This window comes from Pangasianodon hypophthalmus, chromosome 22 (assembly GCF_027358585.1).
Source record: "Pangasianodon hypophthalmus isolate fPanHyp1 chromosome 22, fPanHyp1.pri, whole genome shotgun sequence".
In the NCBI taxonomy this organism is placed as follows: Eukaryota; Metazoa; Chordata; class Actinopteri; order Siluriformes; family Pangasiidae; genus Pangasianodon; species Pangasianodon hypophthalmus.
This window is the reverse complement of record NC_069731.1, coordinates 6,864,068-7,008,246: the sequence shown is the minus strand read 5'-3', so window position 1 is coordinate 7,008,246 and position 144,179 is coordinate 6,864,068. Positions and strand designations below refer to the sequence as shown.

The following is a 144,179-nucleotide window of genomic DNA, read 5'->3' as shown; positions in this document are numbered from 1 at the left end:
TTAAAAGAAAACTTACCTCGACCAGATGACGAAATCCACTCTATTCGTCAGTGTGATTGGAGAGGGAAACCCCGTGCAAGTTACCGGGACGACAGACCGCGCGTGCTCAATAACAGGAAGTTAAACGGTCGAATTAAGAAATCAAAATATTAGGTTTTCTCAACTTAATTGTTTATATTCAGTGGACAAAGTAGTAATCAACATGCAGTTAAATAGTTTTTATAAGTAAACTCAAAAATTTGTCCACTTGACTTACAGTTTTAAATTGAGCTAACAATTTGCAAGTTGGATTTTTTACAGTGCATGCTATTTTGATGTTGGGTTTAAATTGTACAATGCAGAAAAAAATATTGTATTTTGTACATTGATTACCATAAAACCATAATGCAAGCAGTGCTAATGCTAAAGCAGCATGGTGACCAGGTCTTGGGTAAAACTGGACTTACTAAGGAGAGCTGAATTAGGAGCTGAATTAGTTTTTTAGCTTGTATGTGTTAGAGGTTATGCATGCGCAGTTGTTAAAAATTAACATGAAATTAACATAAAATGATTAGATTGCCACTGCTTTTAGAAAAAATACTGTAGCCATTTAATGGCATCTTTTTAAAATGAGAAAGTGCAGAAAATTGTGTTATTGGCTTGTATGGTTATTATAGAGGGAATTGTGATACTGCGTTACTCTTATTTCAGAAACAGTCACTGCCCTGCTGACACACACAGCATTTTGAAATGTTGGTTGCAGGCAGCAGGTTACCACACATTATAATTTGTACATAAAATACTGTATATGTAAGTGGCAGTGCACCCATCTGTTTACCAAAAATAAATTTGTATAGGGTTTATAGTAATTACATTCTATCTAGGGTCTATGTATGTGTAAACATGCATTTATCTATAGAGCTAGTAGATGTGTAAGAATTACAGGACTGTCCATATGTACCCCAAAAGTAATTAAACAAACTAACGTAATCATGAATTAAATTGTCATTTTTAATACTTGGTTGCGTGTTTTGCAGTCATTGAATGCCTTAAGTCTGGAACCCAGAGACTTCACCAGACTGGGTTTCTTCCCTGGTGGTGCTCTGACAGGTCTTCCCTGCAGCTATCTTCAGTTCCTGCTTGTTCTTGGGGCATTGTGCCTTCAGGTTTGCCTTCAGCAAGTGAAATGCATGCTCAGTTGGATTCAGGTCAGGTGATTGACTTGGCCATTGCAGACTATTCCACTTATTTTCCTTAAAAAAATGGCTTGGGTTGCTTTTGAAGTATGCTTCGGGTCATTGTCCATCTGCAATGCAAAGCGTTTGGCGGAATCTAATCTTACCAGTGGTTAACACCTTGTGGTAAACCGTCTGTATTTAATCTGGTGAAAACTTCTCTTGATTGTTGACTTTGACACAGATACACCCACCTCCTGACTGTTGTGAAGGGCTTTTTCTTCACCAGGGAAGGAATTCTTCTGTCTTCTACAGCATTTGTTTTCCATGGTGTTTTGAGCTTTTTGGTGTTCCTGAGCTCACCAGTACATTCTTTCTTTTTTTTAAGAATGTACCAGATAGATTTGACCACATCTAATAATAATGCTATCTCTCTAATGGGTTTGTTTTTCAGCCTTATGAAGAGAAAAATAAGCCAAAGGTAAAGCATCTGGGATTCCCAGGAAAAAGTGGACACTTTCAGACTTTCTCATTTTTTACACAAGATTTTTTTTCCACTGTATCAGTATCTGTAACATTGGCGTTGGACTGAATAAATGGTATCACCCATTCATAACGCACACACACACACACACACACACATTTGAATTCATGGTATGTTGAACTTATGAGAGGAGAATTAACAGCAGCTCTAAATTCTTCATCAGTTCTGAACATTTGCTTTAGGGTGTTTGTGCAGGCACATTTGTCTTTTCAGCATGCTACATTACCTACAAATATTTGCTCTTTTAGTGTGGACTGGCCTATTAATTTGTGCACTGGACTTTTGCTGATTTATATAAAGACTCTCAACAGGTGTGAGTCTTTCTTTCTCTCCGGCTAGCAGATATTGACTTTGCTTATTCATTTAGCACTAAACAGATCAAAGGGACATTTAGCTGAGCAGCTGAGCACCTGAGGGTCTGCAGGACCTGCAGCCTCATGCCCAAGGACCCGAATCACAGCTCTGCCAATATTCAGTATAACCACACCCTTGCTCATGCAAAATTGCCTAAGTGTGGCACACAACCGCTATACAGCACCAGCCAACAAATTAGCACAAGAAGCCTGGGGACAACAGCAAAAATGCAAGAAAAACAAACCTCTTCTTACAATTCCTTATGCTTATCTGTCTCTACTAACTTACCTTGAAAGAAACCCAACCAACTTTTCTCTTGGTTCATAAATAAGGAGTGCCATCCGGGTCACTGCACCAACTTGTTAGAAATTTGTCAAAGATGAGTGGGTAGACATGAGACTGGTCTTTGCTCTTCAGATTCTCTATGCTTATGTGCACACTTGGAATATCATCTGATCAGCGTTTTCACTGACGGAAATATAAACAGAAAGTTTTAACCAACTTAGAAAAGGGAGAAGGCCTATTGGTGCCTCAGGCTGGGAGTGCTATCACCTCTGACCTTAGTGAGCTCTGTCACAGTGACACACCTTTCCAAAACGTAAGAAATGAGGAATATGGCATCTTCAGAGACAACGTAGGCATAAACCTAAACCATAAACCATAATATGAAATGTAATACATGAATGGACATAAAACAGCAAATAATCATAGCGACATTAAAGGAAATACTTCTTCAATATATATTTAATGTGTTTCAGGGTGGGGTTTTCCTTTAACACATTGCTCTTGTACCAGAAGTTTAGAAGTATCTGAATGTATAATATTAATGTAGCGTGATTTGGAAGGAAAGAGTGCGTGTACATTGTGTTCGCATGCCAAGGTACCAAAACCAATATAACCCAGGTTGAATTGTTTCCCCAAGTGTGTATTCATGTGTGGGCTGGTTGGCTGTCTGTGTTCTCAGTATGTGTGTGTTTGTGTGTCTGTATGAAAGTTGGGCCTTTAGTCTGCTCTGAACTGTCAGACTCTCTGGAGTTTTTATCTTCATTCCATAAATGAGCTCCCTAGTGGCCCAATAAGGCCTGTCACCACTGACTGTGTGTGTGTGTGTGTGTGTGTGTGTGTGCGCGTGTGTGCGTGCACGTGTGCAATGACCTGGATACTCAGAGCTGCTTCACTCCCAGCAGACTTAAAAGCTTGTCCAGTACTTAATCTCAGTAATGAGAGATGCTGCAACTGTTGTGTCACTATCTGCAGCTTCTCATAAACAATCAGCCAAGAGCAGTTTTATGCTCACTGCTCACTTGATTATTAGTGTGCAAACTGGCACTCCCCATTCATCAGCAAAGTGTGCTAAATTATGCTCTGACCTTTAAGAGCTAATTGGTCATAACTCTGTTAGCCAGGAGGCAGAATATTGCTTCTTTGCCTTCTATTTTTTTTAATGCTGTCAAGTTTGTAGAGTTGTGACGGATGTAATTGCAGTTAAGCCTTTTTATTAAAGAGCAGGCTGGCAAATCCAAAATGTGAATCAATATCAGGAACAGGAAACAGGCAGAGGTCAGGTGATCTATGAACAACAATGTTGGGCTAATCCAAAAGCATAAACCTAGATCTAGATAAACGGATGTAGATCGAGAATCGGAGAAACACGGAACAGAAGGCTTGGTATGAACAAGGGGCGAAACACAGAACAATACTTCACACAGGACAAAGACACACAGGGGTTTAAACATACAAACTGGTCAAAATGAAAACTAAGAACAGCTGCAAGTGATTGACACGTGAGGGATACAACCAATGGCAATACAGGGGATGAGACAGGACATGAACCAAAGGAAAACACACATGGCAAAGTAAACAAAACATGATAACATGGAAGCGTGCGCTGTAGTGCTGCAGGCTTCTGCACAAAGTGGTCGGTGCGAGAGGGAATTTCCTGACAAATGTCAGCCTTAAAAATGGTTATTAACTCAGTGCTACATTTCTTAATGATATCTATCATCACTTCACATATTTGCAGTTTACAATTGCTATGGAAATGTTCCTTTGCCATGATTACAAAGCTTGAACTTTCTGAAATGCAAACATATTGTGTAAATGTGCATACTAATCTTTCTAATTTAATTAACATGTTGTCCAAGATTTATTTTTAGCTTAAACTTATTTGACTTTAGTCCATTTTCACTTTTGTTAAAGGTTTTTTTTTTTTTTTTTTACATTAACCACAATGCTGTACAACCACTTGCTTATAATGGTGCCAGTGTGAATTAGCTCTAGCTTCATCTCTCCGTAAAAAGATTGATGGAGTAGCACTTTAGGACATTTATAGTTTTGTCTCCTCAACTGTACACTCTGCTCAAACACATAAGGTTCCAAAGCTTCAACTACAGAGCCATAAGGCCATCAACAGCATTGTTCTTGTCATCGAAAATACACCACCAACCCAAAAATTAGCACCAGAATTGCTAAACACATCACAAATATTTTAATATGAACATATTTAATATGTGTCAGGGTGGAGTTCTCCTTTAACTAAAATGAACTAATGATAAATTTACTGCAATCAGTTTCTTTATCCCACACACTTCTGAAGTATTATATTATAGCTATAAGACATAACACTATGGAAAATGAATTCACTCTCTCCTTTGGCAGGGATTCTGTCACATATTGTGCACTTTCCAACTAATGTGGAAGCAAATTCATTTCTGATCGGGAAAGCAGGAGCTAATTTGTGGAGTTCGCCAACTTCTCACTGTGACTGGAAACTCTGAGAAAAAGGAACTGAGAGAGGGAATGAAGAAGGTATGGGAAATGGGAAGTAAATATGAGAGGTATTTGATAGAAGGAGACATAATGGGTGTGTGTGATACTGGGTTCTTCCAAAATTCAGTGGGGTGTTCTTGTGTTTATCTGAATTTGAATGAATATAAATAGCAGCAATTTGAGAAAGTGCCTAAATATTAGGAAAAAAGGAGGAGCTGTATTTTCTTCATTTTTGGAAATGGAAATGTTGTGGAGGACCATTGTGGAAGACTCGAACCAGATTATTCATGGTATTTTGATGATGGTAATGATGGTAAATTAACTACTATATAACTCGCTTGCTCATTCATTCACTCATGTTACGCAGGGACATCTATTGACACTCTTGTGAGATCTGTATGGGAAAGGGGACAGATGTAATACTGCAGATTTCAGCAGATATCCACTGAAATGGGGATGAAATGTAATGGGGACAGAAAAAGAAATAAGGATGAACTTTATGATATTCCCATGGGGATGGTAATAAAATGAATGCTGACACTGCAGTAAGTGTAGGGAAATTATAAACATGTGGTAGACATAAAGCTCATGGTGGTAAACACAGCACACAGTGATGCCACTTCTAATACGCTTCCATGTTAGACAGTGTAAGCTTTTACACCACATGCATACACAAAGCATTTTTTTCACTTGCTTTATAGCTACTCCATCAGATTTGTGATTTCTAACTAGAAACACTGTGAAATACGGATTGATGGGTGGACTTTACTGATGGGGGGTGGGGTTAATCTGGGTACTACAGTAGCCAAAGAACACAGACAGCTAATTACACATAGATGTAATAAAATATATAGACGTATGGCATATTTTCAGTGTTTGTTCATGGGTATATTTCAGCCTTTATTTTTACTGCAGCTGCACACATTCTCGCACACATTCAAGTAACATTGGATATAAATTTGTGAAGATGCTACGCATAAGTCCTTAAATCTGTAGGATATGTAAGGTGAGTAAATTATTGCTATTAATTAAAATATTACAAATTATTGTTATTATTATTTTAATAATATAGGGCTCCAGTCCAATGGACAAAATCGTCTCAGAAAGAGATATGACTTGCTGATGGTTGTATCCTGAAGATAAGAAATAATTTGCCTAATATCTGAAGGATATTTGATCTAGATCAAATTAGGTGAATCTGTTGATAGTTTGTAGAACTCATTTGTGATAAGAGAGAAACATTAATGTAAATCATACATAGTTATGCATCAATATAATACAAAATGTTTGGTTAAAAACCAAAAAATATATAAATGTAGTGAAAGTAATTGATAAACAGTCATATAATGGGTGGAATGAAGCTTTATGGAAGACATACAAAAAGACCTTAGGCAGCTGTTTGGATATTATATGAAGTGGGTAAAAAAGTGGATCTACTTAACATACTAATTATAGCTAAAATGCCATGTCAACATTGAAGAAGGTACGTAGTTCAGACATACTCAGCTGTGGCATTGATAGATCACAGAGTGAGAGTCCTCAGTGTGGCACAGTTCAGCAGAGCAGAAATCATGCTGAACATCCAGCTGTAGCATTGCATCTGCTTATCTATAATAATAATAATAATAATAATAATAATAATAGTAATTGGGGGCATGGTGGCTTAGTAGTTAGTACGTTTGCCTTGCACCTCCAGGGTTCTCCGAATCACGCCTCTGCCCTGTATGCATGGAGTTTGCATATCCTCCCCATGCTTCGATGGTTTCCTCTGGGTACTCTGGTTTCCTCCCCCAGTCCAAAGACATGCACTGTAGGCTGATTGGCATTTCCAAATTGTCCATAGTGTGTGAAAGTGTGTGCGATTGTGCCCTGTGATGGGCTGGCTCCCTGTCCAGGGTGTCCCCCGCCTTGTGACCCGAGTTCCCTGGGATAGGCTCCAGGCTCCCCTGCAACCCTGTGTAGGATAAGTGGTACAGAGAATGGATGGATGGATGTATAGGTAATAATAATATGTCTTATTCATATAGCTCCTATCTCAAACCCAAGATCGCTTTACATTAGGAGGATAATAAATAAATCTTAAGTAACACGTTGGAAAATTTAAAGATTCAGAAAAACCACAGTTAAAAGAATGGAGTGAAGGATGACGTGTCCATCCTAACCCTATTATGTGTTGTATAGGATAGGTCATACTTTAGGAGTTCCTACAAATCTCAAACGATTATCAAATGTTGATAAGAATTTGATTATATACAATGATAATGTTCATACTAATCTGATTGCTAGTACATTATATTTAAAAACATAGTGCAAGAAAGCATGGAAATGAATTCTCCATGAGTCACCTACAATGACACGTAAGACTTGCATCCAGTGTAAATTGAAATTTGATCAATATTCACACCATATTATCTCCAAACACAAATATTTTAAAAATTTTCTGTGTTTTTACTTTAATAAGATCAAATTGCTTCTCTTCTGTAAATATTTCAATACCTAAATTGAACTGCATTGCATTTCTGTTATTAAAAAAAAAATGGTACTTTGGATGGATGTAGCTTTAATTGTGTGTGTGTGTGTGTGTGTGTGTGTGTGTGTGTCAACTAAAGACAACCCTACATCAAATTTAAAATTGCTGCTAATGCTTTACATTAAGGTTCCTTACCTAACATTATTTAATGTATTTGTTACCTAACATTATTTAATGTATTTGTTAACATTAACAAACCATGAATTTCATTTATTAATAAACCATATATTAAAAAAAAAACATTTATTTAAAGGGTCCACAGTACTAGTCCATGAGTAACATATTAGTGCAGTAATATAAGCCTGTAATTTGCCTTGTGGCCGGAAGCACTCCCAGAGCTGCTGCTATTGTAAATTACTCAACACCTTCTGACCAATCAGAATCGAGAATTCAACAGGGCTATGGTATAATACCTGTTAAGGGAAACATAATGTAAGCATTTTTCTTTCCTAGTGTCACAATCACCATGTGTAAAATTGTGAAATGTGTTCAGTAGATTCACTGAGTGTATGCTAGCAAACATATGCAAAAAAAGCTGCTATATTTAAAATAAACCTGATATAGGACTCAAAATAGGGCTTATTATCTTCTCAACAAAGTGGAAACCAGCTGAAGAAGTGGGTAAGGAAGGTCAGAAGTAGCCACTTTATTAGGACCACCTGTACACTTGCTCATTAATGCAATTGTCCCAACAGCTAATTATGTGGCAGCAGCACAGTGCATAAAATCCTGCAGATACATGTTAAGAGCTTGAGTTAATGTTCACATTGAACAGAATGGGGAAAGAATGTGAATTTGGTGACTTTAACCATGGCATGAATGGTGTGAAAAACAACAACAACAAAAAAAAAATCCAGTGAGCAGCAGTTCTGCACGTGAAAATGGCTTGGCATTGAGAAAAGTCAGAGGAGATTGGCCATGGTTTGAGCTGACAGGAAGGCTACAGTAACTTAGATAAGCACTCTTTATAACCGTGGTGAGCAGAAAAGCATCTCAGAATGCATAACACATCGAACACATGAGGCGGATGGGCTACAACAGCAGAGGACCACATTGGGTTCCTCTCCTGTCAGCCAAGAACAGGAATCTGACACGCCAGTTAAAGACTGGAAATTGGAAAATGTTTTTGTTGTCACAGGCTGGAATGAATTTGTGGAAGAATATAATAATCGAAGGTGCTTCAAAACAGTAACTGTGATAAGAAGCACCTTCGATTATCACATTCTTCCACAAATTCATTGGAAATTCAGTCTGATTAAAAAAAAAGTCAAATAATATTGTTTTGCACAGTAATTCTGCAGTAATTGTGGTAGATCATGTTTTAATTAATTACATTATCAATTCTAAATACCAGCAGTGCTTCTACTACTGTCTGGGGGAAATGTTGAGCTGTGTTGTAAGGTCCTCTGAGCTAGAATGCCCTGCTGCGCCTAAGTCTCAAAGGGCTAGGAAACAAATGGATTTGTCATAGCAAGAAATACTGGCAGCAGAAATTGTTTTGTAAGGATGTTGTGAGGGCTGCACTTACCTTGTATGACAGATTTGGAGAGTGCCAAGGTGTAGTACCCTGCTGTCGCTTAGAGCATGAGTCACGTTAATGTTCCTGATCCTCGCAATAACAATACAGCTCAAGCTCTGCAGGTGGGAGAGTGCTGAACCCCAGCCTCATGGGTTCACTTTCATGTAGCTGGTTTATATAAGAGTTCTTTAGCTGGGTTTGTCTACTTCCAAAGCAGATTCTCAAGTTTAATTAACTTTTTATGAGTTTATTAATGGTGTGGTTTTCATCTCTGTCGGCTGTCTGTACCACTTCGTGCCTGTTATTTTAAGGAAAGGATAAAAACCATGCTTAGTAGCCACTCTGCACATTTTCTGCAGTCAGGAGGATGATTGATGGTTGCTCAAAAAAAAGAGTCAAAGAAAGCACTTACACGACTTGGTTTATTCTGATGCCATTCCAGTGTCCAATCATATGATATTAGCTACAGAGGTGCCAACACCTCTATACTTAAGCATAGAATTTGCCCTTTGCTATGGGGATGCAGGAGACACCTGAAAATTACGCTTTTCTTCTAAAGCAGCATTCAGACCAAAATTTGCCTGGGGAAATTGCCAAGGTGAAATTCACTGAAAGTAAAAAGGTTCTGGTAGTGGTTTCTTTCACTTTGAGCTGACTTTATCTAGGTGAAATTTGACCTGTGTATTCAGAAGTCTCGGTCTTAGGAGCCTATAGAAAACAAGAAGTTGAGATGGTGGTCTCTTTCAACTGTAAAAGAATGGAGGAGGAATTTTGCCTCACTGTTCATTTTTTTACCTGCTGTTCGGCGCACATCTGAAAAAAAAAAATCTAGCTAGCTAACTTTACCCCTACATTCACTCCAAAATCACAAGCCATTGCCTGTAATACTGTTGTGCAACATGACAGTATCACAGAAAAAATAAAAGGCAGGCTGAATCTGAGTGGGAGAAATTAAAATCAATTGGGTAAATGACAAAACATAGAATGTGCTTTTTGTTTTTATTAAATTTTATTTTTTGAAAACTATTCATCAGACTCAATAGACTAAGCACAGAGTGTAATGTTTTGGGGTATGTAGGCTATAGTTCATAGTTTTCATTTAATTAAATTGCTTTCCTTTCATGGGATTTGACCATTTAAATTGAAGATAGTTATCACATGTGAATCCAGGCATGCATTTATAGTTTTGTAACAACTTTATAAAGTAAGTAAATGTTGCAGTGTACATAGATTCCTAACTCTGAGATCCACTCCTTATTTACTCCTAATTTACCCATAATGTATGTTTTTCCTTCATTTTTAGTCAGGTAGGCTGCATTTCTCAGCCATTACATCCCGTGAGGCTGTCTTATTTTGACAGATCCTGTAAATGCAGCCAAGTGCAGCTTTCATTTTAGAAAGATAAACAATTGCTGCATCCTTTAGCACCCTCTGTCCTTCACATGCATATTCTGAAAGACATTTTGCAAAATGGAAACTGGCAGAAACACCAGAGATACCTGGCCTATCAGCAGCTGGCGTTTCTATAAAATCTAAGTTGCATACAATGTGCACACTCACAGGGCCACTTTATTAGGAACATTATTATACACCTGGTCATTCATGCAATTATCCAGTCAGTCAATCACATGACAGCAGCACAATGCATAAAATTGTTCAGATACAGTTCAAGAGCTGCAGATAAAGTTCACATCAAACATCAGAATGGGGAAAAATATCAGTACAGGCTCAGAATTTGGTGGCAACAGCATTAATCCATGGACACAATCTGTGATCCCTTTTGTCAACAATTCAAGCGGGTGGTGGTGGTATAATGTTGTGGGGAATGTTTTCTTGGCACAAAATGGAAACCTTAATACCAATCAAGGTTCATTTGAATGCCACAGTCTATCCGAGTGTGGCCACATGCATCCCTTTGTGACCACAATTTACCATTTTATATTGGCTACTTCCAGCATTATAATGTGCCATGTTACAAAGCATCTCAACCTGGTTCCATGAATATAGAGCACCTTCGAGATGTGGTAGAACAGTAGCTTCACAGCATAAATGTGCAGGTGACAAATCTGCAGCAATCACATCAACATGGACCAGAATCTCAAACGAATGTTTCCAAAACCTTGTGGGATCAATACGATGAAGAATTGAGACTGTTCTGAGAGCGGGAGGGGTCCTAACCAGTATTAGTATGGTGTTCCTAATAAAGTGGCCAGCGAGTGTACTATAAAAATGGACAAGCACAAATTTAGACGTTAAAAGGTATAGTGTAAACAACATACTGTAGAGCATGCTAACATGATGCGCTATGTGGTGTTAGAGACTTTTAATGAAAATTATGTTGTTATTTTGATCACTTCACTGTTTTAAAACAGTATTTATTAAAAGTTTGTTAAATAATAGTGATTGTAATGCTGGGATCATTGTTACAACCACAACCTACAAAAAGATTTAATTAGCAAATCGTCTTTGATGACAGCAATGCTCTTTTTTTGCTTTACTTTTGCTTCTTTTTTTGTCATAAACACAGCCATTATATGTTTAACTGCTTGTTGTAACTGATTCATGTTTTATTCATTGACTTAAGTCTATAGACGTGTGAATTTGAAATGGTTGCTAAGGGAACGAGCTTCGATTTCCAGCCCACGTAACACAATTAAGAGTCCAGATTTTCTGGGGGTTAAATTTGAACATAATCAAACTATAATCTTATTTTCAGCCACTGATCTTACCAATTCTACAGCTGCTGGTAAACTAACTACTCTCAGGAGAGTCAGTAGTTTAAGAAAAAAAGCCAGCTCACTTGAATTAGAGCCAACTTTTGAACTCAGGCAGTGCTGAGCTTCTTTCAGAATAATATGGTGAAAATATTTGCTCTGTCTCTTTGAAAAATTTGAAGTCCGCCAAATGAGAAAATGATCCTTGACTGGAAAGAAGTACGAACTAATTAAAGCTCAAAGCTACTGGTTCCAGTGGGATTTAGCTTTTGCTTCATCTCTGCCTAAAGAGAGCAATGCAGCAGCACTTTAGTCCTTTAGCCTGTACAGATCTTTCACCTCCTCATCTTTACACTCTGCCCAAACTTCCAAAGCTTCAACTTTCATGCTAATACCGCTGTCAACACCATCACGCTTGTCATCTCGTGAATTGCTAACTAGCTGACCCGAGTGTCTATGTTGTAAAGCTGCATTGCATTCTGGAACTTGGAATCCAACATTTGTTTTCTCTACTACGTGTACGTTCGATTAATTAGTAATATGACATTGAACGTCATTGAGCAGCTCTTGTTTTTGTTGCTTTTACGGTGAAACCTAGCCATTATCCTTTATGTGTAAGAACGTTGATATTTTCTCTCTTATTAAATACCACTGTAACTGCGCTAGCAGTGAGCGCAGCAAACAACTGCTAACTACTCACAAGAATAACAAATATACAGCATCATCCAAAAACCTAGCAGCTGCTGAATTGCTAAAGACATCACAAATATTTCACGATAAGCATATTTAAAGTGTTTCAGGGTGGAATTTTCATTTAAGGCTCAAACCAATACCTCTACACAGCCTGGGTAACATGTGTGACTGCCATTTCTAGGGGCTAAATGTGTTCCAACAGAGCAGAACTTTGCAATTATCTGATACAGCCTACGTGTAAACAAAGTAAGCTGTGCCTTAAGGATCCCACGAGATAAGAGTTGATGATAATCTCTTCATTGTGTTCTTAACCTTTATTTTTCATGTTTTACAAGCCATATTACTCTACTGAGAGGCTCAAATAACATGTTGATGGTGCTAACAGTCTACAGGGAACAACATTGAAGCTTCTTCAGTTCATTTGAATGCATAATATTCAGGAATTATTCCTTAAATACTTAAAACTAATAGAAAAGATCTAAAGTTACAAGAGTGATGTATATACATCAGGACTCGGTGATGACACCTGGGAGTTTAAGGCGTCAATTATCAAGGAACAAACGTTATTTTTAAAATAAATATAAATCAGTCATAAATAGTGCACAGAAAAGATGTATAATAATGTCAACCTCTCTTTCAGACTTTCCTGAATTAATTTTGTAGCAAGATGTGATTTTAGTTTGTATTATTTTACCCATTTCTCTTTTGGCTTGTGTTACCGTGGTCGTTATTATCAATATTGTTCATTAGATTTTGTTGACTTTTCCAAAAGAGATAGTACTGTAGATATTTCTAGAAACTGCTACATAATAATGATTAATGGAAGTTACTATCCATCTAATATATTGTATTTTATATTTTTAGCAATATCCTTAGCAAAAAATAATGTTATAAATAATATTGTGTAAAGCATTAAACGTAGAATGAATTACATAAGCTAGTGTTTTTGTCATAGTAACTACTGTTTTGTATAGACAGTGACACAAAGAGTAAAGCTTGGGCAGGGATGAAAAACACTTTAACTAATGTGACCATGAGATATTAAATCAAGGTTATGAAATTGTGCAAACGTTTTTTGGTAATATTGATTCACTATTTTAAGTTCGTGAATGAATAAAATAATATCCATTTTACAGATAATTTGATGTGCTGTCCTTAAAGAAACTTGCCTAGAGTTTAGTGGAGAAACTGAGCAAGCACTCATCCTCCAAGGTTACAGCTCACTTAGTAGATAAAAAAAAAATTAAATTCAGCCTTTAGATAACTATCGTCTTTGATCATGTTGTTTCCTTTAAGCAGCTCTGTTATGCGAAGTTTACAGTAATTATATAACTAATTCGACCATAATGTCATATTTATTTATTTAATTTTCCCATGAATTGCATTGTGTAGGTTTTTTAGTGTATTTACATTGTCTAAAACATGAATTTCATGTAAAACAAACATGCAAAACAAACTGTCGGACAAAGGCAGAGTCAGTATCACGCATTACTGAAACAGGCCTCTGTTTTGGGCAAATTCCCCCAATACACATAATCCACGCATAACTGTCAGAGTAGCATGTACTTCTATAGTTAAGTCTGAGGTCTGAACACTGATGTGTGCAATTATTGTATTAACTCTGAATACACTACCAACTTAATAATACATTGTATTATACATAACTATTTAAAATTAATGTATATCAGAGGAAACATATAAACCAAGTGAAAGGAGATCCCTCAAAGTCCAACTCTGACATGTGGATATATTGAGCTTTAGCCTGTTGGCACTCCTAGCGCTGTTTTGATATATTGAATGATTCATCTTTTAATCCAAAATCGCTGTCTGGTTCTCTGAAACCTGATATGATCATTTCATTTCCTGAGAGTCTCATATTGATCGTAATGTTGGGTCTGAACACAAGGCAATACCACTCTGGCAATCGGCTTATGCATCTAATGCAGAAGTCATACAGCACTCATTTCTTCTCTCCCTTACACTACTATGTCTATCCTTCATGATGTCTGTCCTTTTAGATATGTTTTTATATTCTCTGGTTTTTTTTATACCCTGTTTAAAGAAACAATCAGTAGTTCATTTCAGATTCAAATACTGTATTTTGTGGTTAATTCAAATATAAATTTCATCATGCATGGTTAATCATTTATAACAAATGCTTCAAACAAATACGAAATGGAAATACTTTTTGGCAGTCTTTGCTTTACTTCTAGCTTAGGAAATGGAGAAAATCACCAGAGGAACACAGAAATCTTTTTTAGTGAAGATTTCTGGAACCATACTGTTCACTCTTGGGGATTTGCTGGAGCTGTGATTGTCGAGCAGTAAATTGTAAAATGTAGCGACAGGTGTCATTTTTTAATATACACAGCTGTCTGTAAAGGCAGATGAGAAGGTGGCTTTCTTTGTTAATTAGTCCAAAGGAGATATATGAAATATTCAGAAATGGAGATTAGTGGGGGGAAAGAAACAAAGAGAGATAATGAGTCCTGTAAAAAAAAAAAAAAATTAAAAACAATTTTTAAAAATAAACTGTGCATTCATGTGTATGCATTAATAGGAAGACAACTTTAACTCATTAGTACTACTACTCTATGTAAACTACTCTATATCAATATTTTGAGGTTCTGGAGGCTCTGGACAGCACCATTACGGCTTGTTGTCCTGGCTGATGGAAAATCATTCCTGGTGCGTGAAGAGAACTAAAGAGATAGCTGGAAGGTTACTCACTGTGGTAGAGACACCAGAAAGGTGGAAACATCTGCCAATAGAACACATATTGAAACTGAACAAATAGGAGATTGATCAGGTGTCCCTCCACCCCCACTGCTCCAGGGTAGTCCATTTGGACAAGAGAAGAGCTCTGATAGATCACATTAAAGCTTTGGGCCCACAGCTGGCACCAGGCCATGTTTTGTGTTGCTACTGGAGATGGGTTACTGCAGGGGTTCTCAAGCTTTTTGTAGCTAGCAGGGGTGTAATTCAGTGCCACTATATGTATCTATCTGGCCCAAAACAAGAAGTGTTTTTATGAATTCTACCTCTATGTCCCCAGGAACACTGAAAAACACTGACGAAGACACCCAGAGGTAGAAATGCCTGCACTGTCACGACACTAAATTGTCACTGACAGTTCCTCAGCCTCAGCTACATCACTCAACTTCAAACAAAATAGTAGTCTAATTTAAACCAGGTAGGTACTAAGGATGCTGCAAATGCATAGCATAAGGCTGCATGTTTGTGCTAATTTTCCTTTGTCCTGCAAGTTTCACATCTGACTGCTCATGGGCACAAGTAAAAGTAAAAACCTGAGAGTAAAAAAGATTATGAAAGTAAAAACCTCCTACTCACAAGACTTTTAATGTGTCCCTCAGGATCCCAGTCCCAATGCACACCTCTAACCTCAACCAGATGCCTTGTGAACCTTGTTTTCTAAGATTTCTCAAAAAAAAAAAAAAAAAAAAACCAAACAAATCAATCTCCCTATTCGTATCTCTAACTGTCATGAATCCCCCCTCACTGCATGTGGCACACTCCCCAAAGTGCACTTCATGTTTTGTTTTTTCACAGTTAAAGGGGTCCTTGGCTACTAGTGATTTCCATCTATCTGCTCCTTTGTTTACACTAATGTGTGTTTTGTTGTGATTCTAGTCTTGTGTCCATCCCTGTCCTGTCATTGGTGTTTGTCCCGATTGTACTCACCTGTTCTCTGTTCTGTCCTTGAATAGTTTGTCTATTTACACTCTTCTGTATCTTTATCTTATTCTGAAGTCTTGTAGTGTATGTTTCTGAGCCTTGTTCAACCTTGTTTCCCAATTTCTTGTTCTTGTGTTTCTAGTTAGAATTCATGGTTTTGATTTGAGCGTATTATAGATTTCTCTCTGATAATGGTGTCTGCCTGTGTTCTAACCCTTGCCTGGATCATGGACACTGATTTGCCCTGATAAAATACATGCTGATTTCATTCACTTGCATCCTGCCTCAAATACTCAACTTATGTTACAAGAGCACATTATGTGGACATTCCAAATAAAGTACTGATATTTCATTACACACCTAGTAGCCAAGTACCCCTTTAACTGTACAGAAGAAATTCCACAGACCCCCTCAGTACAGATTTATTTCATGGATATTTTTTGAATGTGTAAAATAATATTTTGTCTATTTATTAATACCATATAGTTTTTTATTTCTAGATCTTTCCACTAACTGAACACTTCAAGATGACATTATTTATAGGCCCAACATGTTTTTGAGTTACTGAGGTTTTTATTATACCTGCTCAATTCAAGGGACCAGACAAACTGGCTAATAACTGTAAGAACTTCTAATAAGTGTAGTAACTTTGTGATTGCCATCACTGTAATTAAATTAAAAATAAAAAAAATCATCTTTGGATATGGTTCACAGAACCCACTTTAGGAGCCACTGGGTTTGACACAATCTTCTGAGTGTAAAAGTAAGGCCTTAAAGTGGCTTCTTGAAAAAGGTCAGAAGAGGTGTCATGTTCTCAGAAGAAGAACCATTAAAGTAGCACTCATAGAACACCTAGAGAAAATTGAGCGACTGATGGCAGAAAACAGAGCATTTCATTCAACAGACTGAGACTGGCATTTGAAGGAGTTCATAGAAGGATGGTTGGAGAAAGGCTGAGAGAGGAATAGTATTTTCATTTTTGGAACAGATGATGCACACCTTCAAATGTTTTGAACGCAATTCACTAAATAAACAAAACGGCTCTCTTACCTATAGCTACAGTTTGTCTGAGTAACATGTAAAACGACATGCTAGACAAATTCAGTCTTAGAAATCTCAGCTATACCAATATCACTTCAAAAAGCCTCCTACCAACTTAAGGCTTGTAAAGGATGAATGTGAGTATAAAAAATATATAGACAGAGTCTCGCCTAGTCATTCAGCCCATTTAGAAAAAGCATTTTATCTTATTCATCATATTTTATGTGGGGTGCTTAACAAGGTACAAATGGCCATTTTCAATTTTCTGAAATGGTATGAGATGATAATATGATATAATGAACTGTCTAGTAACTATAATTTTGCTGTAATTTAAGTTTGAGAGTGTGGTCTTACTGTGGTTTTTAGCACTAAACCACAGTATGTAAGACACAGTTCAAAATCTAAAAACATATCGGGAAAAGGAATAAAATAATAGATGCAACCTAATTCATGCTAACATTTATTTAAAAAGGGATCATTTTATTAACTAGGCAGTACTATTCAACGTGTCAGTACTGTAAAGATGCAGTTCATGTAGCTTTTTATGAGCTTTACCTGCTCTAACAGAGCAAACAAACAGTGCTTTCATAGAGGTGATTTTTTTTTTTCCACTTTTCATATCGAACTTGCAAATAAATTACCAATTACAAGGCACCATGAACGCAGCATTATTTACACCTGGGGCAATTAATATAGCCAATCCACCTCCTAGCATGCTTTGGACAGTGGGAGCTCAGGACTGAATGCTGGATCCTGGAGCTGTGAAGAGGCAACGCTGCCAATGCACCACCGTACCACCCACAAGAATAGTATATGTACATAAGAAACATGTCCCCTTTAAGATTTCAGTATCTAGCAAATAACTGATAACTCTCTGAAACCACTGTAGGAAATGAGCATACCTAATAATCTGTTCTCTCTCTCTGCAGAGCTGTATGTGAACTCCTGCTGTCTGATCCTGACCCTTCTACTGCTGTGGCGCATCTCACCCTCCAGATCTGCCTGATTTATCCTGATGTTTTACTCCTGCCATTGTGGATGGTCCCACATGGATACTGTAAAGACTCCCCAAATCAGTTTATACCCAAGACTCACCCTTGCTGGATGGATATTTTAGATACATACCTTCGGAACTGCTGTTCTTGTGTTCATCCTAGGACTTACAATATAATCTTGACCCATTTAGTACTGTTTGACTTTATAGAAAGGTACTGCTTTATGATCCGACTATCAGGTGTCACTCAGAAGTCTTTTGAATCTGGTTCCTCTCAAGGTTACTTCTTCATGTTGTCTCATTAGGAGCAAGCCAGATCTACATCTGCATTTCTGTAGTACTATTTTGTGACAAAACCTCTTGTCAGAAGTGCTATATAATAAAATTGAACTGATTAAAAAGTAGTATGTTAGGCTACAGAGCACTGTGAATTCAGTGAGTAAGCTTTTGAATGTACTCTTGAACGTATCTCTTACAACCAGGCAGAGAGGGATTCTTTCATGGCAGAAATGTTAGATATACCTAGCTTTGACTCAGTCGTAAAGTGTTCCTACAACTCTTTGTTACTGCAAGAGTGACAGGCAAGAAGGTGACAACAAATCTGTAAAAGAAAGATTTCAAGTTTGAATGAGAACGCCTTTCCTCCACACTTGAACAATAGAGTAGAAGAAGCAAGGCTGTTTGTTTCAGGCAGGATTTATACATGTAGCCTTCTTCTCTGAAAATCTCTCTTCTAAGAAACTTTCAGCCATATTCACAGAATGTTCAGTAGTAAAGCTGTTATTAGATGCAGAGAACTCATGGTACAAAAGGTTCAACACTGAAAACTACCACTCAGAGGTATTTTACAAAGGCGATGTAGTGAATACTCAGAGAACAGCCCAGGCGTTTAGCTCACAGATTACCTGTGAATTACCATGATTACTTTTCATGCTTCTGAAGGGTGAGATATGAATGGAGCATAGCCTGGTCACTTATCAACATTACAATATTACATTTTACAGTACATATTATATTACTACATACAGTATATTGTGAGCGTAATTTTATAGTAACAATATCATACATCAGCTCAGTCTGGTGTTCTTCAAAGGCAACGAAAAAACACTGTATTCCACTTCAAATACTGAACTTACTTTCTATGTTTTTTCTATAACTATTCATTTTTACTAGTTAACCAGTTATTCAAATAAGTAGTAGTCAACTAGTCATCTTTTCCATGGTTAACACACACACACACACACGATTCAGTACATGCTATTTTTAAGTATTTTATTAGTGCAGTTAAATACCGATAAACAACAGCAAATATTGCATCATTTCAGTTAACAACAATACGCAGGCTACAATTTACATTTCTAGCTTCATTGCTTTTTAGGCTACAATGTCAATCATGAGAATAAATGAATCAACGCAATAAATAGCACTTTATTGACCTCAAGGTGAAATTAGGGGAAATAGAATACACAAAATAATAAATCTGTGTATAACATCTCATTACATAAGGACATACTATTTCTTAAAATGCACCCATTTGGAAAACATGGCTGACATGGCTGAGCTGAAATCTGGATTCTGGAACTAAGAGTCAACAGAGACATCCTTATAGCACAGAGACCGGCCTTTCTTGGCTGGAGGATGCTATGTAAAATAATAGATGCAACCTAATTCATGCTAACATCTATTTAAAAAAGGATCATTTTATTAACTAGGCAGTACTATTCAACGTGTCAGTACTGTAAAAATGCAGTTAATGTAGCTTTTTATGAGCTTTACCTGCTCTAACAGAGCAAACAAACAGTGGGAGCTCAGGACTGAATGCTGGATCCTGGAGCTGTGAAGAGGCAACGCTGCCAATGCACTACCATACCACCCACAAGAATAGTATATGTACATAAGAAACATGTCCCCTTTAAGATTTAAGATTTAAGAGTCAACAGAGACATCCTTATAGCACAAAGATCGGCCTTTCTTGGCTGGAGGATGCTATGTATACAGAATTGTCTGGAAGATTTTTTAAGGCAGGTTAATGACCCTGGAGTTGAACTCATTAGCATCAGCCAACAAGTGGCATCAGTCTGAACTGGCATCAGTGAGACGGCATGTTCTGCTGATCTGACTCTAAACTAGCAGAGTAGGATTGGATAATGAAGTGCAACCTGTGGCTCTGAAAGCACTCTTTCACACAGTGCTGGTCCTGATGGAATTCACTGCAAGATTTATTTAAATTTTTTTGCTTTAACTACAGGAGGAATTCTTTCAGGAGCAGGCGACTCAGTAGAAGGAGATATTCATAAGGAAATATGATTGGATTTTACTAAGTGTTTGGATAACACAGAGTAAAAGTTTGAATATACTGTATATATAAATTGTGTGCTTGTGTCAGAATGTGGATGTTCATCGTATAGTAGTTGTTACAAGTAAGGTAAATGTGAACATCTGTTTCTGTGAGACTGGATACTAATATAGCTTCCATGAACATACAGAATTCAGCAACACAGAAACACTAGATGATTTAAAAATAATTCTATTTATTAAATGTACATATGAACTGGTTATCGCCCAGTATAAATGTAAATGGCACACTTCCCCATACATAACCCCTTCCTGCACACAGTGCCCCTAACAATATCGCAGAACAGCCACCTGACGTATGAATATGCCCGTAATAATCCACCTGCAGAATTGTGTAGATTATCTGTACATGATAGGAGGTTGTGTTGTTGTTTATTTTCTTTTTTGAGCTACTTTGTATATATTTTTTGCAATTAGGGCAAATTCACTGTGTTGAGCCTGTGTTGTAGAGTATTGCTGGATTTTTATGTCAAGTGTATATGCTGCATTAATGGCATGTTTTACTTTTTTAATAGTCTACATCTGTAAAACAGGGTCCGAACAAATGAAAAATGACTTGATCTAAAAATGATCATTTTAGTGCATACATATGTAGGAATCTAGGAATATCTCTATACCTTTAGCCTCATGAAACCGGGGATCGATGAATATCCCACAGACTATACAGATGGACAACAGGAAAGTGGTTGAAAATCCAATTTTAATCACCCCAAACACATGTAATTTGTTGGTGCATGTATCAGAATATATATTATTTACACATTCAATAGGTTTTTTTTTACTTTTTGGCAGTTAATTTGTGTCAGACCTGAGTTCCCTTTATTTTATTATCTGTCCTAAAGTTTTCTGATTTTTTTTTTTAATGATAAACATATATTAAAGGATGCCATTTATGAGGGCATCACTGATGAGTTGATTGACAAGTATGGGTTGAGTTGCTGAGATGCTCTTTCCTTATGCAGAAGCACTTTCCATCATGGCCAGGGCACTTCTCCATCATTAATTAGCTTCAAGATTTTTTTAAAAGTGATTTGGCTCAAGATTTATTTGAATACATTTCATTAGATGCTCTATTATAGGACAGAATGGTCAAATATTATTTGAATGTAAATGTCACTGGAAATTTCCATTGATCAGTGAAAGTTAGAAAACGGAAACATACACAATCACTTTGGCCCTCCACAGTGAGCCCACCAATCTTCCTTTAGTATAAATATTATGGTTTAATTAAAATGATGACATGAACAAATACATTAGGGACTACCACATTATCACAACATTCAGATAACTAAATCTGGATTCCAAACTGTATTAATGCTAGCTCATGGTGGAAATAAAATCAAAGAGTTAATTATCAAGCTAATCACTGCAGCCCCTGCAGGGATTAGAAACCTGGATCGCAAATCTCCATCCAAATGAAAACCCAATACCTGCTAAATGAAGAGTGGAGAGTAGAAATCTGCTCTCCTCCATGCAATTATTAGCTTCGTAAGTAACTGGAAATTGGAGTTTGGAATTGACATTAAGTACACACACTCACTCTCTGTTTCTATATATCTACTCTCTCTCTCTCTCTCTCTCTCTCACACACACACACACACACACAATAGACAAATTATATATAAATCACTCTTGATATCATTGCAGTTGATAACATAATTGTTGCTTATTATAAATAACACTAATTACTTTTACAAAGGAAATGAGAAATTTCAGTTAGGAAGATGAGAGGTGATTGTGTAGACAGGGGTTTTCAGCAAGATCTTGAAATAGGAAGGACAGCTTGTGCAGATGGCATACTATCAATAATCATTTGAAGATATATAGTAGTACAAGTAGGTTTTCAGATAGTTTTACATTTTGTATGATAGGATCTAATGACTGTAGGTGGTGGAATGAGCTTTAAAATTCATCCAGCATACTTTCTCTATTATTCAGCAAAAATGCTACATGAAGAGAAAGGTAACAGTATTCTTTAGGTAGGCTTCGATACTGATATTGATACAGCATGTATTGAATTATGTCTGGTCTTAGTTCTTTCCATTGCTCTAGTGACTGAGATTTCTGAAGAGTCCAGTCTACCAAGGCAAAGACATGAATGGTGGAAAGAGTTACAGGACCATCTACAGTATCTGAAATTCCTCAGTTTCCTGGTGAAAAACTTCTACAAAAAGTTCAAATGACCAAAATTAAAATAGGATCAGTAGAAATTACTACTTGAACTGGGTAAAGTACACAAAAAATACATTAATCACCTGCAAAAAAAAAAAAAAACAAATGTCAATGTTACACTAGTTGTCCAGCTTTGGCCTGTGAAACCTGTGTGTTTTATGGAAAATGACAATCGATCTCAATGGCCTTCAGAAAACCGCCACAATGTGTTATTACCAACCTGATAGTTATGCACACCAGACATTTAAATAATCAGTGAATGAAAATTAGCTTGTAAATTCACAAAAATCAGAATCATTATAATAATCATCCACTTATGATTAAACATGGCAGATTTCTGTTCCATGTTCGACTGCAATCACACCAAGGTGTAAAATCTGAGGGCTTCCATGTATATGTTGAACATACTGTATATACATTTGGCTGGTGCACTTGCGAAATTCATCAAAGTGACATTTTCATAGTGAGACTGTATTGGTATATCAGCAATTTTTTTTAACAGGCATTTTTTCTTTTATTGTGCATACTGAGATGATCAGTGATCATGATTACATGTGTCGGTCTATTAGTTTCTTATTAGTTTCTTATTATAAACTTTGTTAAATTAGATTGTATTATTCACATTGAACTTGCTGCTGATGAAAAGCATCCCCATAACATGATTCTACCACCACCATGCTTCACTCTGCAGATGGTGCTCAAAAGGGGATGAGCAGTGTTGGGTTTCTTTGTGCCAAGGCCAACAAGTTCACTTTTGGTCTCATCAGACCAGAGAACCATCTTCCACATGTTTACTGGGTCTAGAAATGGGTTTTTATATGGCTTTTAGTCACAAAAATGGCTCTTGTTTCTTGCCACTTTCCCACAAAGCCCAGCTTTGGAATATCTGGGCTATGGATATCCTGTGAACAGCTTCTTCCTTCTGAGCTGTGGATATCTCCTGCTCCTTCAGAGTTACCCTTGGCCTTCTGGTTGCTTCTCCGACTAATGGCCTCCTGCTAGGCAGGAGTTACGGTCGTGCCATAATGTTTACATTTATAATAGGAGATTTAATGGTGCTTAGGATGTTTGAGATGTTTTTTATAACCAAATCATGATAGATATTTTCCAGAACTTTGTCTTGACTTGTTTTGATAGCTACTTGGTTTTCATGATGTTGTTGTTTTCTACAAAACTCTGGGCCCTAATATTTAATGCAATCACATCTTTTACTCTTTTTATTTGTAAATTATTTTGCAAACTATATTAATAATATTATGAACTATTTCGTGAAGATTCATGACATATAATCCCAATTAAATTCCAATGCTCCGGGTGTGTGTTCACGGTGTGTGTGTGTGTGTTCACTACTGTGTGTGTGTGTGCTCTTGGATGGGTTAAATGCAGAGCACAAATTCCGAGTATGGGTCACCATACTTGGCCACAAGTCACTTCACTTCACTTAAATTCATTTCAGATCCAGGTTGTATCATTACAAATTGTGGAAAAGTTCAACAGGGGTGAATACAAGCAAGGCACTGTATATAAAGTGCTCAATTATATACTATTTAATTACGAGTTTCCTTAAGCAATTCACTTGAGCAAAGTGATTGAGCAGAGCACTTCCATTGCTGGCAGTCTTGGAAACCATGGAAAATGATTGCTAGTCAGAGCAATAACTTTAATTAAAGACTTTCCGGAATGCTACACCAAAACTCTTCCAGTCTGTCCATGCGAAATGACCAAAGCAAAGCAATTTGAATTAATCATTACTAAATCACTATAATAAACAGTGGCAGGTTCTGACAATATGCCCACTCTGAAAGAGCCCAAATCTTTTAAATGATTATCAATTCCTGAGTGAACACAATCATTTTTCCATCATGTGTTGGATTTTTAATGTCATTGCCTGAAGGCCAGCATTTTAATTCTTTAAATGCTTTGCTATAAGCCATTTAGACCGAGAACAAAGCAGCTGGGAGGAGGTCATAGTGTAGTCCTTGCTGACATTAAGGCGATCGAGAGAAAGTTAAATGAGTTTTGTGGTTTTGAGTGAAGCTTAGATGAGCTCAATTGATTGCAATAACTAAAACTATTGGAATGGAATGCTCAGCACTGGTCATTTTATAAATGTTGCAGGATTACTGGGTAGAAAGTGAAGCTTTTCTTTTTTCTCATTATTGCCTGATTGCCTTACACAATGTATTTGGAGTGAGTTAGATTTGCCTGAGGCTGAAGGTGTAATTCACAAATACAACTTACTTAAATAAGATCATCATAAGGAATGCATAAGGTTAACTAACAACTCAATTTAAGATACTTAATTAAAGTCGGAGACAACAGATACAATCTTTGAAGTCACAGTGGTGCCTGCTTTTAATTTATTCGGAGATATAATAAGGCAATCCTTTGTCAAGTGATCTCAGGTGGCTAATATCTGAAATAAGCTCAAAAAGCTCTTTAATAGGGTAGGAGGTTATACACAGCCTGAATTCTACATTATTTTTTGTCAAGGACTCAATTATTAGTGTGATATCTATGGAACTGCATTTCCATGAACTTTGCATTTTTTTCCTACTCAAATGCTTTTATCAAAATTTTAAATTTGCATTCAAGTATTAAAAACAATCCTAATATTTATGATTGTTAATTTGTCCAATTACTTTTGAGCCCGTGAAAATGGAGGAACTCTGTAAAAAATGGCTGTAATTCCTGAATGGTTAATGCAACATTTTTGTAAAACCCCTTGAATTAAAGCTGAAAGTCTACACATCAGTCACATCTTGATTGCTTTATTTCAAATTAATTGTGGTGGAATACAGAGGCAAAATTACAAAAATTGTGACTGTCCAAATACTTATGGACCTGCCTCTATTAGAACACGTATACAAACTTTTATGTCTGTTCAGACCGTGCTGCATTAGGAAATTAAGTAACACAATTTTACCAATCAAAATTACATATTCATCAGTGCTGTGGTATAAAATGAGTTAATTATTCTCGTAATTATTATTATTGTCTTTTGAAAAACCTCAATAATTAGCCACAATTAGTTTTTTTGATTCATTTGCTATAACGAGTTCTCTATTTCATCTCCTCCTGTCTCAGCATCGCTCCCATCTGTGATGTCAGCCCATATGAGATGCCATAATTTTCTTTAAAGTTTAGAGGTCACAAGTGAACTGTCATTGTTATTGAGAGGAGCACAAGTGGGTGGGCAGAGTGGGTGGAGGCAGCCAAGGAATCCATAGTGAGAACAAATGCACCAAGTGACTACTGGTAATCAATATACAGTGAGATATACAATGTAGTCGTGTTAAATACTAGAATTGAGGATCCTAAAGGAGATGCATCAGACATGTGCCATGAAGAGGGGATTGACCTTGAGCCAGAGCTCTTACAGCCGTACAGTGATCTGTGTAATGTAAATGTGTTACCAATTTGATTTGTTATACAGCTTGATGCAGACCCTATGCTTAAATATACAATTGGTCTGTCCTGTCTTTGAGATTTTTTTTTTTCACATTCTACATATACCAGGGGACTTACCACTGGCATATAATAACATTTATCCATACATGTACACTACATATACAATTATATATATATAATTCAAGTTCTGTCTTCGATTTTGTTGCTTTGCTTGTAGGTTGTGATAGTCCACGTAATTTTAACAAGTGCTTTATGCAAATTGGAATATTCATTCAGTTGCTGATTGTAGTCACTTTCTTGTTACCAGATAAACAACACCACAAAGAAAACAGATTATGTTAATTCACCAATGGAGGTAAGTTGTGTGAATCTGCTTATTACATGGCAGAATGCATATCACCTAGTGAGAGTGCTGTCCTACAACACTGACAGGATTAAATCACACATTATACACAAAAGTTCCTGGGAAAAAAGCAGATGATCCAAAAAGTGGTCCTGTTTTACTCTTAATATCCTCAAGGCACCAGAAGGGAATGTTCAAACCTGTCCAGGCATTAGATTAGTACAGATTTAATTAGTGATATTAATGTATAATGCAAACTAGAGTAATCAAAAGTGTAAGAATTTTATAGCTTCTGGAATAGATTACAACATGCTCTCATCAGCGACATTTAAATATGATACCTCAGACATCACCAGGCTTCATTTTGTCTTCAGCTCAGGTCATATGGTCTGTTTTTCTATTTTGTCAAGTAGAACATTACTAGAGCATTTCTTCTTCTCTCACTAGCCCCCCCACCTTTCCTTGAATGGATTAAAAATAAAACATACTTTCTTATTCAGAAGAACAACTTCAGGTTCCAGCAGATCCTAGATTTTACTGATCTGAACTGGTTCCTGAACTGGCTCCCTTAAAAAACTTATAATTTATGTAAGCCATTTCTGCAGCCACAGGACAGGCTCACATTCCTAGCAGCCCAAAACACAGAGTTTTGCCTTCCAAGACCAGGCATTCCAAGTCAAATTTCTTACCTTCAGCCTCTTTCTATTGCAATGAAATATTCAATGCTTTTGAGATCGCCAGAGGCTTCAAGACATATATTTGGCCAGCTAGCTCCTATACATTCCCACCAATGAGCAGGCTATTTGGGACATGTCTACCTGACTTGCATAGGTTATGGTACTAGATCTCACAGGGGGCTCACAAAAGAACTCTCTAACATCAAAGGACCTCAAGATTTCATTGCTAGATATAAAACATTGCGATGTGATAGTCCACTTGAACAATGCCATGACAGTTAGGTAAATCAATAATCAAGATGGCATGAGGTCAGGCAGCTGTCTTCAGCTTGCTTGGAAGCAAGGTGTGTCCATCTATGTGCCCATCCATGATTATCCTCACAACTTACCTATGGGGACCATACATTGGTGTAGGGAATGAGCTTTCGAGATATGCATACGCATATGCCTGAGCGAGTGACATCTGCATCAAGGAGTGGTCTCCCAGATCTCAGAAAGGTTTGGCAAAGGCGCAGGTGGACTGCCTATGCCAGATCAACACACTGACAATTGCGATTCTTCCTGGTTGATGCACTGGCCCACCACTGGCCTCACCATCTACTGCTCACCTTTCCACCTACTGTTTGGCCCACATTGCACAGAATTCAGCAAGTAGGTCAAAGAGTCTACTGGTGGAAAACCAGCCCTTAGCTTTCACTGATACTTTTGCTAGTGGCAATTCTCCTTGATCAGTTTCCTCCCCAAGCACATTTACTACCCCAAACGAATTTAGTGATTTAGCATCCCCAGCCAGATTACTTCTGTCTGTGGATTTGGTCCCTCTGAATGAAGCACAGACTGAGGACTCTGGCCTAGCAGTCCAGGAAACAGTCCTGGATGCAACAGCCCTTTGTACAAAGGCCTTGGATGCTTAAGTGGAAGCTGCTCTGTGAATGAGGTTCGCCTCATGAACTGGATCCAGTGCATTGTCCAATTCCCACAATACAAAATTTTCATCACGGACTGCTGGATAGGAGCCAGGTCCCATCTACAATAAAGGTGTATGTGCCAGCTCTTGCAGCCTATTACAGCATCATGGATGGCAACTCTCTGTGGGCTCGTAAACCTATGCTGACTTTTCTGAAAGGGGCAAGACGCCTCAATTTTCAAAAATTCCCCAAGCTTGGGATCTCCCCTTTTGTGCAGAACTCTCTTGAGACCCCTCCATAAAAGCCCATGCAAGATGCCAAACTGAAATGGATGTCTCCAAAAACTTCCTTTTTGCTATAGATCATTTCAGCAATGAAGTTTTGCTCTAATAAAAGTTTTTCCAGATGATTCTGGTGTGATCTTGACTAAACACAGGTTTTCTTTCCAAAGTCATACACTATATGACCAACGGTTTGTGGACACCCGACCATCACACCCATATGTGGGCCTTCCCCAAACTGTTATCTGACCTCACTAATACTTTAGTGGCTGAATGGGCAAATCCCCACAGCCTCATTCCAAAAACTAGTGGAAAACCTTGGCAGAAGAGTAAAGGTTATTATAACAGTAAATGGGAGACTAAATCTGGAATGGAATGTTCAAAATACACATATAGGTGTGTTTTTTGAACATATGTTCACAAACATGTCATCAAACATAACATCTCCCCTCCTACTGGTGTGACTAACTTTGCAGCAAGTCCTAAGGTACTGTATGTCAGTTTCTCTTGACATTGTGGCATACATAACCTGGGTAATTATGGGTTACTTATCATTCAAAACCAGTGCAGACTTGGCAATAACTTGGCAAATACTGCTTCATATGTCACTTTATAACTTTGCTGGAAGGTTTTGGCATGTATGCCCCTGAAAAAAATAAGGTATCCAGGTGATTCCTACCATCCCTGGATACCATTCTTACCATATGTAATTAGCATTCTATAGCATAGTATAGCACATTAAAGTTTCCAAATTCCATGGTTATATGGCACCAGTATCATAGAGATACATGTCCAACTGGCAACTGATTTCTTGAAACAACACTCCTGCATCCTACTGTTTCTTGGACACTTGTCAGAGCCTTTTGCTGCATGTCAGATGAGTCCAAAATACACCCACAGCCATTAGTAGCACACAGAGCACACAAATTGCAGGGGCTGAACACATTTCCTTTGGAGGGATCCGTAGCAGGTCAGGTAATCATATCATTTTCATATCATTGATGGCAGTAGATACACTAAATCAGTTCTCTATTAGAGCCTGTCTGATCATCTGTCAAGACTTAAAAGTGCTCTGTGTGTATGTGTGTGTGTGTGTGTGTGTGTGTGTGTGTTTGCCCATCTGTCCATGTTTTGGTGTGTAAAACATAGATTCAGGTATTATGGGTATAAAATGTTTTAGGGTGACAAAAAAAGAACCATTTTTAAACCAATTTCCTGTAAGAAAAAAAAAAAAAAAAAAAAGTTGACCTATTTAAAATATTTACTTTGCTCTTTACAGCTGAGGTACCAACATCTACGGTTTACCTGTAGCATTAAAAAAAGAAATTCCCTTTGCTTTGACAATACACGAATCAAATTCGTGAATCAAATGTGAATCAAATTCACCTAGTGGACAAGCCAATTCACTGAAGGGGAAAGGACATTGACATGAAAGATGAACATTTGCCTTTGGTAGCAGTTACTTCCACTTTGCAGTGACTTTATCTGTGACTTGTGAGTTTGCAAACCTCTGTTTTGTTAAACAGTAGGAAACAAGAGGGCGGAGGTGTGGTCTCTTTTGTTGGTAAACAAATAGATTAGAATGTGCTGTGTATCATTTTGCTGAAGGAATTTGTGGTAAAATTCGGTGGGTTTTTTCTCTTTGCCTGCTAGAATTTTCTTGTTAGCAGTGAGGGCACCTTTGGAACTGTAAGTGTATTTGCATAATTCAGAACAAGAAAGGCATCAGATGTTCACGGTATCATAATTAAAATAGTTTTAAATAATAATGTCCTCTGTGCAGGTTTGATTCGGGTATATAATGGTGTGTGCATGTCATAGTATTTAATGACAAAGCCATTTGCATAAGCCCAGAACCAGAATAAGACCAAAAGTAATAGCAGTTTTCTCATAAAGTTTTTTTTTTTAGTTCTTTGAATAAAAGGAGTGAAAGAGAGAGGTGCCTGAGGCTTCTTTCTAAGGTTGATCATCCAGAAGGTGAACATAGCTAATATGATTCCGGACCTCATCTTTTATTTTCCGAGGCTTTGTGAAGAGTGAAAAAATCGATTTAGGTGCCAAGGATCAAATCCACCCAATCATACACATGAAAAGCAGAAGAAGTTATACAGAGGATCATAAGTATGCAGTGAAAAGATGGCACTTGTGCTGAGAGGCCCATTGTGGTATTTCTAAATATGATTTAATCAATCATCTGGAGGCAGCAGGAAACACAGTGACAGCATAATTTATCTCTCCCTCTGCCCCTACTCCCCTATTCCTCCACCTATCCCACTTTCCTCCTTCTCATTTCTTTATCCCTCTAGCATTTAAATGCTCCCCTCATTTTCCTTTGTCCTGGTCTTTTTCATCCCTTTCACACTTGCTCTCCTGTCTGCAACAGTCAGCGAAGGGAAAAAAAGTGTGCAAGCAAAAATGCGAGCTGATGAATGAGAGAAACGTTGAGGCTGAAAGCGTGAAGTGTGACAGCATGTTAAGCAACACAACAGAAAACAGCAAAAGGTAAAGAGACTGTAAACCGACAAGTAACAAAATGGGAATGATGATACAAATAACGTTTAGTACAGAGAAAAGGCACGAAGCAGAATAAAAAACCAGCATAAACATCAGGAAGAAATGTATGGAGGGATCAAAAAGAGGAGGAAAGAAGATGAAAGGGAGACTAGTGAGAAATGGAAGTGCCTACACGATGTGTGATTTATGTCGCAGCGAAAGGCCCATTCCTGTGATTAGGCACTTTTGGCAGTAAATTGCTTCGGAGATTTAATGATGCAGAACTGAAGTTGGATATGTGGCACTTCGTCAAAAAAGAGTCAAGAAAAAGAGGATTGGTGTCTAATAGCATTTCCCTCTATTCTCTCCACAGAAAAGTGTTAGAGTGTGCACCGTTTTGTTTGTCACATTGAAATTTAAATTGTATAAAAAATATTTCTGATGCAACAAATGGATCTGAACCAAATGGCTGCTGGAAAAATCTGATTTGACAAATGAGGTGAATTAGGAAGTATGTGTGTGTGTTCATGTGAGAGACATACTGAGTTAACTGAGCAGTATGAGGATTGAAATGTGTGATCATCAGAAAAAAAATTGGCTGGCAAGAAAGCTATTTAGTGATGTTAAAGGAAAACTCCACTGTGAAACACTTTAAATATGTGTATATTGAAATATTTGTGAGGTGTTTTGTGAATCTGGTGCTAATTTATTGATTGGAGTATCATTAATTTCCCTGGGAAGTTAGTGCTTGTGTGTCACTTTGATATCACTGTGGGACATTACTAGCACAGTTACAATGTCGTTTAACAGGATAAAACATTTCAAACATAAGGGATAACAGTCAGATTTCATTATGTGCTCTTAAAAACAAAACAGCAAGAGATTCCTTTCCCACTCACTATTTTCCAGCTACGTTCCAACGTAGAAGTAGTGTAGACAACAAAGAGACTCAGCTTGGCTAGTTAGCAATCTATGATATGACAAGTACAATGGTGCTACAATTTTGGCAGGAAATATGAATCTTTGGAACCTGATCTGTTTAAGCAGAGTGTACAGATGAGAAGGTGAGAGAGTTGGATAGTCTGATGTACCAAAGCACTGCTGCATCACTCTCTTTAGGCAGAGATGAATTCCCACTGGAGCCACTATCAGCATGTAGTCAACCATGGGGACTAACTCACTATTAGTCTTTCCCACTCACTAATTAAACTTTTCCTTTAATTTCTAATTTACTTCTGTCACGTTCAGAAACTGAATAAACACCTAAGAAACCATAGCAGTATTTTCATAGCAAAGTAGTAGCTCTTAGTCACGGTCCTGTGAGACCCTCCACTACATCTTTTAATTGCTAATATGCCATGTTCACTAAATTAATGGCCTGTTAATTAGGTATGCTTGAGGACAGAAACCAGTAAAATGTGCAATGTAGAACAGGCAAAACCACTCTTCTAGAAAAATGTTTGCACACAGCACTTCAACAATGTTTCTCATGATATGTTAGTCCTGTAATACCATGAATCTCAGAAAATGTAGACTGAAGAAACTTCTTTTCACAATAAATACTGCAGATTACTGTCTTGTTTTGAATTTATACTTGTTCAAGGAAAGACGCATCAACAAAGCATCTTAGAAGAAATATTAGGCAAGAGATACTACTAGCATTAAAGAAGAAAAGAGCTTAAATCAAGTGAAATTTAATAGACAAGCACTGCAGATAGATGTCCATCATGCCCTGGGTTAAGGATCACAGCATTGGTTGAGAAGCAGGAGACTTCAATGAAATTCTCCATTTTTTTTCCACATCAGTGATATCTATGAGAAACTATAAAGATGTCAAGGAGATCTTTTTCCTATGGTATTTTCCTACAGGAGTGCAATCAAGTGTGGAGAACATTTTGTTCAAAAGCTTTGTGTAATTTCAGGTAACTCTCATGACATTGACAGCATTGCTTCCTCCATGTCAATACACCATTTGGACAATACTGTGAAAAAGTCTTGAGTACTATAATTTAAAATCTTAGATGTTCATGCATGCTGCATTAGTGTCAATAATGTCACGTCAATGCCGGAACCAGCATTACACTACATCCAACACCCAACACCCACAAACTCTGTCACATTCACAGTTACCATCATACTGATCACCTACACCTGTACACAATCACAGCCACAGTATTTAAGGACTTCCTCACTACCATGTGACTGTGAAGTATACGGTCTGTGTCTGTTACCAGTAGGTACCAAGCCTTTGTATTTTGTTATTCTGATGTTCTGGTTTTGATCCTGTTTCTGGTTTTCCTATTTTTTGGTCTCCTGCCTTGCCTAGTTTATGCTGTTTGCCAATCACCTGGCCTCTGCCGGTTTCCTGCTCCTAATCTTACTCTATGATTGGATTTATTGCAAGCTTTTCAAATAAAGCCTTTGTGTACCTGCACTTGTGTCTGTCCCTGCTGCCTGACAAGTAGACAAATAAGCAAATGAATATTATACTTTTTTATTATTGTTAAAAAAAAAGAAAATAGAAAAAAAGGTAAAAGAAAATATTAAAGAAAAGTTTAGCAAAATGTAATATAGCAATATAAGATAAGTAATATACCTCATTTTAGATTAAAGCATAATCTATGATGTCTGGGATCTGCACAATTAAGTGAACTAGACAAATCTGCGAAAGAACCAGTGCAAGTTTTCCAACATACTTTGTCCAGTTACAAAACCTCATGACAATATACCTAAGAAAATGTACTTTAATGCACTTTTGTTGATATTTAAAAACTTTTTATTACATAAATTCTTTACAGTATTACAAAGCAGCAGGAAAAAAAGCAGCTCAAGCCCCCCCACTTAGCCAGAAAGCTCAGCACTAAAGAGGCTGTTGCTATTTTGAACAAGCTGCCACTCAACCTGTCATGCAGTATAACCTTAGGACTGAAGAGTAAAGAAAAACTGGAAATCACAACATTTGGCTGGGACTGAACTGAGTGAACTGCACAACATGCTGAGCTGAACTGAACAGCATATATTCAGCAAAAGCACAAGCCTGACTGATGCGTATATCTCTGTTAAACAAAAGGGTGATGCTGTCATGGAATTAGATGCATGAACTGAATAAATAAGTATCGCAAAACTAAAAATATGATTACCGAACGTATCAGTTAATTAGTAAGCTAATATGACCCTATTAGTGTATAGTAAATGTGTGTTGTTGACCTCTACATATAGGCTGGAGGGAGCAAGAGGAGAGATTTGCTCTTTAATCCTCACACAGATGCAGAAGACATGAAGATCTAGACCAAATGCAAGATGTGCCTCTCCTCTTTAAAATGCATTTGAGGGAAATTCACACAAAAAAGTATGGGTTTTATGTGTGATTTTGTCCACTTCACATCCATCAATTTCTTCTAAAATAAAAAGAAATTCAATTTACTAAATACAATAAAAGAGAAAAAGAATACAGTTTAATTGCACACTTTTAATATGACAAGTGCATGGCAATCTGAGAATCCCCGTCATATACTACATAACCAAAAGTATGGACACCTGACCAATCACACCCTTATGTGCTTGTTGAACATACCTTTCCAGATTTAATCCTCCTTTGCTGTTATAATAATCTTCACTCTTCTGGGGAGGTTTTCCACTAGATTTTGAAACATGGCTGTGGGGATTTGTGTCCATCCAGTCACAAGAGTATTACTGAAATCAGGCACTGATGACGGATGAGAAGGCATGGGTTGCAGTTGGCATTCCAAGTGTTCAGTGGGGTTGAGGTCAGGGTTCTGTGCAGGCCACTCAAGTTGGACCTCAGCATTTTTTATGCACAGGGGCATTGCCATGCTGGACCAGGTTTGGGGCCCTTAGTACAAGTGAAAGGAAATCTTAATGCTACAGCATACAAAGACAATGTAGATGATTCTATTCTTCCAACTTGGTGGCACCTGTTTGGGGAAGGCCCACATAAGGGTGTGATAGTCTGGTGTCCACATACTTTTGGCCATATGGTGTATATACTGTAACTGTAGCAGTAATTCTATAAAACCAAAACTTCAATATTATACTTTGGCATCTGTATCATATTCAATTACTTCCCCACTGATGTTAGAATGAACAGAGATCAGTGGAGTGAAGAGACTATGGGGAGGCTCGTGTTTAAGTAAATTTTAATTAAATAAATTATAGTATAATAATATAAGTTTAACATATTTATTTAATTATTAATTAATTAAATGTGTTATGGATGATATAAATAATCTATGTGCTAGGTCATTGTATTCATTGTATACATAATTCTTTAAAATGTGTTAATAAAAATGTTGTTTTTTTCCATAAGTAAATTAGATTGTATATGTAGAGGTGGGTGGGGTGTCTTTCAGTGATATTAGAGGGAAATCTTTAAATCTGATTTTCTCCCTTTTCACATTTGGGGGGAAAAACCTTTAGTTTTCAGAACTATATATGATTTGACATATAAAATGTCAAAATTTGACTATATGAATGGTTTTTCCAGACCACCAAACATTAATCTATACTTTGTTTTCCCATTAGGGTAAAACCAATTGTGAATCTGGTTGTATGTCAGACATAGGAATGCACCTGATGTTGTTTAGTTGTTCTGACTAAACAACAATATCTGAGACTATATTTAATAAAACTTCATTTATTAACATATATATATATATGGTAGTTACTCAATTCATATTTCCTCTTCAGCTTTCTGATAGCTCTATTGTTGGCCATTTCTATCACTTCACACTTCACTTCTTACTATGTAGTCTCAGGCACAGTTTGAGTGATGAGCTTCATTCTTAGTAAATTGAATATTAATTTCAGACACTGAACACATTTTGCACCGCACCTTCTCTCGAACATAGACGTGGCTTAGTGTTGAATACTTTTTCAGCAATGGAATAGATTTTCATTTGCTAAAATGTGTGACTATTATTTAGATTATAGATTTGCTAAGAAGTACTGTCAAAAAGCTCTAAAGCATAGCAACCTGAGTGCCTGCTCTAAGGAGACGAAGAGGACAAAGAGCTGTGTGACTCTTATTTAGATTTGTGAAAGAAATACTGGCAAAAAAGCAAGTGCCTTAGGGAAATTGCAGGCCCAGTAACTGTTCAACTGGAATTCTGTGTGACTAGATTATGGATTTACTAAAAGAGTGCTGACAAAATTCTCTAATGCGGTGCCACCTGGTGACATCTACAAATGGCTGAGTGAGGGGAAAATGGTTAATGTTGATGCCTCACAGCTCACTGGTCTCTGGTTCAGTCCTGAGCTGGCCTTACTGTCTGTGTGGAGTTTTACATGTTCTCCCCATTTCTGTATGGGTTTCCTCTCACCTTTCCAAATCATGCCAGTAGGTCGATTGGCTACTGTAAGACTACTCTAATGCCCCTAGGTGTGAAAGAGTGTATGCTTGGTGCCCTGTGATGGACTGGTGTGCTTCCAGATTCATCAGGACCTTGACCAGGATAAAGTGGTTACTGGAGATAGATGGATGTATTCACTGACTGTGGAGGAGGACACCTTAGCATCTCTCAGTTTGTTGTAATTTAAGAAACTAACCTTGAAAACCCCATTTATTGCTGATATCTGATTAATATGATAAGTTTGTACATAAATTGCCCATGGCTACACCCAACCAGTAAATAAATTTATTTCATGCCTGTAGCATTTGGCCAAATGACATGTTGGACCATCATAACAAACATTTGATTAAACTATTTTTTTATTAAGGTATATACTGGAAATCATATGATACAGTAATTCTGTCTTATTTTTGATCAAACAGCAGCAATGACAAGATACACAGTTTTCTTTAAATTACATTTAAATTTATTATTATGACATTATCTTACAGGTCACAAAATGTTTGGTTCTAACAAAATAAGAGTAAATACAAAGTCTCTGGAACATACATAATTCAGACAAGTGCAGGTTGTACACACCTTATGTTGTTAAAATGTATTTTTAAATGTATTTTCCATTAGAAAGTACAGTACATAAATACTATTGAAGGCTTTAGACCTTTGAATAGATTGAAAACTGTATTATTGCATTATTACAACTCTGTATTATAGTCTATTAAGTCAGTCTTTCACCTCACTTAACTGTACTGAAAGATAGAATATGCTTTAGTCTCAGGACACAACAAATCACTTGCAGCTTACACTTCAATATACTGTATATCCCTCCTTTTCATTCTCATACATGCCCAAATCTATACATTTGTTTTGGCACTCTGACATCTCCTCTGGTGCTCAGATATAGATAAAAATAACCCCTCAATCCTGCTTTATGACATGCAGATAATGTTTGCAATCCACTATTCAAAAGGGACTTGAGTCAAATTGCTATTTAACCAAAAGTTACATTTCAAGTTACATTTTTAAGCCAGGTAAACCATTTTCCCATCAGTTGAACTTAAGGAATTTACAGTTATGGAGGATAACCTTTTTGAGGAAGGCCAGTGCTTGACTGCACTACCATTTACACAAATAGCAGACAGACATTCAAACAATTATAGTACAAAATAAATGATAAGACAAGCAAGACACTAAAACCTTTGGCCAAGTCAAAAACAAACATCAAAAAGTGCTAGACCATAGTCCAATATCACTTATGAGTACCAAGGATAGACCCCTTACTTTCTCTATTTTGTCACATTTCTTCTTTCCCATTCAGACTTGTTGTTTTCTTCACCAAACCTAGCTAGCAATACCAGGGTGGTGCTGAAGATCCTGTTGAGGGAACAGAGGCTGTGGTGTAGGGTGGATTTGCAGACTCCTGCCAGCTACCATGGCTGCTGGGGTAAGCACAGAGGGGAGCAACGAGGCATGTGGTGGGGGGTGAAGCGTTAGGCCAGCAATGTGAGAATGAGGATGTGCACGGTGGAGGGGTGCTGCTGAAATAAGGTGGAGAGGGTGTGTTGCCAGCATTACTGCAGGGGAAGCTTGATAGAACACAGTAGGAAATGGAAGAGGGGTGAAGTGGGGCTGTGAGAGACTGGGACGGAGAGGAGGGTGGGCAGATGGGGAACTGTGGGATGCCAAGCAGGCCGAAGGACAGGAGATGAAGGAAGAGAAAGCTGAAAGTGCCCCATGCTGATGTATTGTGTATGAGAGACAGGGAGCTGGGACAGTCTGATTTGAAGGCTCAGGACCAGGAATAGGTAGTTGGTTCATTTGAGGAACAAATGAACTTCTTGGCATGTCATGTTGCTCTTGGAGATGTTTCTGCTGCATATGCTGCTGGGCCTGAAGTTGAAGAATTCTGTACTTGTCCATCTCTTCCTCCGTGAATGTTATAGGTTTCTCTGTTAAGGGAGGGATCAAGCAACTCTGCGGTGGATTATTTGGGGTTTTGTCTGATGTCTTCCCCAGAACTCTGATGAAGTTTTCATGAGACATGGACTTATCTTTCTGTGTTTCTTTGCTTACACAAGGTTCTGCAGTTCTCTGATCAGTTAAAGGTGGACAAGCTTGGGATGAGGAATTTTGCGTGGCTATATGTGCAGTTTCAAATAATGCTTGGCATTCAGGTTTTGATTGATCATTTAGAAATGTTTTTGCTTGGTTACCACAACTGCTGCTGCTACCTTTCACTTTGTGCATTCCTGCCTGTCTTATTCCTTTCTTTATCGAGGGGAGTTTGCCAATCAAGGGGAGTGAAAGAGTACATATTCTGCTATTTGCCAATTTTTTATCAGTTGATGTGCTCTGCTTTGTCAAATCACTGGATTTGGAATTTTGTGCAACAGGTTCCAGCTTTCCTCTGAAATCAGAAATAACAGGTTGGGAGTCTGATTGCACTGCCTCTGATCTATCAATACATGTTGATGTTGGTGACGGACTCTTTTCTCTTGGTGTGTGTTCTCTTGAATGAGAATGTTTGGTCCTGGCAGATCTCTCTGCTGGCCATTTGAAGTCACTCTGCCCAGAATAGGATTGCTTAATATAAGAACTGCAGTCGCCACTAATGTCTGAAATGCTGGTGATACTAGAGGAAGCAGGACTATGTCTGAACATTGGACTGGACTGCTCATCCCCCTTCTCGTGATTCACCACTGATCTTAACCAGAACCTGTTTCTTCGTTTATGCCTCCTAAGATCAGGGCTTGGTCTCTTGCACCACCAGTCTTGTTCTGTGTCATGTGGATCATCACCATCCTCATAGACTCTATACAAACAAATTCTTTTTGTGGCAGGGTTACGGTAATCTCTATATCTGTTCTCCCTGAGGTGCCTTTTATGCTTTCTTATACCGTATCTCTGCTTTATAATACAGTGTCTGTCACAAACCCCATAGTAATTCCTCTCCTTGTAGAGTTCTGAGTCTCTGTAATCGCAGTATTCTTCTCTGGGTTCAGTATCTTTGTCTGGGCTGTCTGACATGTGCCTGTAACCATAGCATGGGAAGCTATAACTAGATTTTCTGATATAAGAGCAAGGCTGGCTACATCCTCTCCTCCTGGGATAGAAGGAAGCTGATGCAGAAGAAGTACAATGTCTTTCCCACTGGTATGCAGGCCATTCGCTATCAGACCTCAATTCCGACAAGACGCCCCATGAGCTGGACTTGAGTGGGGTCACATTAGCATCCCGTTTAGATTTACAGAAGTTGCCATACCACTGGTAATTATCCCCACTCCCAACTGGAGATGCATGCAAAAGAGCCTTGTGCTTCGCCACGCCTAGAGCAGAAGGCAACCTCTGACGCTTCCTTCTTCGGTGTTGTGGGGCAGAAAAAGCATTTACAATTATACTTTTCAGGTTTAGTTGTTGTGTTTCATCCTGTGGTCTCTTTCTGTTCCTGAGTTTGTGCCTCTTCTCAGTGCAGTTCTGCTTGATGCGCAGTTTGCTGGCCGGGGTGCTGTTGAATTCAAATTGTCCTTCAGCAGGTGACTGGGAAAAACTGCTGAGTGCACAGGCCACTCGTTGTCTCTTAACAGCATTTACTTTACACATACGAATTCTTCCTCTCCGCCGATGTTTGTGTTTCTTTGGTTTTAAAATGCCTAAGTTAACTTTATTAATATTTGGGGTCTGCTCCTCAGCTCTGTTGGGTTGATCTGAGACATTGCAAACATCTGCCTTCTCTGCCCCTGTGCTTTTCTCTTTGCCTTCTGTGCATTTGAAATTCAAGAAGAGTGGATTGCAGCTGTAGGACACACGGGGTTCATCTGAGGTGTACTGCACAAGCTCACAAGGCCATTTTAGCTTAGTCCCATCTTTTCCAAGGACACTTAAGAAAGTTTTTCTGCTTAGGTCACCCTCAGCTAAACAGTTTTCAGTCATCGAATTATCCTGTTTGCTACTTCTTTGTAAGTCTTGTTTTGAGTACTGTGCATTGAGTTGGCCAGGAGTCATATTGTTATGTCCATCTATGTGAGCAGTAGGGCTCAGGCTGCTTCTCTCCATCAATCCCTCATAGGCCCTTTCTTGTCTGGATTTCTGGCCATTATTAGCTGCCCTATCTTTTGAACTGGCTGGCTGTCTCCTAAATTCTGGACCATGTGTATCAGGACAACTTTGCCTCTGTGGCTCTATGGTGCAGTACATCACTTGCATCTCCAGACTACCTTCCTGATTGGGCTGATCTGTCTGTAGATCCCTCTTTGGGGAAGTGTTCAGTGGCATTGGATCCAGAGGAACATGGTGGTCATCCTGTGTGGGTGAGGGAGATCGGGACAAGAGGGCCTGCAAGGCCAGCTTCTGCTGCTGTCTCTGGACTTCCTGGTGGTCACTAGTTTCATCCAAGCCATCAGTGAACACTGATGCACAGGAGTCCAGCTTCAGGTGAGCCCGTTTGGAGAAACAGAATGAGATCCCTGCCTTAGCATGCCGGTGACCTTTTGGGGTCTGAGCTAGCAGTGAGGAACACTTAACCCGAAGAGAGCACTGATTTGTAAGCACTGGCGCAGATGGAGGGATTTTGGTGGTTGGGGATTTTGGTCCTTCCTTTGGGGAGGGAGTGCTGTGATTCTGATCTTGGTATAGGGTGTTGTTGGATCCTGGTTTGTCACTGCCATTGAGCCTTATTTTCTCTTGCTGCTGGTCTCGGGCTGCAGCTGTTAACTTTGTCTTCTTTTCCTTGTCACTGTCAAAAAAAAGAACATACTAAGCAATTACAGAACCTTATGTATTTGCTTCACAGATATATATATATACCTGTTTCACCTCCTACAGTCTCAGAGGCACTTGCTTGCATGGCTGACGGGGGACTTTTTAATCCTCTATCCTCTTTTGTCCTCTGTGTACTATATTTAATTGTTACTAAATTCATCTCTACTGAAGTACACCTATGTTATTTCCTGGATTCTTCATCAGATATATACAGTTTGTTTTAAAACCAGTAAAGGTGAAGTCACTATTTGTAATATTTATAACAATGTACTGTATATTATTTATAGAAATATGATATAAGGTATTTGTGTTATATTCTAGAGAAATATGTATGGCAATGATGGCTCAGTGGTCAAAGGTAAAAAAGTGGATATCCAATTGAAGTGAACTGAAGTATTGTATTATAAAGCTTTGTTCTTTAAGGGCTTTGAAAACCATACTATATAGCAAACATGGTGTCTCACCCATCCCTTTGCTGCTTGAGCAGGGCAATTTGATGGAGGCGTTTCAGTGCTTTCTCTTGCTTCCTTTCATCCTTCCAGCTCTTAGATGAGACATTGCGTGCAAATTCTCTTTGCTTAAGCTCCTTCAGTCTCTGCCAAGATAGATACAAGAGGGACAAATTACATACAGAGACAGTAAGCAATGTCGGAAAAAGGTAATTCCAAAAAGATCAAAAGAATGTATTGTTTAAAATTTCCTAACAAAATATATAGATGGATGTCTGTCTGGTTATTAATTTCTTCCTCTGGGAAGAAAGGGAAAAATGAATCAAAACAAAATAAACAAGATATCAACAAAGCCTACACCCAATCACAAACCAATAAAAATGTCAGAAGCATCTGGCAGACATGAAGTCAGCACTGGGGAGATGTCAAATGCAGTGACTTTATACAAAGAGGGAAATAAAGAAATTTTACCATTTGATTAGACTCAGGAAATGCAACAAAAGAATAACTAGCACTCTAGCATTCCTTTCTTTTCAGGGCCACTTATTCACTTTTTCTTATCAATTCACATCTCTTTTATTCTTCCTCACAATACATTGCACTTCATACTAATTGTCTTAATTGGCATTTTTCAGTAATGACACCTTCAGGCTTGCTTTTGATGCATACTCACAATCAGGGTACAATAGATACAAAGGAATTTATTCAGAATATATTTAGAAAACATCCTGAAAACTGTACTACATTGTTATCCTTTTTTCCCCATTTTTGTTATTTGCCAAATCTCACCCACTAGCCAGCTCTTTCCTATTTCCTCTTTCCCACATGGCAGGGGAGGGTGAAGGGTAACACAAGCTTCCTCTGAGATATATGAAGCCAGCCACAGCATCTTTCTGGACTGCTGTTCATGCTATATCACAGGGTAGCTGAACACAGTTGGAGGAAAGCACTAACTACCCTCTTCCATATACATGAGCTCATAGACATCCATGATTGGCTAGTTTTGCTGTGATTGACAGAGATAGAGAGAGCATATGCCATCTCTCTCACCCAAAGAGCACATTTTGCTCTCTTTGATTGGCTGTGACATTGTAAACTAAAAATTAATAGACTGAGCACACACTGTCCAATCAAAGTACACTGAATAAAATGAAATATAAAATATTAGGTATGGTCTACATAAAAAAGTTTCTAATCAAAATGTACTGTAAGTTTATTGCTTATACTAAATTTAAACAAGTTTCTAATTCCTAGATTGAATTATGTAGAGTGAGCAAGATCAATTCACTTAGTATTAACGTAAACCAATTACATCATGAAATCTTGCAGGGATGTTGGCACTGACGGGTACTATAACTATACGGTGTCCCAAAAGTCTTCATACATAGAGAAAATTAACACTTTTTAGTAAAATGTAACTTTATTTACAAAATATCCTCTACATGATTGCCATATCTTTGTAAACACACATGAAGTGAACGTATGGAGTGAACCACACTCATGATGAACTCTGATTATCATGATGATAATCTGGTGTATGCATGTAATTGCATTGTGCCAGCTTCCCATTCCAGCCATGAGAATGATTTCAATAGTTTCTTCTTTTGTCAGAGGCATTCTTAAAGGCTATCTGAAACAAATATAAACTAAGTATGACAAATTTTGGAAGACATTTTGCTAAAAAGTGTTAATTTCCCCCTATGTATGGAGATTTTGGGACACCATGTATAGTGTTAAATTAACACAATTAATAGATGTGTGGTAGAATAGTGCAGCGGTAAGATAGCTTTTGCAGAATGGCAGCGACCTGCGTTAAATCCTCAGTTTGGGTGAGTGTGTGGAGTTTAGGTTTATTCAGAAATACCGGACCAAATCATGTTAGATGCACAAAACCAAACTGTGTTAATGTAACTCAGTTCAGTCACATGGAACTGATGTACACATTTGTTGTGATTGAATGTAATTGTGATTTGATTGAATGAAAGGGTCACAGCTTTTCTGTTGACCATATTTGGTATATGGAGGAAACATGGCATGAACCCAGCAGAGCATTACGGACTTGAAGTGCTTAAAAAATTTGAGCTCATAAATGCAGCTCACTCTAAGTGTAATAGTTAATAGACCTTATCATTATATAATGCATTGTTCAACCTTATTAGTTTCATTGTTGAGCTATTAATAGATATTAGATATTAGCTCTCCCATCCAATTTCATGACCAGCCAGCAGTTCTGCTTTGTATTTTGAATATGTAACACCTTTATTCCATTACAACCCATTCGTGCTTACTGTGTAAAAGCCATGGCAAAGAATTCCCTGACACATTGATTGATTTGTATTGAGAAATCAAGTGTGTTTTGTAACAACTGTTTATTATCATTAAAATTTCACCATTAAAAAAAAAACTGTTTTAAATGATGTGAATGATAGTTGTGCCATTTTCTCTCTTTTCCAATTTTTTTTCTCAGTGCCACTTTTTTCCTTCTTCTCTTTGTCACAGTTTTGATTTAAAGTCAAATTAATTCTACTTTTCTCTCACTAATGCTTGACATAACTTCCATTTCTGAGTCTGTTGAGAAAATATAAAAGCAATGTGTGTAATTATCTCAGAACACTGTCATATTCATGATTTTGGATTTTGCCCTTGAAAGACAATTTGAAATGTCATTGAAACAGCTGCCTCATGAATAATTGACAGATTTACAGAACGGTTTGAACTGTTCAGCAGAAAATGTAATGTCTTGAAAACTCAAAGGCACCGATTTACCATGTCCTTTTTGCTCTTTTTTTCCCTGACAAAACAAAAGAAACTGATAATAAAATGGGAACAGGAATCCAGGAAGTCTTTGATTTTAAAAAAAAAAAAAAAAAAAAAAGGAAAACACGACTATTTCATTGGCACTGTATCTGAATAAGATTCAAAATGGTGTTTATCATCTCAGGAATGTCATTCAATAATCTTAGCTATACCTGTAAAGAATATCTGTTCATTTCATACACAGTGTGACTGATAATTGTCCTTACACCAGGGGTCCTGGTTGAATAAACTCTGATATAAGTATCTAAAACTCTTACTGAGTGAAGTTAAAAAGCAAACTTGTTGTTGCTTCACTCTTCACCTTTGCCATGTTCATCTTTATAAGAAATCCTATTTCGTGCTAAATACAACGTCTGGGATAAAGGTTTTTCATGTGAGATGTATGGTATATGGTATTTCTATGCAGGCTTTTATATGTCAGCCCAGTAGTGCTCAGTCCAAATACAGTTAATGGAAAAGCCACATAAAGCCACAAAGCATTAAAAATGAAAGATTTATGAAAATGCTGTACATGAGAAAAAATTCTGAAACAGCACAGCATTAATTAATAGAAAAAAGCCCCAGACCATTACAAGACTTTTGCAAGGATGTTAGTTTTAGCTACTCTATGAGTAATTAAAAATAGTTGCTGACTAAATGTTATTTAGTTAAAGCAAAATTGCTATTTTTAGGCTATTTTATTAGTGTAGTTAAATGCTGATAAACAACAGCAAAGGACAGATCAAACTGCACTTTAACAGCCATACACAGGCTACAAATTATATTTACGGCTTAAATGCTCTTTTATGCATTGGTAAAAATAAATACACACATGCAATAAATGTGCAAAATAATAAATATCTGTGTCATATTACACTTGTACATACCAATTCTCAACTGAAACCTTTGAATCTGGAACTGAGAATACACATCATAGAAGCTCATGTTCGTCAACAGAGCCCTTCTTACAGCTCAATCACCTGCCTTACTGGCTCTATAACAGAGTCTTAGAGCAGTGTTGAGGCTGATAATGACTCAGGACTTGAACCACCATCTTCAATTCCAGCCTTAGAAGTGCCCAAATACAAATTTGGATAGACCTCTTTCAGCTGTCATGCACCACTTTAAATAAGCTGAGTGCAATTGGATAGCTATGTGCGACACACAGCACTGAATGCGCTTTTTGTGCGGTGTGTATATGAACACCCAGTTCTTGATTAATACTTGAGAAAGTAATCCACCTTCATGTTTCATGTTCATGTTTATGATGCTCCCTATTGTTTTTAACATACACCTTCTGAATCACTATGCTGCTTGTGACAGACATAAATTGCAGCATTTTTTTGCAACTGTATATTGTTTTTTAATTCTGTTCATTTTATTTGGATATCTTATTGTGTTGTGCTCCTCTGGGCTGCCCTACATTTTAAAAAGTGGATGATGAATTTTAAATAGAAATTCAGTATACAGTATAAATGCTATTCCATTCATGCAATGAATCATCTGCACAACAAAGATACTCCCTGACAAATGAATAATGAGGAACACAATATATAACAAAAATAGATATAACTGTTCTAACAGAAATTTTCTCAGGTCTCACACCCACATATAATCATGTAGGATAGGAAGGTCCATGTAAGATATTAAGGTCCAAATTAGCAGCTTCGTATATGGATTTGGTGACTTTTTAGGTCCCTTTAGTGAATATATATTCATAAAAGAGCATTTGATACAGCTCTCCAGCTCACATCACAGCTTTTCCCAAAAACCAATCACTGATCACCATTGTTTTCCAACAACCAATCACTGATCACTAGTTTTTCCCAACAACCACTTGTTTCCCAATTGCCAATCACTGATCACCATCATTTCCCCAACAACCAATCACTGATCATCATTGTTTCCCCAACAACCAATCACTGATCACCATCATTCCCCAACAACCAATCACTGATCACCATTGTTTTTCAACAACCAATCACTGATCACCACTGTTTCCCAACAGCCACTTGTTTCCCAACTGCCAATCACTGATCACCATAATTTCCCCAACAACCAATCACATCACCATTGTTTTCCAACAACCAGTCATTGATCACCATTGTTTTCCAACAACCAATCATTGATCACCATTGATTCCCAACAATCAATGAGCATCACTGTTTCCCAGTAACCAATCACTGATCATCGTTGTTCCCATGACTAACAGTGGTGCCACGGCCAAATACTTCTTCTTTTTTTTTTTTTTTATAAGATATGAGTTTTGTTCTGTTCTGCTCTTTAGATTTTCCTTTTTCATGTTTTAATATGCAAATTATCATGATGATTCAATGAATATGCAAATTACTCTGTAACATCATCTGGTGACTTCTAGCATCTTCTTGAACATGTATTAGTTACTTTTTTCTATAATTTTCTATAATTATAACTCTAGAACACATTATGAATGTGTGGCTAATTCTAAGCCTATGTTGTTAGTAATCAGCAGGGATTATATGATTCTACCTACGGCCACACACAAGGGCAAGTCAGTGTGAAATGTCATCTGACAGCAGAAAACAACCATGACCTCTGCCTTTCAGGACACATTAGGAGCTTTTTCTACAACATCAGCTCCATAATGAGAACAGGCAACATCCTAATCAACTAAAATGACTCTGGATAGGTGGTGTCACCCACATATATGCCTCACAATATAAAAAGATACAGATCTGGGTTCTTAGTCAAGGTCTGTGCATCAGATGTCATCTTCAATGCCACTCAATGCTGCCAGGTTACTGGACATAACAGAGCCATTTTCAGTGTTTATTCTTTAAATGTACTATAGTATATTATTCCTTCAAGTATACAAAATGAACCTTAGTTACTCTAACCTGTGTGTGTGTGCATGTGCATGTGTTAGGGGTGTAACACAATGGCACGTTGTGAATCTATGTAGCACTTCCAATTTATATATTGTATTCGGATTTAAATGCGAAGTGAGTGTGTCTAAACAGGAAGGTTTTTTAAATATTTGTTTGTTTGGGGTTGTTTTATTGCTTCTTCTCTACTTTCAACCGCTAATTCCCCGAGATAGAAATGCCAGCACTGTCAGCATGGTCTGTGAATTCAGCCCTGACAGTTCCTCCACCTCAGTTAGATTTGAGAGACTGATACTCACTGGAGTATTTTTTTAATCCCACTCACACAATTATTATTTGTGTTTGTACCTGTCTGCCTTTTCTAACAAATTTAGTCGGTTCTGTTTCCCAAAATTTCAAAACTAGTAGCATAATTTAAACCAACACAACCCTGACCAGGCAGTTACTAAGGATGACTGAACATCCTTGCATGTTAATGAATGTTTGTCCCTTTGTCCCTTTGCTTGCCCTTCTCTCACACCCGCATGAAAGTAAAAACCTCCTGCTCAGGTGAATTTTTTAATAACCCGTCGGATCCCAGTCCCAAATAGATACCCTGCAAGCTTGGCTGGCAAGCTTTCTTGCAAGCTTTATAATAATAAGAAGAATAAAAAGAACAAAACAAAATACAAAAAAATAGTGCACGTCCTATTTGTATCTGTATTTATATCTGTTTAGAACACATTAGATGTTCATTCCCAATTATGAATAATGTATTTGTTGTCAGTTATATCCCTAGTGTGTGTGTGTGTGTGTGAGAGAGTTTGTGTGTGTGTGTGAGTTTGTGTGTGTGTGTGTTTGTGTGTGTGTAATTACACATGCTCTAGTTCTTCTGTTTTATCATACTCCACTGTGACAGGCTTTAAATCTAAGCCACAAAAGCTCAGGTGTGGAAATTCACTCGGCTGACCTCCTAGACCCAACCTCACTCAATCAACAGATGGGACTTCTAATGCAGTGTTCCTCGACCCTGCTCTATATTTGAAATTACGCCCTATTTATTATATAGTGCACTATTTTGGGCAGCAATTTGTAGTCATGTCATAAAGCACATTCCAGAAATATCTGTACTGCAAAATATCAAATGTGACAAAGCACTAAAATAGGCCAAATAATGGAGTTTATATTTCAGAATGTTACTGTACCAACACAATGTGCAAACCACGTAGTGTACAAAATCATTTTATCTTTAATTGCATTTTATTAGTGCTGACAAACCAGCGGAACCCAGAAGAGGACAGGTTCCCTTTTAAGTCTGGTTCAAAATTCATATTTTTAATTAATACCATAAATCTTCCCTTATAAAAGAAAATAATTTTCATTTTTCAGGCAGACCCACTATCCACAAAACAAACTAAAAGAACCACTGATAGATTTTTTTTTTTTTACCCAGTGGACCAAGGAAATTGAATAGAGGGATCTGGTGTGTGAAGAGAGAATGAATGTGCGTGTTTGTGTGTGTAAGGCGTCTTAACACGGTTCTTCCCCTAGGTATGGCTGATCCTTTGAGAGTCTCACAATGAGTCATCTCCTTCTCTCTTTCTCTGTCTGCCTTTCTTTTTTTTAAATGCCACACTCTCTTGTCCTTTTGGCAGGCTGTGGCAGGTGCAGATAAATGGAGAGGCTCAGCTGGGCTACTGATGCTCTGGAGAACGCGCGGCGTTTGACAAGACCAGAAGACAATAAGAAGCTCTTCAGAATCAGAGCTTCCATAGAAGAACTCTCTCTCTCTCTCTCTCTCTCTCATTCCTAAAATCTGAACACTTGGGAACATCAATATGTTTTCTCATCTATTTCAAAAGAAAGTTGTTAGTCTCCAACCTGAGATTTATTTATTTATTTATTTATTTATTTACCATTGTCTTTCTCATTTAATGTTATGGCTCATCCATGAGTCAAGTTAGTCCCTCTTATCTCTCCTTCCATAAATGTTACATAAATGTCTATTAACAAAAAAGTCATATTTTCCATTGTTAAACAACAGAACACTTTGTTTTACAATAATCACAATAGTAACTTACCCAAGATTTGCACAGCCAATCTGTAAAAGATGGTCTCTGCTTTATTATCCTGAAGGTTTAATCAGTGCAAAAGAAGGCAGTTTAATGCAAAGACAGTAAAACTATATCCTATAGCAGCAACTGTGCTGCTTCTGAACCACTACACTGCTGCATGCTATATGATGCAATGTGACTAACTATAGCTTTTTAAACCAGCTGAATGTGGGGCAGAAATGCTGTTTCTGAGTGCTATAGATAGGTTTCATTAATGCTTTAAGTCAGAAATATAAACACAAATACACTTTACCCATGTTCAAAATGTATTTTAATGTATTCTAGGTATTTTATTCACCGGCCACTTTGCCAATCTCTTTTGAAGATTGGAAAAAGACCAACTGATGTTTTTCCAGTTTTCAACTGTCAAGTTTTGGTGAGTTTGTGCCCACTGTAATGTCATATCCCTGTACTTGGCTGACAGGTGTGGAATCCAATGTGGTCTTCTGCTGTTTTAGTCGATCCTCCTCAAGGTTCAGCGTGTTGTGCCTTCTGAGATGTTTTTCTGCTTACCGCGGTTGTAAAGAGTGGTTATTTCAGTTACCTTAGACTTCCTGACAGCTCGAACCAGTCTGGCCATTCTCCTCTGACCTCTCTCATCAACAAGGCATTTCCACCCTCAGACCTGCCACTCACTGGATGTTTTATTGTTTTTTTTTTTTTGCTCCATTCTGTGTAAACTCTAGAGACTGTTGTGCATGAAATCCCAGGAGATCAGCAGTTACTGAAATACTTACACTAACAACCATGCCATGGTCATCGTCACTGAGATTGCATTTCTTCCCCATTTTGATGTTTATATTTCAATACAGTTCAATCAAATTCAGTTCAATTTCTATTTATATAGACTTTTAACAATGGGCATTGTCAAAAAGCAGCTTAACAGAAATCCAGGTATATAATTTAAATTAAAATTTTAAATGTATCCCTAATGATCAAGCCACAGGCAACGGTGACAAGGAAAAACTCCCCGAGACAATAAGAGGAAGAAACTGTGAGAGGAACCAGACTCAAAAGATCATTAGGGATACATTTAAAATCTTCATCTGATAGTGTGATGATATGAATAACGTCTCTTATATAACTGTATACTATAGTCAAATAGTGCTAACTGTGTTAATAGGAGTTTGAGTATGAACATTGAATATGAGTATGAGGATGAGTTTTAGCTTGATCTATTGTATCAAACTGGTGTTCAGTGGTTCAGTGATGGAGACTTGAATTGCAGTCTTTAGGCTATCCAAGGAAGAACATCCACAGCCATCTTTAGGGTGTCTGTGTGGTACTATCCACAGTAATCTCATGGTGATCTCTAGGCTAGGTGAAGTGAATATTAACTGATGCTCTTGACCTGTATCTGTATGACTTTATGCATTGCATTGCTGCCACATGATTGGCTGATTGGATAATTTCACGAATGAGCAGGCGTACAGGTGTTCCTAATAAGATGGTGATGACTGCGAGTGTATTTGTAAATGAAACAGTGGGACAGAAATGGCACCTCAATCATGGGATCACTTTAATGCTTTGTGCTTATTAAATATCTGGACTGATCCATTGTAGCCCCTAATTTGTACAATATTAGATATTTCTATCAGCTGAACGACATTAGCCTCTGTCAGCAGAGAATGCCTCTTCGATGAACCTAAAGACATTCAAATCTCACATGTAGGTAAGAGAGAAGGAAGTTCAGAGAGAGGTAAGTCTTGTGAAGGCATAAGTATAGTCCCACGATGCACAGAGGTGGTGTAGAGAAAAAAAAAAACTCACAGGAAACAGCTGAACACCAACATTGACAATGCTCTTTCAACCTTAGCAGCCAAAATTACAGTCCTACACAACCACTGCAGGCTATGCCACTATAAAGAAAACACACAATATGCTGTTGCAAAGATGAATGTGTGTCTTTTTTTTAATTTGTGAGTCTGAGGCTGGAGGTTGTAAAAAGGCGTCTTGGCTGACCTTAATGTCATAAGCATTAGGGGTTGGTAATGCCAGTATTTGTTTAGATGTGTTCAAATACAAACTGAACATTTGAAATTGCAGTGAGAGCTTGCACTGAGAGAAATTACAAAAAGAAATACGGTGCTGACTGTAGCTCTTCCTGACTATTCTTTTGGGATCATTTTGACAAATGGTGCTTACTGGTTGCAGCGACATCCCTGTTCTGCTGTACTTAATGACAATGCAAGCAGAGTGTCAGCAGGTTCCTTCATCACCCCACCCCCCACCTAACAAATAAAAAATTCCATTATGCATCCTAAAGACACTGCTGTAACAACACTTGTAATCTGGTCCAATCAGACTCGGACCAAATCTCATCACAGAATGACATTCTTGGAGGTAGGAGGCAGCAATAAGCCTCAGGCGTGTACTTGAAGAGCAAAATTAAAAGCTCTAACTTACTCCCTCGTCACTATAAACAGTACCTCCAAGGACTCGAGAACATATCCAGAGTCTATGTGTAAACCCTGTGCTGGCTTGTATAGGCATTAAATAAAAACACTGAATATCTTAAAATATAATAAAAATGAGAAGCGTTAGCACTGACGCAGATGAAACACATATGTTCTTTATTCAGAGAGAGATGTTCCTATTGAGTGATTCTTTTTGTGATCAATTTTCAGGTGGTACAGTCATGAACAATAAGAAGACATTGTCTTGTCAATGCTATTATTAGCTTCTACATAATTTAATCATCAGATGCCATGAAGAACATGTAAACTTTGTGCTTTGAGCGAGATGCCTAGATTTGGTACTGAAAAAAGGCATAATACCCTCAACAGAGTCTATATCTATAAATACTGTATCAAGGACACAGGAGATATGTAAAGACCAGAGTAGATGTTCTGACAGCTAAGCTTTCATCTATCTCCTTATCTATTTGTAACAGTATGTCCAGACCTATTTCATTAGACCATTGTTATTTATCATAACACACATTGAAGCAGTGGTTCTCAAAGCGGAGTTGTTAAAAATTGTTACCCTGATGGAAATACATACAGTCCTTATTATCAAAGATATTCTATTTATTATTGAGTTCTTAGAGTTATTTTCCTTGAACTGAATAGGTTTTATTTGAATAATGAGCCTAATATTTGAATATGTATTCAAATCGTTTAAGAGTGAAAAAAACCAAAGACTGAGAATAGATCATATTAAACAAAACAAAAACAGGTATTGAACTAGTATTCTCAATCTTCTCTGGAACACTGTGCCAGAGCTTAGAAGCGATGTAAATAAATAAATAAATAAATAAAAATTCTGACAACTGACACTTGGGATTAACAGTGGGTCTGCCTCAGCTAAGCGAAGTGCTCGGAATGTGTTATAGCATTTTGTGAGATCAGCAATACACAAGAGCTAAACTGTTTCCCCGAAAAATTCATAACGTAAGGTCTGGTACCTTAATCTTAAGGTCTTAATAAACGGTCTTTAGGTCTGGTACCTTAATCTTAAGAATGTTCTTTAATTAGCAAACATTTCCAGAGGCCCTTCTCCACTAAAATGGTATTTAATTTTAATGAGTAAAGCAACCCGTTTTTTTTTTTTGTTTTTTTTTTAATTTGATCTTGCATGTAGTTTTACCTCAAAAAGGCCAGAGGCTGTTAATTTCAATTTCAATAATCTCACTTGATCCATTTGATATATTGGTAGGGACCAAGCATGGAGTGCTGAAACATTTTTTTTTCTCCCCTAAAATGAATCATGCAGACCAAACTGTAATGTCAAACTTGGTCAGTAGATAGTATTCCCTCCCACTAGCGAGATGGGCCCAGTTGGTTGGATGGAGGCACTATAGTGCAACATTGCATGCTTTAGCCTATACTGTATCATGCAAACCTTGAGACCTAGAGACTATTTTTTGGTTTGATTCTTTGCTAATTCCATAACAATGTGCAATTTGGGCCATCAGGCTCTTTCCATTTATATATACATATATATATATATATATATATATATATATATATATATAGCTAATTTACATAATATGCAAAATTTATTTTTGCAAAACTAGTCCTAAGATTTTTGACCTGTCTTCACAAAATTAGTGACAAATTAAATTAGTGACAAATTAGTCAGCAGAGTGTGAAACCTCAAAATTACTAAAAACATGACGAGATTTATAAAGTGGCCACCACAGTCTAGCCACCAAATGCCAATCAATCCAATTGGGATGAAGCTTGGTTCACTCAAATAGCTGTAACTCGGGACTGGTTGCATGGATTTGCACAAAACCTGAATGGCATTTTCAGTACAAGGTTCTGAGGAGGCTTGCAGAGTTTAGGCTGTGTTCATTGTTAAGGGGCAGGGCTAAGTTCAAATAGCTGTTTCTCAAGAACCAAAAGTCTAAAATTTGGTGTGCTACATCGTTCTGCTAATCTGAAAGTGGATGTTTAATCAGGAGGGGTTTACTTAAAAAACACGGCTGCCATCAGCCAATCAGGTTTCAACATTTCACATGATTAGCATTGATTAGCATATTATTATTATTATTATTATTATTAACTAATTTATTTGTAGTCCTTGTGTAGTTTGACCATTGTTATGCTTTTTAATTCATTATTCACCTAGTGAAAATAATTAAAATAATTAGGCCATTCTGTAGTTCAGACTGCTACGTTTATACCTTTACCGATTGAGCACATGCTGATCGTTCAAATAAAAAAGATGATGAAAAATGGAGTCATTTTTCCTAATGCTGTGGTGCGATCAAATATAACCCCTGAGCTAAATATGATTCATGAAGTCTGCTTGCATTGTACAGGAGTAATAGATCTCTCAGAGATGTGATCTGACGTTGGAGATGAGGAGGCAATTTCAGTGGCATCTGTCAACTAGTTGCACTTAGTGACACAGTACTGCACAACTGAGAGTTATACTAGAAGCTTTGTAATGTAATGGTTATCTATCTATCTATCTATCTATCTATCTATCCAAGAATTGGTGTACCTATTTGTCACTGTTTTGCGGAAATCGTTAATTTTTTAACTTTGAGACCTCCATGCAGAATTTCTGTGTAATGACTCTCCTTTTCATTTATTTTTTCTCTAAACGACAACCTGCCACAAGATTTAGAAAATAATATAACTTGTTCTATCTCCTCCTGAACGCAATTTCTGTTGTAAATTGTTGATTACACTTACAGTACATTTATCATCTACAATTTAAAAACACTATCTGTTTAGTTATACTATTATACTATTTATTTATCTCTGTTATGGATGGATTTCAGGAAACCCAGGCACATACATAATGTCTGTTCTTAGCTAGTTAAGGCTTAGTGTAGCTTGAATAAGTTCTGAATAAGTATCTATATCTGTTGATGTTCTTTACTTGTAACACAAAGGCAGTTCATTTTCTATCTTCCAAACAATGGTAGTTAATGCAGCATATACAATCCTAAATCATCCTGACATATAGGTGTTAGCGGAAGCTGCACAGCAGGCTATATTAGAGTTTAATTCGGGTGTTTGTTTGGATTCAACCATTGGGCATGTAGATATTGTGTCTTGATTTTTTCCTCCATTCACTTTCCCAATTTCCTGTTTTGTTGTTTTTTTCCTTTTTTGGTTACATTGTTAATTCTGAGTTTCAGAATTCTCAGAGTTCTTCAGAGATTCACCTCTACTTCATGACACTCACTGTACTCTAAAACACTAGTATTTCTTCCACCATCATGCAGAATTATATATAACCAACCGCTCTCTGAACTCACCAATCTGTCTCTCAGTCAGTCAGGCCTCTTAAAATGTTTAACTCATCCACCATTTTTGAGTAATGATCCTGTATATTAGGCATACAGTCATGACTCCTGCTACCAGTTTTAGATTTAAGCCTAGGGCAGCAGCTTCAAAAATTGCAGCACGCCCATAAAATGCAATAATTTATGTCTCACAGCAGGAAAAACCACAAGCCAAAGTTTCATATTTTAATTTTGGCAGCAAAGATAGTCACACACACACACACACATCAAAACACAGCAATGTTCACAGAAAAAACACACTCTAAATAGCAGGAGAATTTTAAAATAGCAGTACATAATCACTTTGAGGCAAATTAAACAAGCAAAACATGAAAATATGTACATTAATATTTGTTGTATTCTTAATGCCTTTTTTAAGTCTTTTCATAATTATTTTTAACAATTTTAAGACAATTTTAATTTTGGAAGGTCTAAATGACTAACTTCAAATGAAAAAGATTTTTTTTTTTTTTGATATTGAATATTTAAAACTAAAATCCCTAGAGATAGAAATTTATGATGAATTAATTCATTTAATGATTACTACTTAATCTAATGGATAGAGAGTCTGACTTGTAACCTGAAGGTGAACCTGAAGGTCGTGGGTTCGAGTCTCAGGTCCGGCAGGGATTGTAGGTGGAGGGAGTGAATGACCAGCGCTCTCTTCCACCCTCAATACCACGACTGAGGTGAGACCCTTGAGCAAGGCACCGAACCCCCAACTGCTCCCTGGGTGCCGCAGCAAAAAAGGCTGCCCACTGCTCCGGGTGTGTGTTCACGGTGTGTGTGTGTGTTTACTACTGTGTGTGTAACTGCACTTGGATGGGTTAAATGCAGAGCACAAATTCCGAGTATTGATCACCATACTTGGCCACAAGTCCCTTCACTTCACTTCACTTGATTGTGTTTGGTCAGAAAGTTGATTAAATTCCTATAACAACAACTCTGACAGTGACTCCAGCTGCAAGGTAAATTGCAGATTTATATTTATGTCTCTGCTCTAATAGGTTATCTTTCTGTAGTAACGATGTTCACAGGGATGCGGCGCATAAACAGCTTTCAAAAATGTGTAATTAATGATATGGTGAAATTTTCTATTTTGGAAGAAGTCTCCAGTGTCAGCACTTTGTAGCTGTCAGAGGTAAAGCTTTAAGTTTTTTTTTTAGACATGGGAAACCTTTGAGGACAGAGGGCTTTGCAATTTCTCAGTAACACGAAAAGCTGTACTTTTTTTTTTGTCTTATTAACTTCCCAAGGAAAAAAAAGAGGCAGGTGAGAGAATGACTGTTTATAGCTGTTATAGTGGAGGTGATAATAGGATATGGATGTTCCTCAATATTAAAAGTAACTGTAAAATGATAAAAAGTATGTAGTGTTATTCTTGTAAAATAATAATAATAATAATAATAATAATAATAAACTGCTAGTGTTGGCAAATTGCTGTGGTATAACATTCCAAGGTGGAAGGAATGCTAAGGGTATAACGATCACATGATTTGGAACAATGCATTGATTTAAAAGGCAACAATTAAAATGAATTGAGGCAACATCATAAATTGATTATTATCAAGTGTAATTGGTTATAAATCAATGAATCGAAAAAATACAGACAACTGGTGTGTAAAAAATAATTCAGATTTTTAAACTGATATAGATATAGGTATGTAGATTTGTCCATAACTCTGATACTTAAAATAATCTGTCTTTTTGTCATCATCATTCGTGAATTAATGATAAGTATACCCCAGATTCTGAACAAAGTTGGTAACATATCGATCAAAGGCTACTAATTTGAATCATATCATATTGTATCATAGATGATTCAGGGGTATTTTCAAACATCGAATCATTACCTTATCGAAATTGTATCATATAGTATTTTACTGTAGCAGAGTCAGTGGTGTCATCATATATCAAGTTGTTGCCTTAAGAATCAAAAGCATCTTTTTATTATGTATCATATCATGTCGAAGCCTGAGGTTTACACCCCTACAAGATGGTCAAAGAATCAGACAGACTAAGATCAGTATTAGAGATTACAGCATAACAGGGACATATCCACATACGTGATGGATTCGGATTTATACATTACTACAACAAGAGGCTCCATTTTGGGATTTACGCCCAAGATTACCAAGTCCCACTTAGAACTAAATGTGATTCTCAAAAGCTTTTAGCTAAATGGGTGGTTAAAAATCCATTTCATTCAATCCTCAACCTAGATTTCTCATCCTTCCTTCTACTTAAAGCTGATTGTACACCAAAGCTGCCAGTGTCACTTTTCTTCTTTCCAGAAGCAAAACGCCAACATGAGGATTATCCTAAACCCAATCTGCTGCTGCAAAGATAGGTACATCCACATGAAACACTTTCCTTTTCCACTTCTGCCTCACGCTAAAGGAACACAGACTCGCATGCCTATAGAGCACTCACTTTGGAAAATGACAGCCTGTCAGGTTAAGTGTTTCACATCTTTTGCCTCCTTGTGGGAGGCCTGTTTGTGCTTTAATGAATTTGTGCGTTAGGGCCTGAGAGGATAATGATGTGACAATATTTGAAGCAGGTGAGAGAGCGAGCGTGTGCGTGTGTGTGTGTGTGTGTGTGTGTGTGTGTTGAGGAGATTTAGAGATTGCAGCAAGGTGCACTGAGCAGCTTTTCTCCAAGGCTTTGATCCAGGAGGACAGCTAGCACCAGAGAAGCATCAGTCGTGTTCAGTGATGTTGACAGGCTGAATAATTTAGGATTGAGGCCCTCTGCTGTATGCTCTGTGTCACCCAAAGATGTTTGTTAACCTCTGTGCTATCTCCTGTTCTGCAGATTGAGGATCTACAAGCTTAAGGCTAGAAAATAGATGGGGTGTGATAGAAGGAGGGGGTGGTTGCAACAAAACTGTGTCAACCCACATACATAGTCTACAGAATAGACAGTATTTTAGATGATAAAAAACACATTTTCCCCCATTTTATTATAAAACTGTTTGAGATATCTTTAAGTTCCTTCAAATCCCATGTAAACCTAGAGACCTGAATGTCACGTCTGCTCTACACAAAAAAACACAAACTCAATTTCCTAGAATGCTCAGCCTAACAATGAACGACAGACTCAGTCACATGACACATCACATGATCCTCTACCTCATTCTGGTTCCCCAGATTTCTAATCACAACCACCTGTTCCCAATTAGCACAATCCCCATAAATATCCCAGACGTTAATTAAATCTTTGCAAAATCTCTCTCTGAGGCTTTCATTAATGACGTTACTGAGCCTTTTGTTTGCGTACACGCTTTTCCGGTATTAACCCTGTCTGATTGTTTATTGAGTTCTGCCTAACATAGTTAAATCTGTCTGCTGATCAGATGATACTTTGCCTGTCTTTCGGCTTTTTGTTTTAGGTTTGTCCTGTTGGTAGTGAAGCCGAGACAAAAAAGCTTCTAGACTAGTATAGGCTAGTATAACGTAAATGTTTTTTAGATGACAGCACTGTGTGGGCAGAGATGTCTTTCTGTATGTTCATGAAGTTATGTTGCTTTTTAGTGGTGGAAGGGCAAATTATGCAATCATGCATGTATAAATAGGCTAGCATGGTAGCTCCAACCCAACCATTTTCAGAGATAAAAATAAATTAATATAAGGTTTTATTTTTGCTATCCAGTTTATCCGCTCTTAATAAAGTCCCTTAAGCCAAATTATTTTGGATTTCTCTGAAACCAAGTGCAACAGCACTATCAATGGTTGTAAGGATAATACACAGAATGGTATGAAGAAGCGAGGATGGGGCTGATTTCGTTCTAGCTCAGACTGTAGATTCGTGCAGCCTATTAGTGACAGTCATGTCAAGTGATTACACACCATCTAGATTTGATTTCCATTTGATGGCTGATGTTTAGTATTTGGAGGAAACATGGCTTGAAACCGGTAGAGCATTACAGACTTGAAACACTTCAAAAAGATAGAAATCATAAATTATATAGTATAGTATACCTTTATTGTGTAGTGTAATTTTCCCTACATCATTCTTATCATGCCATTGAACAGAGCTTGTGATATAATGCATTGCTCAACCCTAATAGATTTGTTGTTGAGCTACTGATATTATAGAATGACAAGCCATCACTGAGCTACAGTTAGTAAGTGTACTGTATATTACAAGGTTGTCTATATGGTAGGTTTTCATGTGTAATAAACAAAAAAATGTAGACTGTGTATGTATGGGCAGGCTGATGCAATGTGCCTCTAACTAAAACCATTATTATTTTGTTCTACACACATGAACCAGATATTTTCTGATTTTGCAAGCAAGTTCAGCAAGCCACATTTTAAACCTGGAACTGTTCCTATAAGCAAGACAGCTCTAACAATAGAGGTCTTCAAATCACAGATGCTACACAGCATTAAAAAATATAGCAACATTATCAACCACATTATCACACATTTCTCTTAACTTCTGTTTTCTTTCTCAAAAAGGTTTTTGCTGTGTTGAAAATACATGACCTCATTTTTTTTCCTGCTCCACTAGCTCTTCTTTGACTCTGCAATGGCTCCAATGCTATTGGAAGTCCCTCAGATATTTATTAAGCATATTATAAATGTAAAACTGCACCATTTTTTTTACATATAAAATACACCCAGTGGCCACTTTAATAAGAAAACCTGTACACCTGCTCATTCATGCTATTATCCAATCAGACAGCAGCACAATGCATACAATCATGTAGATACAGGTCAAAAGCTTCAGATAATGTTCACATAAAAAAATGTTTTATCTCTGTGACTTTGACTGTTGCATGGTTGCTGTGGCCATTGTAGCCTCGGATTCCTTTTCTTGGCTGACAGGAGTGGAACCTAATCTCAAGTTCGATCTCAAAATGTGCATTCTGTGATGCTTTTCTGCTCGCCATGGTTGTAAAGAGTGGATATTTGAGGTACTGCAGCCTTCCTGTCAGCTCGAGCCAGTCTGGCCATTCGTGTTGTGTGTGTTGATTGTTGTGTGTGAAATCCTAAAAGTTAATGTGAACATTAATTGAAGCTCTAGACCTCTAACTGCATGATTTTATTCACTATCCTGCTGCCACATGACTGGCTGATTGGATAACTGCATGAATGAGCAGGTGTACAAGTGTTCCTATTAAAGTGGCCAGTGAGTGTACTGTTGAAAGTAAGAAAAGTGTCTTTGCCTGGTGTATTTGCTTTGGTACAACACTTTATAGAAGTGATGGACAGAACCACTTAGGTCTGTCAAGCACACACACACACACACACACACACACACGTGCACACACACACACACACGCGCGCGCGCGCACACACATACTTCCCCATAAGGAGAAGTGATTGGAATAGATTTTCTGGGCCTGCTCCAGCAAGATGCAGAACTCCTATAGGAGTCACTGAGAACCAGTTAACACAAGTGAATTTTCACATTGATCTTTAATTAAATGTTCTCACTAGCTATAATAAGAATTTAAATATACCATTCAATTTGAACAATTTGGCTTTCATTTATCCAAGTAATTTTGAATTGTCTAGAGTAGAATTAATTTAAATTGGTAAAGATCCACTTTACAAAGGTCAAGTTAACTCAAGGTCATGCAACTAACATAACTGAATGACAACAACCCTTCCTTTTAATACTTAATATTAACGAGTAGTGACTATAAGAGTATGACTCTAAATAAAACAGTTTGAAGTGGTTCTGTTTGTTGCATACTGGAGCTTCATGTTACCACTTTTGACTAGTGCACATACTCAGAAAAAAGTCGAGACATGTATTTTGATTTCATCATCAAAACATTTTTAATAAAACAAGCTATGTTATCAGCTCTATGAAAAATCTATGAACGTCTCTAGCCCTTTAGGTAGTCTCTGGTCAGATGAGCTGCTTTCTGCTAAATAATTTACATAAATGCATGTGCTTTGATAAACCACAACAGTAGGATCTGCTAAAGAAGCCAGGCTGGTTCATGTAAAAACTAAAGGCCCTGAACTACAGATAGAAGTGCTCAGTTCGGTCCACTGAAATACCTCGTTGCAATCTCAGTTCAGCAGCCAGTACAGAAAAAAAGGGTTTATCAAGGGTACTTCGTTTCCTAAACAGATTCTACTTCCCTATCCTAACAACACTGGGGAACGCTGTGTTGTAGGGTTCTACATAGAAACCCTAAGGGTTACCCCAAAGAGACAAACTAAAGAACTACTATAGTTTTAAACTTTTTACCTGAGTGTAGCATAAACCAACCAAGGCAAGATAACAGAAACCTTCCTCCTACCAAGTATGATTTAATTGCCAAGTGTGTACAACTGTATACAACATGACATAACGTCATTTTTTCCCTGTCAAACAAGATCAAAAAGATTTTGGCCACACATTATAGGCATGTTTAGCAAAAATTGGGAAATACATACTGTTTAAAAGCAAACAGACCCACTGTGTTGTGTATAGTGATCTAGTTTAGTGATCTAGTGATCTTTTGTGACGATAGATGGTATCATGAATATTCTTAAGTACCAGGATATTTGAACCTAAAATGTGGTTGCCTCTGACAGGGGGTTACAACTTGGTTATAAATAGACAGTTCAATACAATGATAACTCCAATACACTGAAATCAACACAGAAATGCTTGCAGGAAGACAAAATCGACGTCTTGCAATGGCCATTTCAGCCTACAGATTTAAAAATGTTGAGCCTGTAGCGTAAACGAAGAAGTCCAAACATAAAACCAAGGAGTTTGATGATTGGCGTAGAGGTCTTAAATCATCCTACAACCTTGTTATACATTACACAAGGAGGCTCTGGAGGCATTTATTCTCTTCAGAGGAGGCTTCACCAAATATTTATTTGGGGTGCTGATAATTTTGAAAGCAGTTATTTTTAGGAAAATGCACATCTGTGTGTATGAACCCACAAGGAACAAGTAAAGGCAGCCATCCATAATGAGCACTCTCCTCCTCTTTCTCTCCTTTCAAACTTTCCACTTCTCTCCCCCACTTACTTTTCAGTTCTGTCACTCTCTCTCGTGTGCTTGTGTCTATGTGTGTGTGTGTGTGTGTGTGTGTGTGTGTGTGTGTGTGTGTGTGTGTCTGTGTGTGTCATTCAGTCACCAGTAGCTAAAATACCACATGTCACATTAACATTGTGCATATATAACTTTTAATTCCTACTGCAGTGACTCATCAGACCCACTTCCTGTGAGAAATAAAAAACGTGACACAGCAGTATGTGTCAATTCATACACACTGGGATTTCTATGGGATTTTACATGCACTGCATTGAATACAGTAACTATTTGAAGTTGTAGCTCTTGCTCTACTTTCGTTCACCTGTCTTCTGTCTCTATTTATGTTGTTGTCTACACTCTCTATTTCATAAGAGTGCCACAAGATTAAGTTTATACCCATTTCTCAGAAGCAACCGCAAAGGAACACAAACACAAAATCTGATACAGGATAAATACTATCGCTCAGAAGTGCTACAATTACTACTCATAAAGCAATCACTTCAACTGTGAATGTTAAAATCTTACAAAAAGAAGAATGCTAATTTACAATTTGAAGCTAATGAAAGCAAACTCTAGTAATAGTCAGGTTGGGACTGCTGGAAACCAACACCAATCCTATGATATAGTACACAACATCAGGTAACTGAGCACACTTGCATATTTTGTCTAAATATATCCAGGAAAAATGCTGTTAATGCTGTTATACAACAACAATATCCCAGATTTTATTCACAAAGAAAATTATTTAAACGCATGGTAGATTCTGCTAGAAGTGGGTTAGGTTCTTCAGAAATTAACAAGCCATGACTCATTACACAGGGTTCTCATATTTCTACTTTAAAGGAAAAATCCACCTTGAATTACTTGCATATTAATCTATACATGCATATCATTAATAGGATGTTCACTGGTGCCAAATATTTACTTTATTTTAAATTCTGAGTTAAGTGAATTTGGTTGAAACGGTTTCCTACATTACAGTGGGAATTCATCTCTACCTAAAGAACATGATGCAGCAGAGTTTTAGACCTTTAGTCTGTCCAGCTCTCTCACTTCCTCATCTGTACACTCTGCTCCAAAAAAATCATCTTCCATAGCTTTAACTTTCATGCTAATACCAACGTCACCACCATCACTCTCATCATCTTGTAGATTGCTAACTACTCAAACCGAGTCTCTGATGTAACTCTGTGATAAACTGTGTTATGCAGTTATGCACTGCATTCTGGAGCTTTGAGTCCAACATTTATTGACATTTATTGACCTGACATTTACCTCAATGTTTAAGGTTGTTTAAAGATTCTTCTATTAAACTGCATTGTACTATAACTGCACTAGTGTAATGTGTAAAAAGAAACTTGTATTTACTTGTATGCTAAAACAACCAAACACTTTGCTTCAATATAATTCGACTCTTAATAGAACTATAAATATGTTAAAATGAATTTGCTTAAGTTACTTTATTAATATATTCGATTTGAGAGACTATTTCCAGACTTTTTTCCTTACGTGGAGCTAGCATTTCACATGTGCAATGTTACTAACTATAACCTCCTGTCCTGTTTATTTAGGCTGGTTTATCTGACCATTTGTTCCATTGATTTGTTCCCTGAATACATTTTTTTATTATGATCTGGATTTAAATTAATTTAACTTATCGTATTTTATATTTTATATTTTGTGTGTGAACATGTTGTATCTTGCTACTGACCATGCTGCTGTAACACAAGAATTTCCCTCATGGGATCAATAAAGTCTATCTATCTATCTATCTATCTATCTATCTATCTATCTATCTATCTATCTATTTGTCTTGTACTGCATGTTTTTGGCTATTGATACTATACAACCAGTATCCTCTCAAAGGAATAACAAAAATACAGCACCAAACAACAAATAAGCACCAGAATCACTAAACACATAACAAATATTTCAGTATAAACATACACTATATGGCCAAAAGTATGTGGACACCTGACCATCACACCCATATGTGCCCATTCCAAAGCCATGGGCATTAATACATATTTGGTCCCCCTTTGCTGTTATAACAGCCTCCACTCTTCTGGGAAGGCTTTCCACTTGTTTTTGGAATGTGACTGTGGGGATTCGTGATCATTCGGCCACAAGATGTTTAGTGAAATCGGCCACTGTCAAGTGAGAACTCATGGCGCACAATCAGCCTTACAATTCATCCCGAAGGTGTTCAGTGAGGGTGAGGTCAGGGCATCAGGCCACTTGGCACACCATGTCTTTATGGACCTTGCTTTGTGCACAGAAGCACTGTCATGATGAAACAGGTTTGGGCCCTTTGGTTCCAGTGAAGGGAAATCTTAATTCTACAGCATACAAAGACATTCTAGACAATTACTTACAACTTTGTGGCAACCGTTTTAAGAAAGCCCACGTACGGGTGTGATGGTCAGATGCCCACATACTTTTGGTCATATAGTGAATTTAATGTGTTTCCAGGTGGAGTTTTCCTTTAAATTCCTCAGTAATGTTGGGCTTACCTGTTTGTGTGCATGGTCATATGAGTTGATGTGGTTGTCAAACTCTTGATGCTTGTGGTACTGTTTGTCGCAAAGCTCACAATAGAAGTTGGCCTTCAGGTTCTCCAGAGCTTTGGTTATGGCTTTCTCCTTTTCAGCATAGTCCTGCTGAGAGAGAGAGAAAGAGAGAGAGAAAGAGAGAGATTTGAAAGTTTGAGTGGAATGATTACAACCTTTCATATTTAAAGGAAACCACCTATCTGCCTTTAAGTGTGTGGGTAATATTCTTATTCTTATTATGCTTTCAATGAGACCTTGTGACATGATGCGTTGCTCAATCCTAATAGTTTCATTGTTGCGCTATTGCTAGATATTAGATTTTAGCTACAGTGATATCACAAGCAGCCATCACTGCACATATGCCTCTTAAAACTGATTAAATAATTGCAATAAAGTCTGAGTTGTCTTATTTTTTATAGCATTTATTATAATGCCTAATAAGTTCCTGTATAGCATATGGTATATAGTCACTGTAGTTACTAAAAAGTTGACACTTAGTCCTCCTTATAATGATTGCATTTAAAAAAAGAGGCTCTTGAGGCCGGCAGGTCATAATCTGTTATTATCAACTCAACAATTTCGGCTCAAACACTCAGAGCTCCATTTTCAGCACAGAGAACTTCAATACAGTTCCTATGACGACAAGGTCAGATTGAGGAATTGAGGCCTGAAGGTTGTGGAAAGCCAAGATGCAACTATTTTCACTACACATAAACAGGCTTGACACGCACATGTATCAAGGAAAACCTCAGAAGAAGTGAGGTTAATTGACTTTTTTAAGGTTACTTGAGTCTTTGCAGTTACGCCTGATTTGATTTCACACATATAAACACAGACAATGCTATGTTTTATCAACAAGAGAAGAATTTAAAATTAAACATGTATGGACGCTCGTGCACATACTATACACACACACACACACGCACACTCTTGTTAAAATGCTGATCTTTGGCCCCATTGACGCATATATTTGAAAACTAAAATATAGCATTTCTCTGCGTTTTGGTCTCTCATCCACACATATACAGTGTCACAGCATCAATGAATAGCATATGAATGTGCTAGGACTCTGCTTATCATGGCTGCTGAAAATGTTTTTACTTTGTGGTCAATAATTTTTCACTTGATAATGTGTTTGTAATTTAATTTCACTTGGTTTATTATTATACCCTCATGCAGAGGTCCAATACGATATGCAAGATGCACTCTGATACTACAAACCACACTGCGAAAGGAGATTCTGGATAAGACCCAATTGCAACTTTGGCATTTTCCCTTCACAATCCAATCTTGTTCCATCTCATCATCACTCCATGAATCCTTGTGGTTCGTATTTTTCATTTTAGAACTTTTGGCTAATTGTGATGCTGGCCAGGATAACTGCCTAGTTTAAAATGGTGCATGTCAGCTGACAGACTCCAATCCAGACTTGTTTTGGACACTCCTGGGGCTTAAAAAAACCTAGAAAAACCTACTAGATGCTGCTGTAGACATAGCATCATGCTCTAGACATAGCATCCATAGCACAAGGCCAATCATTGAGCTATAAGGAGGATTCTGTTTATGGACATGAGCATCCATGCTGCACACACTCAGTTCCAGAATCAACTATTTTATCCAAGCCGCTGACTTGTTCACAGGAATGTATTTTCAGAATACGTAGGTCCTTAAATAGTGTTTTGCATATTTATTGCTTTGATTTATTTATTTTCAGTGTTAACAGTTTAGCTTAAAAAGCACAGAAGCTGGAAATTTCGTTTGTAGCCTGTGTATCGCTGTTAATTGAAGTGCCGTTTGCTCATAATCACACAACCTAACAGAATTTTGTGTGTATTGTCAAACAAACCATCTACATTATGGGTATTTTTAAAATAATTTTAGCAAGTATGTTGTGTAAGATGGGACAAGTGTTGTGATTCAGTTGATGTGATAGAGAGAAACACATGATAGATAAGAAACACATAACTGATGGTTATCATTCCGACAGCAAGGGCTGGTCTATGTGAGCAGATTTTATATCAAAGAGCCAATAAATCTTCATTTGTGCCCCTGAACCATTAACCTGAGTGATGCCATGCATATACCAACACATGAACGCACACACTCACGTATACACACACACACACACACACACAGACACACACTGCAGACCTAAGGGCTTCATCACTTATCCTCTTTTCATGAAGCATGTCATCTGCTTCCTCCTGCTATCCACTGCTCTCCTCCACTTGATCACAAATCTAAATTTAGCCTTGCAGATGTATGAGAGTGGGAGAATATGAAGGTCTATTTGTCACTTTAACACATCCCCATGGCTCAAAACAACAGATGTTAGCTCTTAGCATCTCCCCATGGTTTCTTGAAAATATATGACCAACAGACATGTTGCCAGGGTTATTTAATAATGTTGCATTGCTCCATCACTGTGCAGCCTTCGTTATGACTGATTTATAATTTCACTGAGGAGGAAAGGACAGAGTGGCAGACATTTAAACAGTTAACGTTCGTATATCAAATATAACCTAGTATTTGGTGTAGTTTTGATTATATGACTATATCCTGACTAGTCAAGGTGTCCATTAAAGATTTGATTAGATGTAATATGCTCCTACCTGTGCCATAATTGTACTTTTTTTTCTGTAATTATTCATTTGAGTGATCTTACCCAAAATTTTATTTAATACATGCTCATAGTTAGTAATACAGCATGCATGTAGTTTCCATAGGGCATTAATTACTGTGATACCTCAGTATACACATGAATTGTGAACACTGATGAAGAGTAAGAAGGAGATTTTTTTTTAAAGAATGAATCGACAGACTTTGAGCCTGTGTTCACCTGAGTACTGAGTGAAGGACAGATTAGAGTCCACTATACGTGCACATATCTCTCTTTGCAAAATGATCTAAGCTATGTTAAGCCATTTGTTATTTGCGCAAAAGTGTTCCCTAATTACATACAGTATAAAAACAATAGAGCCACAAGCTTTATTTAAAGCACACTAATCCACATAACCAGGTCACTCCATCCACATAATAATCAACAACAATACAACATGTTTCAAGACATCACCAAAAGTATCCCAAGCCCAATTATAATGTGTGTGGGCATGTTTTTATATCTTGGTGGGGACACAAAGATGAATATCTGACAGCTTTGAGGAAAACTGCTCTTTTTTCCCTCAAAAACTGCAGCTTTTATTTAAAAACATAACAAGGTTACTGAGGTTAAGGTTAAGGTTAGGGTCCAGGTTAGATTTAGCTGTAGCACAGCATTGATTGGCTGCATTAAGTAATGCTGGTAACACTTTAGTTACATAATTAATGCTTAAGGACTTACTAACTTAAGAGTAAGTAATCAAGGGTTATCATAGTAGTTCTTCAATAATTACTAATCGCTATAATAAATTATTAGGCTGACTGAAGTGTAATGATGTATTTAATATTAATATTAAATTTAATTAATATTAAATTACTATGCTGATGTACACTGCCTATACTATGTCATTAAATAAGCATTAATTTCTGATATATTAATGTAAGTGCTTAAGTATACTGTAATGTAAAGTGTAACCATAATGTCAGTGTAAGGTCCTCACAGCATAGTAAGACAAATGTGTGTGGGGTTTATGTTGTTGTTGTTGTGGTTGTTTTTATTTATTTATTTATTTATTTGTTGGTTTGAATTTTAGAGTGGACCAGGATTTTAAATAATTTTCCCTTTGCTTTTCACTGTCTGTGCAAACATTCAGAGCAGAGATGGGGCACCATTCCAGTGGAGCTGAGAGTCGAGAGCAGAGAGAGAGAGAGAGAGAGAGAAAGAGAGAGAGAGAGATACCCCTGTGGCTCTTAAATTAAATTCCTATCGTGTCAGTGCAGGAACAGGATTCAGTGGTGCTTATTGGCATCCCCCAACAAGAGGGAAACTGAATTTCCCTGGCCTGTTTCATTTCCTGTTCTATTTCCTTTTACTTTCCCCCTTTTACTCTGTTTTCAGCTTTCTTTTTTCCAACCTTGAAGTGTTAAGTACCCTCCATTGCCCCTAATTTGCTTTGTAATGTGTAAAGTGAGACCAAATACAATCCTAAAGTCAAGAGCCTTTCTCAAAGGCCTAACAGTCAGATTTGAACTTAATACCATCAGTTTACTAGAACTTTTATTTGCTTATTTTTTGAGCCAGGTTTTCAAAGTACCTGTGTTCTCCATGTCCAGAAGATTTTTTGTGACTCCTACATGCACTTAGCTAAGGTTTGTTTACAGTTTTCCATCACAGTATTTCCAACCAATCAATAAATCAGTTTTATGAGTATCTTTTTTTTGGTTTGTTTCATTATGTGCAATGTGAATCACAACCAATTCAAAAGACACCATCAGTACCAATTTTTCAAAGCACTTTATTCTGTGGTACTCATTGATACTGATACCAATACTGAAAAGAATAACCTACTTAGTATTCAGCAATCAGGGCATCATGGAACATTTTATCTAGCTCTGTTTTTGTTGTATAAATGGCCACATAGTATAGACCCTGGTGAGTAAGAGGAAAGGAAATGTCTCAGTGCTCAGGGCTTACAGAAATGAAGTGATCTCATGTGCGATTTTTCAGTACGCTCACTTTACTTCTCCACATCTTTCTGTGTGCGTAATTCACTGCATCTTCTGACTATTTTTATTGACCACACTCACTGATACTGATCGGTGCGCTCAGGTCGCCCTGGTTTTAACATCATAAGATATTTCATCAGGTTACTTGTATTGTAGGAAGATATTTTCTCAAAGTACAATTTGTAGTCTGCCTTGCTTTGATTGTCATCATTACTCACACCCACATCGCTGTCATTTCTTGTTGTCTGTTTATTAATGTGACAATGTACACTAGGCTTACATCAAATAGTATCACATGGTATCAGATCAGATGATATTAGAGCTTTTTTTATTGATTAGAGCATAAATCATTGATTAGAACATATCGATCGATGCATCGATCCATGCTTTCTGATGCTTCTGTGTTTGTATTTCACACCTTCCTGGTATTTTTTTCCTGGCTCATATTTTTCCTTACACAACCTGATTGACGTTTACGCACTGGTAAACTGTATTTATGCCTCCTGCATAAATTAGCAGAGTGTTAATTGCTGTATAAGACAAGGCTGCACCCAACATATTAGAAGGAATAAATGCATAGCTGTAAATTTATGTAATACATGTCGTATGTGCAATAGTCCTTTATAGCACATAGCTGATGCAGAGGTTGCATAACTTCTGATACAGACTTACTTTCAGAGAGTTAGAGTGAGAAAGTTCACTACAGAAAGAAAGAGGGGGCAGTGTAAGTATGGCACGGCGGTGTGTTTGGCCCATATGTGTCCTCTATGATGTTGTTTATCTTTCTCACTGGGTTGAAGAGCCAAGCCATCTGGTCTCAGCTATGGACAAGCTGATGACTACAGCATTAACATACACCCAGATGGGGCAACACCTGTTAGACACAAACACACACTTAGTCGTTTGAACACAGAGACACACTGAGTGAAAGTTATTAAGTGTTATACATAATGTATTAACCAGAGAGGCACCTCGCATGGTGAACACTGTAGGATAAGAGCAAACCTAATAATCTGTTCTCTCACCAAACCTGACAGACTTCTCCTGCTGTGGCCCTTCTAACCCCGATTCATCCTTCGCTTAGAGCTTCTGCACTTCTGACTCACTTTCTGCTGCTCTGGATAGTCCCACATCTGCACTTCCCAAAAACAGTAAACACTGAAGCAACACCCTTTCTTCAGTGCTTAATTTTTAAATTGTCTCTTGCGCCTGTTACATCATATTACATTTGATAGTAAAGAACAAAATAACGCTTTTTCCTCCTTCTTTTTTCAGGCTTAAAGGCAAGTACTATTTAAAACCCCCATCTCCTGTGCTTCTATTAAAAAAAAAAATCTGGCAACCCTGGAGGTGTGAACTACATGCAGGTGATTTGCATAATCTGAATGTAGAACCCAGAAAATTGACTTGAACAGCTGTGTAACCCAACTCTGAATATGTGTAACTTTCCCCACATAATATGACCTTAAGTCACCAACTCCATATGGACCAACACACTTTTAACACACTTATTACTGTTTCACTTTACTCTTCTACACCTGTATACTCTAATGATTTATAATCCCACTATCTGGTGTTACTGGATTCCCTTTTGAGTCTGGTTTCTCTCAAGGTTTCTTCGTCATGTTGTCTCAGGGAGGTTTTGTTTGCCACTGTCGGCTCTGGCTTGCTCATTAGGCATCAAAATCTATATCCGGATTTCTGTAAAGATGTTTTGTGACAATGTCTATTGCTAAAAGGGCTCAACAAATAAAATTGAATTGCTACAATTACAATGCTACAGCTGGATGTGCTCATTGTCTCAGGCTTTGTGGGGCAATCGATCACCGAAAGAAGTGCAATATCCAGGAAATGAGCCAATTATCCCCTCAGCTTAAGTTGTCTCCCAGGAGTGTATGGTGGTAGACTGTGACCTTTACCTCCACAGATTCCTCTACTAACAAACAAAGACCCAGGGCCTTACTCAGAAAGAACCCTAAGGCTAAAATTAACTCATAAATGGCTGATTTAGCAGAAACCTTTTTTCAGTCTAAGAGTAATTCACAAGACATTTTAGCACTAAAAGCAGGTTCTAAACTTGCGCAAACTCTGTAGGGAAACCAAATCACAAATCACGGCAATTTAACGGGATGGTCAAGTAAGTGTGTTTAATATATTTAATGAAAATGAGCTTTAAAAGGTTCCTGTAGATCTGCAGGAGTATTTCAATCACCTGCTAAATAATGTGATACTGCTGGAGATCAGAGATTACTCAACAAATATCATTTATGATGTTTGGCATCAAAAATGCCAAATGCCCTCTTTAACAATTGAACTGATACTATAGAACTTTTCAGAACTGAATATAGACAGTGACTGGCTGCCGTAGAGGTCTGCATTATGTGATGTCATATTGCCATAGAAGAAGAAGAAGAAGAAGAAGAAAACGAATATGGACGTGTTACTGATTTCATACAACATGAAAAAAATATTTCTGGATTTTTATTTATTTATTGGATTTTTGTTTATTCCTGGAATAGGCTCCGGATCTGCTGTGACACTGACCAGGAAAAAGTGGTTACTGAAGATGAATGAATTACTGAAAGTATCAGTTACTTAATCAATTTCATTTACGAATTGACCACGTAAGCCGTTACTCTTTCAGCCAATTAATGTTGAAATTCATTCATGAAACATGCCGTCATCTGTAGCAACAATCTTAACAACAACCCTCACCTTTAATTTAGGAAATTTTTAGTAAAACTTCCTCGTAGCAGCTCTATGAATAAGTTTTAATAAATATCGTTATGCTAGGAACTTTTAATGCCCCTTAGGAGAACTCTTAATGGTAAGATAAAATCTTCACAGACAGAACCTGCGAAGAAATTTAAGACGAGTCCTTATCTGAGGAGATTTCATTTCAAACCATAATTATTGAGGTCATATTCTTTAAACATTACTTCATTATTAATCACCAGGCATCCCAGTCTCCAAAGATGTACACATTAGAATGTAAAAATAAATGAAGATTCCTGAACAGCACCTTCACTGTGATGTAGTAGTGTGGAAAAATAAATACTGATTGATAGAGCGTACACACAAGCAATACAAGCAAGTCAGAAGTAAACTGATAAAATTGGACATGTTTATGTCAAATGACACAGTTATACAAAGTGTGAGAAGGAGAGGCTCCAAGGGATGCTATTTTGATCTGCCAGTGATTTTCTTATGGCAGTTTAAGAAGATGAAAAAACACACATATCAGTCACTGACTACACCTGAGATCCTTATCTTCATTCTGGCAAAAGTTTTAAAGCCTCATTTATACAATTTTAAGATGACTGTTTCCTCCATATGACTAATTTCTATAAGTAATCTCTTGGTTGTTCCAGCATCTGTGCTTCCTAAGAATTTTAATTTTTTTTTTAATAAAACTGATCTCTTATTGCTTTTCCTACTGCAGCTGATCTTTTTAATCTCTCTCTCTCTCTCTCTCTCTCTCTCTCTCTCTGTGTGTGTGTGTGTGTAGGTAGGTAGGTGGGTGTGTGTGTGAGTGTAGGTGTAGAGGAACTACAGCTGGATTTGCTCATTGTCTTGGGTTTTGAGGGCCAATCGATCACCGAAAGAAGCACAAGACCCAGGAAATGAGCCAATTATCCACCAGCTTAAGTTTTCTCCCAGGAATGCACTGTGTGTTTGTGTGTAGCATAACGCTAGACTGTGACCTTTACCTCCACAGATCATGCTGGAACAAAAGTAACAGCAAACAAATACCCCAAAGACAGAACCTGGGCAGTGCACATTCTATATCTGCAATGTAAGCTTGCTGGTTAATGCATGATGCTCTATGCAGACGTTAGCACTAGTTGTGAGAGTTTAATGTGAAGTTCATTTAAATATGATGTATGGAGTATACTCCGCAGAATGTAAAAAGTCAGTGCTCTTAGGGCAGCACTGGGTTAGGTGTATTATATTAGTGTAAATGTATAGACTACACAGAGTATCATGCATTAATCACACACAGAGACAGGTGACAAATAAAAGGAAGAACTGCTTTGGGGGACATTTTGCTGATGTGATTTAAGGGTGTAACAAAATGCCCCTATCTGTATCTATCTGTTTAATGTTCCAAATATTTGTATCTGTATTTGGACTTAAACTCAAAGCATTTGGGTGGCCTAAACTAGATTCCCACCCACAAGCTTTCCCTATTATACACAAGTTACCAACCAGGGAGGGTGAAGGCTAACATGTGCTTCCTTTGAGACACTTGAAGCCAGCCAACCGCATCAGGGCAGCATAACATACTTGGAAGAAAATGCTATCTACATTCTTCTGTACACATGAGCTTACAGACTCCCACAATTCCCACAAGCTTCATATCTGATTGCTTACCTGCACCTATCAGCTTCATATCTGACTCCCCACAGATGCTATGGTATCTGTATTTGTATCTGTTTAAAACACGTCAGTTCAATCCATGTATTCATATCCATTTACATCCCTAATCCGCCTTTAAGGGAAGAGTCATGCCCACATCCACAGAGCATGAGGGCTCACTGAGGAGTATGAAAATGATGTAAATCATCTCGCATGGCCTTCACAGTCACCAGATCTTAACCAACTGAACACCTATGGGAGATTCTGATGTGACGTATTAGACAGCACTCTTTACCACCATCATCAAAATACCAGTTGAGTGAATATTTTTTGGAAGAATGGTGCTTATCACTTCAGTACAGTCACAGATATGTGTACTATCTATGAGAAGGTTCACTGAAGCTATTCTGCTGGCGTGTCATGAGCCAACACCTTATTAAGACACCTTATGCTTTTTTTCCTCTAATCTGTCATCCATCTATATACCTATGCTTTTCAGTAATTGTGTAATGTGTTTATTTTCATCTATCTGTGGTTTTCTGAAAAATAGATTAAGGGAAACACAAATAAAAGCCACTCAAGTAATAGAATTTGTGCTCAATAAAAAATAATTTCCCTTTATCCTGATAAAAGAATTTCACCACAGGAAATAAGCATGTACGAAATATAAGAGCAGACAAGCAAATACAGTAAATTAAATACCGGACTCCATTTAAAAAAAAAAAAACGAAAAGAAAAGAAAAATAAGAGAAAAGAGAAAAAAGTGTTCATGTGCCCATCTATAAATCAAATACAATTTGGCAACAAAACAGAAATGTACATCCAATACATGGGAGGAACAAAGATATAAATCATACAAATGCATAAAGCATTTAATGAGATTATACTAAACTACACAATGTGGACTTGTGACAATTATTCAGTATGAATATTTCTATGATAATAGGTCTACTTTGCTGCACCTGATGTGTGTGTGTGCATGTGCGCAAGTGTGTGTGTGTGTGTGTGTGTGTGTCTGTGTGTGTGTGGGCACATACAATAAAGCTGTAACACTTTCTATTCACCATTAACACCCACATGTATCTGTACTAGGGGTGAATTGTTATGAAAGATTCATTGCATAATCAGTGTATAAACAAGTTTTTGGTATATTGTGGTATCTGCTTGCACGTTTCAAAGTCTCCTAAGAGAATTTAGGAGAATTAAAAAAAAAAATCCTGGCATAGTTAGTTATTAAAGTGTGATGAACCTGTTATAAAAAAATTGTAGAATATTCCTAAGGGTGCTGCATCAATTACTCTTGGAAATTGTGTAGCAGTCTGGAAAAACCTGCCATTTGTCACTGTGGGTGAATTCTGAATTTGTTTTTTTGCTTATAACACTTTGCCACTAAGGAAAAATAAATATATTTCAGCAATGAAGAAATATATTTCAACAATGTAGTAATGTTTTATTTTAAATTTATTTTCTAATCTTGCCTAGGATTGCCTAGGAGGCTATCACACTTGACTACAGGCTACTATCTAGTGAATTTTTAGAGTAACCCAGTAACAGGCAGTTGAGAGTGGACAACATACTGTCATCCAGCACAGTCTAGCAGCTCGTTTTGAGCAGTTTTAGACATATCTTTCTTCAACTGTGTTCAATAATGGATGCAGTTTCTAGTCCAAGTAAATCTCAAAATCTACACAAAAGACTTGAAACTACCCCAAAAAATTTGTCCATTGGAAAAGAGAGACACATTTTGCTTTTTGTTTTTTGTCTCCATGTGGAAAACAAGGTCACTGTGGTGCAAACACATTTCTGATGTACAGACATTATCCACTCCACAATACCATTTTCCCCTTTCCTTCTTGAAATCTTTGTAATAAATCTGACAAGAGAAATGGATTTGGTCATCATGGACACACTGTCTGCATTTACTAAATTTAATTCCAATTATTTTCTATAAAACAAGACCTTGGTGGCTGCAGAGTATTTTTTAAACTATCTGGCAACTCCATTATCTGTCCTGTCCACCATTCCTCCTCTGAGCATGGGGCAGTGTGATTCCTGTCCCAATGGGCCTCTATTAGCACTTATTGCAGTTCTCGTTTTGATCAATAGGTACAATAATAACTCTATGGAATATAAATGCCCCACAATTGTTCATCATCTAGAAAGGCAAGCAAATCAACACAACATCTTATATCTGTCAAACAGCACAAATTTTAAATTGGTGATCACTCGAAGTTGGTAATTAGTATTTCCACACAATTTAAAATGTATGGAGTTGTGAATGAGTGACTTTTGTGAAGATTACTATTTGTTTAATGGCTGATATCAATGTTGGGGCTCTACCTATTGATGATCCACCACTGCCTTTATAAATGTCTGTATTTTATCGGTTTAGAGCTCCAAATATTCATATCTGTATCTGACTCAGATTTAAACCTGAAATGGGTGTAAACCAGAAGCTTTTTCTCCTTTTGAATTAAATGTGGAAATGCTGGAAATCACTGGAAAAGAAAAACAGATGCCAGCACTGTCAGCATTGGTGTGTGAATCCTTGCTCTAACCGTTCCTCAACCTCCGCAATATCACTCTAGCTTCCTAGAGATGTATTCTGAGCATTTTTTTTTAAGAAATCTCATTTCTAGGGATTTTTTTTTTCTCATGTCCATGATAATTTCTAATGAATTTAATTGCTCCCAAAATATGAAAAAACTACTTCCCCAATACAAACTGTTACCCTGACCAGACAGTTACTAATGATTGCCACAGATTCATGTTAATGTGAATGAACATTGTTTTTATTTGTCCTGCAAGCTTCATATCTGACTAATCACACAAGCTTGCATGAAAATAAAAAACTCCCGCTCTCACGACTTCTTCACTGTGTCCCACACTGTGTGATCCTAGTCTCAATGTGTACCTGTAGTCTCTAATAGATGCTAATAGATGGACCTTTTTTAGTACACCTTCTACTCATATCTATATTTGTATCCATTTAAGTAACATATTTGTATTTGGTTACATCCTTAATAAGGAGAAAAGGAATTTGTGCAAACAGCTCTAAGAATAAAGGTGGGTATAAAGATAAACATAGCTTTCATGGTGATATTTTTAGATTATATTTTAGACCGTCAGTGTGGTGTTCAAAGGAATGGAACTTTTATGTGTAATTTTGTCCCTTTTCAATTTGTTCTGCGTATATACAGTAGTCACAAATGACTACTGCAAGGTTATTACTCATTTCATATATTAAGAGCTGGACCTTTCTTGCTTTCTTTGGCCTTTTTCATACTTGCTCATTATTAGAAAAATGGCTGCTTCTGGTGTGTATGGGAAAATCAAGTGGAAAAAACTCCATAATAATCTTAACTTTTTTTTTATTTAATGAAAGGATTATGGGAGATCAGAGAAAATTACAATTCAGAGGTAGAAGTCTTTTTATTTGACAGTAATAAGGGCCATGGCATACAGGCTGAGTAATTGACAGGAGAAAAATGAATTCTAAATTTTTCTGGAGTGAAATACTCCATGGCTCTAAGATCATTTTTAAAAGTCATTTACTTAAATATGGGGTCATTTAGTTTGAGCCGTACACCCATGCACACCAGATGGTATACATTAAGCATTGCAGGGGTCAGATCTCAGGTAGACTCAGCAGTCAGAGCCATGTTGCTATTCAAAGTCAAATACACATTCAGACAGAGGTCAGAACCAGAAAGCATGTGACTAGAGAACATTAAAGAAAAAAAAAATCCACCCTGTATATTAACCTTTATAATTAACTTCTATGTGATCTTCAACAGCGTCCAAGATTTCCTTTCATCAACATGTTGGTCTATTGGGTAACAGTGTCCTATGTTACCCACAATGCAATTCCACTACTGATAGTGCCTCCAAAGGGATTTAATCCTTGCTTCTTCCCCATGTAAGAGAGGAATGCACCAAAGCTTTAGTCCTTTAGTCAGTCTAGCTCTCTCATCTCCTCGTCGTTACACTCTGCCTCACAGAGTTCTAATGATTAAACATTCATGCTATTACCTCTATAAACATGCACAACCTGATTTTACCAAGTTGCAGATGTCCTGAGGTCAACATCTTTGAAGAAGCCCCGGGTTCAACAACCAGCATCAGCCAATCAAACGCGCTGAACGTGTATTACATCATCAACACGAGTCCGTGCTCATGGGCCCTCTTCTTCTGAACCATTTTGGATTTATGTGAGCTAACATAATCGGCAAAGTTTTCTACATTCTGTACTATTTTATTACACTACTTAATTAGCTTTTTTTTTAACAATAAACTCACCTAGTAAGATAACTGTAGGTTTCTGTTGCTCTAACATAAGTTAGCAAATGTTGAGTGGCTAGCTTCTAGGTTAGCAGGCTGCTCTAAGAGTAATCGAATATAGAGTAGTAAGCTAGGATTAGCAATTAGTTTATGTTGTCATGGAAGCTAGAAAATGGAGATTAGCCAAGTTAGTGGTGAGGTTGAAATAGCATTGAAGCTAGCAAGAGGAGATTAGCTAAGTTAGCGGTTAGCTGGATACCATAAAGGCTAGGAAATGTAGTGTATTTATTTAGGTTAATGGTTAGCTTGCTCCACAGTGTGTAGTGAAGTAACATTATCAAATGAGAATATTTTTTGAGAATGTGTCCCTGCAGTGCATTTTAGCTTTAAAATGTTATGAGTGTATTTTAGCTTTAAAAATGTTGTCAGTTGTATATTTCAGCTTGATTGGCTTGTGCTGGTTGTTGACCCTGGGGCTTCTTCATAGACGTTGACTTCAGGACGGGCATGACTTGGTAAAATCATGTTGCGCCTATCAACACCATTATGCTCATCATCTTGTAGATTTGTAGATCGTTAATTAAGTCTTGTAACTGTGTCCTATAGCTGCATTGCATTCTGGAACTTTGATTCCAATTACTATGGCATTGAACGTCAATGGAAAATGGTGATCGTTATCCCTTATGTTTGAGGTTACTGAAATTTTCTTCCTATTTAACAGCATTGTAACTATCCTACCAAAGTTCCCCAGTGCAGCACCAACCAACAAATCAAGAACCCAGCTCACCCCAGCAATGGTCTGTTCACACTTCTACCATCTGGCAGGTGTTACAGAGCCGTTCACACGCTTACCAGCAGGCTCAAGAACAACTTCTTCCTGATGGCCATTTTACAGCTGAATTCAGAACTGAAGTAAGGACACAGCCCAACAACACGATGATCATGCTAAATACTAATCCCCATGTGCAATAAACAACTCAGGCAAATGTGCAATATCCTTAATATGTGCAATATTCAGCCATAAGGGCAATATTTGTCTTGTATCTTGTCTTGTATGTCCAATATTTGTCTGTGTTTTTGCATTGTGCTGTTTTGTACTGTACATTGTAGTACCTGTACTTGTCAAGTTTGTCAAGTATTTGTACTTGTCAAGTTTGTCAAGCAATTGTCAAGTATTGTTATTTGTCATTTTGCAATTGTATAACCTGAAAAATGATAACTTTTTTAATGGCATCGGCTCAGGATGCCAACAACACAATTGTGTTTTGTCTAAAAAATTTTGAACCCTGAATCTTTGAATCTTGAATATTAAATTAGCACTAGAATCACTAAACACACCACAAATAATTCTCAGGGTGGAGTTTTCCTTTAAGACGAATGAGTAAGTGTAAATGGTTAAATAAGGAAATGACTACATAGCTTCAGAACTAGGAGATTATGAAAAGCAGCAGCATGGCTTCAGAACCCTTTCCAGAAGACTTTCCAAAGAATGCAGACAAAATAAAGGGGTAAATATGTGTAGTTTTATGAGACATATTGAGACTAATTACAAAGGACAAAGTGTAAGCAGTGATCTGGGCCATGATCAGAATGTAGCTGCTGCAGAGGTGAGAAAAAAATCAGGAAAAACAGATTCGGTGTAATGAAAAATGATCTTGCAAAGTATTGAGCTGATTTTGAGGTCTTTAAAAAGTAGATCATCTCCAGTGAGAATAGTTTTTGGCATCATGAGGGGAGGTGAATGACCCGACACACATGCTGTCCAGAGGACTAAAGCCAAGTCTGAATTTGTTTTCCCTCCAAGAGTTCATACATAACATCCAAATCAAGAACATGCAGCACTCATCACTGAAAAAAAGAACCCTCAGAAAATGCAAAATTATTTAAGTAAGTAATATCACAGAAATACTCTTTCTAATAATCTTTACGAATAGGCTTGCAATTATGGAAAGCATGTACCATGAGATACTAATTCAAGGTCATGAAATTATAATGTATGCATGAAAGGTATAATATTTTAGTATCATTCACAGACTGTTAATTCACTAATGGCACAATGCCAATGTTCTTTTTAATTCAATGTGCTCTCAAAGCAAACATGCTATGGTTTGACGCTGACCAAGCACTCATCTGCTATACTTACATCTCACTTTAACTTAACTCATAATTTTATGTGTAAAAAATTCAGTGCACAAGATAAGGAATGTCTCTATTTAAGATGAGTCTCTTCCCATGTGCTCAAATAATGCTTAAATCCAGTTATGTCTGAGGTCTGAATACAGAAGTACGCAATTTAGGTATTAAATCCTCATTGCACATGCGTAGCTCAACTCAGAATAAATTTATGATCCAAAACCCTTATTGATCAGTTGCTTTTTCTCATATTAAAAAAATGAAATATGAAAATATTACTAAATTATAAGTGACATTTGACTGAGTATTATCTCATTAGTGATTGGTGTTCTGTATTTGGCTTTCAAGATTTGTGTGTGTGTGTGTGTGTGTCTCTCTTACTCTCGTTCTCTATTATGCATTTAGGATATTCCAGAAGAGAACCAGATCCAACATGGGGAATGACATCATCATCCCTCCATTCATCCCTCCATCCGTCCCTCCATCCATCCATCCATCCATTTTCTGTACCACTTATCCTACACAGGGTCGCGAGGAGCCTGAAGCCTATTCCAGGGAACTCGGGGCACAAGGCAGGGGACACGCTGGACTGGGTGCCAACTCATCGCGGGGCAATGACATCATCACATTTGAAGAATATAAAAGGAAGACTGCCGGCATGAATGGTGACACATTTGCTCCTATTACATAAGTCCCAGTTAACAGCCAACACCATTTTGTATATTCCAGCTGTATAGTAATTTCATACTTTGTTGATTCTCTATTAGCTGTATGCTAGTTTTGAGCTTTGCATAATACAATACTGTATTGTTTTTAGTTATTTGTTTGTTTTTATGTCTGTTTATAATTGTGTTATTTGTAATTGTATAATGTCTTTATTGTTTTGTACCTGCTTTTTATGCTGCCTCTTGGCCAGGTCGTCATTGTAAATGAGAACCGGTTCTCAATTGACTTACCTGGTTAAATAAAGATTAAATAAATTATGCCAATTTTTGTACTCCAAGTTATAAGCCATTCCTTTTTTATATACTACAGCTTTATTCTAGATTCATAAGTTACCAGATAATACCAGATAATTGTGCCTGGTCACTGTAGAGGTGCCCTTTCTTTTGATTTTTGATTAGATAGAGAATATGGGATGATATTGTATTTTTCTTTGCTTTTAGTTTGGAATAGGAAAGATACATAAAAAAATCCCAATTAGCAATATGATATTGTTTATTATTTTTGGTGTTATTCACCTGCCACTTATTCTCTGACAGAAAGCTTATTTCTATATTTTACAAACAGGTTTGCATCAAAATGACAAATCTGGTGCCTGGTTATATATATATAAATTATATAAATTATGTAATTTATGTAATTTATGTAGTCCCCGTAGTTCTATGTTGTTCTGTGTTGTCTTATGTAGCACCTTGGTCCTGGAGAAACGTTGTTTCGTTTCACTGTGTACTTGTATATGGCTGAAATGACAATAAACTCCACTTGACACTTGACTTGGTCTTGTTGATTTATGATATGACCCTCACTTCCTACTGGCACAGTGAACCTGATGCTAACTTATTCTTTTAGAGATGTAACAAGTTGTATTGTTCAACAACGGCTTGCTCATGGACTATTCAGTGTGACTATATCAGTGCTTTCTCACCTCTCTGTAAACACAGAGCAAACAGAGGGCTTTTTCGGAACCAACATCATAAACGATCTTTAAAAAAAATCTTTAGATCAACTCCATGAGGACCAAATGAAATATCTCATAAAAAGGTATATGATTTAGAACAAGCTAGGGTTCTCTGAGAAAAGTTTCTGAGTGAACTTTATGTTCCAATCAGACGGCTGTTCTTCACTCTACATAGAACCATAAAATACTAGACACTTGGGGTCTCATTTATCAAAGCATGCATAGAACAAGTTAGAATTTTCTGCATAAGAACCGCTAGTATGCACTTGAAAATTGCGGCCACACTCATTTAAATAACAAAATACCTCCAAATTGCCATATATGGTTAAAAAAGCTGAATTTATGGCTATGTGTGTGGAATATATTAACCTCAGCTTCATTTGAAAAACCTGCAATGGTGTGAAAATCTCTCATTATTGTCTTTTCCACTGCTGTATTCGGAAATCTAATGTATTGTGGCCTGAGTGATATGAATGGATGTAAGACATGTCATTATTCGGCTCAGAGTTGGTTGAGAAATGCCAGACTTGTCTCCAATGCCACATTGAAATGTGCCTGTGGCTAAAAACCATAGTGTAGAAAGGACTTGAGTGTGCACAGGGATGTTATTGCTGCTTTTTGTTGGGCTTTCCAAAAGCTAGACGAGTTTCTGGTAGTGATCATCTAAAATTGCACTAAGCAAATAATTTAAAAATAAGCGCAAAAGCTTGAATCTGGTTTGAAAAATTGAATCCGGCTCATTCGGAGGAGGGGCTCATTATCACATATACATAGAAGTTTTCTTTCCTAACTGTGGATTGATTGCACAACTCCAAACATCACTTGTACTTGTACATAGAGCTTTGCCAAATGGTATGCACTAGGTTCATTCATTTGCTGTTATTTTTATTATTATTTTCCTTTGGTGCCAACACACAAGTGCAGAAGGACAGTGCCTTTTGGATGCAAGGCATGTCATTGTGTAGTAATATCTCAAAAAGGAGATTTTTAACCATGCAGGTTGGCGCAACATTTGTGTTTTTTGCAATACTCTCAGTGCAAGCATTCATACCACAAAAGTGAACTACATACAAAGCTCTAGTCCTATAAAAGCCTGCTTATGTGTATCAGTAACCACAATAAAATTTTACGCCAAACTTGAATGAGCAAGTAATGTTCAGCTGATAAATCCAATATTCTTGAAAACAATTCACACAGGCAATATAATCCCAGTGAAGTAACTGGTTATCCCACCAGCAGCACTAAGTAACAGTTGATCACTGATCACTGAGGAAAATGTCACATTTTCTGATAATCAAGCATGCTAAACTTAAAGCTGTGTCCCAAACTGTGCCTTATTCACTACATAGTGCACTCTTTCTGAATCTGTCATTTGGTAGTACAGTCGGAAAACATAGTGGAGAATATCCAGTGCACTAGTACAAACGGTGTACCTTAGTGGCCATGAAATACCCAAAATGCACTGGGTTGTTTGGTTTGATTCATGCTCTCCTTCACCTCTCTCAAAGGAATATAGGGTTACTATGGCAACATCCCTTCAGACTTCTCCTCAGACTCCTTACAAATTAAAGGAGTGGATTAAATGCTTTGTGAAGTAATTTCTCTCAGTGATTTCGTCTTCGGTTTATAGTGCGCTCCATTACTTCATGGCGAAATAGCTCATGTGTGTTCTTATATGACAGAATAAGACTGATGCCACAGAGTGATGATGAAACCCATGTAATGTGTATGAAATCATTTACCTTTAATTAAATAGTGTTCAAATTTTTTCCAATGTAGGGACCATTCCCATCAGAATAAAAATGTTTTATCATAGGATAAAGATGATGAGTAAGAAGAACTTTGTAGTGATTTGCAGTGACTTTCCTCTAGCAACCCCCCACCCCCCCACCCCCACCCTCAACTATCTGTATATTAAGCTATAAAGTGGGCAGCTATTGCCCGTAAGTCATTAGTTTAATTGATGGGGAGGTGAGGGGGGTTAGCGAGCTTAGCATTAAAAAACTCCAGGAAAGCAATGTAGCCATATTACTATCCATCCTTCCATCCATTTTCTGTATTGCTTATCCTACACCTGGAGCCTATCCCATGGGGACTCGGGGAACAAGGCAGGGCACATCGCAGGGCACAATCGCACGCACACGCACCCATTCATACAGTACGGACAATTTAGACGCCAATCAGCCTACAACACATGTCTGACTGGGGGAGGAAACCAGAGTACATGGAGGAAACCCCTGAAGCAAGGGGAGTACATAAATCTCCAACTCCAGAGGTGCAAGGCAACAGTACTAACTACTAAGCCAATAGATAATTAATAAATTTAACTAATATGAATCCTCATTGGAACTTATAAAGTTGCTATTCTATAACCATTTGTTGAGTTTGCAATATTAAAGATTATTTATGTTGTTTTTCGATATTGCTGCACACAAATAATAGTGGATTTTGTTGAAAGAATTCTTGACAATAAAATATTTGTTTAATGCAGGAAAGATGCCAGCCCTGGACCCATACTATTAAAAAAATGGGCCAGATTGGGCCCTATGCTGGATGATTAGTGATAGACTCAGTTGGTCCGATTGAATCGAGCCGGAGCCAGGCAATTATTCAAAATGGTCTCAGGCCAAGTCTGTCAACTAGCTGATTAATTTTGTCCTGTAGGTAGCAATCAGCCTGGGTATGGGCAGAGTAGTTTTTGCTATCTGACTATATGGATTGTAGCATTTGGACCTTACTACTTTACTAAATTCTGGACACTGACTTCCTTTCTTACTTTCCTACCCACTGACTGACTGACTACCTGTTTATTTCCTACACACTGATCTACTACTTACTTGCTTACTGTATTTACTACCTACCTACTTACTATCTTGCTTAAGTATAAAGTTATGTTTGATTATTCGCATTCAATCTTTGTTTTGATTGTTTGTAGGGCTAGATATCTAACTGTCACTACCTTCTTCAATGAAATTGAACCAGCTAATTTTATTGGATGATGACTATTAATTTTGTTGAGCTGATTTCAGAAAATTCTTTTGATGCTCTTATTAACTGAGAATTAAACAGGAGACCAGATAAATAGAAACAAATAAAAGAGAATAACAGACACCTGTGCTTCTCCTATTTTAAAAACCACCAGCTGTCAGTGTTACTTTCTTATTAGTTAACACAGAGACGTTGCCTATAGTCTCTGTCTCACAAATTCAGCAGTCTTTGACAAATGAGCATAATATGATTTGTATGGCTAAGGTCAGATTAGATTTGCTCCAGTAAGATGAGGAAAACACACATACACTGTAGACATGCACAGGCGGAATTCGGTCTATTTGGATTCAGCACCTGTCAGTACTTTAAAGACGGTGATTATCACAGCAGGTGTGATGATGATGGTCTCAGTGGGAGATAGACTGTGAGCCAAGCTGAACCCCCCTGCATGCTTTAGTAGAGTACTATTGTCGGCATAAATAATCAGTGCTCATTGTTATTAGATATATATTATTCCTCCAGGAAACCCAGGTGTCAAATTAACCAGGCTTTATACAGCAAGCTAAACATCACACTGCCGGGGCTACATGGTTTTATAGTTAGTATGTATGTGTGTGTGTGTGTGTGTGTGTGTGTGTGTAGGTGAGGAGTGTGTGGTCATGTGATGTGTTCTTTATTTCAGCAGTGAAAGTCACATTGGTAACACTTCCAGTATTCCAGTAATAATGCTTGATATTATGATCGACAGCTTATTCTGTCAATTATATGAAGCCTTGGTGTCATGTTGGACTCCACACACTCATATCAATCACACATTAAAAACATTGCCAGGCTTCATCCCTCCCTTTCCCCCTCTTCAGCAGAGACGCTTATCCACGCTTGTTTTTTTTTTTTTTTTACCTTTAGGCTTTCTGTTACCTTTAATGCTGTTCTTTAAAGGTTCTTAGTGCAGGGTCTTAACAAGTATATGAAAAAATTCAGCTGCTAGGGTTATCACCCACACAAGACCATGGGGACATATCGCATCCATACTCCAAAATACTTTTAGCCTCACCTACTTATCTAACCTCCTTCTCCCATAAACACCTGCATTCCTGTTTAGATCCTCTGACACTCACCTGCTTGCTGTCCCATCCTCTCACCACCACACCGCAGGAGACAGGGATTTTAATTTCGCTGCTCCTAACTTGTGGAATTTTTCCCTCCTCTTCTCCATGCCTACACCTCCCCTCAACATTTTAACACTCAACTAAAAACCCATCTTTTTCCACCTTGCATTTGCTCACACCCAATGATTCTTGCACTCAATCTTATTGTGCCGTTTATGGATTTGTCTGCTACTTTTTGTGTCATAGTTATGTAGACACATTTGCATTTTTTCCCTTTTATATTCTTTTTATCCCTCTTTGTTTACCTTTTATACTGTTGGTTTTATTTTGAAAAATTTTAAAGTTTTTAATTTTAATGTGTTTCACTGTATGATTTTATGTTTTTTTTTTATTGTAACTGTACAATGTCCATGGGTACAATGAAAGGTAACTTTAAATAATAATCATAAAATAATAATAATTATTATTAGTATTATTATTATTGTTGTTGTTGTTGTTTTAATATACAGTAATGATGTATGTTACGATACATAGTTCATTACAACTGTTATAAAGCTTGATGAAATATGTGTTCTTATATATATCCTATATCCTACGACCCTTTGAGAACAGTCACATGACATATAGGTATAATTTCTCATTGTGAAGGGCATTGTCTCACATTGTCCTTGTTATTTTTAATTAAAACATTTTCACACTGTAGAATGAATTTAATACATTTTTGTTTAAATAAGTAACACTGCGTGATGTGATAGATTATGAGCATGCAAGTACATTAATTTGGTTTTATTTAGGGTTATTCAAGAATCAATGTCAAGGTCCATAGCAAGGGTCAAGGTAGAGGCAGACAAGGTTATTCGCAGATAATTCATAATCGTAAACAGACTAAACACGGACCAGGAGACACAGCAGGAACAAGTTACGTGAAAAACAAAACAAGACTAGGAATACACAAGACACACAGCTCAAACTTGTCATAAAGACCATAGAGACCTAAAAAAACCCAAATCAACGAGAATAATGAGCAGTACAGATGAGCGCTTAAGGGCAATCTGTTGCATCACATGTTTTGTTCTGGTCTCAGGCAAAAGAAAGCAATAATCCAATCTTCCTGGGGCTTCCTGTTCAGGTACCAACAGCAGCTGGTGCAGCATGTTTTTTACCAGGCTCCAACAATGGCATATGAGCCATCTAAACTTGTCTCCTTATCTACAATAACAACCCTGTTGCCATGACTCCCATAGCTTGAAGTTCAGACTGTACGATACAGTATCAGTGCCCATTGCATGTCTTATTGCTGACAGTATGCAGTGTGCAACCATATTGGCTACACAACAACTCACCGATGTTTCATATGCTTTACAAACCAGCATATCAGCTCTACTATCTTCAGGCTTTACTCTCTGGTGAAGAGAAATGAGACACAGCCACTTTTGAGTATTTCAGTCTGCTGTTCCATCTCCGCTAACGGCTCTTGCATTTGGCCTATGCCCTCTGCCTTTTTCCTCCGCAAGAAGTCTACTGTCAACTTCTGTTCCTGCTGCTGCAACACAGCAATGGAGCTTACCTTTTTTTTTTTTCCTGGGGCTCTGCAGCTGTATCATCTGTTTGTTTCACTTCTCACTAGTGCAGGAGGAAGCTGATGAAGACACAGCACTATCTTCATAGCCTGTGAGATGTGTATTTTGCTGCTGTTATGGCAGGGCTCTGTAAGTGCATGTCACAGATGTTCAGGACCCAAACAGTTTGGATATTGATCATGCCCATTGTATAATTCCAATTGGGCTTAGCAACACGTACATACACTATCCTCATCTTGAATCCATTTCAACTCCTTGAAAAGACAAGAATGGGAAAGCGGACAAGTGTGGCATGGCGAGGATCATTTTATATGGTTACGAAGTGATGACTATGTTATTGGTATTCAACAAAGAATCAAGTAAACAGGAATAGTCCACTAGTTCCGAAGTAAACCACCCTGGCACATCATAGCAGAACAACTAGCATTTACACACTTCCACCATGTTGTATTTTCCACATACAGGTATACAGTATGTATACACATATGCATACATGCACTGTATATTCACATGCTATTATTATGAATTATGAAAATATGAAATTGAATTATATTATTAAGAATTATGAAATAAGTCACCATCATATATTTTTCATGCTATAGTTTCATGAGAAAAATGCTAGATACAGCACTCATGTACAATTTAATTTCATCTTTTTTGTACATTCCATTCCTCAGCTGGGGGCAGTTGTGGCCTAATGGTTAGTCTCGGACTTGTAACCCAAAGGTGAACCTGAAGGTCGTGGGTTCGAGTCTCAGGTCCGGCAGGGATTGTAGGTGGGGGGAGTGAATGACCAGCGCTCTCTCCCACCCTCAATACCACGACTGAGGTGAGACCCTTGAGCAAGGCACCGAACCCCCAACTGCTCCCTGGGCGCCGCAGCAAAAAAGGCTGCCCACTGCTCCGGGTGTGTGTTCATGGTGTGTGTGTGTTCACTACTGTGTGTGCACTTGGATGGGTTAAATGCAGAGCACAAATTCCGCGTATGGGTTACCATACTTGGCTACATGTCACTTCACATCACTTCACTTTTAACTTATTCAATAAGTTAAACCTTAGCCAAAAGCTGCAATATGTGGGGTCCAAGCACCCTTGGCAAATAGCACTCCCAGTTTCCAGTCCTTGCCAGTTCTTGAAACACTAAAGAGACCATAGATGAACATTAAGTTTTGTTATGATATCTCATTTCTAACCATGTCTGAAAGCAAATGGCTTACTTCGGCCATGTTTTTTAAGTAATCAAATCATCATTAGAAATCCATTTATGTTATCAAGATGCAGTATTGTAAATTTCATCTTGATCTGACTTCCTGTTTAAGTTTTGTGATGGTAGCAGAATTTTGTGAAATCTTAGCACTAGTTTGTGAAACTAGGTTTTGCATATTATGGAAATTAGCTCAAAAGATAAGTGGGTGGAGCTAAATGGTCCAAATAGCAAATTTGCTTGCATTTAGCTCAAGGAATCAGGAAATCAGGAATCAGAAGTGGAAAAAAGAATTGAAGAAGTGCTTGGCCCTATCAATCAAATAAATTAAAAAAATTAAAAAGTTCTGTTAAACTGTGGTATTGAAGAAAAAAAAATGACCATGTGATTTAGGTCAAGGCCATTATATTTTAAAGTGCACCTCTAAAAATATTCTAAGCATTCCACTTATTAAACAGCTTCTGCATGATTCACAAAGCTTGTAATTTTCTAAAGAATACAGACAGCATTTTTATATGAAAGTATCATCCATCATTTTAATGCTTTTGAAAGTATTTGTGCTTTTGAAAGGATTTATGAAGCAATCATTGACTTTCTGTTGTGCACACAGGCTACTGGAAACGTCTCTGAATGCGACGTTGGATTTGATTTATCACAAGTATTCTATTTGTGCTGAATTGTTGCATAACAGATTTTATCCATTGTGTTTTATTGTTTCCAGCCATGAATGTTTGTTCTACAATAAAGTTTTGAACCACCCACTGTCTCTAGTTCTACATTCTTGTTATTCAGAAGTGGCTAAGGATTTGAAGGACTACTGTGTGCAGTCTCAATAAAGTGTATCATTATCATAACAAGCCGCTTTTTCAATACATGAATGGTGATGTGTGGGGGGGTTTGCTGCTCTGAAGGAGAACCTGCATACTGCTCTACCGTATATAAACTATATTTTAACCACTGTTATTTTACTCCATAGTTATTTCCAAGCTAAAAAGTTAAAGACATTTAACAAAAATCTATAAGCGTTCCCTAGAATACTTATTTTTATAATGATCTCAACTGTCCAGTGAGGAAATAATTTATTTATTTTAACCTAAATTATTGTCTTATCAGATGTAACATGTTTTAAATATGCTGTTGTGGGAAAATAATGTTACTGTTACAATGCCACAATTAATTATTCTCATATAACAGCACATCCAAAAGAGTTTTATTCCTCTTATACCACTGCATTTTACCAATAACAATGCTCATTGACAATTATTAATGAACAACACATAATTTTTATCTGTTTATAGTTATGCTAAGTGTTGTGGAACAGCTGTAAAACAAGTTATCACTTACATTATAATAGACTTTCTCTCACCAGCCTCTGTTTTTTTCTCTCTCTTGAAGTTAGTAAGACAAAGAAATTGCAGCGTGTCATGTTACTGAGAAGCCACAACACATAAACTTCTCTGTTCTAAAGACTTCCATGTGGCAAAAAAAATTATTGACTGTTACAAAATACTGGCATTGGAGACTTAACTTATAGAAAACTTCACAATTTCAGTGATTATACTTTTTATTATTAGCCTTAGATTATGTGGAGCGTCCGCCACATAATTGTGTTGAATGACTTGTTACTATTGAATCGATAAAGTATTAGAACTAGAACATTACTATAAACCTGTGATTTGAATTACAGGTGACATTATTGTCAGAGCTGCTGTTATAGAAAATTAATCAACAGTGTAACACAAACTCAGCACAATTCCCCGTCGGCAGAATGCTAGCATGACTTCTGTCATCACTTCCACTTTATTTCCTGTTTTTGGACTATTTAGGCAACTCGTGTTCCTATTCAACGCGAAGTCTTGCCATGCATTGCATGTAAGTTATGAGACTTGTTTACAGTTTCTTTCCCTTACTATGTTTTGTACCCACTCTTCAAAATTTAAATTTGTTTAATTTGTGATCTGCTTTAAAAAAAAAAAAAAACTTTATTGCACATGGGTCCTCACATTCCACTTGAGACTGACATGTTACAAACATCTTCTGACCAATCAGATTTGAGAACTCAACGGTGCTGTTATAAGTTTTATAAACCAGGACTGTAGGTCCCACATGGAAACTATGTTTATGGAAGCAAGAAGATCAAAGCCCTGTGGGGGTGTGCGTGAGTGTGTGTGTGTGTGTGTGTGTGTTTGTGTGTGTGTGTGTGTGTGTTTGTGTCTAAAACCCACACAGCAGCACAGATACCTACACTTTAATAACTCAGACAAACAAAAACTCAATAGCAATCCTTTCATCTTGCCAAGATGAATGTGAATAAAAACCGCTACGTTCTAATGACCAATTTTAATTTGTAATTATGTGTGGAATAATTTCCTGCTGTATATTGGTTTGAAATGATCATCATAGCTCGAGCAGATTGGGTGGATTTCTCGACAAGCTGTGATAATTACACATTAAGTCAAACGGAGTAGGCTAATGCTCAAAGCGTCACGATTATCCACTTAAAAATACCAATCTCACTCACCATGTGATCCTTTTAAAAATGCCAGTCCATTTGGGACCAGTGATTAAAAATGATTGCATAATTGAAAAAAGAAAGGATCTCTATAATAAAGAATATTCATCTGAGTGGCACAAATATCCTCGAGCTAATGTGTGCTTAACTGTGTGTCTAATAAAACATCTGTTCATCTCTGTATATTACTCATATTGAAAAACAGGAAATAAGGTGGCCTTAAGGAACCAAGTGATTATTTGTGTAATACTGACTGTATTCCTGTAAAATGGTGAGAAAGGACACAAGTGCATAACCTCAGCATGGGCTTTATTTGGACAAATCTATAAATGTCCATATTATGGGTGAAAAAATAAATGAGAATACAGCCAAGACGCGGAAAACCAGAAACCAGAAAACCAAGGCTCAGAAATGCAAGAAACGATCTACAACACTTCGCAAAGATGCTAAGACACAAGAGGATAGACAAACTAATTAAGAACTTCACACAGATTAGGTGAACACAATAGAACAACGAGCCAATGACAAGACAGGGGCAGAAACAGGACAAGAACCAAAATATAGACATATGGCAAAACAAACAAAAGCACATGACAGGAGTGCTGTTCATGCCAGGAGCCACACTGAGCAGTAATTTTTTTTTTTTACAAGTGTGTATACCCAGGCATCCTCCCTGAAACAACAATCTTGGGTTTTATACTTGTGCAAATTGTCTTTTACAAGCACTGTTATATAGTAATAAAGTGTCACCATGTGCTTCATAAAGTGCTTAGAAGATGCATTTGCATTTATGGCCAGTTTAGAGCTCCATCTGAGTAGAAAACCACTAACAATCTCCATGTTCTGATATCTGTTAAATTCCTGGGTATGATTTGGGAGGCTTATAATAACATGTTTGTACTCAAACATACAAAATGCACATGTTGTGCATGTATTCATGAAGTTTATACTCACTGGGGAATTGTGAACTCTTCTTCACTCATCTAGAACTGGAACTAATAGAATAGTTCAGACATGGATGTGAAAGTTTATATGTACGAATATATACATGTATACCACAGTGTTGCTGAATTCTCAATTCTGATTGGTCAGAAGGTGTTGATTAATTTTCTTTAACAGCGGCTCTGACAGTAGTTCCAGAGTGGTAGATGTAGCCTATAATAATATACAAATTGAAAACAGTCAAAAGTAAAGCTTTTCCTTTAAATTTTCCAATAGTTCTTCGGGATGAATGCTTTGCAGTTTCTTTGTAACATGACAAGCTGTGTTCTTTTTCTTATTATCTTCACAAAAAGGGAAAAAAGAGAGACTGGTGATGGAGCATCACTAGCACCACCAACACCATGTTTATAGATACTATAACATAAGTGATAACAGGAACTAACTTGTTTTGCAGATGTTCCACAACATTAAAGTACAATAATAAATTGCAGTAGTTGGAATGCTGTAGTAAAAGAAGGACATGCTTTTATTGGAAAATAATCCTTTCACATTAGATAGCCAGTCAAATCAGTTGTTTTTCATGTATATTATTTATGATATGTTCTTTCCAGTAAATTTCAAAATCTAATTAGTACTGTATTAACAGGCAATAATTATCATATTGACAGCATGTCTAAACACAAAAATATTATTCGCTAATCAGATAAATTAGAAAACCAACGTTGACTGCAATGTGTACCAGGAATTATGGGCTGGACCTGAGTGGGGTTCGATAGTGATGCACAACCTGAAATACTGAATGCTCTGTTTCACACACTGCCGGCTATAATGGAATTCATTGTGCCTCAGTGCAAGGACTATTATTGAGAGCTCAACCATGCCACATGCAGTGGTGCACATTCTAGCTCATATGATGGATCACCAGCAGGTCAGGCTGGGTCACATGCCTGCCACTGACACCTGCTCTCACCAGACCAAACACTGTCCAGATGTGCATTGAATGGAGAAACACTGATGATATTCTAGTGAGGACTTACAATATTGCATTACATTAGGCGTGCACTGGCAATACATTAGACATTCCACTGTTAGCACTGGAACACTTGGTTCAATCTGCAGAAGTTGAATGTCCCCCATAACTGTAAAGGGTCAGCAGATCATGCCCCTGAAGGGCAGGAGCTGGTGATGGGACTCTTTACAGCCGGAAACATTGTTCCCTTGGTACAGACTCCAATTATACTGCTGCAGCCCAAAATGTCTAGGGGCTCAGGGCCTCATCGATATCAGACCCCAACAAAGAAGTTTGTTCTCTCCTGAACAGAGGAGAATTTGAAAACAGTAGACCCCACAGTTCAGAGCAAAGGCTTCTACTCAAAAAACATACTTGTTCAAAATAAGGATGGTGGTTTGCGCACAAATCTAGATTTCAGGGGTGGAACTGGTTCATAAAGACACTTCCTTCCCATATGCTAAGGTCTTTGTCATGCCATACAACCACAGGACTAGTTCATGGTGGACTTCTGTAGCTGTGTTCATGTCCTCATCACTCCAAAATACAAAATGCAGTGACAAAGTAACACCTCCGTGGGTGCTTTCAAGATGTACTGTATGTAAGTGACCTTGTATCCCCTGATGGCAGGAGCCATCAGAATACTGCTGAACTTGGATGACTGGCTGCTCTGTGCTCCTACCTAGGAGCAGGTCATTTGGGACACATCAAACCCTCTTGCACAAATTCATTCCCAGGCCACAGAGAATGCTAGTCATTTTATCACCCCAACATAAGCATAACATATTATGCATACCAGTCAGATTCAGTTTGGTCAGTATGTGCAATATTAGTTCCTGTTGAGGATGATAGTATTGTTGGCAGGAGGTGCAGTGGTGATTCCCCCAGGCTTGCTGGAACGACAAGCTTTTCAGAAGTGGGTTATCTGCCTATGGCTATTTCCCAGATGCCATAATCAGAGACATGTTCTTGTCTCAGTGAGAGGACTGCATGCTCTAACTTGCTGAAGAGACAAGGCTTTTCTAATGAAAGGTGCCTGCTTAGGAGCACCATCAGAGAAAGAGAGAGAGATAGTCAAGCTAAAGAAAGATTTAGGGTTTTAAATTTAACCTTTTTTTGAATGTAGGTTGCAAAAGAATTCATATTCTGTCAAAAATATTGAGATCTGAAATTTTGCAGTTGTCTGAGACAAAACACTAAGACCTATGAAAAAGTAACCTAACCACCAAGAGGAAAACCAAGATAAGGGGAAACAACCTTTGTTTCTCTGAAGACTCTAGCCCTATGACTTAAATGTGAACATTTGTGCAGTATTTCCTTGATAAGGCCTCAATCCCTTTACTGTCCCCTTTCTGTAGCATTTCCCAGGTGGTACAAATCCTAATCCATCATTTCTTTGACTTGTCCCAATAAAAGGCAGGATTGGGACTCTATTTATAATTGACATTACACCAGAGAGAAGGGTCACCCTAGGTGTCTATCATTTCACGACCAAGGAGGGAGGAGAGTGAGTGTTAAGGAAACAGATGGCTGACTATTGATCCAGAGCAGGCAGAGAAAATCATGTTCTTGAAAGAGAGTGGAAGAAGAAGAAAACCAATCATATCTGATAAGCATTCTGTTAGAATACTGCCGTGATGCAGACAAGAGCCAATCTATTCGTCTAATCCTGTGCACAGCTTGTGTATAAATGGGAGCCATTTCCATCAGGTGAGAGAATAAATCATGTGAGTGATGGCCTTGTTCCAGCATCCATCTCCCTTCTGCACCCACAGGATCCAAACCACAGAGCACTAAGCAAACACCAATAGAAACAAAATGGTTTTATGATATCAATTTAAGTATTCATAACTCATGAATGAAATGGAAAAAGAGAGCACAAAATTGACAAATGGATTGAGTCAGCAGAGGTAGTGTTATAGTTGTACTGTGGTGGTCTGTGGGGGTGAAACAAGAGCTCAGTTTGTGGATGAAGCTCTCTGTATACCAGTCAAGCTACATCCCTGTCCTCATGTATGGGCAGTGACCAGACAAATAAGGTTGTGATTACAGGTGGCAAAAGTGACATTACTATGCCGGGCTACTGGTCTTTTTCTCCATGACAGGGCGAGGAGCTCCAAAATCTGTGACAGCCTCTGAATAGAGCCACTGCTCCACCAAATTCAGAGGCAAATAAAGTGGGCTCCTTTGGACTCCTTACAAGGACATCCTTGGTCAGATCCTGCAGAGCTGTATCAGGCATGTCCTTCCTAGTTGAAGACCTTTATATCTCACAGCTGGTTTGGGAGCATCTCCCAGGAGGAGCTGAAGTCTGTAGCTGGGGATATAGAAGTAAGGAATGACCTTCTTAGCCTGTTGCCACCATGACCCCCACCAGGAAAATGAATGAAATGAAAACATTAGTATTCTTTATTATTCTATCTACTGTATGTTGACATAAAGTGGGACGCAATATTGAACCACCACCTATGGTACAAATACAAGACAAAACAGGGCTTCCATACACTGACTATGTAAAATTCTACAGAACAGGACATGCATATTGTCTGGAAATGTGTGTGCAAAATTATAGTTCCAGTAAAAATGACAACTACGGCACAATACAATAAACCCATAGGAGAGCACAGGTAATAACACAGGACACACAGACTAGACAGAAGGATATCTGAAGTGGCAGCAGGATAAAATATGTGGCATAAATGTATGAACTAAGAAAACCGTGCAAATTGTGTGACATTTGTGTGAACCCTTTCCTACAGAACTTTGAAGCAATCGCCAAGAAATAATACTACCAAATGTTACTTCATTACAACTTCACTATATTCAATTACCTGTATATAATAGTGTTTCATTGAGAGAAAACACTGCAGGCAGCTTTTTGTATGATGTGAACCAAGGTGTAAATTTCTGAGCTGATTTACTGGAAAAACACAACAGTCGGTATTTACAACTTCCATTACCTTTAAATTGTGTGTTGCATATATTCATCATGTGGATATATATATATTATACAGTCTACATTCAAGGTTATTTTTCTTTATAAAGAGGTTCTATTTATCCCTTTTAAAAGTGTGCGACACTTTTACAACAAATTGATTACATTTTAATTGAGATTTTCGCAATTCTCGAATGCTGCAATTTTCTAAATTAGGTATGATGTGTTGAAGAGAAGAAAAAAATACATTCGAACACATGATGGCTCAAATAATTCCTCAGATCAATCCTATGGTACGTGTGGTCTGATGTTTCTTCAATTCCCCACTTACAGCTTTGGATCCTACTTGTAATTAATTCCTATTAACTGTTTGATGCACAAACTGTAAGAAAAACTTATAACCATGGTTTCATCTTCTCCTGTCATATTCATACATGACCTCTCAACAGGAAAAATAAAGCTTGGGAGCAAGTACAGTAGCTGGTGCCTCTGGTGAGTGTATGTAGCTAGTACAGATAGCTTGCTTTGCTAATCTGCCAACAAAGCTAGTATGAATGTAGTATGTTAAATGTATAACAACCCTTTTTCACACTGATTAGTTCATAGCATTTACATTTTGAATACTATCTTTTCTCATTAGAACTAAAAAAACAATGCTGAACAGTGCATACTCATACCAGACAACAGTAACGGTCGCTACATGCAAACTACAAGTGCGCCTTGTTGCATGCTAGTCTGACCATAGCATTAACCCTTTAAGAGTTCCCTCAGACAGACCACACTAATAAGCCCTTTAGTGTTCTAGATTTATTCAGCATGTGGCACCTTTTCACCCCCACAAAAAGTACTGCAGATATGGATTTCCATACATCCATTTTCCATACCGCTTATCCTACACAGAGTTGCAGGGAAGCCTGGAGCCTATTCCAGGGAACTTGGGGCACAACACAGGGGACACCCTGGACAGGGTGCCAACCCATTGCAGGGCACAATCACACACATTCATACACTACAAAGACTTTGTAAATGTCAATCTGCATTTCCTCAGACTGGAGAGGAAACCAGAGTACCCAGAGGAAACCCCCAGAGCCTCCGTGCACATAGAGCGGAGGTGGGATTCGAACCCCCAAACCCAGAGGTGCTAGGCAAACATGCTAACCACCAAGCAACCGTGCCACCCACACATATGGATTTATCAAAGATTACTCAAAGATTCAAAGATTTCACTGACATTTGTATCACATTGTGGTGAATAAAAGAAGAACACAAATGTTGATGGAATTCATGAAGCTTATTCATGTTGCAAAAGGATTTTCAGCCAGATTGGTAATATACTAGAGATGGCATGAAGACAGCAATATTGCGATTCAAATTTGTTTGAGATTCCTGCTTCCAGCACCAAATAATATGACTAACACCAACATTACACTCCGTCTTAGTCTTCAAATGTAAATGTGATTTGTAAGACGTCATTCCTCTTAAGTGGCAGCAGATGGTACACTTCAGGATTCGGAGAGGATTGGCCATGTTTCAGTGAACACTCAGAAATGTAGAAAGAACACATCGATTTACCTCGCATAACCTTCACTGCAGACATCTCTCTCATTCGTGCTTTCTCTCTCTCTCTCTCTCTCTCTCTCTCTCTTCCCCACCTTTTTTTCGTAATAGAGTGGAAAGTGGTTGACAGGAAATATGGCCATGCTACTCCAATCCCTTGGTTCCATTTAATTTGGCAGACTGAAAGAGGAGGACGGCTGACAGATCATTCGTCTCAAGCGCTCTTCCTCCATGGAAATCATTACAAGCCAGTTTACTCCTCGGACTTACGCTCTGCCTCCCAACCATATGCTGTTTATATGCGTTAACACAGTCGAGCAATACCACACACAAACACACACATCATTCTGTCGGTGCATCATCCTCTCTCATTATGAATTCTGTTACAGCCTGTGCTTGTGTGGGACAACAGCAGTGTTTTGCTACCAGTCAACACAAAGATACATCTGAATTTCAAAGTTAGACGAATGAGGACACTGTATTTTTGTTTTACCTATCACCTACTAAAATAATTCATTTTTCCATGAAATTAGATTTAAAAATTAAAATATTGACTCATTTTTATTTGTTTCACCACTAAAATATTCATACTCATGAATCCAAATATGAAAAAAATCCCCATTGCATATATTTCTGCTTGAGCAGACTCAACCCAGAAGTACAAGTAGGCTATTTAAAAACATTTTTGAAAATCTTGTTTGCATCAATTTTTAAAAAAAAAATGTTTAAAACAAAAAACGAATGAACGCAATGCACACGGACCATGTTGCTGTGATAACAGCTTTTGTGCTAAGATTTTGTGGAAGCTGCTTTCAAATCTTCGCAGGTGATTTCTAAAATGTATGAGCATATCTTACAAGTTTCTGAAAGTTTCTCTCATGCATCTTAGGAAATCACCTGAAAAAACAGATATCCCTAAGCAACATACTAGACAAACACAGTAGCAGATATTCAGGTTTGAAATATTTTTAAAAGCTATTTTCCAGTTTCAGTCCTACTGTTTTTTTTTTGTTTTTTTTTGCTTTCACGTCTTCAACTGCTAGAATACAGCACTTCACAGGCATAACACCTATTAATCACAGTTAGGATCAGCATAAGCATATTGATCTAAATCACAAATGCTCCTCTCTCCCTCCCTAAAGGGGCAAGCTTTCAAATCATGCTGCCATCAAATTATTTTTAATTGTTTTAATATAATATTTATTTAATATTATAATTCCCTACGCCGCTCTTAATTTATAACCTCATATCTCCTTACTGTCTATGGACCATCAAGTTGCACGTGTTGTGTTGAGTTAATACCGAAATTGCACACACTGTTTTTTTTTTTTTTTTTTGCACACACTACTGACTTCTTGTGTGGTAGTTGCACATGGGCGGAGTTTGCGAAAAACTGTGTTTGAGAGGTGTGTCTCAGTTATGTATGGACTTAAAGCAATTTATTGTGAGATATTGGCTTGAGCGAGGTGCAGTATGCAGTATTGATGTAACCACAATATGTAAAACTGAATACACTAAAAAAATATGGAATACCTTTCTAGACCAATATAAAATTCATTAATATCAGACTATTCATTCATTCATTCATTCATTCATTAAAGTCCTTGCAAGCATCTGTTTATTTTTAAGATTTCTCTTGCTTTTATTTTACATCATATTTGAATAAACCGTGAAAAAAGTGACCTGTTTCTTCAGTCTGTATTTTCTATCCCAATTTTTTTTTCAAGTGTTTGCTTTTAAGGCCTTGACACAGAAACACCTCAACTCTGACATCTCTACTCCAGAAAAATCTAGCAAACTTGGAGGCGTGAACTACACACAGGTCTTTTTAATATAAATAGGCCACTAGAAAATCAATTTAAGCCCCTGCAAATAGCACAGACTGTAAATATTGATATATTTTCTGAACTCAAGTCACCAACTCTAAATAAATGATTAAATTCTATGTGATTAAAAGTAAAATAGTAAAATAATAAAATAATACAGCACACACACTGGCTGAAGTGGTTTTTTTCCCTATTTTGAGAGCCTTTATGTTTAATTCTGTGATTACGACATTTATTTATTAGCACTATTGTTAATTTTCTTCTTTACACACACTCACACACACACACACACACACACACACATACACACACACAGACAAATCTCATTCCCTTGCCTGTGCATGTGTACTTTCAATAACTCTAACTACTGGTGTTTTCAATAAATAGATTTCCTTCTGCTGAATCTTTGACAGGATTCAAGTCCATATCTTACTGACTCAGCCAGCACATTTCCAAAGGCGCAGCTGCCTTCGCTTTCTATTGAATGAAAAAATGAAGCTTAAATTATGTGAACCCATGACTTTGCATTTGCTTTTCCAACTAAAACTCATACAACTTATGCCTATCATTCATAGTTTGTTAATCTTGTGAATGTTTGTGAATCTTGATTTATCGACCCTTATACAAGATGTAAGTGCTCATTATACATACATATATATATATATATATATATATATATATATATATATATATATATATATATATAGTTTCAAAAATGAAAATAATTTGAAAATTAGAGAAAGAGAAGGGGAGAGAGGGGCAGAGAGAGACAGAGAAAGAGAGATTATTTCTAGATGATTACCTCTTAAGCTGATCTGCATAATGCATAATAATGGATTCATTTTGAATACATTACACATGCAAATATGATCATTATTATTCATAATTCAGAGTTGGCTTAAGTTCAAAAGATATATCAATATTTAAATGGGGAAAGTTTTGTGTATTCAGAGTCGGGTTACGCAGGTGCTTAAGTTGATTTCAGATCAACTTATGTTCAGAATCGCGAATAAGTGAGAGTCGTTTTCGGCAAACACTCCTCACTATACATTTGTGACTGAAATAGATATTCTCACAAAAGTCTGGAATCACACGGGATACAGCGGAGGCCGTGTTGGCTCCACTGTGCAAACCTAGAACACTAAAAATGGCATCATATCTGAAAATATGCATAGAAGTTCATCATCAACCACCACCAAACAAAGGTTCAATTTACACGCAAACTAGCAATACTGAGGTACAGTCCCTGCTAGAGCTAGCCAAAGCACCCGGCCACATTCAAGATATATTCTGATTTGAAAATATTAGATTAGTGCCCATGAACTATCATGCACATTATGCTGCTACTGCTGGAATACAGAACGAGGTAGGCACAGCAACTCCTAATCATAGTTAAAATTTTATAAATACATGTGTTCATATTAAAAATGCCTTTGTGTGCTTTTTTCTCCCAGTTAAAAAGTGAAGGAGAAGAGAAGCAACAGAAGCTGTGCCTATTTTAGGCTGCGGCGGTGCAGATGGAGTGCTTTAGAGAAAGAGACTGACAGGTATGCTGGTGTTAAAGATAATTATGAAGGACATGTGCGAGTGTGAAGAGGCGAATCCCACAACACAACAGGCAGCTTTACCAAATGTGGGACTTGTATAAACAGACAAGAAGGGGGGAAATTGAGCAGAAGTGTTTAACAGCTGTCCACTGTGTGTTTATGAGGAGTGCTGCGAAATAGGCCAGCTTGTAAAGTGTGGTTATTACGGTGCATAAGCTAGTAACAAGTCCAAGGAATAGGTCTCAAAGGAAAGTATAAAACACATGCATAAGGGATAAGGGACACTAAGAGTACCTTACTATTATTCAGAGAGAAATACAATAAGGACCCAAAAGTCTGAATATCCTGATTTATAAATATAAGTAAAAAGAAAAATTAAAGATTTTTTAGGAGTTTTAGGATTATCATATGAATGAAAGTATATAACACAACAATGATTTGAGGGGAAAAATAAATGAAGCTATTTAAATTTCCTTTTTTCCCTTTTTTTTGGCATATGCCCTTTTCCAGATTGACTTACAGATGTGCTTTGTTGTCTCCATCAGAAACAGATGTTCATAAGAATACCAGATAAAAACCCTGTTAAAGAGGAGGTAGTACAGAAACAAAAACAGAGTTAAGTTTTTTTTTAATTTCAGGAGAACTTTTAACAGTTATTTATATAAAAAGAGGAAATTTCCTCTTTCCTCATTAAGTAATGCATTAAGTAAGAACTGTCCTCACTTTTAAATATTTTGCTCTTTGTAATATTGCATATGAGTTCTATCATGAACCTGAAAATTTATGAGTTTCTGATAGACAAAGTCACACCTATGGATGAATTACAGTTTGTGTTAATAACTGGTGAACGAGATAATCAATGTTATTTACTTCACCTGTCTGGTTTTAATGTCATGGCTGATCAGTGTATAGAGCCACGTTCAGCCTATAGTTTCCTTTGCACAATAAATGCTTAATATAAACAATACAACTGTATTTATGTGCAGTCAGATTTAGACATTGTACTTAGGTACAGTCCAAGTATTTAGACAGTGACACAATTTTTGTAATTTTGCCTCTGTACACCACCACAATGGATTTGAAATGAAGCAATAAAGATGTGATTGAAGTGTAGACTTTCAGCTTTAACTCAAGGGGTTTAACAAAAATATTGAGTTAAAGCTGAAAGTCTACACTTCAATCATTTTTTACAGAGTCCCTCCATTTTCACAGGATCAAAAGTAATTGAATAATTGACTAATAAGCAGTTTCATGGTCAGGTGTGGCCTGTTTCCTCGTTATGTCATGACAAATTAAGGAGATAAAAGGTCTAGTGTTGAATTTGCATTCATGGGGACTCTCAATATATATATATATATATATATATATATATATATATATATATATATATATATATATATATATATATATATATATATATATATAAAATTTAAGAATAGGTTTAAGAATAGGTTCAAGTTCTTGTGTTGCAACAGATCTGAACCTGCCTCTAATACTTATGTGCCTGAAAATTGAAATAAGTTTCTGTCATAGCAGAAGCCAAGTGCAGAGAATTCTAATGTTCACAGAAGTCATATTGCTGAAGCCTCTCATGGAACCAACCCTCCATTTTACAAGATTAAAAAACACATGAGCATTTTATATTGGAGTATATAATGGTGATCAACATTTATCTTAAAAAGGTGGCCCTTGGCAGCCACTGGTCCCAGATCATCTTTAATTCAGAAAAAGAAAGATTGAGGAGGGAGAGAGAAAGAGAGAGAGAGAGAGATGAAGAGATAAGGTATGGTAATATGGTAATTATTATTCACTATGGGCCCCATTCAGACTTGGCTACTTAAGTCAGTGACTTGCATTCAAAGGATATGTCATTTTTCACGTGGGGAAAGTTCTGTGTATTCAGAGTTGGCGTAGAATATCAAGTAACTGAGATACATCTCTGTAGTTCAACAAAGCAGACTCAGACATGTTATTTGCTGCTTATCAACACCAACACTGACACCAAAATGAGTAACAAACATACATAGTATTGCATAGTATTAATCAATAAAGTGTCATGGAACATTTAATTTTGCTCTGTTTATGTTGGTTGTTACCATTTATTGCTAGAAACGATCTCTTCATGCTGAGTTTAATGTTCAAGATGTTAAGCCATTTAAACGGCGAGCATTGGCATTAAAAATGAGTACAAGGTGCCATTAATTCCACCTTCACTTGTGAGTAGAGTCACTTAGATTTTTCACTTCTTATGACTTAGATTTTTTTTTAATTCATCAGGCAATCTTCTTGCCTAATATACAAGTTGGAGCATGTGTTAGATTCTGTGTAACACTTTGTGAGTGTAGCGTTTAAACCCAAAAGGTTGCTCAGTGCTTGCTGATGTGAAGTGCTCTCATCTTCGACAGTTTCTCTGCATGCTTTCTACATTGCTCCATGCCTGCGTCATCTTGTGCTCATTTTAGTGACTACGCTTGCTGATACTGCTTTGCAAGCTCAGGTCAGCTGTCCTCATGCGCTCTATTAAAGATACTGTTTAAACAGTATTACATTTTTGTCAGGTTACTTGTAATTGTAGGAAGATGCCATAGTAGCTCCTCTTGATATTTTCACAGAGCACAGTTTGCAGTCTGCTGTGCATGGATTGGCATCATTAATCATGAAATACATCCAGATCACAGTCATTTTGTGTGCTCACCTGGGATTAGACATTGGTGTTAAAGCATTTTGTACAAGTACAAGTAAATAAGCATGGTATCAGAAAAAAGTATCAGTATCATGCATCTTTAATTATTATTATTATTATTATTGTTTCTTTTTGTTTTCTCAGCTTTTGCTGGTAGCTTTATACTGGGAGTCCTTTGCACTCCTTAGATTTTTATTTTTTCGATAGTAAGGACTTTTTGAAGAATGTGGGCTGTACCGAGGAGTGTGATCTTCTGCACTTGTAATGCATTTCTGTCGCCTGGCAGTTCATTGAGGTATTTCTGGAGACTTGTGCTCTCACCATGACTGGAATCACATGAATCCTGGTCTTCCACATTGTGCAAGATCTCAAGCTCAAAGTTATTATTATTATTATTATTATTATTATTATTCACACAAAATGTTAAACAGAGCCTAACAAACGCTCCAACTTGTAAATTAGAGGAGAACATTGCCTAATGATTAAAAAAAAAATAAATTGAGATATAGACAATCAGTGTTTCATGCATACCTTTGTAAGGAACAGTTCATGAAAGATAAACATCAATGGCAAAATGTGTGTAGGTGCGAAATATTGCATGGTAAGATTAATAATAAAACATAAGAGTGTGGGAATGCATAAAAAACAGTGTCAGAGGGTAAAAAAAAAATAGAAGAAGGACATCAGAGGTCCATCTGATCTGTATTCTGGACCAGTTTCTCTACTTCCCTGTGGCCAAAAAAAAAAAAAAAAAAGCTCAAAGGACATTTTGGTAAGCAGGAGAAGGAAGAGTAAAGAACAAGTGAAGAAAAAGAGGGTGATGGTGAAAGAGAGAGGGATGTTTTGTTGTCACATTGCGTGCAGCTGTGTGTGAATCCATTACAGTATTAATGCATGAAAAAATGTACATTCTGTGCAAATTTCTGTGTGATGAATGATTTCAGATAGGTTATGTATTCAGGACAGATGCCACCCTAGAGCAATAAGTAGCATTGCTGCCACAGGCCCCCGGTTTTTGTCCTGACATCCGATTATTAGTATTTCACACCAAAAGGAAATTTGAATGGTTTGTGTGCAAGGCCTCAAAAATAATCAAACATGATCTCCCATTAGTTTCAATCTCAGTACAACAGATATATACAGAAAGGAGTTTTAAAAATGTCCTCTGACCCCTCCTACCCAGTACACCTCATATTTCAGCCCTTTCCTTCTAGCAACTGTTCTTCCAAGGCTGCTGTACAAAGCCCTGCTCCGTGTCTTCTGAACTGTCATAATGTTTGCACAGACTATATTTAGCACCCTGTTAAATCTGCACTGAAGTATAGTCATTACTATTACACATCTACTTCAATCAATACTACTGCTACTGGTTGCAGTCCATATCTGTATTGTTTTAATATTTGAATATAATCTTCTGCTACATTTGCACTCAATCACTCACGTTTCTTGGATGCGTTGCCTTATCTTGTGGTTGCGTTTTAATGCACTTTATTGTATACCATCGGGGTGAAAAGTAACAAACTACATGTATTCTCATTATAGTACTCAAACAAAATGTTCACTGTAACTGTACTTTTTTGAGTATAATTTATTTTTACATTTATTTTTGATCATCATGCATTTAAGCCCAGAAGACTGAAAGCCAATTAAAAGAAGATAAAGAAGATATTTAAATAATTCATTTTTGATAAAACAGTTTAAATAAAACAGTTTCCTGTTGAAACTCTACAGTTCAGGAAACAAATTCTTAGTCAGCAGCGATGTCTGAGATAGTGGATACAGATTAGCATCCCTGGCCTAATTTATAATGAAATATCTTCAGTTTTAAATGCTTCAAAGAAAATAGCATGATAATCGTGTTTCCCCGTGGAGATATCGGCATTTCACAGCTGAACATCCAACCTGCGGAAACATGTACAGGTAAGCCTTTAGCTAGCCAGATCTTTTGATCTTTTACAGAATGAAATCTCTGTATTAAACTTAAGATGTCACTTCAATGTTTGGTAGCAATTGTGTGTTGTGTTAAATATATCTAGGTGCTGCTACAGAATAAAGGTAACACTGAATATAAAGTGTAAGGGGCATCTTTGCTAGATAGCTAATTATGTGGATAGAAACATGTATGAATCAACATAGTTAGCTAGCTAGCTAATGACCCTAGCAAGGTACTCAAACACTAACAGGATTTGGCTACATTAGCTGGCTAGATAATGTAGCCAAATCCTGTTAGTGTTTGAGTACCTTGCTTTATATACTGCTGATAATGAAGGTGGTGTTCACTTCAACATAGCTCGCTCTTGTTATTTAACATAATTGTTAGAAGTGTAATAGTATAAAGAATGCATTAACATAAATGTAATAGTATAAAGAATGCATTCCTTAGATAGTATAGAATATTTTTGGATTAGTTGTGTCAATTGTAGATGGGTCATTCCATCTCAAGTGGTCCAATGCAGGTTGCTTGACCATTTTTAATTTTTTTGAGTGAGTAACTCTATGTATTGGCAGTGCAAAACCAATTTTTTTTTTTTTACTTGGTTTAACTATGACGGCCATTTGAAGAACCCTGAGCTGTAGTCACTTACTGCTTTTATCACAGGAGAAACAACACCATAGCTCTGTTTATGACACTGTTCATTTGTAAATCACCCAACTAAACACTGTAATTCCATATTTGGATAATATCTTTTCATGCATACCAACTGTACACCAACTGTACCAACATGATAGATCAGGGTTCTTCATATCTGGCCCTCGGGGTCCACTGTCCTGCAGAGTTTGGCTCCAAGCCTAATCAAACACACTTGAACAAGCCAACCAAAGTCTTCAGGATTACTACAAAATTACAGGCAGGTATGTTTAGAGGTTAGAGCTAAACTCTAACCAGATTTGAAGAACCTTATGATAGAACATGCTTCACTGTTGCCAATATCAAATGTAGTAACCTTTTAGACCTCATTGACAAGCATAAACTATTGTATGTCAAGAACAAATCACTAGCCCTTGCTCTGTAACTGTAAATCTGTAAATCTCAAACTCAAAATTTTTACAACAAAATGTTACTGTAGAGGACTTACTTCTGTGAGAATTTCAGGTTTGTATCTGGTCCCCAAGCAGAGATATTCAACCCAAAAGTGAGGGGAATTTTAGAAAATTGCACTGTCTCACCCCCATAAAAAAATAAGAGATTCCACTGTAACCAGTGGAATCTCAAACTCAAAATTTTTACAGTAAAATGTTACTGTAGAGGACTTACTTCTGTGAGAATTTCAGGTTTGTATCTGGTCCCCAAGCAGAGATGTTCAACCCAAAAGTGAGGGGAATTTTAGAAAATTGCACTTTCTCACCCCCATAAAAAAATAAGAGATTCCACTGTAACCAGTGGAATCTCAAACTCAAAATTTCTTACAGCCTAATGCTACTATAGAGGACTTATTTCTATGAAAATTTCAGGTTTGTATCTGGTCCCCCACCAGAGATATTCAATCCGAAAGTGAGGGGAATTTTAGAAAATTGCACTTTCTTGGCCCCATAAAAAATAGAAGTTTCAAGCCTGAAATGTTCTACATGCACACTGTATTTACCTAGGTACCCCCTAGAAAATTAGGGCTGAGACTCAAACCCTTCCCATTACAAACTGACCCTAATAGTGGAACTATGAGCAATCCTGAGCATTACATTTAGACTTAAGTTCTAAGTCTAAGGAACAAAAAGGTGCAAAATGTTTATACATGTACCTTGTAATGTGCTCTAGAGAGCAGTTTTTGTTCCAAGGAGCTAGGACCATACTGAGCCGAGATATTGAGGTTTCAGTAAATAGCTGCAAAAAATTCGCTGTGTGCCATGACACAAAGATGGTTAAACCAAGTAAAATAAAAAAAAATAAAAAAAAACTGGTGGTTTTGCAATGCCAGTACATAGTATTGACTCAAGAAAAAATCACTCCAGGTAATCACTCCAAAAAAGCAACCAACTTAACAATTAATGGACCACTTGAGATGGACTGACCCAGATATGTAAAAAGCAATTTGTAAAGTAAGCACTCAAGTTGTTTTTCACCACATGACTTATTTATTTTTACTTGAGCATTTTTTCTTGGCAATAAAAGAATCTTTGATTTTGATTGATATCTAGAGGTGTGCATGGGCACCATATAAAGCAGCATATAATTTCTCACTTTTATTTCTTTATCCTGTGAGCTGTGTGGGGTCTACAGGATCCCACTGCTGGTGCACACCTCTAGTTTTATCCTCAGCTGTCTTTTTGATGTTTTGTATATTCTATCCATGGGTTTTCTTCCAGTTTCTCTGGTTGCCTCCCATCTCCGAAACACATCCCAGTAAGTAAATTGCCTACTCTAAATTGCCCATTGGTTTTATGTGTGTGTGATGCTCTGTTATAGACTGGTGTCTTATCCAGGGTGTATCCAGTGTTCCCAGGATAGGCTCCAGATCCACCATAACCCTGAGCAAGATACAGATATTACTAAAGATGAATGAAATTCTTTTTTGAATGAGATTATTCAAAAATGCCATATAGCAACGCAAGTTTATCATTTGAAATTACTTTAAAGCTTACAACACATGAGTGGAACATTGTATCAGAAGACCATTTTTTTCCAGGTCAGTATGAGAGACTACATTGTTTTGATGTTATATACACTTCAAGATGCAAGCTTGATGAAATATGGAGGAAAAGGTATGACAAATGACCTGATACCAGTGACACTGTTACCACTAAGAGAATGTCGGGCATGTTTTCTATATAAAACACAATAAGCAGTGGAGTATTTATCACCAGTTCTGAACCTGAGTCCTGAATAATAAACAGCATCCAGAGAAGTAGCATGCCTATAAATTACCATCTCCATCGTCAGTAAAAAAAAAAGAAGAAGAAGAGGAACACAGGCTCTGTAACCTTGTTGGGATTTTAGAAAACATGCTTTGTTTTTGTATCTATAGCTCAACATTTAAAAAAAAATAATTTTAAAATCTCAACATTTAATTAAAAAACAGAATATATCAACAAACCAAATGGATGAAAAAAACGGAATCCTGATTAATGTGTGTATGCACAAGTGTTCTTTCTTTTGTAATGAGTATTCATGAGTATTCAATTCAGAAGCAGTTGTTTAATTATGAGCAATTTGATAGACTAAAGTGATTCAGTTCTGTGATTCAAGAAATATTATGTAAGGAACAAAACATGGCAGGGTATGATTTTTCCAATAACAGCACAATCCAAAGTCTCTTCTTATACCACAGTAATTTGCCAACGATTTAAAATTGTAATAATTAAACGACACATCGTATTTTTTTTATTCATTTATAGTTATGTTTAATGTTCTGGAATCTCGGGGGAAACAAGTTAGTTCCTTTTATCACTTATGTTATAGCAGCTATAAACAATTCCCTCTCCACATTCTCTTTTTTTTTATCTCTTAAAGTTATCAAGACAGAAAAATGCAGCTTGTCATGTTGCCAAGAAACTGCAAAAAGCCCTCTGCCTTGGGGCTAGAACTATTGTCAGAGCTGCTGTTATAGAAAATTATTCCATCTTCTGATCAATCAGATTGGAATATTCAACCACACACATTGCTCAGGGATTCATTGTCATTGTCCATGAGAACACAACCACAAAACGTTTGACATTAAAACACCTGAGAATTTCCTGTGAAGTATTTCATTTTGTGGAAGTGTTTCATTTCAGTTTTTCAGCAGGAACGTCAAGCAGCTTTTATTACTCTCACAAAGTGCAAACTGCAATCGGGAGTTGATCCGCAATAATCGATCGGTACCATTTAATCACATGTCCTTTTTAAAAATGGAGTTAGACCTACCATAATCATGGTTTTAAAAATGGAGTTAGACCTACCATAATCATGTTTCTCCATAATCATGTTTCTCCATAATCATGTTAGTCTTTTACAACAGCTGAAATATTTCATTCTGAATGAAACTCTTGTTAGGAAACAAAGTTTTGTATTTGCTTGCCAACTAGTAGAAAGTAGATGTGTCATAATTAAAACATACCGCTTCATAGAAAAAAAGATTTTAATACAACCTGGACAGTTTGTCCCTAGACGCCTTCTCTTTTATAGTGTTATATCTGAGGAAGCATTTTCTGTGAATATTGACGACTTGGAATAGTGTCTTGGTTTTATTATGCTTTCATTTCACAGAATGCAGCAGTCTGTGATGTTTTCTTTCTCGAAAAAATAGAGGAATGCTAGTTATTGAGCACCTGCTACGTGCAATTTTGCCCACTTTTTTCAATTCCAGAAGATACAGAAGAGTGATGTATTAGATAGTGTTGATGGTTTTTGAAAAAGCAAATTCCTTTAAACATGTTTATTTTGTTAGAAATTCATCACACACTTAATTTATGAACTTTGCTAAAGTGACAAAATAACAACTTAATGCAAGTTGATAAAATAACAAATTAAGAACACAAAAAAGTACACACTTATTACCATCATTTCATGTTCTAGCTTTAGTCTCATGGTCATAATAAACTACATAGGTGTACACAATTAGTACACTGGCACATGAAAATAAATACATAAATAAATCGTCGTTGCCTCAATTACTGTTGGTGAAATTAATTAATTAAGCCAATGATTCACGATTCACTGGTTTTCAGTTAGACTCAAAAACAACTTTGCTAATTATGAACCATTTGATTAACTTCAACACACAAAATGGTCATTTGTTTCAGTGATTCAAGCTTCATAAGAAATAATTTGTTGCAAGAGGAAGGAAACAGAAATCAACAGAAAAGAGAAAGAGACATTGTTTTTGTAGGTTATGTAAGCCATTGCAGAATAAAAGGAAGCGATACTGGCAGGTTAAACTATGGCTTTCTCCTACATCAGACTCGACTGGCTAAAAGCTTGTGTGTGACTATGTGTGTTTGTTAGTACTGAGCAGACATGTTAAGCTTTGTTATTAGCCATAAACCCGAATCCATTACAGGCATTGTGCATGTCCTCTCTGTACTCCTGCTTTTAAGCTCATCTCTACGTGAATGCTCACTCGCGACACTGTGCTTCCTTACACACTCACTCATAAAGTGCTTAATATTGTCGAAATTTATCCATTTCAACATCTCTTTAATATCGTTTTCACCTTTTCCTGATACATTCCCTGATACCATATCTCTTTGTTATCATCCTTCATACTAGCCTTTCATTATAGCTCTTCATATTAGAGGTGGAGCAATATGTAAAGATTAAAATTGGGGTGATATACTGTTACAGGAAATTAATCAACAGTTTTAGTACTTCAAATTTGATTATTTTCCAATCCCAGCACTCCCCATCACATTTTATTCTTCTTATACCACAGCCATGTCGATGATTACAATGTATAATTTTTTAATGGAAAACCTACTTTTACATATGATTATATTATAGCAGTTATAAACAGTCATTTTCCTACCAACCGCTCTTTTTCTTTTTTCCTCTTTTCTTATGTTACCAAGAAACCGGAAAGTATGAAGTCTACTGTCCCGAAGTTACTGAAAACCATTACAAAGCACTGACACCGGGGACTCTTTCGATAAATATTAAAAATGTTAAATGCCCTTTAGAGAATACATTACCATATCAATGATTCTGTTATTCTTTGTTAAATAACACATTTTTATACAGTTTCTGTGAATTATCTGTTTATATAGAAATGATAATGTGGCAGTTGGGAGTGTAGTTTACTCTGGGAGTGTCGGGAATGAGCAAATCAGTGTGTGTGTGTGTGTGTGTGTGTGTGTGTGTGTGTGTGTCTGTCTTGTAAGCTGAGCTGAACAGCAACTGGGAAGCTGCAAAGTTTCCAAAGTGCCATTTCATTTTCTTTTTGCCTTTTTAATACCATATGGGGCATGAATGAAAATAAACTCTCACCGGTCACCTCACCCTGAGTCTGCTGTGCGTTGCGTTCTGCCACGGACAACTTATTAGAGCAAGCACATTAATAAAGCTGTGGTTTGAATTACAGCTGATAATACTGTCAGAGCTGCTGTTATAGAAAATGAATCTTTTGATCAATCAAATATGAGTATTGATTAAGGTTAAAATTAAGGTATTATGATCTTGTCATTTATCCAATTAACAGCACATATGGTTTCAACAAAAGCCTTTAAATATAACATTTGCTTATTGTTTATTTCTAGTTTTTAGTGTTGCATCGTGTAACATGTGCTTTCTTCAATATTTTACTTGTTCATTAACAAACTGTAAAAAAAGAAAAAAGTCTATTTCCAGAAATTTTTTGGACTTGTTTGGACAATAAAATTGTGCAATATTCCCATCTACAGGCTACTGGTTAAAGACGTAAATGACATATCATTTTATAACATCATGCTTGTATACCCTCATGCCTGTAATTTTTCTGTCAATTTTTTTCATCTCCTTTGTGTATTCTGTTCTCATATTCTGATCTAATGCCATTCTTTTGAGGATTACTGGTCCAGAAGACTACACTGAAACACGCCAAAGACACACACGGTGCTTCATAGCCTGACAGCACTACCCTCTGTCTTCATACAATCTGAGCAGATTGGATCACTTAACTCAACCTTACAATACTCACTTGTACAGCTATGTGTCTGTGTGTGTGTGTGTGTGTGTGTGTGTGTAAAAGACCTCCTGTTGCGTTTATATCTGGCTGTGTGAGGCTGGCTGAGCGTGTAATTTAACACTCTTATCACTTGTAAGCAACAAGAACAAAGCGGAAATGAAAAAGTCAGGAGGGGTTCTCACATTCGGGAGAGATAAAGATTCAACAGTCAACTTTTGTAAACCCTTCATTAATCACTGAGACTGGTGTGGGATTTAAATTTTTTCTCTTTCAAATTTTCTTCCACATAAACACATGACTTTTGTCATTCTTTTGAGAGATTAAATATATTTGCAACACTTATTCAGACATATTCATCAAAGAAAGTCTTTGTTTCAAATTGTCAGACAGTGTATTTTTTTAACTAACACAACCCAATATATATATATATATATATATATATATATATATATATATATATATATATATATATATATATATATATATATACAATTTTTTCAACATGACATAATATATATTTAACATTTTGAGTTTCTTGGAGTCTAAATAAGTGTGTGCGTTGGAAAACCTATCAAGTATTACTGTGGTTAAATCCTAGCAAAAGGCCAAAAAAGAGGAAAACTAAGTTGAGTCTTGCTGCTTATAAAATCCTTTGACATACTAGGAAACTATAAATATATTTCACCAAAATAATGTGGAAATATTTTTATTTACATTTAATCTGGCCAAGGCTGTCTTCCAGCAAAAATCATATTTGGTAAGGAGCCAGTTTAGCAATCTTGGTGGTAAAAAACAGTCTTTTAAAATCTTGCTCTTCGATTAAGTTGTTGCCATGGTGAAACAGACATAAGCCTAATCATTTCTGTTTATAATCAGACTGTCAAAATGTCTGCGATGCTCCTGTGCCTCAGTCAAATTGAAATCTTTAAATACAATTTTATCACTTTTCACTTAATGAGAAGTAATGCTAGAAAAATACTTCTGGTTAATATACATACAAAAAAGAAACACATTTCAGCTCAGGAAAGTCTGAATTTTTCAGAACTATCAATAGTACAAAAACAGGAGTCAAAACACATATCTGGAGTAAATAGGTCATCTTGATTACATGCCAAAGTTACCCCAAAACAGGAAATTCATTCAAGGAAAAAAAATCCAGATGTGGGAAAAACAACAGGGTGTCCCAGAGTCTCCATACATAGGGGAAATGAACACCTTTTAGCAAAATGTCCTCTAAAAGTTTTCGTACATAGTTTATATTATTAAGAAGAATGCCTTTGACAAAAGAAGAACACATTGAAATCATTCTCATGGCTGGATCAGGAAGTTGTCACGAGGTTGTGATGGACTTTAACAAGAAACATGGCAAGCACATCACACACGACAATTGGCAAACTTATTATTTGGAAGACTGGAAGTGTTGCAGACCAACCGAGAAGTGAACGTTCATGAACATCCACTGACGAGGGCACAACTGACGTGGTGCTGTCATACATAGTCCCCAATGTATGGAGACTTTTGTAGTGCCATAGAGTTATTATTGCACCTAGTGGCCAAACATGGGAACCACAACAAGCCAAAATAGAGGCCTACTTAGGCAGGAAACACATGGCCCCGTGCTCACTCTGTGTGAACATTTTTAGTGGAGCAGGAGCAGCAGACAGGGTAGTTAATGACAGAGTTGCCAGGGGAATGGTTTTTATGCCAAACTGAACTAGTTTAACTAGTTCTGCAGCCAACAAGATCTGGTTTTATAGCAAATAATCTGAATTAAAATGAGGAAATTTCCACAAACAAAGGCAAAGTGAAAGCACGTTTGTCTATGATGTACAGAACCATTTCTACTGTAAAATATATTGCAAAGATTCGAGAAGGAAAGGGGGATTATGCAGTGCGGATGCACCACAGTGAACTTGTTTCCCACGCAAAGTCTAAGGAAAAGAATGAAAATGTGTCTTTTCCAATGCACAAATATTCTGGATTAGTTTAAGGTCTTTTGTGTGGTTTTTGAGATGTAGCTGGGCTGGAAATTTTGCTGAAACCTGGCAAACCTGGTTAATGATATTAGTTCTTCTGTGTGCACATCACTGGTGATGGGAAACACACCTGCTATATCAAACAAAGCTGCTTGACTTTATGCTGGATGACTATGTTGTCAACTCTCAACTGCCTATTACGCTAAAAATTCACCAGATAGTAGCCTATAGCAAATCAAGTGTCACGTGTTATCCTCCCGCACCGAAATCTATTGTCAAGAGCTGTTGCTAACACAGACAGTAAGCATAACACACTCAGAGGAAATCTAACTTTCCTCTTCTGCATACATAAGCTCACAAACAGCCATGGACGGCTAGTGCCTTTCTAATTGACAGAGGAGAGAGAAATGGCATCCTTCTCACCCAGACAGCACAGCCAATTTTGCTCCCTTGGACTCCTGGCCACAGATGGTTTTGGCATTGAGATTTGAATTTGCGATCTCCCGATGATAGGGCCATTGTCCTACTCAGGAGCCAGTCAGGATGTATGTTGCCAACTTTGCAAGGGGAAATCTGTTTCAGGCCCAGCTTTCATCCAAAAGTTGAATGGGTCACAATCTTCAGCCTTTCTCTGTAAGTGACACATTTCGCTGTGGATCAATCAACAAATCTATAGAGAGGAGGCATTTTCCCATTTGAAGACATGCTTGGCTTCATTTGAAAGCTGTCACATTCTTGATGAGGAATGGATTCTGAATGAAAGAGGGAGTGTCTTTTTTCGAGAGTGAAGCTGTCAAATCGGGCCAGGAAATTGTCAGTTTTCTTCTATATGTAACTGACATGGTGAAAATATCTGTCTCTGCCTGGATATGCTGTAGTTTCGTGGAGTGCAGACTATCTCTTTGAAGATTAATTTTAAAAACCTGGAAAGCATGGACAGCTGTTATCAGATCACAGATTGTGTGATTCTTTGAGTATAGCTTGACACTGAGTGCAGCAAGATGTGATGTCAGCCAAAAAGCCAACAGTTTCAGTTTTCTTTCTCATATTGCAAGAAGTTTGACTTGAGTTGCTTTTTGACTTGTTCGTTACGCTAGATAAATGTCTTCTTAAACAGCCCAAAGGTTTTCAAGAACTCTGCCTTTGCTCAACCATCTTACGTTGTTATACAGTCACAAGTCATTTGGTTCAGCATTGACTTATTACGTTAATAAGTTGCCATTACATCTGCATACTCTTCTGAACATACTGGTGAATGATTCTGTGGTAAGAAGTTCACAATGATGTTCATGGTCATGAGGTATGAGGTTAAGGTAGGACAGGAAATAATTTGGTGTATATAGTCTTTTTAGCAAATTTATTTGAAATCTAATAGAATATACCTCTTGCTCACTATAATTCCTCTGAATCACCTAGAGGCCACATTGGTTTAGTTCACAGATTCCCAACTCAAGTAGTCCAAGATAGTAGAGGTGAAATCAGGGTGCTTCTCTTTCATATGTGCCACAACTGCCTTGTCTATTCCTATCATAGCTGGAGCACTATCTGTAGTCATGTAAACCAGCCTACCTCCTCAGTTTGGTCTTGTGTATATCTTCTCTTCTCAGTATGTGTCACATGTGAATTCCTTCTTCACTTTGGGCTATATTCAGAGTCAGTGACTTAAGTGGACACAAGAAAAGTTACACATACTCACAGGTGGTTTAAGCAAGTTTTCTGGATGCATCAACCATATTATGCAAAAAGCTTGTGTGTAGTTCACACCTTCAAATGTGCCAGATTTGTTCTTGAGTAGAGGTATGGGGTTTTTCAGTAGTGTCTAGACCACTACCCTTAAACACAAGCATTTGCCTTCAAGCCTGGGATAAAAAATAATAAAAAATGTGGAAAAAAGGAAAGAAACTTTTTTTCTTCTAGCTTTTTTTTTTTCTTTTTCTGTCAAATGTAATGCCAATGTAATATGAAGGCAAGAGACAATTTAAAAATTAAAAATAAACAAAGATATATGAATGATACATAGGAAACATTAAAATATCATCTAATATGAGTCCAGCATAATGGCAAAATATTGCTGCATGAATAGTCCTAGTTGTAAAAACCACATTAATCACTGCAAATTTGATTTAATTTAACAACACTGTATCCACGCTCATTAATTGGCAGCTTATAAAATAGCACTTGATGTTTTAGCTAAACTCTGCCTTGCATATTTAAATCTTGAGTAACTTCTGAATAGCACATTAGACTTAAATTGTGTTTAAGATCTGAATACTGATATGTGCAATTTTGGCGTTACTCACTATGTATGCTTAACTCAGCTCTGAATACAGCCCTTTGTCATCCAAACTTATATATATATATATATATATTGTTATATATATATATACACCAAAAGCTGGGCTTGATAAGGTGCAATTATCTTCACTCTGCATTCATGATATATATTACCATTATGCATGACGTTTGCCCATTTTTACGTTAGTAAACCAATAGTAGACTACACAGACTACACAGAAAACATAAGCTTGGTTAAGCATATATATATAAAATATTATATAAAGAGATGTATTCAAGTGTATATAGATGATGTAGAGAAGATGCACTGAATGTGATAAATAAATAAATGTTTTATCTAGCAACCTCACCAACCCATTTTTCACTTGACTGACAGATGCGCTAGATTCATGGCCATGTTTGTCTTCCTTGGCACATTGGAAGAAGCCATTTGACCAATCAAGTGACAGTCAACAACAGATCTAATCAGTGACAAACAGCCTTCCTGACACTGGCCCGCAAATGCATCCATCATATGGCCGTGAGTCATGATTGGCGGAATGTCAACACAGTCTTACAGTCTTTTTTGCAATCCTTGGTTGTCGATTTTTTTTTTTATTCTTATATGCACAGTTTTCTCCTTCTTTCCATTCTACATTTTCCCCATCTTTATGGTTATGCCAAGTAGCTGTCACAGCGATGGGGCAGCCAGCATGCTTTCTCAATCAATTTGCAGGAATCTGCACCAAGTATAATTTATTGAAGGGAAGCCAGAAGTGACAGGGTCACTGAAAAGATTTTCTTGTGATATGTAAGAGTCCTGATGTTCATGGTCATGAGGTAGACAAAAAGATGTTCTTTCCACTATCCCTGTTTTGCTGTCTTGCTTGATATTTTTTCAAGTGCCAACAGAGCCTTGTTCCACTTTCTTCCAAATTAGCTAAGAGGTAAAAAACTGTCTTCGTGGGAGACTTGGTCCACCATCTTAAGGGATCCGTCTAGAAAATGTGTTTTTTTTTCTTTTGAGTGCCGCTATAATTGCCAAAAAAAGGTTATATAATGTCATTTTTTTAGAATTATTTTTTAAAATCATTATTTTAGAATCGACTCACTAAGCATATAAGGGGCTCACTATGTGGCCAAGCTTGTTGTCACAAGCCACTGGCATCCCAGAACCGACTGTGCTCCGGGACCAGGTTTGAGAACCTGTGATTTAGTTGGTCAGGGATTCTTCAACTATCACCCACAGCTATCTAATAAAGGTATTTTTTTTTTCACCAAGAGGTAATAAATCATGCCTGTTAACATAGTCACCCTTGTGTCAGCAGATTAATGTGTCAGCAAGTTCCTCTCATGGACACACCTTTCTAGGCCAGACCTCTGAGTACAGCAATATAGACAAAGTCTTCACAATAATGAATAGTTAGGGCTTAACCCTCATGTTCACAGGGATTCATACATTTGAATTGCTGCACTGTTCTCATATATATAAAATATTGATTCACCAATTTAAAACAGGACGTACAGAGCAAATGTGTAATGAATTCCCCCTGTCAGTGTGGTGCCCAGTGCTGCAAGTGCTGCTTTTGCTTGTTAAGTTCTCCATTTGATTATGGTTATGGTTATGTCTCTGCCCATATATTATCACTGTATAATACCCAAATGTGTTCGGCTGTTCTGTGTTTCACTTTGATTCGTTTGTCTGTTTCTACCGTCCTGTTCCTTTGTCTCATGGCAAAGCCTCATCAATTGTATTGAACCTCTTGTTCCCTTGTTCTAGTTTCCAATTTTCCATCTCTTACATGTGTTATTTTGAATATGGACCCTCATTTTGAGTGTGCCTGCATGTTTATTGACTCCTACATTGAACTATGACTACTTTCTTTGGATTGCCCACAATAAAGCCCACGCTGAGTACACACACTTGTGTCAGGCCTCATTACACAGCACAATGCAAAAAGTCATGATATGAACAAAAGAACTATCTCTTTTTCTTTTGTATCATGCATTTTCTCTCACTCTCTTTTTTCTCTTTTCATCCATGCTTCTCTTTAAAGCTAGCACTTTTTTCTTTGATTAAAATCAAATAAATCATTATAAAATAGTTTGTTGCACAATCCTGGATTCCTGGCTCCTTTAAATGTATCTGTGACTGTGTTAGTTTTATTTTATACAACTGATCTATTACTTCCACTGAATTTGAACTTCCACTGAACCACCTCCACTGAATTTACTCCAATTTCTTTATGTTAGAAAGACAGCAATGGCAATGTATATTTTGTACCAGTCAAAATGTTTGAATCCACTACCAAGTGGATAACTTTGTTGTCTTATTTTGTCTTAACTTTTATTTAATAATTTTCTCAAAGGTTAATACAACGTTTTTTTAACTGAGCTTATATTTACTATTGAAAAGACATTATAAAAATTTCTGAAGGACCTTTGATGGAAATGAACTACGATGCCTAAGTATTGACCCTGTTAAACGTAACTTTTCCACATTCTGTAGGGTTACAACCTGGGATTGAAACGGACTTGTCATGAATCTACAGTAAAGCATGGTGGTGGTAGCATTACGTTTATGACCATTATGCTTCAAGAAGTTCCTTTGGGATCAATAAAATTCATCTTATCTTATCTTATCTTATCTAATCTTATGTTTTGGGGTGATCCTAGAAGAAATCCTATTCCAGTCTGCAAGAGAGTTGAGAAGGAGGTGAAGGTTCACCTTTCAACTGGACAACGACTCTAAGCAAACAATGGCAATGTTACACTAGAGTGGCTCAAAACCAAGAACCTGAATGTGTTAGAATGGCCCAATCAAAGCCTAGACCTCTGATTGAGAATCTGTGGCAAGACTTGACAAGAAAATTGCTGCTCAGCAATGGTCTCTGTGCAATCTGAGAGAACTTGAGCAATTTTGCCAAGAGGAATGGGCAAAAATTTCAGCATCCAAATGTGACTGTGACAATGGCCCAGAAGACTTGCAGCTGTAAATGCAGCCAAAAGTGGTCCTATTGACCCTGTTGGTTATGAAACCAACAAATGCCTACTTCTTTGTTTATTGAATCTTTTCGTATCAGAATAACATAACATAAAAAGCACTGTCAAATGTTAGACTTATTTTGTAAGTCAAATGTAAAAATCCCAACCGAGTCCATTCCATGTTGTTACAAAATATGGAGAAGTTGAAGGGGTGTGAATACATATTTTTTATTGTTGATACCACGTTTTTCATTTAAATGCATGATATTGATATTAAATTAGTATAGTATAGTATCCCTACTGCTTTTAGTAAGTAATAACTTTTTTCCTAGTCATAGTCATTTAAATGCATGATATTGATATTAAATTAGTATAGTATAGTATCCCTACTGCTTTTAGTAAGTAATAACTTTTTTCCTACTTTTATTCGTTTAATAATATATCTCATTAGTTAAGTAGTATATTAATTTCTTAAAAATCTTAAAAATCCTTTTGTGGGCCCCAGTTTTGGCACACTGTGTCCCTTAATTGTCCCTGTCATTGCCATTGCAGGATAAAACATGGCTTGCTATTTGCAGCATTTCCTGATCAGTGATTGATCATCCACTCTAAAAGTCTGTGTAAGTAAAAGCATTGTTTTCATCAGTCTGGACAAATATATAATGTGCGACATAATCAATATCCTCATTTATCCATTAGGTTAACAGTAAAATAAAACGTCTGTTTTGATGTGCCTGAATATATTTCACATTGAGAGATAATTCATAATATAGTCTGAATCCAGAGTCTGGCACTAATGAGTATAAATTGGTAATAGGTAAGCAAATGGTTGGCACTGATACCACAAACTATACAAGGCTTGATTTGCTTGACTTTTATATTCCGGTTTTATGGTACACTTTTCTGGCCACATGTTTCAGAATCTTCAAAGTTGCAATCTGATTGACTTTCTCTATTTCTGTGTTTTAAACATCATAACACAATGTGATTTTTGAAGCAAGGTATAGGTTGGTCTATGCTTTTCTGCAAAAAGGTCATTTTTGATTAAACAAACCAGACTATCTAGTAAATGTTATAAGTCTGGCTATATTCTCAAAACTCATCGAATTTAGGTTAAGTACATACTATTGAATGATATTCATAGCTATAGCTATATGTCAGTGGCCATGCGAATGGTTTTCCCAGGCAGCGTCATATACTGTACTTCACTTAGATTCACGCTTCATAAATCTGTTGTAACAGTTTGTTAAAAATGCAGTATAGGGCGAAGATGATACGTGACTTTCGTGTACTAAGGCTGTTCATGTTACAAAGAATTTTAATTATATATATATATTATATATAAATATATAGTATATTTATATATAATATCGTATATATATATATATATATATATATATATATATATATATATAGTGTATATATAGTATGATATTATACTCATAAAGGAGTTTACAGGATAAATATTTTTTAATAATAATTTAAGTGATAATAAAAGTTCATTAAAATTTTTATTTTAAAACCATTTTTATTTTTGGCCCATATTACAGATACATACACTGAGTTGCTAGTTTATTAGTTATAAGACAAACACCTGATAATTAATGCAATGCTACACCTATATCTATTTTTTTTTTTACTGAAAGATACCTGAAAAAAAAAAAAAAAAAAAAAAAAAAAAAAAAAGGGCAAATGTCCCCACAAGGTAAATCTGTAAGATATTCTTATCCTTGTGGGGACATTTGATGCTTATCACACAATTTTATTACGTTCAAGTGGCTGAACCATTGATTATCTATGGATTTTTTTCCTTTATATATAAACATATACCTAGAAACTAAACAGAAATTAGAACCCATATGTGTCTATCTTTGTGTAGTTGTGTTAATTGGGTCTCTTGAGCCTGAAACTGTATCTATTTATTGGAAATTAACATTTATTGGCACCTTCGTATAGCAAGAAATGTGGATTACTTCAATAGTCAATGCAGAGCTGAAATTCCACACAGATGTGTGTGATTAGCAATTCTCTTCAATCATCAAGCCTTTTACGGCTGTCTGCATCATAAAAAGCAACACCAATGTGTTTCACGCCTCAAAATTTTCCCCAGCTTCATAAATTCACCTGATTGACAATAATTAGGTGAGAGTATGTGAGGTGTGAGATGAGTTTATAATCCAGTCCTTGATTGAAATAAGAACTTCTCAAGAAGTGGTGCATTGCTCCAAACTTGCAGAAGAATGGCATGAAATAGCAAAACTGTGTTCACTCTGGCAATTAGACTTCTTCATCTTTACTGGAAAATCCATATACAACTCGATATTTGCCTCTGGTTTCTGGAGCCAGATCGTTTTTGGACTAAATTACTACATTAATGGAAATTCAGGTCATACTTACTATGAAACCCATATTCCTAAACCATTATAACTTTGCTTATAATTCTTTGTAAGTTGATAATAATTCCTTGTAAGCATTCTTATACTCTAATGATGCCTCAGAGATCTAATAAGTTTATATATAGCACCTTTTTAGAGCTTTAGGAGGCATAATATATAGAGTTCATAAAAATTCTTACAAGGAATTATTACAAACTTACTAAGAATTGTAGTGATTTAGGAAAAGGGGCTTCACAGAACATGTTACTGATATCCTTTTTGAAATATGTATTGTTATATAAATTCATATGGAATTCAGCTTTGCTTTATGCAGTCCTATTTAAGAAAATATCAGACATAAGCACATCCATTGTCACAGAAGGTCTCTACTTGTATGTGGTCTTGTTTATACTATCAGATCAAGTTTCATTTCTTAGCATATTCATCTTCGCTTGCAAAATCAATGTGACACCAAAAATGTGAAACCAAGTGAAGCAAAAATCAACCTTCAGTGGACTGCCAACTGTAGGAACATGAACATGGCAGGAAAAGAGAGGATAACAGATTAGCAAAGCATGTGTTGGCTCAGCCGTACAACCGGTAGTGCTTGCTTTGACAGGGATGACCAACAAATAGGATTAAAATGTCTCATCACAGCACACCGTGACATCATTATCTCCACAGCTTGTCATAGATCCTTCCTGTTTTCTTCAGTCCCACATGCCCACAAAATGCTCTCACACTTACTAATTTGTAACATTCTGTCTGAGTCAAGTATGAAAAGATTAACACTAGGACGGGGTTTGTGTTTTTGCCATTTTTGTAAGCATGGCAATATCTTTGCCATTTTTCTGTGCTTATAATGACAAAAAAATGGCAATGATTATTATTTATTTGAATAAATGCAATGGCTGTCCTATGCCAATTGCTTAAAATGACATCCTTTTTTCAGACCTTGTCGAGGGCATGATCGGTGACCTTGGTGTTTGTAAGAAATCCAACAACAGTTATCCACATTGTCCTTTTACTTAAATTTTATTCGAATATTTGAATTTATAGGATCCGTAGGATCCCAGTCCTGATGATTTAAAAAAAAAAAAAAAGTGCACCTCCTATTCATATCTGCATTTTCATTCTGAATAATATTCGGTTACATTCCCAGTGTAGAATAGTCTGGCATTGGTTTACAAAATAAAAGGAACCACTCCATTGACTACGCTTATTTACATTCAATTAAATTTTTTCAGGTTGAGTTGGAAGATCATCTGTGCTACTTTTTCTAGTTTTTTTTTATCTTTTTTTTTTTTATTTTCATATCATCACATTTATAAACCAAGTGCTGATTTGCATACCCATGATCCCTGGTGACTGCCTTGTTATTCTGATTTTGAATTACTGCTGAATGTTTTATTAGCATAAGTGTTTGTTGTGAATGAAGGGAACAGCTTTTATCAATTCTAGCACTTCTGTGGCTAATCACCAAGTCCGTGTTGGTGTGAGTGTGAGTTTGCCAATAAATGAGACAATTCTTTATTTTAACGATGCTCAAGCTTCTTCCTCACAGACGCCACAGTATTTCTCACTTCAGAGGTCTGTATGTGACATCTTGCAGTATAGGCTTATCCATTTACTTAATTATCTGTTTAGCTAAAAGTCTCATTAACATTTTGTTACATCTACTGCACAAAAAATTGATGCTATCACTGTTCTCTGCCATAGTGGTAGATATTACGCAGTTTAGCAGCACAGTGAGTAAAATATGAATACATTAAGAATTTTTAATCAAGTTTTTAATCAAGTGTAACTGGATTGTGATTATATGTAGTTTTAAATGTATTCTACTAATGTGATATTGGTTTCTAATTACCAGTTTTAGTAACTTATAAGTTTCTCAGTTAAAGTCAACGGGTTTTCTAGTCACAGTTCATGGTCTGTTTCTTAGCATTCAGGTTTTCCGGTGTTTTTAGTGTTTTGAAATGATCTTTGTAGAATATTTCAGTAAGGTTTTTATATCAACAATATCCAAGAATATCATGTTGGTATATTCAGTATCCCGTAACAGCTCAATAGTCCTCATGTTCCACTGTTGCACAAGATACGAAAGTACAAATCAAAACACATGCACATGCAGACACACACGCTTGTCATTCTATCTCTGTAAGGTATTTCCATTTACTTGGCTATAGCTAAATAATGCTATGATTATACCTATCCCTAATATACAATAATATAAAATAACTGAAGTTAAATTTATCATTCTTTTACCATATCTATGAAACCTTTACAATTTCAAAATGCTTGAAATTATAATACCTCATTGCCATTTATTATGGTTAACTTTCCTAATGTGTAGTGGAGCCAGAAGATTTTCATTTTTACTAGTGATTTTATTATAACTTGCTAGGTACATCCCACTAAGCATGGAACAAAAATCAAGACAGTCAGCAAAGCCACATGATAACATTTTATGTTTTGGAGATCTTTTAAAAAATACATGCTAAATCTACCGCACATACGCTAACTAGCATGCTCTCAAAATGCATTTGTTTAGAACCCAGAAATAAATACAACAAAATGAGACTGTGGTTTTACTTGATGTAACTGATACCATTGCATTTAGATGTTTCGTTCATGATTTCAGAATGCGTTTTTTTTTATTTAAAAATGTATGAGTTTTCCTTTTTAGCTTTCCTAAGATTATTCCTTATTAAATTATTAAATCAATGTCTTGAGATTTCCATCTCCTTGCAGAATACTTAAGTAGTCGAAATACAATTTAATACAAAGTACAAAAAATGTAATTTACAACATTCAATAATTTCAGCCACAGTAATGACAGCTGCTCACCATGCTCGCCAGGGAGATCCCAGACCTGTCAAGTTCAACTGCTTGGTGATTCATCAGGCCAGATGCTATGGCATTGCTAATGGATGGGGGGTGGCAGATTGGTCCAGATGAGAGTAAGTGAATGGCAGAATGAGTCTGAGAGAGGTAGAGAGTATGGAAGAGCAATAATCAGTAGCTTAGCTGGCACTTTTTAAACAGAGGAGATCGCAGTCAAAACAGTCTCCAAATACAGGTTCAAATAATCTTTGGAGTGTCATGTTGGTCATCCCTAAAAAACGTAAAATGTAAGTAGGACAAAGTGGTATAAACGAAATGGCCATCCTGTCCTCGTGATAAGATCCATTGCTCCCTAATAGTTTCATTGCTGAGCTCTCCTTTTTTTCACATGATATCACAGAAACGTGTGTACGTTGCTGTCCGCCATTTTGATTCTCTTCACAAATGCCACCACACTGTGTAGTAAATATGTCAATTGCTAGTATATGTGGGTGTTCCAATCGACCAAATGGACAAAACAAGTTCAGATTCTTTAAAGCTCCACAATTTCTTACAAAACAGCCCTCCAAGACTCAGATATTATATGAAAAAAAGCATAGGTTATGGAAGGCTGCTGTTAATCATAAGGATATCACAACAAAGGAGAAGTGGGATCAGATGATCGTCTGTTCTGCACATTTTGCTCTTGCTGTTTTTTTTTGTTTTTTTTCAAAATGTCGTCAATACAAATTTATGTGGTGAATTCCAAACTACCAATTCATGATTATATTACCCCAGCCAGGTTAAAGTTCATTATGGTAAAATGAAATGTTATGCACTGTGTAACTCATTCATCCTAACAACTCCATGGATATGGTGGATTAATCAAAGGACAGTTTTTCAAAGTTCATGTGTTTTAACAAACTAGAAAGATTTTTTTAAAGAACTTTAATGAAATATTTTGAATTTGGTCCTGATTGACTTCTGACAGGACCAATCCATTAGGTATTTAGCTGGTGAATCAAAAATGGCCAGTTACAAACACATTGAATTGTGGATAATTGTATAGGTTGCAGTGAAAACAAAGGATTGAAAGGTTTAGATTTTAGTTCCCACCTTATCACATCACTAAACCATCACTAAAGTACAGCATTTAGGCTTTCATTATAAATTAGAAGATATATTGCGATATTCAGCACAATATTTTTCTCATATTATCACCAACACCCTTACAATTGCATTTATCAATCAGCAACGTTGTGAAAGTATCATGATAAGAAAAGTGAGTCAATGTAAAAATGTAAATATATAGAATTATGGCTAGGTTCAATGTCCAAAACTGTCCCACTGTCCAAAACTTTGAATCTTGTCTAAAAAATTGCTGTAATACAACTGCATAAGCAATACAATCACTATTTATCTATAATAACTATTTGTGTATATATGTGTAAACAGTATGTGGCCTGATATTGCCAAAGACAGTGTGAAACAATGTGTATTTAGTCATCTATCTCTGATCAGATCATCTCTCCTTGTGTCACATATACACACACACACACACACACACACACACACACACACACAAACATGCTCTTAGCATTGATTATATCGCTGGAGTTAACTAACAGCATTGTTGTTGGAAGTACAGATCACCATAAGTAATGCAGAGACAACTTTCCATCCAATTTTCTTCATTCCGAATGAAGAGAGCCAATCAGCACACACACACACACACACACACACACACACACACACACACACCTGCACAAACATGCAAACCAAGATATTCAAATGTCACAGCAGGTGCATTTTAAAGCCACGAGATGCATCAAAACTTTTTCTTCCTTTTATTAAAAATATTTGCACAGAATTAACATTAACGAATTAGAATTTTATCATCATTACTAAGGGAAGCATGCATCTCAAAAGCAAGAAATAATCTTTTCTAAGTTAAAGTCTCTTCGAGAATGACAATGCCCCCATTCACAGGGAATGATTTGATGAGGACAGCTTATCCACCACCATCACCAAAACACCAACTGAGAGAATATCTTTGGGAGGAACGGTGTTCGTCCCTCCAATACAGTTCTAGAGACTTGTGGAATCTACACCAAGGTGCACTTTCTCCTTTAATTTGTCACCTGAAACTTTCATGTGATGGGAAGACAGATATATTTTATATTGCTAGTCAAGTGTACTTCCAAGTTTCTATGTAGCTTCAAGGGTAATACAGTTAAAAAAATAAATACATGGCTAGTGAAATCGATAGTGTGTAAATTTTAGCATATTATGATATATGGTATGTAGTTAATGCATTTAGTCTGCTTTAAAATGAATGAAAGTATACAGTATTTTCATGAGGAAGTTTTCTTTGGTATTACGGACAACTTGATCAAAATTCAGTTAATTTTTGTAAGATGTATTTTTTTTTTTTTGCAGTGAATGTAAAATGTATGTATTGCATTGTGGTTTGCCTACATCAAATCACACCATTTACATTTGCTTTAAACTTTATTCTAGTAATTAATTTACACTACGCTCTTGTGTAAGCAGGAATCAGGACATTTCTCCTCCCCGCCACAATTAAGTGACCGAGAGGTAAGTTCCAGAGGTTGCTCTAGTGCTTATCTCTGGGCCACTTCTTGGTTTTTCGCAATATAAACAGCTCATAGACATTCATTCATTGTGAAGTCTTGCCAACCATTGCATTCTTGTTTAAGCCTGATTTAGCATGCCTTAAACCAAACATTGCTCTGTTTATTACCCTTACTGTTTGGCCCTGATATATATGATTGTTTGTGTTTTGACCTCTTCCTGCCTTGTTTTGGATATTTGGATCTGCCACAATTATTATTAATCCTCTTGTACATGGATCTTCACTCTGTCTCTGAGTCTCCATTGTTACATTTAGCTATCTAGCTAGACAATTAAAGTATTATTCCACAAATGGTGCTCTGTGTGTGTGTGTGTGTGTGTGTGTGTGTGTGTGTGTGTGTGTACATGTACGTGTGCGCGCATGTCAATGTTTTGTCAAGTATTTAGCCGCTGATAACTTGATACCATCACAGCAACGGCACAGATTAGAACACACACACATACACACTAATGATAAGACACTTGCACTCAGAGGATGTCATCAGAAGCTGCTCGAGGCTGTAAACAGGAGAAAATCAATTTGTCCCGATGTCCAATCTGAATGCTAAATCTGACCACACAGCCAAAGTCACAAACTGAATCACAAATACTGACCCTCTGAGTCTGTGCACTCGTCTATGTATTTGTGTGTTTGTGTGTGTGTGTTATCCCTGCGGTAAAAATATGCTTTGTATAGTTTGGATTCGACAGCTTGCCTGAGGCAAAACATAGCTGAACAGCAGCAAGAACACAAGTGAAGATTTTCAGACTTTGGTCACATAATATGCAAACACACACACACACACACACACAACAGAGACTGCTGGAGACTTGAGGAGTTTGCTCAGTGTAATCCTTTTGGCTTTTGCTACAAAGATCTAAAACCTGAGACCTGCGCCAGGCCGTATTTGCTCAGTGATTCAATTTAAACAGTCGCCTGCGTGTGTGTGTGTGTGTGTGTGTGTGTGTCAGGCTTCTAGGATACTCTTTTGGTTGCTCTTAGTCCATAAATATATATGGGAGTAATAAATAATAAAAGTTGGTTTCAAATGAGGCCATGACTGAATATATATCTCTTAGTAAATAATCTCATCAGTTTGGTTACACCCAGTATATTATATTTTACATTATACATAAATCCTGCATCATTGTATATGTATGTGCAATTATTATGTAGAGGTTATCTTGTTAGGTACACCTACCATATGGATATCTATTTACTGACTTTAGCCCATCTGTTACTATGCTGGTGACGGGTTAAAGGTCACTTACCACAAATTATTATTATTACTATATTCTCTAACTGTGCATAATGCATGAATGAGTTTGTTGGCTCTAATGAAGCATCAAGTATGTGAATGTATATGCAATATTTAAAAAGCAAGTGCCTGGTACACTTGTAGTGGTGTCTCACTCACTCTTCAAAAGTAGCATCAAGATTACCATCAAAACATTTGAATTATATATATATATATATATATATATATATATATATATATATATATATATATATATATGTGTGTGTGTGTGTTGATCAGTAAAAAGTAGTCAACTTGTTAAAACTTCCACAGGCTATTTATTTAGTGCAGTTCAGCTGGCAAACAACAGCAAATAATATGTCAAACTGTGATTTAATAAACAGCCTTACACATACTACAAATTCTATTTTCAGCTTCAACGCTTTTTCAGGCTTTTCCACTCTTAATGACAAAAATAAATAAATCAGTGCACTAAATGTGCAAAATAATATGTCTGTGTGTCATATCATACTATTTAAGGACGTGCCAGTTCTTAAAATGCACTCACATGGTGGCTCAGGTGAAGTGATTGCTTCTGGAACTGAGAGCGTGCAGAATGGAAGCTCATGTCCATCAACACCTTATAGCTCAATGACCAGCCTTACTTGGATGAAAGATGCTGTCTTTTCAACTCCAGCCAAGTGAATGTATTAATCTAGACAGCCCCTACAGTATAGCAACTATTGTAATTAAAATATTAGCATTTTTCACAGTATGCACTGAAGAAGGATAAGTAAAGGCTAAGAGTGATCCTATTAATATTCTAACAACATCCCATCCAAATGATTAATTGTTGTGCCAAAGTTGTGTATTATCCGTCATCTTCTTGGAAGATGTGAAAGCAAATACCAAAAACACGGTGTGTACAAATTACAGACCATTAATTTTTCATATTGTTCCACCATTAAGTGACCCTCCAAATTAGCAACTGACGCTTATAAACAAACATAAAAAGAGTCATTCAATATTTATCGGATGTGTTTTTAAACAAACAACAAGCATCATTCTCTTAATGACAACTGATCTTCTGCTGTCTTCTATGTAATTATATGTAATTAACCCAGTTTAATCAACAAATTCATTACACTGATAAGTGTGATAATAATACGTGACAATGCCGTCGATGCAGATTTCCCAAACTCTCTTACATGCGTGTGTGTAATTCTCACCCACTGCGCTCTCATCAGTCTCACACACACCTACGCACTCTATAATTACAGTACACATCAGCTGTGTTTCAGGAATACAGTTTAAGGATTGTGTACGTGTGGGTGAGTGTATGTGCTCAGGGTCCAATCTGATCAGCATAATGAAAGGAGTATATAAAAAAAAAACAGGTAATTATTTTTGCCATCTTCTCATCACATCTCTCGCGTTCTGCTTGTCAGCTCCAAGAAGAATAATGATGAATAAACAGAATTTAATATTAAAGATGTTGCAGGATTCACTTAAGGAAAACATGCAAATACGTTAAACTGTGGCAACTTAGTCAGGTTAAACTAAGCTGTAATTTGCTTCCACATGTTTCTGGTGTTTATTAGGAGTGAAATATTCATAAAAGATTTTCTTATTCAAATCTCATAAATGAGGCACAAATTTACCTTCTTCCTCTCCTTCCTTTTATATATATATATATATATATATATATATATATATATATATATATATATATATGTTTTGGGACTTATCCAACTACAGGTTACCAGTTTTCTACATTACCCACAATGCCATTAGACTACCTGCTGATAGGTGCCAGTAGGATTTAGCTCTAGGTGGTGATGGTAGCTCAGTGGTTAAGAACACTGCCAATCTCAGCACCCTTGAGCAAGGCCCTTAACCCTCAACTGCTCAGTTGTATAAACAAGATAAATGTAAGTCACGCTGGATAAGAGTGTCTGCCAAATGCCATAACTGTAGCTTTACCTAAAGAGGGAAATGCAGCAGCGCTTTAATCCTTTAGTCTGCCCTGATTTCTCACCTCCTCATCTGTACACAAACAGACCGGCTTTCAAAGCTTCAACTTTCATGCTAATAATACCATCTACACCATTGTAGCATGCTAACTACCCAGGCCCATAACTCATTGCTTTCTGGAACTTTGAGTCCAACCTTTGCTGTCTCCACTAATGCAATGTTGGATTTCTGATTTATATGATGTTCGTGAAATGTTGGTGAAAAATGGTGAGTTAGAAAATAAGCTCTTGAGCTAACAGCACTAGCAATACACAGCCCCAACAAGCAAATTAGCACCAGAATCACTAAACGTAATACACACGTTTGCTTTGCCATCCGTATTACAACATCTATATTATCATCACTATTATGTCAAGCTATTATTTACATGTACATCAAATTATAGTTCTTTATCTCAGCCCTGCTTGCCAATTACAAACTACACCCCAACACATATAGCAGTCTGTATGCACCTGTTTCCATCTTCTGTGCTCTAAAATCAACTTTCCATGCAGACAGGGAGCTAGCAGGCTACCTAAATTACTTCAGAAAATCAGAGGCAGAATGGTGGTTGATTAAAAGGACCAATGATCCATTTGCTGCTTATGAGATGAATTTAAAGTGTTCTGTACTCACTAAAGAATGTTGAAGCCTTCTCTCAAAGAAATTAGAGAGATTAGAGAAATTAGACAGAAAATCAAAATGAAGTATCTTAGTAAGGGGGTGGACAACCACAAACCACCTGGAATTGTACTGGTGAGATGAGCACCATTGTTCCAAAAGAAATTCCATCTGTTGGAGTTTTGATGATGGTGCTGGAGACCACTGAGACTTCAAAATCTGCTCATTGGGTTGGGACTTGGTGACTATGAAGGGCATTGCATATGATTTACATCATTTCCACACTCATCAAAACATTCAGTGAGCCCCGTTCAATGTAATTGGCACACAGTCAACCTAGAAGAGAACACTCCCATCAGGATAGAAATGTTTCATCACAGGATAAAGGTGATCACTCGGAAGAACTCTGTACTGATTTACACTGACATTTCATGTCACTTCTTTCTCCTTACATCATCAAACCATCAAATCATGATCCAGGCTTGTGCAGAAAATGAGGTTGCATAAACTCAAATATTCTTCAAAGAGAGCTTAAGAAATTTTTTTTTTTTTTTTGTCCAATAGCATATTTAATTTATTTTGCCATTTCCACCAACATATTTGTAACTGCCCTGAGTTTGTGTAATCCTATGCTGTTCTCCTGTTGGTGGTTTTTAGATAAGCAGTGGTCACAGTCTAAGATTTTAATAAAAAATTTCAGACACTCCCAGAACGTCAGCTGTCTGGTCGCAATGGCGCTAAATGAGTCTTCATTCGATCGCAACTCACGACCAAAGAATTCTTTTTGTGATTTTTTTTCTGCGATTTAAACCCAGCTTAAGGGAACAGTGGATCCAAATCAATGTCAGCAAAATAATGCCTCCTACAGCATACAAAATTCACTGGACCTGCTCACTGTAGGGGTCAAGCATTGAGCCCTGTACTGTTCTCTTGATGTACACCACACTTGCACTCGCCCACTTATTTAGAATATGATGAAAGGTGAGTCATCATGACTCAGGATGACCATATCACATTTTTCCACATCTTGGCAGACCAGAGCTTATGGCTTTTTGCACCACTGAGCTCTCAAATGTGCATCTGTCTTTGTAATCTGGGGTTTATGCACCCCTACCCTATAATATGCCTCTCTATGTAGTTGTGGACAGTATGTTCTTTCTCTTTCTGACAGTCTGATCACGTTCTGCATTCATATACTCAGCCATTTGAAGAACAGTTGCTTTTCTGTTTTTCCTTACATATCACAAATACAAATTTTAACCATATTTTCTGATGGTTTTCCCATAGATCTCAATTTAAATGTCACTTTAGTCTCTGTTTCCTTCAAGCACAGCCTGTTGAGCAGTCTTTGTGACTGAAGCTCCTGCCATCTGTGCCCTGATAATGAACCCATAGTCACTTAGATATTTTTCTCATACCAGCTTGATCCAAAATCGAGCATGAGTAAGATGTTAATTGCGTAAAGCCTAGTTCACACTGCACAATTTTAGCCCTGAATTCCCTGACTAATTTGGGGGCTCAGGCAGTTCCCCCTTAAGCTTGGCAACTACTCACTGCGCTCACTCTTGTATGTCGTGTCAGAGGCGCTGTGATTTTCTAGCAATCAATACTGTAGTGTGAACCCTTTCTGTCACCAGTAGCAAGAATAGTGCTGAGAAACAGCCAATGAAGAGGAAATCAGATTCTTCCTATTGTCATGCGGAGCAGATTCCTGAAGCCAGTTCAACCATCTATTTGTGTGGGAGGGTGAGGGTCAACTGTAAGCACAATAATATAATAATGCTTCTGTAACAACTTATTTGTTAGAAACAGCAAAAAGAAAAATAAACACATCATTCTTTGCAGTGCACACTATAAAAGTAGATACTTTTTTGTATTGTACCTCCAGTTCTCTTTGCAGAACAGGCAATCCTTGTTGCCTGTATCTCCCCTACAAATATTTTCTTCACTTTTTTCTCGTATTGCTCTTTGTTTCCATACAAAATAGTGACAAGTCATGTGACAAATTCCCATGATGGACAGCTCTTGTGTTTATTTTCGTGAGAAACTGCAATTTGGAGATCAGAAGTGCTTTGGTTAAGTATATAATTACAAGTATGTTTCATGCTATTATTATGGATTTAAGTCAAGAAATTGTCACTTAAACATTGCATGTGTAAAAAGATATTTTAAAGAAAAAAAATCAAATAGACAACAGACATCTAATTTTCCACACTGGATTAACTGTAATTGCATTTGTTCTTATATTGTTTGGTGAGATTGTCAGTGGATACTTTTATAATTTATAGAATTTGCATAAATTCTCTTGTCCTTACAAATTCCTCATTGTATCGTAGTCTATCTTGGTTGTGGATATTCATAGCCCTGCCTTTTCTATTCATAGCCCAGCATGTAAAGCTTCCTTTCCTGCTCATCTGATATGACCTGGCACTTACGCCGCCACTACATGTCTTCTGTTTTAGCTGGGCTTTGTCTGTCTGCCTGAAATGAATTCAAAACGACAGCAGAACATTCTTGAATTTTCCCATCAGTCTAGGGGAAGGGTGAACAGTAATAAAATCATCTGCCTGTGTGAATATTATGTGTATCAGGGCATCGGGCCATATCCAAGCAAATATCCAAGAGAATTGAATGCATAGTTTTAGATTTATTCCATAATAATCTATCTGAATGGCTCTGCTGTGACTGGAATCAGAATGTGAAATCATGTTTTACTCTACGTTCACACTATTGAGCAACAGTGTGATAGATGACCATTCATTTTCTAGGTACATGCACAATGTGGAGCCATGATTCCAGCAAAAATGGCAAGCTATAGTTGGCACAGGCACACTTGAAAATTAGAAAAAGACCAGGTGGTTTTGCCAATATTCAACTATCCAGTTTCGGTGAACCTGTGCTCATTATAGTCTCAGATTCCTGTTCCTGGCTGGTGCGCATGGAACCTGATGTGGTCTTCTGTTTTCTCGCCCATCTGCCCCAAGGTTCAACATGTTGTGTGTTCCGAGATGCTTTTCTGCTTACCGCGGATGTTATTAATGGCAGGTCATTAACTTTGCACTGCCCATTTATTGTAGTTTATTTGGCTTGTCAGATGCTGTTTCTGTGATGTCTTCAATCCCAATGTGAATATTTGTCTACTTTTAAGTAATGGGCAAATTAAGGAAGCATCTGGAGGAAATTATTTTACATTTTGAGTTTATTCAGTTGAAAGGGCTCGGAAAGGGTGTGGAAGTATATAATTTGAGGAGTTTTTGAACTTTTTTTTCCCCCAGCAAAAAAGCACTCACAACATTTGCCCACAGATGCACACAGACAGCACCATGATCTATCTTAATTTAGCTGGTTTTGGAGCACAGAAGCTTATCTAGTAAACAGACTTCCGCACTTCACTATCCTATACATACATTCATTTACTTGCTCAGAGGTCATGGTGTGGATTGAGACATCATTCGAGTAATAGTGCAGTTAGATACATACACTTGGACCGTTCTAAATTAAGTTGGCCCACTAGAAGTGAGTGACCTAAACTCCATTTAACCCTCTTCCTCTTCTTCCGTGCCATTTGGCAGCACTTTAATGCCATTAGCAATCATTTCCCATAATATTAATGGCTTCGGAAAGTTCAGACAAACTGCTTTTAAACATCTGAAAAAGAAAACCTTCTCATGTTCACTACTACAAACAGATTGACTAAGCTTCCTCTTCACTCTCTCTTTCGCTGAGTGCCATTCCCTCTTTCTCGTTCTTTCTCTCTCTGAGTGCATAATTAGCATAAGTGGGGGCAATTACTGGTGTCCACTCTCTCTAAAAAGCTTTGAAAACCGCATTCATTTTTGCAGGCCTTTCCCTTCCCTTCCTTTCCTTTCCCTTCCTTTCCCTTCCTTTCCTCTAAGATTTAAGCTTTTGGAAAGAGAATGGAAAGATGTAGAGTGAAATAGTGCTCAGTGCTTTTTATTAGCGCATCCAAAAAGAGAGAGTGATTCATTAGCCTACTCGTGCGATTAGCGTTCAGACACCATGTTAACGTCAGGACCTCAGCACAAAGACTTTCAGACAGGCGACCTCAGAGGACAGCTGTGGCCGGGAGCGGAATATTAAACGCCGCCTGCTCAGTTCTACTGCAGATACAAAACAGCTGATCTCAGCGTGGCTGTTATTGCTAAAACACTTACTGGAAACGGAGATGAACCTTATCAATTAGCATCAATTAGCGCAATGCGAACAGAGTGAGCCAGTCAAACTTACTCAACTCATTAAAAAGAATGGGAAATAAACTTGATGTAAACGCTAGCCCAAGGCCACAGACGACACTGTGCTGGCTTTTACAGAAGTCCTGAACTGCAAGTTCTGGGAAAAAAATGCTTAATCATCTTTTTTGACTTAATAACTCAGTATTTCAACTTAATAACTTGTTATATCCAGATAGTATGCTGTTATTTCAACTTAATAACTCATTATTTCAAGATCTCATATTTTGACTTTGGCTTAATTAGACATTATTTAAAGACATGTCATTAATTTGACTTAACTTGTCATACATAACTTGTCTTTTTAAGATATTATGTCATAATTTATACGTAAACATTTCAAGATATGTCATTATTACAATGTAGTAACTCGTTGTAACAAGCTATGTCCTTATTTTGACCTAATAACTGATGTAACTTTGACTTAACTTGTTATTTCAAGAAGTCATTATTTCGACTTCATATATATCATTTTAAGATAATATGTAGTCATTTTGACATAATAAGTGATTGCTTCCAATTAATACTTGGTTATTTCATGATATTATGTTGTTATTTTGACATAATAACTTCTACACAAGTGGTTTTTAGACTAATTACATGTTTCACATCTTTTTCACATGTACACTTTTCACATCTAGTATGTGTTTTTATTTTTCCACACATCATTTTTTCACATTATGTTCATATGTCAGTTTTCACATATAGGGCATAAGATTTTATTTTTTACATGTGATCACATATTATTCACACAATGGTACGTTTACTTGAATTCAGATGTCAGGGCATATTATGGTGAAATGCACCTTGACATGTTTTTCACCTGTGATTGCATATCACTCACATAATCACAGATGAAAAGCATATGAGCATGTGAAATTCATATCATTTTTCCTTAAAGGCAGCACCAGTCATAGTAAAAATAACTTAACTTTAGCACAATGTGTTAAATACAGTCATCATTTTTCCAGATCATGGACTGGTGGCCCTTCTGGACCAAAATGAATAAACTGTAAATAACGGACAATAAAAAACAAAAATTGAAAAGTGCACCCTCTGTTGCACATATGAGGAAATACAGCACCTGATTATGCATGCGTGTGGTAGATAAAGAGACACAGAATGATGAGGAGCAATAGGAATTACAAAGCTTTTTCACAAGAGCACTATGTCTATTTTACAATCAGGTCCTCAATGTGTATTGTGTGTATTACGCCTTCAGTTCAATATGAGCAGATTTGCAGCACTAGAGTAATAACCTAATGTGCAATCTATTCATGATGTGCTTTCATTACATCATGATAAAATTCACACCAAGAGCTTAAAATTCATTCATGAAATGTATTTATATTATGACTAGACATTCATGAAGCGCTGTTTAGAAAGACTTAGCTTGGCTTCAGTGATTTAGTGTATAAAATCCATTTCATCCATTTCTGCAGTGTAACGTAAAAACAATAACGAAGAAAGAAGACGAGCGTGTGTAATCTGTCACTCAGAACTTTGCTTAAGAAGCAGTTAGAGCTGGTGTGTGTGTGTGTGTGTGTGTGTGTGTGTGTGCGCATGTATTCATGTTGGTTTGAGTCAAAGAGAACATGACACCCCGATTTAGGATGCAGCAAAACCCACATTTCACAACAGCTGCTCTCAAATTACCCATCAAACTCATCAGCAGACGGGCCAGCTCCGCCCCAGTCAGCCTGCTAGGACTGTCAATCCTGTGGGACTAACACACACACACACACACACACACACACACACACACACACATGCACACACAAAAGCCAACAGTGCACACACTCACACACATGCTGAGAGGTATAAACGCAATTTGCACGCTCTGAGCACATGCTACAGTATAATTTTGGAGAGATGAAGATGTCCACTGAAGTGAGAACAGACGCTGGTGTGAGAACTGAATAACATGCACAGTAATAGGCACACACACTCACACACACACACACACACATACGTACACAGCGAATATAAATATAGGACGAGATTGTATTTTACAAGGGTGACAAAATATAACTGCCTTGAGATACTGATTTTTTTTTGTGTTATGTTGTTCATTCTGATCCAAGTTCTTAACTTGCCGTCTGGAAGAACTTTTAGAAAAAAACTCAGAGAACTGCATTTAGCTAAATATCATAAATTCACATGTAAATTGTTACCGTAGTATTATAAGGTTCTCTCTGGTTTAAGAATGAATAGGAGATAGAACCTTACAATACTGTGGTCAGTGGTATCTTATCCATGGGAGCAACTATATATATATATATATATACATATATATATATATATATATATATATATATATATATATATATATATATATATATATATATGTATATCAGCTATTCAACAAATGTTATTCTTCATAAAGTCCTCAGTCTGATCTCCATATCTTTTAAATTCCATTCAAATACTAATTACCTCTTTTGTGTGAATAATTTGCTCGCCTTTCTAGATGTTTTGCAGTTGTTGGGCAGCGAGCTCACTGTCCCATTTGGCTCCATGGAGTTATTACTGCACTTAGTGCTATAACAGATGCCCACTGGGGCATTTTCTTCCGCTATTCGTCTGTGCTGCTGGGGGCACTGTCTTTAGATCAGACTACATCTTTACATTTTCTCACTCAAAACTGGTGTACAGTTAGTTTGTTGAGTTTGTAAGTTAATTTAAGTCTTATCGACTCTCAACTATCTATTATCTAAAAATTCACTAGTAGCATAGAGCTACTAACATGCGATAGCATCTCAGCTTAATTCAATTTTGTCATTATTAACATCGTCCTGTCCCACCAAAATCTATTATCATAAGCTATGGTCATGAAATTTTGGAGAATTTGTTTAGAGACATATTGTATTAGTTCTATCATACACTAATATGATCAGAGTATTTTTTCCAGTGTATGGGTTCGAATCTTAAGGAAAAAAAAAGACAGACAAAAATAAAACAGAGCAAAATGGACCCTCATCTTTTACTCCTCTTTCCTCACTTTGACTTGCTGCATTATGCTTTTCTCCTCTGAGACAATGACATGGCAAGTGAATGTGGTCATGCCCTACTTTATAATATGGGACAAAAGCGGGCAGTCAATCAGGAACACACAGCGAGACCTGGACGACTCAAGACCTGGTGCTCTGTGGCTCAGAATGTGTGCATACACTCAAACACACACACACACACACACATGTATGCATGTATGCATATATGGAGCCCCCTCTCAACCATGAATCATTTACAACCTTGTTGTTATTATTATTATTTTTTTTTAATATTAATTTATTAATTATGATATTTATATATAGGCCTGCTATATATAAACCAAAAGGTGAAGTAGCTGGTAGCTGTGAATTTGTTAAGTTAACTGTTGTCTTGCCCCCTCTTTCTCTGAATGAAGGATCTATTACTCTACAGAAAATAAGCATACAACCACCAGCTTCTGTGTGCCCATGAATTTGAAGAAGCAGCAATGTGTGACACTGTATAACAAAGTTAAATAATTACTTGTTCTCCTTAACTGCCAGTTAAATTAAAATCTGAACCGTTATAATATCTGATCTGACACACATCAGAGATGGCGAGTTTAATTTGTGTTTTTCAAAGCTGTTGGGTCGTCTCTCACCTGTTTGCTTGTTGTCACTTTATATTTAGGCCTATAATGTTACACTTCCTTGGGAAATCGTGCAGTAATATAAGAGCCAGCCAGGATTATAGTGGATCTGATTCTGAAGGTCATGTTTTCAGGTTGTTCTCTGAATGTTGCTTTGCTGATTAATTTGGACAGCATGTGTTTAGTAATAAAATGCACTCCATAACACTGTTGTTGTAATATCTGTCAGGGTTTTCGTCCATATAGTTCTGCATTTGAGACAATTTCATATGTGTCGTAACATATGAAACAGCTTTTGCTTGTTAAGGTAATAAGCAAGGGTTTTTTTAATCCAATGCTAGATTGTGTCTTCTTTCATCAATATAAATGTTGTTATAATGAAATAAATATAAAAATTACAATAATATATTTTGATAAATGGCACACTCTTCTGAGGTGTAATTATAAAGTATGATGCGGATTATTTTAAGATTCCACTTTATATTCTTTCTGAGTATTTGTTGCTATAGTTTGACAAGTTATGCATTCTGACATCTTGATACATGGGCTGCTTTTTAAATTTGAGCACATACCCCTCTACAGGTCTCTGCAAAGTCCTGATTCATTCTGATTCTGTTACTATTATATATATATATATATATATATATATATATATATAAATATATATATATAATACAGTATACATCCTGAGTTTCGGCACATTTTCATGAAGAATTTTAACACAATGTATAATGTATAATGCCTTATAACAAGTCTTCAAACCCTTCAAAGATTTTATTCCTATTTAACATATTCGTAAAGCTATGAAATTAGTGAGACTAGTGAGGTGTGACTCAGCCAGAGTGGCATATTAGTAGCATCAGTGCTGAAAGAAAGACCAACAGTGTAACAGTGTTTATAGTATAAACTCAACTCGACAGGATAAACACCGTAAGCCATAGTTCCTTTAGGAGTTCATTCAATCAGTGCAATCAGTACTGTAACTGATTATGGAAATTATGCACTATATACAGAAGTATTTTATTTACTTGTTTGTTTGTTTGCTCATTATTAATTATTGTTATTATTACCGCTCATCATTATTAGTATTAAATCTTGTATTATGAAGTATGACAGTAAGAAAGGCTCATAAATGTCATTGCTGAAATGCGTGTCTCCGATTTTAGAGCTTAGGTTTCACTTTTTTCATTAATCCCAGACAGCAAATTGTGTTTTGATCGATAGAGAACAAACACATTTTAAGCTCAGTGTTCATGTCACTCCATTCGATTTTTGCCGTTTATTACATTCTGACTGTCCACAACAGCATCCGATGCTACAATCCTTGCTAGCAATTACATTTTAGAGCCAAGCACTCTGACAATAAGAGCCCTTGATGCCAGCTGAAGTTATATTTTGTTACTTTTCAATTTAGTGCCACAGCAAATCTTCGGTGTGTGCTGATACTAATCTACTTGACACCACTGGAAAAAAAGGCAGCATAACTGAGTGCCAGTGTTAACCTGCTTGAATCAGCAAGGAATAACATCTTTAATATCTCGAATATCAATCATCCACGTACCTCTGTATCACTACTACATTTTATATCATACTGTACAATCTACACTATTCACTATTATTACATCTCAATCTCATCCTCAAACAATATCTTTCCTCACATATATGCAACCATCTTCTTATGCTGTTGTCATGTATGTTGTCTCCACGTGTTAGCTGAAGTTCATTGCATCCTGAATACATATGATAATAAAAATACATATGATCATTTTATTTCTGTAACTAAAATAGTGCAACATTACAAGGTATCGCTGACTGATCAGTATACTCCAAAAATATTAAGAAACTTTTTAGAGAGCTTTTAGGACCCATATGTTTAAAGAACCCATGCAACAAGGTTCCCAGAGACACTTTTAAGGTTGAAGAACCCAAGATATTTTAATAAACAATCCCAAATGCTAGAACACAATAAATCAATAGTTGTTCGTTGTTATTTCACAGTGTTCGCTGTTTGTATTACTGCAATGCACTGCAGCCAAATCCTTTGAAGTGAGGACAAATAAAATGTCCTTGTCACTTATTGTACACTTTCTTGGTCCTTGTGCAAGCAGCAGTTTACTGATAGGGAATGCTGAATGGCTAGCATTTAGTATTTTAGTATGCTTTCTTTTTTTATAAAGTCTTTGATTGCTTCTTTGATTAGACATCCTCCCTAGGGTGCTTTACTTATGAAGCATTTAAAAATGTGGAAGCAAATTTCCCAAAGTTTGTGTGTGTGTGTGTGTGTGTTCAAGGTTCAAGAACTCTTAAATGATCTCCTAGGAATATTTTGTTTTTGTTGTGTTTAAACAGAGTAAAAAAATGATTTGTATACTCAAAGTACTCGTTATAGTAGCTCAGAGGATCTACTTACTACTACACATCACCAACCTAAATACTAGCAGAGCACAAAACAGCTGAGAAAGTGGAATAAGAGAAGGTGGCATGCGCCACTTGCCGATCATTAAAGGTAGGGTTATGGTAATAAATGCATTTGGAGCATTTGGATTATTATATTTATTAGAAATGACCTGAAACAATTTTTTTCATGGGAACCTTCAAATGCTTAAAAAAGAAAATAAATCTGACAGATCCGAACGTTACCACGTGCCTCTACATGTGCAGTTCTTTGAGAAAGTCATCAAGGTGCAACCGCAAGACGCGCGTGCAGTGTGTACTGGAAGTGTGGAAGGGTGGAAGTAAGGTCAGCGTTACCGGAGATTCTGCGCCGCCGCTCGCGCACAGCGGACCGCGGAAAACTCCCTTGATACTCCGGAGGTGTCCGTTGCTGAGGTGCGTGGAGCTAATCACCAGGTAGTAGCACGCCATCCGCTCTCTCGCCCATGAGCTTCAGAGCAACAGTGTTAGTCAGTGCTGGGCAGTTAGAGGACTAGATCCTCCACGAGACCAAGCTTAGTTCGGGGATGCAGGAACGGAGCGCGCGCAGTCTGAATGCAGCGACTTTTATTTCAAATGCGAGCTCGAACCCTTCTTTTTCCTCCTCCTCTTCCTCCTCCTCCTCCTCCCTTTCTGCTTCTGTCTCCTCTTCCTCCCTGAGGTGCACACAAACCCTCTCTCTCTCTCTCTCTCTCTCTCTCTCACTCCAGATGTACCAGTCAGTGTTTGTCAGGCTGCAAATTTGGGATTGAATTTATTCGTAAAACTGATGACGCAGGGAACACTTGGTTCTTGCTTCGGACCAGATCCAAGCAATATCTGCTGGAGCCTGGAATGCATTTGTAATTATGATTGTAAAAAAAAAAAAATGAAAGAAAGAAAGAAAAAAAGAAAAATGCAGATCCCTGTGCGCAGCGCGAGCACTCACAGTGGTCATAGGATGAGGTGTCGTTTCCTAACACCGCAGGAAGTTCCGTCGTGCGCAAAATGAAATGCAGGGTGTCTTGCTCATTTTGCACTCCCCCCCAAACCCCCCCCTCCCCCCATTTTTGCATAGGCAGCCGTCTCGTGCCTCTCTCTCTCTCTCTCTCTCTCTCTCTCTCTGTGTAGTTAAACTGGGATCAAAAGCCAATACATGCCACTTGGCACTGCAGCTTAAGTACAGGGAAATGCCTGACTCTCTTATTTTTACCATAAAAAAAAGTTCAATCAAAATGACTACACTGATGATAAGACTCTCCTTGTTCATGTCTGGGCCCTTTTCAGGTTTTGATGCGCAGCGCTCATATGCAAATAGCAGATATTTCCAAACCTCGCGCAGTTAATGCCGGATTGATTGCAGCACGCGCGCCGGTCGCTGTCCACAGCTTGTGGTGCTGAAAAGCCAAAGCGCGACACCGACACGCTTGAGGAAAGACGAGACTGCAGAGGACTTGTAGAAGTGAGAGCAGATGCTTAACCCTCATGTTCGGTTCATTACTTAGCAATGGCTCTCCAAATGACCCAAGCCATCAGTTTGGATTTTACAGCAATACAGCTGTAAAATGACTCAATATCTTCCTTATATTATGAAATATTGGCAAGACAAACTGCATGTATGAAATGCAAGCATAATACATCCTCCCATGCTTGTGCAATTTGTTAAATAAATGAATAAGCAAACATAAATAAATAAAGGTGGCATGGTGGTGCAGTTGATCACGTTACCGCCTTACAGCTTCAGTGTTCCCAGTTTGATCCTAAGCTTGGGTTACGGTCTGTGTGGACTTTCTGTGCATTTTCCGCTGCTAAGGTGTGAATGTGTGTGCTGACCTGTGATGGACTAGTGGTGTATTCCAGCCTTGCACCTAGTGTTCCCGGGGTAAGCTCAGGATCCATTACAGCCCTATACAGCCCTATAACGATAAAGACGTTATTGAAGATGAATAGATTTCTCAGGGGCCCTCATCAATCATATTATGCAAGAATGAAAGACTTGATTATCTTGGTTGAGAGAAAACAGTCTAATAAACAATACAATAAAACATTCTGAAGAAAAATATATAAAAAATCACTGGGCCTCCTGGTGGTCTGGGGGCCATAAAAAGAAATGGCCCTCATAGATAGATAGATAGATAGATAGATAGATAGATAGAATGTCTTAGAAAATGCAAACCACTTTTCACTAGTTACTGCAGTATCTGAGCTCATAAGTTAACAAAAATATATAAAAGCATCCTTCCACAAGAATTCACAAGGCTGAGAACTTCATCATGATGAAGGCTTTTGTAGTTTATGTTTTCTATTATTACTGCAAGCTGTAATAAAACAGTTCAATAATGTCACATTCCCGTACTTGTCTAAATTGTAAGACTATTTAATGTATTTACCAAAATGCTAGTTCTAAAATTATTATTCATTTATTATCCTGATAGTAATCTAACTGTACTAGCTTCATTTAACTCTGTCTCTAAATCTTATGGGGAGAATATGTGATTTAGAGGCTATTCACAGAACATTGAAAGTGATCTATATATTATACATGTGCTACTGCTGTGGGAAATAATGATTTAATGTTCTTTATTACCCACAACATCCAAATAAGCACAATGCAGTTAAATTGTTCCAAAGATATTATTGGATTGCATGTGTTCTTTCAAACAAAACATCTAGTTAATGTTCTGAGGAAAATGTCGGACATTTTAAGGAACGTCCCAAATGCTAGAACACATTAAATCAATTCAAATAAATCAATTCATAGGAAATCCTTTAATATGAGTAGCTTTATTTCTTCCTTCTTTGGAATTGTTTGTATTCCTACAATACATTTCAAAATGATCTTTTAAAGTGAAAATGAGCAAAATGTCCTGATAATTTATTGTACCCTTTGCTGGTACTTGTAGAAGCAGCATTTTTATGCTGAAGGGTTAGCAATTAGGTTTTGTGCATGTTTTTTTGTAAAACTGAATGCTTTGATTGCTTCTTTGATTAGGCATCCTCCCAAGGGTGCTTTACTTATGAAGCATTTAAAAATGGGGAAGCAAATTTCCCAATGGGTGTGTGTGTGTGTGTGTGTGTGTGTGTGTGTGTTTTCAGGCACCGTTTCACTACTATAACTAAGTTATCTTACACAAAAAACAAAATTAACAGACATCAAAGTGTCT

At 37.0% G+C, this 144,179-nt stretch overlaps 1 protein-coding gene across 2 annotated transcripts; it reads right to left on the bottom strand.

Moving 5' to 3' along the window:
- Positions 1-36,475: 36,475 nt before the first annotated feature.
- Positions 36,476-142,010, bottom strand: LOC113532640 (G patch domain-containing protein 8). 2 transcript variants are annotated; one of them, XM_026924098.3, is made up of 4 exons: positions 141,355-142,010; positions 64,233-64,376; positions 41,237-41,367; positions 36,476-40,746 (listed from the first exon to the last, which is right to left on the bottom strand). In XM_026924098.3, the coding sequence occupies exons 1-4, from the start codon at positions 141,466-141,468 to the stop codon at positions 37,356-37,358; spliced, it is 3,780 nt and encodes a 1,259-aa protein (XP_026779899.3). In that variant the 5' UTR covers positions 141,469-142,010; the 3' UTR covers positions 36,476-37,355. The 2 variants fall into 2 exon arrangements, with proteins under 2 accessions (XP_026779899.3, XP_026779898.3); XM_026924097.3 differs by having other exon boundaries at positions 36,477-40,746; positions 64,233-64,379.
- Positions 142,011-144,179: the final 2,169 nt, after the last annotated feature.

What these genes read in the sequence shown, in the direction of transcription:
- LOC113532640 (XM_026924097.3), bottom strand. Translation starts at nt 141,468, where the DNA reads ATGGCGTGCTACTACCTGGTGATTAGCTCCACGCACCTCAGCAACGGA. An exon ending in GCGGCGGCGCAGAATCTCCG is followed by an intron (nt 64,380 to 141,354) that starts GTAACGCTGACC and finishes TCTCTCTCTCAG; the next exon opens with CAGGACTATGCTGAAAAGGA. An exon ending in ATGACCATGCACACAAACAG is followed by an intron (nt 41,368 to 64,232) that starts GTAAGCCCAACA and finishes CTATCTTGGCAG; the next exon opens with AGACTGAAGGAGCTTAAGCA.